The following is a 117,943-nucleotide window of genomic DNA, read 5'->3' on the forward strand; positions in this document are numbered from 1 at the left end:
TGCCTCATTCTCAAACATGAAAACTATCTGTTCATGGTCCTCATAGCATCTGTGTAAAGTTATTTATGTGGGAAGTATTACAGCCATATTTTAGTATTATTCGGCACAGACAAAAACATGAGCGCGCCAAATCTATGTGGACAACCTATTACTAGTTCAACAGGCTTACAGAGTACTTCTGTAATGCACATTTAGGGATTCTGGAAAACGGACCTCATTTTGTTATAGGGAAAATGTCGAACGGTATCACATACTTTTCATTACTGAAATGGTACTATTGACAGGAATTGTCACTACAGGTACATCTGTGCACCCAAGGCAACAGGAAGAAAATGTTTTTGGAGATCTACTTATTCCATAATTAACAATGGAAAGTTCAACCACATTTTCTTACTTTTTGATCAAAATAAGTTTGTTTTTTTCTTAGAAAGGTCAGCTTATATTGAAAATATCTTTGTACAAACAACTATAATACTACAAAGTAGTATCAATACAAAACAGATCAACATTAACTGTTCTTTAAACTGTTAAACTTTATTATAAATTAAAATTTCTTTACAAAAAAATTGCACATAATTGACCACTCTTAGGTTCTGATGCACTGGCATTTGCAATAGTTTCTTTAATCTTCAAGTTTAATTGTCTCTGCCGTGAGTCCAATGCAGAAAAGGGCAGTAAGCAACCCTCTTAGAGCCTTCAAGTGCAAGAAGCATACTTGTGGCCACGGCAGTTACACTTTCCTTAAAGAGCGGCTGCTTTTGTTTTAAATCCTGTAATGAAAAAGTCTCAAAAAAGGTTTAAAAAAAAGGAAAAACCCAAAGTGGACTACTTGCTCTTTTACTGTAAACACAGCCCAGTAAATTAATCCCAAACACAGATCTCTCAGGCATCAGTGAGAGTGTCAAGTGAATCAGGAACAGCAAAACAAAGAAAATAGAAAATAAAAGGAAAACATAAAAAAAGTCTGTCATTTTGATTAACTATACTTACGTACATGATGTTATGAGAATCTGGCAGGGCCCAGAAGCAAGGCCAGACAGGGAGTTCATTTATCCAGAGAGGAGGGTCACGTTAATTGTTTCCAGGTTCAAGGAAAGCAGATTGGAGACTTGATATGCTCAGCAATACTCATCTGCCTTATACAGATCTTAGGCATGGATCAGCCTGAAGAATCATTCAACTGATTTTGGCATTTAATAGGACTTAGGGCTGACCATACTCGGTGTTCAGTGATTCTTGCTTTCTGTTCTGTAAGTGTTTAAACTTAAAAGCTCATCTAGGCTGACTCCAACCTCTTGGCACTTGGAAACTAGTTTTCTCAGGTTATCAGTTTTACCTCCTCCTGATGCTTCAAACAAGAGTTGCTGTAAGAGATGGGGAAGCAGATATAAGATTTAGCCAGAGCTTGAGCATCACCACATCTATGGATATGGGATATGCAGAAAATTTATGAAACCTCAAACCAAAACATAAGGAGAAAACATTACATCTTTCCACAGTGTTGCACATAGAGGTAACTTCTGAAGGGCTCTCTGATATAAATGATGGACCTGTAAAACAAAAACAAGTATTAAGTCAGCAAAACTTTGTGTACTCAAAATGTAAGCAGTGATTTGAAGCAGAAAAATCTGTTGCAATATTTTTTTTTTTTTTATTCACTGTTAAAAACAAAAGGCTGCGAAGTTGTTACTACAAGCAAAGGCTAGTTTGTCTGGCCTTAATTCTGACCCGTGTATGCACATGATTGATTAAATGAGGACATTTATTTTTCTTCACAAGACTCTTGCCTCATTCATTGCACAGGATGGATCATGTTCATGGAATGAAGCAGCTTACTCAATATGTCTCTTTCACCACTCAATATGTAGTCTCAAGATCTTGCTTACTGCATATCATCCCAACCCTGTAATGAAAATAACTGTTTCATAGGCTTTTTCCTACAGTATCCCTCTATCTGTGCTTTAACAATCAGTATTTGTCTGCAACTCCCTAGCAAGACGATCTTCTCTTTAGAAACAATTTTACGGCTGGAAATGTAGGACCAAGAAGTTTAACATAAATATTTACTCAAGTCTCCTTCAACTTCTGATATTTTAAGTAGCAAGTCTAATCAAAGTGATGGGAGTGAGGGGCAAGTAGGTCTTGTTTCACATTCTTATAGCTATTTATACATTCTTTTAGCAATCCTTTAAATGAGCTACTAAAGGGAATCAATGACAGGGTCCCCCAGCAGTAGGAAATTCAAAATTTGAATCACAATTCACTCTTGCATAAATATCCAGTTTCATTATCAAAAATTTCAATTATTTACAACTGTCACTGATTCCACATACAGCTGTAAGAGATCACGGCATTCCAAACTGAGCACATACTCCCCCGATTTAAAAAAAAAAAAAAAAAAAACACACACACACACACACACCACTGCAGTGTCTGTGTGTCTAATTAAGCATAGAAGTCAGGAGGTGGCAGAAGAAATCCACAAGGTTTTTTTCTTGATGTAAGCCAGCTACAGTATTTTACATATGCCTTAATTCTAATTGGCTTACTTTCTACATGGATCTTCTTTTACCTTCATTTTTGAAACAAATTCTTCCAATTTTGAAAGCAAATAAAGCAGGGATTTTATAAGTCAACCTCATTATACTCAGTGCCTTGTATGTTGTCCATCTAACACAATGACTGAAGCAGGGATCTGTGACTAATTACAGATTACACCAAACCATCTATAGAGACAGAATTCACCTACATAGAGACAGAATTAAGGTTGGATAAGCAACTATACCCTTCACTCTGAACTATTTGATTTTCTAAGCTAAGTAACTGGCTAGTTGGGGGTGCTCTTTTTTAAAAAACACACTAGAAAAAAAAAGGAATAAAGATTTCACTTGTCAAACTAAATAACCATAAAACCCATTATGAACCATTAGAGCTTTAGTATTGTTTCAAAAGAAAAGCTGACAGAAGAGAAGGATGCCAAGAATCAGCTACTAAAAGAATGACATGTATCAAGACACTAGATTACATATAATGGCAGAGCAGTAGCTCAACCACCACAAACAAGTAGTGAGTCAAAAATGCAGGACCTCGTGATCCCTCAATACAGAAAATCTTCCCACAGGCAAAAAGAGTATTTTGATGGGGACAGCTACAACACCAGGAAGATCCAAAGGTTGAACTGAAAAGTGGTTCAGAATTGCTGTGCTGAAATTCTTCTATTTGTATATAAGGTGATAAAAGTATTTTCACCTGGAAATACTAATGAGTAGATTTGTTGTGTTTTGAGAGAGAGAAAGAAAGAAAAAAAAAAGAGGGTTTGGAAGGGAAAAACACTGATCAAACACTCCCTAAATACATTTGCTTGGCAGACCCATCCTTTCAACTGCAGTTACTAGCATCTTACAGCACAATACTTCCTTCCCTCTACTGTATTTTAGGTCTAGCCATCTCCTTCAGGTGAAAAATAGAAGTGGGAGAACACCACAGGTTCCAATGTGTGGAAGATACACACACAAACAGTATGCACAAGTACTAACAATATATTCGATTCTAACTCAATTGCCAAAGACATTTTATACTTAAAGCATTTGCTTCAGGGTCTATACACAGAATGTTATCAGCTATCAAAAAATCTAGGGTTTAAGAGATGACCATTGCTCTGGATAAAGCCAAGGTATGAAAAGTTTTACAGAATTTAATAATTACTCATTTTAGCAAGCTGTGTTGACTTACTTCTCTTTGTCCCATTAGAAAGCATTCGGCAGCAATGGCTCTGAGAAAAAGAAATATATAAAAAAATATTTATTCTTGAATGATTTAAAATGCCATTATTGGCAGAATACTGACTGTGGAATGGAATTAAAAATTCCTTGAGAAGAAACTGACTAACTTCCAATGATCTATAATAAAAAGAAAAAGATAGCCATTTTTTAAAAACAACCTTACATGAGCAAGACATTTCAGTGGTTCCCCATTATGAACAAACATTGAAGAAAAAGATCAGTTCAGCATCACTGGATAATGAAGATTACTGCTATTGTGATATATAAAGGGGAGGGTAGAGAGGAGGAGACAGAAGTCAATAATTGAATAAAGGCAACTTGTAAATACATTATTCAGATTTATCTGCATAATATCCATTTATATGCTTCCATAGGAGGGAAAAAAAAAAAATCAAATTCTCATTTAAAGAAGTGACAGTACCTCTTTTTGTTGTAATGAACAGTTACTGTTTAAATAATAAAATAACGAAAGAGACTTCTAGTACAAGCCCATTTTGAAGGACATTTCAGATTTACCTTTGTGATGTAAACCTTATAAACAAAAGCAATATCTATGAAAACAGATGTATGACTGTTGCATTACATTTTCCAGATGGCCAGGCATGTTGGGATATTATATGTAAACATCTTGGCTTGCAGTTTCAGAATTTGAACATTGCTCTCCTCCCAGTATCGCAGAAGCAGTCTGTAAAAAGCATTCATGAGAAAGGAGCATTGCTCTAATCACTAGGAACAGAAAAAGTAACCCAAAAATACAAACATATTACACGGAATATATTATACCTAATTTTAGCCAAGAATTGCAAGTGAAGAAAAAGAGCCAAAATCACAACACATAACAGAAGCTGAGTATGTTCTGGAAACAAAGTTAAGAAACACTTTTGAAGAATAACTGCAGAGAAATCAAAGAAACCATGATCTCTGTACACTGCAAAATTCATTTTTAGCATGTGTAAGGTAACTATATATCTGAAGAAAGGCTAATTAGTTTTGTAAAGTCACGAGGCTAGGACATACTGTGCAGTCAGATCTCTCCACTCATTTTATATAGTGAGAACATTGTTTAAGGAAGCTGCAAGCTCCACTTAGAATCACCACTTGGTTTAAAATGCAACCATTTAACTGTATGCCACAATTCAAACCTCTCCTCCGCCCCTAGTTGTTTCAAGTCTGGCTTTCGAATATTTGAGATAGCTGTTGAGGAATAAGAGCAAGCATCTGGGAACTTATCAAACCTATTCAATAAAACATTGATGAGTTCAGTGAAGCTGTATGTGATAAAATCTGGATTCTTTAATCCTAGAAGAATATGTTCTGAAATACTGTTTAAGTCAGAATCAGCACAATATGTACATTAACTGTTTTCCATTCATAAAATTTCTCAAAATTAAGAACAGTTTCTCTTTGCTAAACAAATGTCAAGTTAAAGCTTAATGCAGCACTATTACATACCAACACCTCCATTTTCCTTTGCTGTATTTTGGAACAGTTTTTAATAGAACATTAATGAATAACAACATTTTAATAAATCTGACATTTCTCTACACGCTTGAAATTGACTATTTACATTCATGCACAGTACTGAAAGTTGTTAATAATCCTTGTATGTAATTATAACCTTTCTGCATATAAATCAGAATCCTGTCAAACACAAAGACTGAAAAGATGTGAGAAGGCACAATAAGCCTCAAGCAATTTGTACTAAAAAAAATAAAACTCTTACTCTGTTGCTATAACACATCACACAAATCTTACATGAAAAATAACACCTATATTAGCCAAATGTTTGTCTGTTTTGCATATATTTTCACATACCTCAATGCAAGTCCAGGATTAGTAGGCATGGTAGAACAAAACCGTTCCAAGGTTTTGGAATGTTGAGACTTTGGAATGCAGCTCAAATAAAAAAGGATTACCTGTAAAATTGGAATTAAACATTAATGCATTTCATAACTAACTGCGATAAAGTGATAGAGTTAGAAGCTATAAATATTGTGACTGAACTGAGTTACCATCACAGAAATCTCAATTACAAACCTTATCCGTCAAGGGTTGCAAAAATCAACTCATGCCAGTAATTAATGTCAAGTCACTAACACCACAGATTACAGTCCTTCCAGCCTTTATTTAATAGGTGAAAAAAATATTGGACGTTAATTAAATGGGACCTAAGACTTATGTAAACAAATCTTCAGAAGCGCTCAACTCTATCTACTCTCCTACTTCATTCTTTTTATTTCTCAATCACTGTAATTTCTAGGATCACAACTGACAACTTAAATTTCATCTCCCAATGTTACAACTCTGCAGACCTCTCTCACTCCACCCTATCTTCCTTCCCTTCCACACAGTTCTTTTTCCCTCTAAGAATGGATAGTTTGTCGTTAACAGCTTTATCCATACAGTACCAAAACATGCTGTAATTTTTCTGACTTTCACATTGCCTTAACCACCCTTTATTCAAAGCATTGCTGCTAGGTATTCCTTTGATACTAAATTGGAACACTGCTCACCTGAGATTTTTTTTCTTTTTCTAAAAATTCCTAGCTGACAGTGTGCATACGCTAGCTGTGCTCTATTTCAACAAGTAAACTACATAAATCTGCCAAAAGGACATCAATCCTTTTGTTTAATTAAAAATGTTCAGAAAACATTCTTACCTTATTATGAAACTCATAATTGGTCCAATAATCAGCAGTACTAAAAGGAATTGGGTATCGTGTGGGGACTGTAACCAAGCATCTGTTCACTAGGTCAGTAAAAAGCTTGAACTCTTGAATTTTATTGTTGGATCCAACAACTTTGCTATTGATAAAAACAAGATAACTGGAAGGCAGAAAACAAAAAAGTAAGATGTTTCTGGTGACCTTCACTTAATTGCAAGATTAAGTTATTTTCCTTCCTTACGAACTTACTCCAGCCAAATGTTCTGAACAGTTTCCTGCTGCATCACTGCTCCCAGAGCCGCTTCAAAAGCATCCAGTGCTTCACCAACAGTTGCATGAAGAGACTGGCACAAGCTGTTTATATTAAATAGAGTTTTAAAAAGTTTTAACATAATGCTTGTTCAAAAATACAAGCAAGAAAAAGAACTTCACATTTCAAGATGTAAGAAAAGACACTGTTTTCAGTTTAGCAGCATTACAGACTTCTCTTGTCAGTCTGCTTATTAAACGGGTAAGTAACACACTGCAGGTAATACAGAATACGGAAACTGCACAGTTTAAGTACAATTTTTAAATAGAAATGAACACCTATCCATTGTCTTTACTCTTGTAAAGTACCTTTTTCCTAATCCTTAAAAAAGGACACTCTGACTGCTACAGAATGGGGACAGGTCTTGAGCTTCATATGGAAAGCTCCAGAACAGTAAATTCCAAAGTTATATTAAAAGAAGCCACACTTGAGAAGTGGTATCAGATAGTGGCAACAAAAATTAAGGCTCTGAAAAAAATACTGCTGAGGAGTAGGGGTAAAAACACCCTGACAGGAAAAAAAAAATGACAAAGGCAGTCAAAACACTTGTTCCACAGCTCAGACCAACATTAAGAGCTTTTCCAAAGACAGAAGCAGATGGACTTTTTGTCCAAGATTCAGTCAGTCAATGATCCTTATTTCAAGGTATAACGAACTAAGGGGAAGGTTTTAATTAAGTTGCAAGTGGAAAAAAAATCATGAGGAAGACTGTAGAATTACAAAGCAGGAAGAGCTGATGCACAGGAAGACCTGTAGAAGCATCCTGCATAGGGTCACACAGAGATAATCAGAATTCCTGATCACAGATCTTTACGAAAGCAAGAGTAGAAATTAAACCACCAGGGTGCTGATCTTGTTAAAAAAAAAATCTATAAATAAAAGATCTTTCCAAGTAAAAAGTAGTTCCTTGATCCTTTCAGGCACTGATAATTTCACTTCGACTATTTATTTGATGTCATTTGCCCTCTGTACCTGAAAAAGGAAGGACAGATACACAGGCCCAACCTTATAGGCACTTTAACTGTGACAAAACTCAAGCGCAGAAGCACTCAACTCTCCACCAGCTTTACAGAGCAATTTAGGAATTCATTTAAGGAGCACTGATTTATCTCTTATGATCAGGTGCCTAAAAACAGATGCATCTGAGCTTAAATAAGGTCTCTAATGACTAAATAGTGACCTCAAGCATCCTTCTAACAATATTTCTGATTTGCAAGTATGAACCTTCTAAAAAAGTGAACTTCCAAAGAAAACTAAATCAATTTCATTTAAACTGGAATTCATGGGCAATACCATAAGAAAGTATTAAGATAATTTAATCTAAACCTTATATGAAGCTTTTACTGAAAATGTATGATATACCTCTTAAGTTATTCATCAGTTAAAAGCTATCGGTAACAGAGCTGAGGGAGTTCTAATGAGTCCTCAAGTCAGCATCTTAAGGATTATTTTCATCTTTGCTCTTTTACTTGTCTGAAAAGCCAAATAGCTACTTCTGAAGATGGCAAACTCAGACCACAGGGAAGTAAACTTCTTCAGCAATAACGTAAGTCAACATTTCAGTAAAAACATCAAAAACTAGTAAGTTTTCTTTAACTGCCATCATGATAGCTAATACTGTCTGTATGACATCTTGGATATTCTTGCCATCAAAAGCAATGCTGGAAAAAAAACTAAAAAGCATAAAAGTGGGAAAAAATGTTTACATGATAATGATGATTCATCTCTTCTTGAAAAAAAGATCACTTTGTCATATTCCTTTGATATGCAGGGCCATCTGTGAGAAGTTCCAATTTTTACGGGCTGTTGTTACTAAATCCACTAACAGCTGAAACAGTGGGTCAAGACTGTGAGATCAGGACTAAACAAAGTTCATAGGGTGGAAGTAGGGAACTACGGAACAATAAAAGGAGGCAACTGAAAGCTGGAAGAAATGAAAGGAAGCCACTAGAAGTGGCTTAAAAACAGAAGTCTAAACAACTGATCATTTTATGGTATGAACACATCTGCCACCGTCCCAAATAGGGAAGAATTCCTAAAAGACTTCCTGAGTGTAGAACTTGTGGTGATGTGCAATTCACAATTCCATAGACTTGCCCCTGTTCTGTAGTAGTCAGGTAACTTCTCTAAGGACTGGCAGACCGGTTATTAGAAGAACCCAAAGCGACATACTTTGGCAAATTATGACTGCTTCACAGTGGAAAACTCAATTTACTCCGCCCCAATAGCTGTCCCTCAAATACTTTTATAAAGTCTCACCAGTAGGTCTGCCACAGATACGGGATTTGCTGATTTACAACGTCATCTGTAAGATGTTCTTTATAGAGGGGTGATGTAAACTCAATTGGCATTGGAAAATTCAAGAGATACCTACAAGAGAAAAGTAGCATGTGAATACTTTGGTACATGGAAGAGACAAATATCTCAAAACCAAAAATACCAAAAAAGTTTATGTGGACATACAATTTAGTTCTGAAATCCAATCTGAGATATATTAAAAAAGACTCACCTAATTTTCTTAGATAACTTAACTCGATGCATATACATATTTTAAAACAACTACTGCTTTCTTCCTTCATTACGTTACAAGTTTAAATCTTTATGTGGAAAAGGAAAATGTCTCAGATTTAAATGCATAAATTCCTAAGATACAATTATCTACCAAAAATCAGCCGAACTGCATTGCCAGTACTAAAATTAATATAAATGAACTTAAATGGAATAAAAATCTTACACCTAACTTGGCATAAGCTTAAGTACAGACAGTTTTTCTCCAAAGGCCTTCACAGGCATCTGCTTTTCTTTGACTAAAAGAAACGTGTATTTTAGAACTTCAAGGAATCTCTCAATTAGGTGCCTAAGACTCAGGTGGAGATTCAGCAGACTGAAGACCAGTCTCGGCATTTTCAGCAACAACAGTACCCTAATTAATAGCACGTATGCATTTTCTGGACTTTTGCAAGTGCCTAGTTATAGAATTTCAGGCATGTAATTGTAGGCTCCCAGCTTTAGGAGAAAAACAACACTATGGCATAGATATTCAATGAATTTCCACTCCCCAAATTCAGACATTAAACTTGCTAGTTATTTCACCTCCAAGATTTTGTGCTTTAAAGTTTTCTGTATGTGAACACGTAACAAATATAAACCTTAAAAAACCAAATCATAATTCACTAAAGCTTTACCAAAACATGCCCAAGTTAAAAACAGTTTCAAGAGTTCTAGAACTGCCTAGTTTTGAAAAGAAAAAACAAACCAAATTCTTCCCCAAAATGGAAAGAAAAAAAAAAAAAAAAAAAAAAAAAAAACAACACGTTCTAAACATACCTTAAGAGATCCATGGGACTCTGTTCTTGACAGGCATTCTCAAAGAAAGCTGCCACAAAATCTTGCAATAGTGAAAGAATACTGTCTGACCTTCCCTGTTTTTTAAAGAAAATTTAAAACAAATATCATGCAAGATATCAACCTAAAGACAACAAAAACAATTTAAGCACTACAAATAACAAGTGATATCCCTATCTCTCCAATGCTCCATTATCTTCATTCTCTCAAGATATATACCTAACAGGGTCAGTTGGCAGATAGCAGAAAAAAGCCAAAAACAGTTTCACTGTCAGGATCATCTATTATTCTTCCATAAGGATACTGTTAGCACTGATTAGAACCAGCAGTCTTGGTTCTAAATCTGTGATATTATATAATACCTTTGATTACCCTGCAAAGATGTCAAAATCTGTCAATTCTATTTTTCACATCTATAAAGAGGAGTGCTAGACATTACAAAAATGTTTAATCTATTTGGTAAGTGTTTTGAAACCACAAGCAAAACACAAACTATGAAAGCCAGAAGACTAATGCAAAAGGGTAAGGTTTTACCTGTGAGATGAGGAATTTACACATCTGATAAAAAATTTCCGCATTCTGAGGATTCTTCTCAAATGCTGCAATCCACACTTTGTAGGCACTATCACTCTGCTCTATTTGCAAATACAAGGTGGCCAAACTCTCCAAAAGCTGACAGTTGTTAGGGCAGAGTTCCAACAACGATCTACAAAGTTCTATAGCAGACTCCCACCTCAAATAAAGGTAAAGGTAAGATTTAAAGACTAGAAAAAGATTATTCTTAAGTGAAAAGTATGTTTAAAAACAAATTACCTTTCAAGAAGCTTCAACAAAGCTAGCATATTTCTGTAGAGAGGAAAGCAAATAGCTATTCTTTTGTCAGTGCCAAGGCTTTCATCAGTGCACGTTTTGATCGCATCTTAAAAAGAAGGCGGGGGGGGGGAGAAAATGTTAAGCTCTTAACCTCAAGCATCTTCACACTTATCTGAAGCTTTAACATTAAAAATCTACAATACATAAGCATTTAAGTTTTTGTGAATGGTGTTCTTGTAAATTATGAAAAAACAAAAGATGACAATCTTTGGAAAAGGTCTTTATCAACACTAATCACCACAGTGTGGACAAAGAAAAGTCTTCTAGAGGCATCATCCCTCATGTGCTTAAAAACCCATCCTATCAACATGGTGTTAAAGCTACATTACATATAGCAGCATAATACATTCCATTTAAAAGTGCAGAATTTCCACCATGAGTGCTGAAAGCAGTTTTATTGAGACAAAAGCTAAAACGGGCTATTTTATTATGTTGAGAAGCAAAGTAGAATTATGCAGTACTGAATACAACACCTCCCCTCAGGTACTTCCACACTGCATCATCATCTGCAGCCAATACTGCTGCTGGCTAACACACAAGTAAGTGCTGATCTTCAGATACCAATATGAAAGACTCCATCAGGCAGCAGTAAATAGTTTTTCACACAATATTTTCATTTTACTACTTTAAAAGAATTACTCCATTTACTAAAAAAACCTCATTTGAAGACAAGCACAAGCTTTGCCCTGCCTCTCCTGAGTAAGCACACTAATCTTCCAGGGAAATAACTTTCAGACAGACATATTTAAAAATGCACAGGGGTAGGAGGCAGGGAAAAAGAAAATGAATGGCAAGAGAAGCTTGGCTTTGTGCTTTCTTAAAGCCCCAGAAAATAAGCAAAGCTATATTGTCACAAGCAACTGATCTTTAGCTTGATAGAGAATCATATTTCAGAGCAAAAGCTATGACTGAGTCACATATGGAAAACTCAGTGCACGTTAAGTCCCCAAAAAACATAAGCTTTCCTCACTTTCAAGTTCAAATCACTATGAAGTATTCACTGGATTGACCATAATGGCCTGAAGTATTCAGCAGCAATACTACACTACCTTGAAATTGCAAAAGGTGGGTAGTATTTCCTGACTTGTAACAAATGAGCAACATGCTGACTAGTTTACTTCCCTAAACTTACCTTCAAACATAGCCAATAGCATATCAGGATCAGTCTTCACATCTTGAATTGTTTGCCATGGTATTAAAAATGGCTCTTTGTTCATTATCCTTGAAGGACTGGCATTAGCTGGATCATAGAACTTGACTGGGAGAATGCCAAATTCAATTAGATGTATGTAAGTCAGCCATGCCAAGCAACGGTCACTTACAGTAAGGCGTTCTGATATTATCTTTTCATTTGTTGATTTTAAAGCATTCTGTAAAAGTTAAAAGGAATGTATTATATTTTAACTTAAATTCTTTAAGATCTAAGAATGAGAAAAGGGAACGGTAAAAAGTTTTAATATTCTAGGTACTTAATATTCAAGGACAGAATTAATAATTCTTGACCTCAACCATGATTAAGTTTCCCTTATGTGAATGTGGAATTGTATTCTAATCATATGTAGCTAAATAACTTACAGTAGTTAAAGTAATTCTCTTCAATATGGTTAAATAACCTTCCTCAAAATATTCTTTCCAACTACAGATTCCATATTTTTTTAATATTAATCTATTTTTGCAATGATGTTTTCAGATGAAAGGGGAGGGGAAGTGCCTCAAGTTCTTCCGCAATGTACTCCGGACCTATATTTCAGTTTGATGCAAACTGATTTTTTTTTCTTCTCCATTTTTTTGTTTGTTCAGTCAAGCACTCAAAGAAAGATTTATCAGTACTGCTGTGTTTAGAATAAGCTTTGATGAAAATCAACACAGCGTATTACACTTTTCTATTTAAACTGAAGCCAAGAAGAAGTATTACAGCCCTAAACCACACAATTTACCAAAATACTCTGAGGTGTAGCAAACAGGCTCCACCTGCTGGTAGCAACTTGCTACTGAAACTACAGCAGCTCCCTTTCACTAGGGGCTGATGTCATTACCCTCTTTCTCATTTTCATCTAGAAACTCTAGAGCAGTAAGAGCAACCTAAAATGCCTTTTACAATCATCATAAAAGCTTGTGATAAACGAGAATTTGGAGCTCATGAGATCACTAAATCCTGTAATGTAACAGTCTCCAATTTTTTAAGCACAGGCAATACTGCTAAGTAGTATCATACCATCTTCCCTCTTCCAGAGCTACTGTTTTGTAATTTCTGTGGCAATAAGAAACATCCGAATATTCAACGCAATACACTACTCACAGGCTGTTTACTGGAAAAAAGTGCTCTACTGTTTACCAGAAATCAAAATGAAGGCAGTTCCCTGGAAGTACTGTGGGAAGCAGTACTCTAATTATTAGCTATACAAGGAAATAAAAATAGGAAACAAAAGGTGGTGCATCTGAAGTTTACACTGACATCTTTTACAACAGAAGTCTCTAAGAAAATTCCTTCAGCAACTAAACAGCTGAGGGGACAATTCTTCCAAAGCTGGAACCACTGGAGTCACACGCATCAGAAAAACACACACATCAAGACAATTCCTGGAGCAGTAACTTGGAGGTTACCTGCAGCAGAGCAAGAGCATTCTGGTGTCTTCCTGTAAACAGGCTTAAGTGAACTCTGTACAGAAGAGTCTCTAGCAGCTCAAAGGACAAAAGATCGGGATTTTCTTCTCCCCTTGTCCCTTCCATCAGGAACTGTAGCATCCTCCCACATACATAGTCTTTTCCATCAAAGGAATTCTCCAAATTCAAAAACTGGAGAGAAACATTTCATATAAAAAAAAGTCAGAATACTAGTGAAGTTTCCAAGTTAAAGTTTAAAATGCATGAAATTTGTATGAAAGTGTCTACCACCCTACATACTATACTTCCCGCCTCATACCAAATTTCTATATTAAACCTCAAACATCAGATTAAATATTCTTAAAGATCAAATATTCATAGAAAATTAAGGAAAAATAAGACTGTTTTTCGAGCTTAAAAAACACACTTTAAGAAATGCAACAGTTTGATTTTGATTACCTGAGGAAAAGTGTTGATTTCTACAAATATCCTTCAAACATCACTTCGAATTGACTCATTTTCTGAGCAGCATCTGCAGTTTTCAAAAGGCTATTGTGTTAACTTACTTAAATCAACCTTTCCCCTTTCACACTTTTCCTGTCTTACATGCAGGAACTCCAGGGTTTTTACAGTACTAAATACACACTCAGATGAACATTTCACATGCCTATTACTTACTGTCCACCAGATTTGGTAAGAAGGAGCATATTCCACCGCTGTTTCACACATCTCCTGCATCTCTTCCTTGGTTCCTCTTTTTGAAAATAGTCTGAGGTAATGACACCAAATCTCAGAATTTTCTTTGTTGTTCTCAAGGGCTCGAGCCAAAACATTTAAAGCAGAATCTAAGCATTCAGATGATGAGCTGCAAAAATAAAAAACAAAAAATCCACTGAATTGCTCCATTATATCAGTGGTTTTATTAATAGGATTCATACAGAATGAAATACAAAATTAGGTGCTTTTAACTAGAACAAAAATGACAGTCAATCAAGTTAACACATGCTGTCCTTTACTATAAAGCTTTAAGCTTCAGTGAATTTCCAGCCTCCAAAAATACGAATTATATTACAGATAAAAAAAAAAAAAAAAAAAAAAAAAAAGTTTAAGAAAAAAGTCTGATTCAAATAAGGTACCAACTCAATTGAAATGGGTAAGATTTATACATAAGCATAAATTTCAGGCTGAATTGGTATAAAGGGCCAATTCACATCATACTGACTCAATAAAATAATAAAAATAATTTAAAATAAGTTAAAGATTGTTACATATTCATGTTCTATATTCACCATATATAAACCTTGATTCCAAGTTTCTAGGTGTTACTTTTTGAGGTAACTATCATGAGATGACACCCATAAAGTCATACAAGATTAGCTCAGATAGCTGACTATACTGCAAACCACATAGCTAAGCCTTAGTTTATAAATATCAAACTTCCATAAAAAACAAAGAAAGCTTCTGAGGCTGTATTTATTTTTAAAATATCTTTAGAAATTATTTTGCATAGACACTTAGGAAAGAAAATTGTATGTTTCAAAATAAAGACAAAAACAATTAATGTGTAAGACTCAAACCCTTCTTCTCTCCTCTCTGACACCGCACATTCAGGAAATACCTAAATCTACTGCAATCAACTAAAACACTCCACCTCTTAAAACTAATACTGAAGCGTTTTTTTGGTTTGTTTGAAGTTTGGGGGTGTTTTGTTGCTTGTTTTTTTTGTTAAAGGATGTGTTGCCTTTCATTACTTTTTCTTCCCTTCTTTCCTCAGTCTTTTTCCAGCTACTTACATTTAGAAAAGAGCTCTCCTCACCCCACCACTTGCTGGAAGTACTCTACTTCGTGCACTAGCCTTCCCAGTTCTATCTTACATGTTTCACCTGGTACTAATTACTATTACATAGTAACCTGAACAACTTTGAACATACCTACCCTCCTATTAGGGTGTTCAGTTATTGATATAGCTAAATTGATGTTTTACAAGATTTCCCATTGTTCACACAATGCTATTTAAAAAAAGGGGGGGGGCTCTGTTTTAGGTTAGTGAATCCAAGTGAGTCACTACAATGAAACCATCAGGACAGATTTCCTACTGAAATTATTTGTTTGTCAATAAAAACAGGGCACTCCACAGAATAAATTAGAGGAACGGAAACTAGAGACAGTTTTAGAAATCTAAAAGAAAAAAAATACTATAAAATCAAAAACTGAGTGCTCAACTGGGCAATTTCTACATGGATAGAGTGATATGGCAGATCTGTTCTTGTAATGAATCTTATGAAAGCAAGCGTTTTAAACATTATTCCAAACATTCACACTGTAGGGGAGACAAACCAGTTCAAGTTTATTGGTCCACTGCTTCATCACTGGAAGTACAACATTCCATTGTAACCTTGGGAATACTTTAGACTGTACACTTTTCAAACAAACAGTTATTTCTCCCATGCTACTTTCCACCAACTTCCATTCTGAATCAGAACCTACCTAAAGATAAACTGCCAGTGTAATTTATTACTCAAGTACAGCACCGCATACAGGAGATCTGATCTATTTTACCTTGCTTTTAAGCAATAAATTAGTTGTGGCTTTGTCAAAGAAAGTTTTTACATTAGAAAGGAAATTTGATTATAGTAGCACGAGAAAAGAACAAAAATCAAATCTAAAAATGCCGAAGACTTACCCTTCATTTTGATTCAAGTATTTGTATGCAAGTTTAATCCAAAGTTGTACATCACAGGGGTTTTCTTGAACACTTGCCTCCAAGTTGGAAATGTCATCAGTCTCGCTTGTAAAATATCGGACATCATCCGGAGTCACCACAGTATCAAGAGCTGGAACCTTTGCTTTATGTTCTGTGGGGTGAGCTGCAAATAAAAGTTCCTTTTCAAAACGCAAATGACTGGTCATGAACTGATAGATACATTGATTTTCACAGATTTCAAGTATGGCCATCAGCCACAGTGAAGTATCATTATCTCTGCATCCTCTAAAACTGCATACTGCACAGAAAAGTAGTTATATTTCAAATACAAGAGCAAGAAAGAAAAGCACTAAAAGGCTACTTCTGTCAAGTCACACTCATTGAGGCGTCATTAAATAGTAGACAGGTCTGACAAAAAGATTATTTGCCTCAATTCCAAGTCTCTCAAAATCCCTCTTACAGGATTTGCAAGCAAAACCTAAAGCTCTCATCTGCATGAGTCACATGTGAAAATTCCTGATGCACAAGCAAGCTTCAAACTTTCAAATGCTGAAACAGATTTTTTTTTTAATCCTGACCTCAACACCAGATATTAACTCTATTCAAATTTAAATTGACCAAACATACGAAACTTCACTACTTACTATGATTCTGAAACATCAGTTAGGTCTACAGACAAAGCTGAAACATTCTAAGGAATGGTTCCCTATGTTCCTTTCAACAATAAGTGAACAAAAATTCCATCTTCCAATTCCAACTTCCAATTACATATGCTCTAATATACAGTAATAGAATATGTTTAGAAGGAATTATGGTCAAACTGCACTCAAAAACAAAGGCTAAAGGAAATTTCCATGCAGGAAATACAAAGAAGCCAAAGAAGAAAAGTCGTTTTTACTGAAGGACAGCTTTAAAAATTATGGGTTGAGGAGAGGCTGATGGCTATTTTTTCTCAATACGCTACATTTTTAGATTACCATATCTGATAGGTCCAAGAAACTGTTCCTCCTCACTGCTGCTGCTATCTAACGGAGGTTTTCTCCAGTACTTTGGTTTCCATTTCCTCTTATCTTTCCATGTTGTAAATGGAGGTGCTGTAAACAACCAGAGTTGTAGAAATTATCTTCTACTTTTTTGTATTCAAGATTAAGACATTTTTTGCTGCTAATAATTTTAGACAAAAATATTCTGTGAGTGCAACACACAGCACAAGTTTCAATACAACTAAAAACTGTTGATTTTAAGTGCGTAAGTAACTTCTCCACATTGAACTCTGAATTACATTGCCTTGTAACACAGTTCTGCTGTCTTGAATCTACCATAAGCATAATTTAGTATACTGAGACAAACTAAGAGACAAAAAAGGAATATTCTTGGGTTACAAAGCCATAAGAGTATCAATATAATTAAAAGATTAAGTACAATACAGCCTTAGGTTATCAAGGAAGTTACTTACTATGACCTTTACTTTCATTGACATTGCTAACCAGAAGAACAGCCATCTGATCCACTGACATTCGATCTCTATTTATACCGAAAAGTTTTTCAACATATTTTTCTGAAATAAGAACATTTGTGTATCAGATAAACATATAAAAACAGGTAACTCAATAGCAATTTAACACCATTCATGTTGACTAGTGAATTTTGACTGCTTTAAGAGGCATGATAAATTAACATCCTAGAAAACAGAAATCAAAAACTGAACAAGTTACATTAGGCAATTTACCCATAACCCAACAACATTATTACACAATTCCAACTTTACTGGAACAGACCAGTCCTGCAGTTAACATGAAGAAGAGTAAGAGCAGAAAAGATCCCATTCCTGTTCCCTCACATCCACACTAATCCCTTATTTTAGGATGCAACATTTAAAAAAAAAAAAAAAAAAAAAAAAAAAAAAAAAAATTCTTGACAAGTCCTGAGGAGACTGTTCCACCTCTGAGGTCTGAAATGGATCTTATGCATTACATTATATCAGTCTTTAAAAGCCTTCATCCCAGACCCTTTATAAAAGCCATCCTTTCAGAAAGCAATCTTTGACCAAAAGTGAGCAATATATTCTTAAAAACCTGTTGCAGTGCTGATTTCATCATCAGTGCTTTTTTCTGAACAACCAATCAGTTCTAAATTGTAAGACAGAATATCTTGAAACAGCTGCTTTCGGCTAAGAGTGCAATCTTTCATGTGCTGCCTGAAATAAAAAATTAAATAAACAAGAAATTAAAATATTTTAAATCACAGTAACAATTTAACACGGCCTGCAAAATAGAAAGTTGCTTAAGATTCTTACTAGCATGTACAAAAAGGAAAATGATACCCAAGGAAAACACAGCCTGTTTTGAAATTTCTGTTAAAGATTTCTAGGCCTTCTCTAAACTCAAGTCTACATCACTAAATTAATACTAGTCCTCATTATTTCAGTGCAGCCCCACTCTTTGGAATAAACCTCCAATGTGGTAGAGATACTGTGCTGCATCAGTGTAAAAACAGATAACTAGGCTTATCTGAACCAGAAAGTTCTAAATAAAAACAGGTATCACTCTGTGCTTAAAGGATTCAAAGTTTGATTTGATACTGCTAGAGCTGATTCAAAAGCTCTCAGACAAAAAGGCAAAGAAGAGCCGAAGTTTGTCCTACTGTATATTTCCAGTAGTTAGCAGTATCCAAATAGAGTTTATTGACCAATTCATATTCATTTGTCCTTGTACAAACTTAGTTTTTTTAATTAATATAATATTATATTATATTATATATTATATATATATAATAATATATATATATTATATTATATATTATAATATAATATATAATATTATATATTAATATAATATATTTTATATATTATATAATATATTTGCTGTTGAGCAAAATATTTTTAAATCTGATTTAACATCAGGCTTCAAAGAAGCAACCTTAGCCAGTATTTCCCTAGAAAGTCTGAATTCCAGTATTACAAGATTTTCTTACATAATCACGTAATACTTACTACATAGTTTATTTTGGTTAGTAGCATATGATACATTTCTATTGTGCTTCATGGTATTGATTACTACCTGAAGCTCCGTTATGGTCTGAAGTTACACTGAAGGAGGAGTCTACTCTGAATTACAAAGCAGTCAAAAACATTCTCTAGCAAGCCCATACTACTTTTAATTTGTTTTAATTTTTATCTAAAGAGCCTCCTCCTTCACAGCTTAGGTGCAAAACTTTTCTCCCACCTAACCAAGTATCTGAAGTAGGGTATTTAAAAATAACTTTCTTTTCTAGAACTTGTCCATTGGACCACAAATCCAGACCTTTCAAAGAAATGAAAAATACGTCTATTCGTCTTGGAGCCAGACATCTAGAAAATTTACATATTTACATCAGATGAATAAGGTTAAAAAGAACTCACCATTGACAGTCATCATCATTACATGTGCCTGTCAAATCAAAACGGCAGAAACACTGTTTTGGCTCAATCATATTGCTATGGGTTACAGAACTGAGGTATAGTTTTTCCTTGGTTCGAAAATATGGACTAAACCTAAAATGAAACAGTGAATTACTATGACAAGCCACACAAACTAAGACATCAGTTTTATTAAACAAAAGATTACAAAAGAAAAAAATGCTGTTTCCAGTAGCAGGTCTCATTAAGTCTCATTATTTCCAAAATCATACTATAATCAAAAACACTGCTGACCTATGAGATAAGGAAATGGAAAATAGTGGGAGAGGGAGGCAACAACAGTATTCTTCAATTTACATAGATTCTGCTCTAGTATCTTGTTCTCCCTTAAATAAAAAGGTATAGAAATCACTGGATAGGAAACTACTGAAAAATTCCAGCGTAATCCTAACATTCGTACTCGTGCTCTAGAGAGCATATGGTCAATGACAAAGAGAGTAATAAAGTGCAATACTAAAAATTAACCTGATAAAACAGCACAAAACACAGACTTTAAAACTAGTAAACAAGTACAAACCAGTCTGAGCTGAGTAGACAGACGCTTGTTTTAAATCTGTAGCCTAAGTTTGACATTGCCAAGTTCAAGACTCCTAGCTCCTTCAGGAAGCAAGCCTTTCATAATCTACAACCTAAGAGGATATGAGAACTACTCCAACTACTCCATCACCATTTCCTGCTCTGTCTTCTGCTATTTAACAGCTGTGAAATAAAGTACTTTTAAGCACGTAAGATGTAACTGCTCCAATTCGTATTTCAGATTTTTCTTCTAGAAGTTAAAGAGGACAAACAGGACTCTTTTGGTCACCAGAAAGAGACAGACATGTCAGAGCAACGGAATGAAGTACAACTGTGGGTACCTACTTTAAGACGAATCACTGGTAATGTCTCTTTCTACTGACCAGGAACTCACACATGGACAAGTGGCTCAGTCTCAATTTGAACAATATAAATTCTACGCAAGTTTAAAGATGGTATAATCAAAATACTGTGAAGCATTCACTGGATTTCAGATTGCCTCAAATTGGATATAAAAATCTTGTTTTCAAACGTTTAACAAGTATTGCTGAATTTAGGTATACCAGGCAGCAATCCAGTTATAGGAAACAGAATGCAACACAATATAAAACCAGCATACTGTACAGAAGTAAAGGATCCAGCAAAACAGGTAAAAAGCAACTAAAAAAAAAAATCATACAATTCTCTGAACTACAGAAAATTTATTTCAGGATAGTCAAGTTTTTCACTAAAATTTGAACAAATCTTGATGCCAAAGACAAAGGAAGAGCAGTGAAGACTTTTTTTTTAAAAAAAAAAATATATATATATATATATATATATACACACACACACAGAAGTCAAAACAGCTGTTAAAATCCTCATACCTGTATGATTTAAATACTAGAAGCGGACTATGATATGGTCCAAATGGAAATGGTTTCACTTCAGTTTGTTTATTTTGCGATGAAATAAAATCCACATCCACCGAAATTTCCTAAGAAACAGATGAAGTGATAAATATCAATTTTAATACCACATAATAAAAAACAACTTTAATGTTTAGCTTTAAAGCACTTACCTGACCACATAACAGGTCCTCCTTAGGTGTTACAAAGGCAGTACTTTTCATTAACAGCTCTTTCAAGCTGTCAGCTTTAGCATGAAGTTTTTTAAGTTCCTCAATATTCAATCCAAGGAAAAGTTCAGGCTCCTCTGCTGCCTTTTTAGAAAGTTTGTTCATAGTTTCTTGTTTTGGGGTGTCCATATGTTTAAGATTTGGTTTAGTAAAAGAATTAGATTCTCTGAAAGATCTCCTTCGTTCTCGGTTTGAATTAGACAAAACTTCATCATCAAAATAATTTTCTTCACTGTCCAAAGACAATTTATCTTGTGTAAGATCATGAAGTGATGGCTGAGGTAATGCAAATTCAGATTCCTCTTCTGCATGAGGGGCAATATTTGATTGCTCCTTGGTTTGAAGTGCACGGGCCTCTTTCAGCTTCTGAATCTTCAGCGCATATTCATATTCTAGTTGCTGCAATCGTTTTTTCTCTAGTGCAATCAATTCTGCTGAATGCTTTTTTGGACTTGATGCAGGGGAATTCTCCAATTTCAACATTTTGCTTGGCTGAAAAGAAAAAAAATTCCCTTAATTTCATTCTCCTACTTACTGATCTTTTGACAGGAGGCAAATTAAATACGGGCAACATATTTAACTCTGAATTTGTAAGAATGTATTTTAAACTCTTCACAGAAAATTTCAATAAACAGCAGGAAAACCACAAGATAGTTTGCCACAACTCCATTGGCATGTTTGCAGATTTTTTCAATACAAATTAGTCTATATTGTATACAAGTCTTCAACAGAAGTTCTGATTACATTTAAAAGGTGATCTACAAAACAAATACACGTGAGAAAAAAAAAATGACAAAAGCATTTAAGCCCTGTTTTTCTACATTTTGATTTTTCAGAAGAATGAAATCAAGAGTCCACTTCAGTACCTTTACTACGTTTAACAATGTGCTTGATGGCTACAGGTCGAAATTTCTCTTATTGTGGATCTATTTACAGCATACGTCTAGCAAGGAAATGAAGGCTTTTAACAGTTTTCTTATTTAAATGCTTAATGGTTTTTCTATTGAATTATTAAAAAAAATGGAACAAAGATCAAGCAGTGCTTTTGGAAAGTCTTCCCATTTGCCTGAAGTACCATTTGAGCTGCAATTCCTAGCCAAAACTGCTACTGTTTTTAAAGTACAGCATGGTTTAAGACCATGCGACAGACTTACTCCAAGATGATCTTGCTCCAGTTTTCGTTTCCCAATTTCTTTGCTTGCTACTGCTTTTGCTCGAGCAAGTTCTTCCCCGTATTTTAATGCCAGAGCTTTTTTTACTGTAACTCGTTGCTGAACTTTATGAATCTGGAAAAAAGAAGTACAATAGTAAGATGCAACTTTCAGATAGCATCACATAATAAAACGCAATTACGCAATTAAAAGATATAGAAATGAATTAAGTTAATCCAAAAAAAAAAAAAAATCAATCATCAAGGTTCCCTTTCCGACATTCCTAGCCACAGAACACAAAGATTCCAAAATTAAAATTACTTGTTCCTGAAGCTTCTTGAGAAACATCTTATTAGCATTCAGGATCTTCTCTGTTGCTTGTAGCTGTTCAGCCAGCTTGTTAATCTTATTTTCAGCAATTCGAACATTCTCTCTCTTCTTCGCCTCTTGCTGCAACAAATGTTTCAAGACAGATTCATCCTTCATCAGGAGAAGTCTAAAAATAGGAAAGCCAAAACAAAAATTTCAGAGTGAAGTTTCACAGCTATCACTGCTCATCTGTAATTCTTAAAAAGCTGTTTTTCACCTATCAAATAAAACTTGTTTCTCAAGTAAGCCTTAGCATCTATGAGACAGTAAGTACTGACCATACATACAATTTCAGTAACCAACTTCACCAACTCTGTATAAATTAGATGAAAACATAACTACGAGGGCAAGTGGAAGATAAGCAAGTGGTGTATCTTTAATGCCATTTTTAGTTTCAAGACATCCAAAAACCTACCTGTTTTACTTAAAAACCTGATCCTTTTCCAGGGTATACACACACCAGCAGACTACAAGCCATACTACAAGGCCACAGCAGTGTTTAAAGATAGAAAACTATGCATCAAAAGGAGCAAGACGCAGACTCAGAGGAAGTGGGTGGATGAAAGCAGGGAAAACTTCTGTTTCAGTTTGTGTCCAACACAAACCAGTTTGTTCAAAACTCCATGTAGTAATAAGCGATTAACAAGAAGAACAGAAAAGGAGTTCGCAAAGCACTTTAAATGCTTTTCCACAGCAACTTGGGAGGAAGGGTGAGAAACATGAAAAAGGCATATTTAAGAAGAAAACTTTCAAATAGCATACCTATTACAAAGAAAATACTAATTCATTTAAATCCATCAGGCATATCTCAAACAGTGAGGCACTCTACCTTCCAAGAAAGCGTACTGAGAAGTGAGAAGTATGCTTATGTTTCCACATTTCAGTTACTGAATAGAGGAAATGAAGTTCTGGTCAATGAATGAAAACACAGCTGAAAGCAGTCAGTGTTAGAAATCATATTGATTGAATAGTTCAAGAAAACAGAAAACTAAGCCCAGCTCTATTAAAGGCTACTCAATGAAAAAAGTTATTTACAGCTTTAATTCTTCTAAGTAAAGGAAGAATCTATGATAGTAAGACTTACTTGTTTTTCTTAAGCTTTGCTTCTGCTTCTGTAACTTGCTTAGTCACTACTGCTATTCTACCAATTCCATCAACTTCACCATCGGAATTTGCAGGTGATGTATTGTTCCTCAGTGGATCAGTTTTAATTAAACGTTGTTTCTCACGACTAAAACAGAGATGGTAAAAGCAAAGATGTTCACTAACTTCATTAACATTCACTTTGTTGTGTATTCCACATGCTTTAACGTCTTTGAATTACTAAGAGTAACATTTCAAGTTAGAGAAAGTTTTCCAGAACTACATTCAACTACCGTCAGTCAGTTCAAACCTAAAGACTTTCATTGGTCTTTCTAAAAAAAGAAGGCGGGGGGGGGGGGGGGGGGGGGGGGGGAAATGAAGGTAACAAAAAGGTTTTTTGGACTTTGATTTTTTTCTTCCAGTTACAAAAATAAATTAGTAATGCACCACAAAATTTTACTTCAGCAACAATAAAACTCAGTTATACCTGGCAATCTCTTCTTTTAAGAGTCTGTATTCTATCTTCTTATCTTCTGGCAAAGCCTCTGGAGTTCTCATTGGATCGTTTTCTTTTTCTGATTTTGGAGCAGCTTTGATTTTTGAGGCCTGTTATAAAGAGGTCCAAATCAAACTTATGTGAGTGATAATGAAATACATCTATTTGACTGCTATTTCTAAGAGGCACTTCAGCAAATATTTAAGGTTGTTCAAGGCAAGTAAGATCTTAAGTCAGTGGTTTCTTTCTTTTCCATTAGTAATTAAAGATAAACTCAGTTTTAATTGAAAAAAAATGAAACCAAAATATATTACAGATTGGATCTACACAATACTCTTCATAACCAAAGAAACATTTCAATCAGCTTGTGGAATACAAACCACAAGGTAATGGTCCAGACAAGTGTAGTGCACTCATTTTTGCCCATTTTTGATGTAATCCAGTATTTATTGACCCAGTTCTAAACTTTATACTCCGAACAACAAGCAAAGAATCACAGAACCAGTAAGGTTGGAAGGGACCTCTGGAGATCATCTAGTCTAGCCCCAACCCTGCTCAAGTAGGGTCACCAAGAGCACGTTAGACAGAGTTGCATCCACGCTGGCTTTGAACATCTACAGAGAAGGAGACTCCACAACCTCTCTGGGCAACCTGGTCCAGTGCTCTGGTACTCGCACAGGGAAGAAATTCCCCCTCATTTTCAGGCGGAACTTCCTGTGGTTCAGTTTTTACCCACTGCCTCTAGTCCTGTTGCATGGCACTACTGCAAAAGAGTTTGTCCCCACCCCCTTAACACCCTCCCTTCAGGTACTTGTACACAAGATCCCCCCTCAGGCTTCTCTTCCCCAGACTAACCAGGCCCAGCTCTTGCAGCCTCATGGGGCAGATGCTCCAGCCCTCTGATCATCCTCGTAGCCCTACGCTGGACTCTCTCCAGTAGCTCCAGGTCTCTCTCATGCTGCAGAGCCCAGAACGGGACACAGTACTTGAGATGAGGCCTCACCAGGGCTGAGGAGAGGGGCAGGATCACCTCCCTCCACCTGCTGGCAACACTCTGCCTAATGCACCCCAGGAGATCATTGGCCTTCTTGGCCACAAGGGCACATTGCTGGCTCATGGTCAACTTGTCATCCACCAGCACTCTCAGGTCCTTCTCTGCAGAGCTGCTCTCCAGAAGGTCAGCCACCAGCCTGCACTGCTTCTGGGAGTTATTCCTCCCTAGGTGCAAGACTCTGCACTTGTCCTTGTTGAACCTCAGGAGGTTCTTCTCCGCCCACTCTCCAGCCTGTCCAGGTCTCTCTGAATGGCAGCACAGCCCTCAGGTGTGTCAGCCACTCCTCCCAGCTTGGTATCATCAGCAAACTTGCTGAGGAGGCACTCTGCCCCCTCATCCAGGTCACTGATGAAGAAGTTGAACAGGATGGGACCCAGGACTGAGCCCTGGGGGACGCCACTAGCCACAGGCCTCCAACTGGACTTTGCACCACTGAGCACAACCCTCTGAACTCTGCCCTTCAACCAGTTCTCAATCCACCTCACTCTCCACTCATATAACCCACACTTCCTGAGCCTGCCTAGGAGAATGTTATGAGAGACAGTGTCGAACGCCTTGCTAAAGTCAAGATATACAAATCATTACAAAGAAGTTATTAAATAACGGTAATGTTTACCTCAACATTTCTCCTTGCTTCCTTTATCATAGATTCCAGTCCTCCAAATACACTATTAGTTGAGTTAGAGGGCTCTCCGTCAGACTCACTATCATCTGAATCATTTAATGTAACTACAACAGACTTGTGCTTTGGAAGCTGTCAGGAAAGAGGGCAAAAAGGGAGGGGAAGAACAGAACGTTTTATAACAAGAACAAAAAAATACGAAAGTAGACACAACTGAGTATGTACTTACTAGAAGATAACCAAATAAGAAGGTTAACTCCTTATTAGTGCATGGCACAGTATGACACATCAGTTCCAGAATGGACCAAAAATAACTAAGTAGTTGTGGAACTCTCTCTAGCATCCAGTCTTTATACTGTAAGATGAATGTAATATTTTCAACCTATTCACTGTTATTTGCAGCATTTTTATGGCTCCACTATCACAACTTCTGACCTTCCCAAACTTACAATTCGAATTATTTCAGTAATAAAGAAAATTACCATCTGCCATTTGCAAGCAAAATCTTTAAGTAATTGAGAAGTAACAATCCGGTTTGCACTAGAAATACTGTGGCACATGTACAAGAACTCCCTCACCTGTGCCACACAGTTCTGATGCCTCTTGTCCAACAGTTATACTTAGCTGACCTGTCAGTAAGCTGTTCAGGCAGTTAAACTGGCAGAATATCAACTGTACATAAAGAACATATGTAACAAGATTAATGACTTTTTGCCAACACTGCAAACTGAACCCGCTCATTAAAGATCAGATGACTGCCTACCCCAGCACAAGAAAGGATGAAGAAACAAAGAATTTAGATTAGCCTAAGATGTTATGTAGCCTTGGTTTGACGAGTCAATTTAGTGACATTTTAAATCCTCTCTTCCTAAGGTAGATCTAGATTTAGACAATAAAATAGTTATACATGTTTAACCTCCAACTCAAAACAGGGTCACTCTAATTTCAAGCATCTTTTAAAGCACAAAATAAAATTATGTTTAAATTGGGAAATATCTGCAGCTGTAATGCAGGATCTCTTCCTGTTGTTCTAGGACACAGTTTCAGTCTGTGGTAAACAAATTCCAGAATGTCCACAACTACATTAAAAAAGGTTTGCAAGAAGTAATTGAATAAGCAAAGCAATGTCAGTAAGCTATTTCACTAGGCAGAGGTCTTCAACTCCACAAGTAAAATGAGAAGGGTCTGTAACTCAAAGGCTGTTCTGAAATATGGTACTGCATACTCAAACACGCAAAAGCCATCAAGCCCCCAAAGCTATGAAATTAGATTTCAGGAATCTGAACAATTTGTATGTTAACAGCCTTATTTTTGAACTCCTGTGTATATCTAGTGATGATCACATAGCAAAAATCATTAATTTCCAATTCAAAAAATAAGTTCTTACAAATTCATTTTTTAGGCTCTATTAAGAAGTATCAAATACTATTAGAGTTAATAAAACCATAAGCAACACAAATTTCAGTAACGCTTAAATAGATCGGAGTCATTGATACTGCTTTCATTTTCTTTTTAAAAAAATACAAAGAAATATCTTCTGACTAGTCTGTTGCAAACATTAGTTTGGCCGTAAGTTCTTTGAAATAGCTTGGGATATAGAAAATTTATATATCATATGTGGATTTTAAACAAAATAGTACCTGTAACTAGTGCAAATTACTCAGCTCTAGTAGTTATCACCTACATCAGCAAGTAAGGTGGTGCAACAAGCACAGACCTGTTGGTGCTGAGGACCTGATGATCACTCTATGCATTTCACAGATTTTACTCCAAACCAACACTAGCCTGGTTCCATGAATTGAATATGTATTTGCAACTGGAATGCATAAGCCCACATTCATCTGACTTAAGATGCTTGTTTTGATGCTGTCCTAAAATGTTAAATTCTTTATTAATCAGGGTCAAATTCTTTCCAGAACATAAGAGCATACAAATTATCAAGTTAATCAGCAGTTCATGTGTTTAATTGATGCTACACTGCTCTGCACTGGATCACTAGAAAAACTTAAGTGTATTTGCTTATTCACTTGAATTCGGGACAGCTTCAATTTTTTTGTCATACTAAGAGAAAGCACCAATATTTGCTTACTGTGATCACTGCTCGGGGAGGCCTTGGTACTCTGACAAACTTTGTATTCTGTACCCGTGGCTGAGACACGGTATTAATACTGACTGCGGACAGATTGCTTCTTGGCACAGATTGAAAATTATCTGGAACAGGAGGTGAAGGTGGACCACTGTTACTTGAAGTTTCCTAATAAAATAAGTAGGAAAGGTAGTCGTAAGAACACGTACTATATACAGCTACTTAAAAAAGTAAGCGTAAGAAAAAAAAAAGATACAAATCCAAGTTCCAAAGCACAAATTAAACACACTGTCTGAACATTAGGCACAGATCTTGCAATTCTCTGATTACACCAAAAAATGCATCCAAGAATATGCAAGTTATTCACAGGTTAACTACGCAGGAGACCTGTGACCTTTTAATGCTGCCAAAAAACACTCTGAATTTTCAAACCCACAAACTTCCCTTCTCCTTTTCCCCCTCCTCTCCTTCCCCCCCCCCCCCCGAAACGTTAACTGTTAGAATTGGCAGGTTTCTTACAATTCCATTTGCTAGAGAATTAACAAAGTTCAAATGTTTTGTTTCTTAACTGACTGTTAAATAATAAACAACTTAGCAGAAAATAAAATCTCTGTTCTCATCAAATGTTCAAATTTCAGTACCTTGAAGTTTCATAATTCCTTCAGGAACAAAAAAAAAAAGCTGCAAGTTACAAACTCTAAGGATATCTTCTGTTGTTTTTAAATTTTGTTTCTTTTGGGAAGAAGAGGGTGATAGAAATTCAGAAAATTTGTTTTTAAGGCAACAAAAAGGCAGCATAGAAGGAGCCTGTATTCCTCACTTAGTAAGTCGTCTTTAGTTTTAGCTAGAGACTGCCATCTAGAGGTTTACATTCAAAAAACCAGTGAAGTACCTCAGATCTGAAAGCTCGTTTGTTGGCTAGGGACTTGAGTAACTCTTCTCTTAAGAGCATCTCCTCTTCCTCCTCCTCATCTGCAAATGGAGGTTTTGGTGGCTGCTCAGGTTCTTCAGGTGGAAGAGGTGGGAGAGGTGGAGGTGGTTCAAGTGAAATACAAGAAATGCCATCCACATAAAGCTGACTCAAAGATGGTACAGGCTGAGATAAAAAGGAAAATAAGTATTTGAAAGTTTTGAAACTTTTTTAAGGATTATTTATCAGAGGTGAAGCTACACAAGTTATTTCATGGTTTAGAACTAATTAAAACTACAGTGGATTTAGCGGTGCTAAATTCTTACTAGTTACCAAGATGCTGGAAACAATAAGGATATCCAAACTAAGTATAAATGAGAATTCAGAACTGGCCATAAAAACGTGGCTGACCTGGTAGGTCAGTGCCAATGAATTAATTTACTCTGCATTAAAAAGTTCTGATACAGTTTTATAAATTCATCTTAAACAAAAAAAGCAACTGTTTCTTTTAGTCAAAAATTTGGGATCTGTCATCTCAGGAGACAGATTTATATGGCTTTCCTAAAGAGTTTCACATACACTCAGTGAAAACAGTGGTGTGATAGAAAAGCCTAATTTCATTGTCACATGAACTCTTGAGTGACAAGACAGACAGCACAGAGCCAAAATGCATAAAGATGGAAAGGAGGATTGTGATAAGCTACAATTTGTTTGGTGAGTGTTTTTGTTTTTTTTCCCCTCTCCCCAAGGAATGAGCTAGAGAGTAAGCATATCTACATACATGTCCTAGAGATAAGATGCAAAAGTTCCTTTACACTTAAAATTCCAATCCATTATTTTTCCAAAATGCTTTAGACAAGTTTTGCTTGCTGTTATGAAATAACACAGTTCTAATAACAACGAAGAGAAATTCTTAGCTCAGAGAGCACCTCCACTGAAGTGGAAACTGGATCAGCCAAAAGTATCTCAAATTAATAGTTTAAAAAGCAACCATAAATCTAGTAAATATTTCAAGGGAATCACAAAGTTCAGAATTGTATCAAGTAACTTTTAAATTTAAGCTTAACTTTAGGATTAGAAATAAGACACTAAATGAGAATCATTAACATTTTCAAAAAGAGTTTCCTTCCAAGATTACTTACTGGAATTGGAGGTGGCAGTGGCAAGGAAATTGGTGGTACTGGAGGTGGAAAATATCCTACTGGACACTCAAAGAAAGGAGGCTGTACTGGAGAAGAAGCTGTAATTAAAAACAAAATTTATCAAATAAGAAATTGGGTAGGTAATTGTTGAACAGCCATTTCCTTTTATAATTAAATTGATTTACTGCAGCAGAAACAGACAAATTTTTAATACACATAACTTTAAAAGTAACACCAGACTAAGCATGGTGTATAGTTTCTTTTACATATATTCAAAGAAAATCAGAATACTGTTACCTGCCCTGTTTCTACCTTGCATATGAAACAAGTACTCCCCAGCTGTGCAGCCTTCATATTTGATTTAACTCACAATGACTTTTTAAATTATAAATCTCAACATAGTGATTCCTACTACTCCTGGCTACTAGAGATACAATACAAATGGGGACAGAGGCAGACCAAATGCAATGCTGAAACTGATAGAGCCGATAGATGCTTCATCAAGAAAAGATTCACACCGCTTACATATTAAAATAGCGGGTACAGTACGTCAGAAAACTAATGAGTAAGGAAAGTTGACAAGAAAGAGGAAAAAATGAAAATAAATGAACAACGAGTAACTATGGCCAATAGAAGTGCACTTAGTGAAGCTTTAGCAAGACTCTATGACTCAAGTTATAAAATAGATTGAAAGAGACCTCTGGAAGTCATCTGGCCCAACTTAGGCACTCAAAGCAGGACTGGCCCTGAAGACAAATCAGGTTGCACAGGGTTTTATCCAGTCAAGCTAATATCTTCAGGGATACAGACTGCACAACACTTTCAGGTAACCTGTTTCAGTGTCTGACCATCCTCCTTGGAAAAAATATTTTCCTTATATGCAACTGGCATTTCTTTTGTTACAATTTTTGTATGTTGCCTGTTTGTGTTCTTTTGCGGCACACTCTTCGGAAGAGTTTGCCTCTGCTTTCCCCTATAGCCTGCCCATTACATAGTTGAAGAAAGCAGTAAGAGCCTTTCTCATCGTTCTCTTCTCAAGACAAACTCAGCTCTCCCAGCCTCTTCTCACATATCATGTGCTCCAGTCTTTAATGAACTTCACTATCCTCCACTAGACTCTTTTCCAGTAAATCAGTATCATTCTCATACTGGGAAACCAAAAACTGATGCAGTCCTCAGATGTGTTTATCAGAGGGGAATAAGCACTTCCCTTAATAGCCTCCCCTCCTCAGCCCAATAAGTCTCAGTACTACAGCACAAGCTGCAGTAAGCCTTTTTCACCCAAATGAATGCTACTGACTCATGTTCAGCTTGTGGTCCACCAGGCCCCTTCCTGCAAAGGTGCTTTCTACTCAGTCAACACCTGGGGGATTCTGCTTTCTATACAACTGCTTTGGAAAGTAAAAGAACATACTTCACATTACTGCAATTACAAAAATGTAAGCCTGAAGATCTTCAAAAGGTCGTGACAGTATAGATGCCTGAAAATAATCTGCATAAAAACAGGGCAGGTATATTGAAGTATTATAGTTCTATAGCCGTATGAGTGCATGTCATCTCAAAAGAATGAGTTTCCTTCTAAAGTTATAGCTCATTTCATACTTTTTGACCATTTTTAATCAACCATCATATAGAAAAACTGGAAAAAAGACTTACCTGGAGAGTTAGTTTCGCTATCTGTATCCATAGCGACTTCATCATAATTATCATACTGATATATCCCTCCTGCGCTATCTGTAGATTGCTTATCTAAAGACCATCTCAGGTCTGTATCTGAAGACTAAACATACAAAAACATGTATTTAGTTTAGCTGTCTTCCATTATTCTTTTAAAGTAAACTAATTAAAACTGAATTTTAGAAGGTAGACAATCAAGTTTTGTATTATAGTTGCTTTACTAATACAATTCCACTTGGTGTATATAAAAAGAGCAAGCTGAAAGTGAACTTTTAATCAAATCCATGGCTGACTGCAACTCAACAAATAAAAGACCAGTTTTAAAACTAGAGTTTTTCAGAGCGGGGGGGGGGGGGGGGGGGGGGGGGAGAGGCCATGACATATAAAAGCAGTGTTTGAACACAGAGCAGGTCATTACATATTTAGCAAATTGCCATGGTCATATAGTCCTGTAATAGCCAAAGAGAATTGAATTATTCTTGTTTCAGTGAATCTGTCATGGTAATTACCAGTAATACCTAAGCTACACTTGTCAGAAATAAGGCAGACGTGCACAAGAATCATCTTTAAGTAAAGACAAAAATTGAAGGTTTAGATGAAACATATTCTAATTGTTCTAAAGCTGTTGTCTCAGGTGAAAAATCCTTTCGTTGTCCCGGAGTGACATGCCAAGGCACCATCAACTAATAAAACACTGTTTAACAGATGCACAATGCTATACAGATGACAATGAAAGTTCAATGAGCATGAAAATATGCATAAGGGGGGGAGTATTATTTCTCAATTTGTATCTCAGAGGTTTACAGTAGACATTTTGATTGCTTTTATGTTTTTAGCACTTACAGTCACACATTTCAAGCCTCAGTCTCCCATTTATTAGAGGACTCTTATATAACACAGCCTTGAATAGGGAGCCGCAGCTCACGCAATTGTCCATTTCTCAATACAGTATCAGCAACTCTAGCCACTTCATGCATCTAACCGCAACAGTTGTACATAAAGAGTATACTGAAAAAAGTGGATGCTAAGGAAATATGTATTTTTGGTAACGTACCAATGTTTTAAGACAGAACACAACCCATTCAAGTGCCTTTTACCAGTCTCAAGATGAAAGAATGAAGATATCTACAGATGCAGCAAGATGATCACTGCTGTAACTCTCTCATACATTATCAATTTAACACCAGCTTCATTATAGGATGAGTTAAGTAATCAGCTATGTTTTGTGTCTGAGCAAGTTTTGTACCTTGACAGATCAGAAAAATACCACAGAAGCAAACCTTAAAAAGATCATATTTTGAATGAAGCGAGCCACTGAAGTTCTAAAGACAGAATAATTTTGAAAATATGGCGACAAAACAGCAATCTAATAGAGATGAAAGCCTAGAATATTTTGTTAATTGATTCATATGAAATTACAAACTGTTCTTTAGTCCTCATGCTTTGTCCCAAATATCCCATGTCCCAAAATACCTTTACAAGGAGAACGCTTATCTGTCACTGATTTGCAAGTGTATAACTCATGCAAAACCATACTGAAACCAAAGGGAATAGCTAGCTAGCAAGGGATAAAATACTATCTACTGAAATACTTTTTTTGAGGGGTGGGTAGGTGAATAGGGAGAGCAAAGAAGTGTAAAAGCAGGAATCATTCATGATTACATAACACTTCAATACCATATTAAAAATTAATTACCCTGCTTCTCGATCTCCTCTTTCCTCCAACTAGCTTCATGAACCGATTGTACTGCTCTTCCTGATTTGAGAGGTCCCTAATTTTTCTGATCTCTTCTTCTCTTTTTCTTCTCTCCTCCTCCTCCTCCTGTTTCCTTTGATCTTCCTCTTTCTGACGTCTGTCTTGTTCCTTTTGCTGCTGCATCTTCTTCGACATCTTCATCTGTTGTTTCCTCAAAGCTTGCTTGGCTTTAAATGAAAAAAAAAAAGTTATCAACCTCACATTATCTAAATGGTTCTCCAAATCCTACATTCTTCAGGAACATGAAGTATTCTGTGAATAACAGAGGTTCTATACAGAAGATCAAAGGCATGGCCCCCACCATTTCACACTATGTATTGCATTTTTGTTTTATTTCAAAAGACATACTATTGATAGTTATTTCAACAACATTAAACATATTACCTGTAGCACTAGTTTTCTTTGAGTGTGTTTTTGTACTGGTTTTGACTTTCTGTGTTACAGTTTTTGTTTTTGTTAATTTCTCCTTGCTTTCCTTCATCACCTGTTGTTCCTTCTGCTGCCATTTTTTACTAGCAGACTGGAGGGCAAGGAGCCTAAGCTGTAATTCAGACATCTCCTCCTCATCATCAAACAACTTTAAAAGAAGACAAAAAAATGAATAAATAAAAAGTCAAGAAACATCATTTAATGAGTACATTAATGAGTACACTTTTCAAGAAGTCTTTTAAAGTCTGTCTCAAAATTTTTTAACTAAGGCAAAGCTTAAAAATCCTACTGTAGGGGTCAGAGCTGTTCCTTAGGAAGAGGCAGCTTATTCACAAAATGTTTGTCGACTGCAATTGGGAAAAAGCCGTCAGAATATCTTAACACAGTAAGTCTCAGCTACAGAGGAACACTTTCTTACCTTTTCAGATGTAACATCTGAAGTGCTAAGCTTTCGCACTAATGTTTGTTCTTTGTCTTCTGTACCTTTCAGAAGAAAAATACCATGGTTTTGAATGAGTTTGTCATAAGACTCAAAACAGAACTACACTAAAAATATGTTGAAAATTGAATCCATATGAAGATACTTTATCAACATCATTGATTCACTGTATACAACAGAATATACTGTATGTATTTCAGTACATTAATAATCATTAACGTGAACTTAATGCATTTTATAAAACCTACATTCTATAAAATCTACATCATCAAAATACCACTCCTCCCAGTTTGGTATCATCAGCAAACTTGCTGAGGAGGCACTCTGCCCCCTCATCCAGGTCACTGATAAAGAAGTTGAAGAGGATGGGACCCAGTACTGAGCCCTGGGAAACTCCACTAGCCACAGGCCTCCAACTGGACTGTGCACCACTGAGCACAACCCTCTGAGCTCTGCCCTTCAACTAGTTCTCAATCCATTTCACTGTCCACTCGTCTAACCCACACTTCCTGAGCTTCTCTAGGAGGATGTTATGGGAGACGGTGTCAAAAGCCATGCTGAAGTCAAGGTACACAACGTCCACTGCTCGAAGTTTTGCTTTTAGAATAGCTCTTTTGCATTACAGAAAGTCTGCTTTATTCTCTTCCTAAAGGCTGTTTAATTCTGCTATCAAGATCTGTTGGTTTTTTTCGTATCTTCCACTACATCAGCAGAGACAATTAAAAAAAATAATGGGAAAGATATGAAGGAAAAATACACAGAATTAGGTGGTTTAACTACTAATGATTGGCCTTCTCTTTCAGTTCCTTTACAGGTTTTGTCTCCTATATTCTCATGCTTAAGATATGAATCATTCTGACTTTCAATGTTCTAGTCTTACCTTACTTCATCTTCTTCCAAATTACTCACCTGTACTCTTTCTTAATCTCTCCATTTACTACTTTGTCTCTTCCCACTCAAATTGAAGGTGTGGGCACACTGACAGATTAGCTAACATAAGATGATATGTGATATGCATTAGCACATCCTCAGCCATGGTAAGCCACCTTTTTTAGAATTAGGTGAAGCCTAAGAACAGGCAGTTTAAGCAAACTGCTTTAGTTCGCTGCAGATTTAAAAGGAATTTCAAAGATTGGGGGCAGGTTTAGCTCAGTTGGTTAGAGCACAGTGCTGCTAATGCCAAGGTTGTGGGTTCAATCCCCACAGGGGGCTATGCTGAGGGTTGGACTAGATGATCTCCAGAGGTCCCTTCCAACCTTACCATTCTATGATTCTATGACTTAAACTACAGGTCAGCTGAACATGGCAACTTGTTTCTCGCTAACTAGTTCACGTGTCTGAAATATCATTCTCTCCCACCTGGAGTCCAGAACTACCTCAGTTTTATTCAACATGCTTAATCTATCCTCCAGATACATATTTCTTCTGTAAACCCTTTCCATTCCTGAACAACAAGATTCCTCAACTATTTGTGAATATCAGTTATGACCAAAATAATTCTGGTGAGAAAGTCCCATAAACACTTATTAACTAAAGAAAACACATAATAAAAAGATCAAATATTTGTCAGTTCAAAATAAGAATTAAATATTTTTGCATTAGCAGAAGAGAATTGACTACGTAAAACGGAAGGAAAATTCTTAAGTGAAAGTCAATGATTTTGCACTATGAACAACAACTACAACCTTCAAGTCTTGTTTCAAGTCCTGTCCTTCCTTTTCTACCAGATTATCCATTAGTATAATAAAAGACACAAATTTAAAAAAATGCACTTGAAAGCAATTTCAAGGAATTAATTAAAATAGGAAGAAAATATATCACTTAAAATCTTGAGTAACATTTTGTCAAAATCAGAATTAAAATTTTAAAGGGTTCTCCTCATGCCACTTCATAGTGAAAAAAAAATTACAAAGCTACCATGGTAAAGCACCATTCATCATAAAGCTACATTTGAGCTTTACAAAAGTAAAACACTGTTACTTGAACTCCAAGTTACTTTAGGAAAAGAAACTGAGTGTTGTACAGATTATTAAAACACTACTGGCTTAATACTCATTTCTCTTTCTTTGGAAGAAGCATGAGTGGGAATTATAACTGGCTAATTAAGAATTGGTTGATTTCTCTTTTGGGGGTTATAGTTCAGCAACATGTCATATCCAGATTTAGAGCTCCTTCTGCCATAATTTTCTGTCACTGAAGACCCAGCCTCTGCTGAGGGAAGAAAAGAGAGGAGTCATGCTACTAAAAGCAGAAACAGAGAATTTATCTTCTTGCATGAAACATCATCTTAATTTGAGCTGTAGTGGGCAACTAAGTTTATAACTATGAGAAAAGAAAAAAAAAATAAATAGATGACATTTTTTCATTCATCTTCAAACTTCCTGGAAACAAGTTCTTTCCATTAATCTTTCTAAAAAAGCACATCAGAATACTAGTGATATAAGCACCCATCACAGAATTCCTGACAAAAGACTTAGAGTTAATTCCTTTAAAAATACAATCCAGTATTTTAAATTAAAAAATAGACTATTCTCAAACAAATAGTAATAAATAAAGAGATGCTTAAATTGCAAGCTAAAAGAACTTTACAAATACTTACCTTGGCTGGATTCTGTGACTTCAGATTTTTGCGATGACTGCTTTGTTCCTTCTTTGACTTTTTTTAATCTGCTTCTCTCAGCTGGTGTAGGCAGTTTTTGTCTGAGAGGTTTTAGTTCAAATGCCTGAAAGGATATAACCTGATTTTTCTCCTCAGGAGATACTTCTTTTATAGCATCCGTTGTAATACTGTCATTTTCTACAGTTACTTGGTCCTCAGTGTCTACAGTTTTATCATCATCTTGTTGCTCAGTTTCTTCCCTGTTGCTCAGGGCCAGTCTTTCATCTTTATTAATGTATTCAAGCTCAAGCTGTATCTGCTTATACTTTAAGAGCAGATCCTCAAAACTTTCTTCCACAGAGTTTTCATTTTTAGAAGAGTAGTTCTGTTTTCTTGATGGGGACCTTCCAAACGTTTTAGCTGAATTATTGGTTAAGAAAAGTAAGATTAAAATATTTATAACCTTAAAATAATATACTACCAATGAAGACAGAATTATGACAAACAGAACTTAAAACCCATTCTCATACATTGTATTTCAATTTTACCTCAAGCCTAGCTTGAAAAACTGTCAGTTTTAAATCAATAAGAGCAGCACGTAGAAAGATACATCTGCTATTAATATATAACAAATCAACAAAGTATTTTAATAAATACAATTTCATAAACTGCTTAGGAGTCTTCTCTCTTGCTCACATCACCCTGTTGGAACAGCAGCTCTAATACTGAGCAGGTTCCATACCACAGCTCACCTGAAAGGTAAGTCAGACTTCCAGAGTTAGTATCTCTGCTGCTGACTTCACGTTTGACATTTTGAAAAAGACAGGCTAAATTCATTCTCTCTCATTTTATCCTTTCATAAAATGCTAATAAGATCTAGCCACAGCACAGTTAAAAGCTGCAGTAATTGTAGCCTAATAAATGGGGTGAGGTATAGAATAATCAAACTGGGGGGGGTGGGGGAGAAACGGGGCTAAACATTTGCCACAAAATATTAAAATAAATGCTAAGTGGAGGGTTGGAATTATCAATTACTCAGAACAGGTTCATTATGCACACTCAACAGATAGTCTACATGCCTGTTTTGACAAGTTACCCAAGGCAGGCAATGGAAACATACAGCCAAAAGCAGCCAGAAGATCCTAGAAGTTCTCCCCATTAGCATTCAATTCCTTTTACTTTCACTTGAAACTTAAAAAGCAAAAACATCCAGTAAAAAAATGATTCTGGGGAAAAAATACTTTAGGCCACTAATGAGTCAGGTTTGATTGATTCAACTTTCAGTGTCAACTCCCTGTGATAACACCTGACTCACTCTCTAAGCAACTTGAAATGCTTTTGCACTGATATCATCTCTTAAAATAATAAACAGAGTAAAACAAAGCTAAAATATTTGAATACAGGGATACTGAACAAAGAGGAAGATACTTCATATTTGTCTTCTGCTTCCAATAGGCATCAAGAACTTGGATTGTTTTACTGTGTTGAAGTTAACACAAATTTAAGAATCCTGGTATGTATCCTACAAAAACAACTTCTGTAATACTAGGAAATTTTTTGCTTACAGAAGCTCTAGCACAAAAACTAGGTATTAGTCAAGATAAACTACAGAAAAAAAAATCTGAAAGGCAATCAAGCACCAGCTATTATAATCTGAATGAATTCTGTACGTAAGTTGAAAATACATCACAGTATCAAGAGCTGTGCACAGCACAACACCAAATTATAACAGGCATATTTGCCAAATTACCTTTCAACTTATTTCTACTTCAGAAAAAACATAATTGCACTAGTGATTTAGTGAGTATTCATAGAGGATTCCAAAATTAGTTAAGTGATTTAACATTAGTTAAGTCTAACAATTATTTGATATAAAACTATTTCAATAAGGTTTCTAGGGTTATCTATAGCTGGGGAACAAGACAGAAAGATCTGAGATGTCTTTTAAGCTTATGATAATGAACTGGTTAGCCTCTGACTATTCACCACAAATTCTTATAAATGTTTCATACATGTAATTTTTTAATACATGATTCTATCCATAAATTCAAGACTACAGAGAGTTATAAGAGGCAGATAAGAATGTGTTAAAAATAGTTATTCTTCAATCAACTCAGAAAAACCTTCATCATACAATGAAAAATAGATAGACCAACTGATGAAACTGGGAAAAAAAAAGCATACTGGAAAAAGTTCAGAATTCAATGGCAAAGTCAAGTGACATTTCGTCCCATGTTTCAAACTCAAGATCCCACAGTTCTCTCTCTAAATAAGAATTTCTGCAGAACACTTATCCGGAGACCTTAATCTTAAGGTTGCTAGAAACTGGAAGAAACAAGGGGGAAAAAAGCCTATTAAAAGCTAATACCCAAAGAATTCTAGAAAATAAGCATCCCATCCTGTCACTGATACACTCTCATTCATATGCTCCCATGTAGCATGTGCAAAGTACTAGTTCCAAGAAGCAAATCAAGAATAAAGAAGAAAAATGGAGGTCTTAATAGATCTAAGTATTTCACTTTCCATGAGAAAATCTAAACACCACTCCAGGTCACAAGCCTCCTCATAACAATTGATGTGAAAGCCTCTTCTGAAGTTGTGCCTACAAATTATGACCCTATTCCACTAGTATCAGCAACATGAAGGTACCTTAACATCTGGGGCTAGTGTAATTCCAACTTTTAGGTGAAAGGGTATGAAATGAAGGAAGAAAGATGCAAGTAATATTTTACACACAAATTCATGATTCTTCCTTCACTATATGGCCCACAAACAATTGAACATCATTTATTAAGGAGCAGTAGCATTAGATCCTTCTCTGTAATGTTTAAACATAAGGCTGTGTAAGTATTAGGCATAAAGAGAGCTGTATTAGTATTAGGCATTAAGAGAGATTGTCTCACTTATTTCTTTTGCTTTGAAAATGAAGCTATCAGTTTCTGAATGTTCTTTTAATTAAGAAGAACAAAGAGGTTTTATATTAGTATTAACAAGCTCTGCAAGGTCTGTTAAGGGTGGGTTTTTTTGTCCCACAAACTACTCGCTGCATGGAAAGCCACCATTTTCTGGTGCTCAGGGCAACACTGCGAGTTAAGAGACTTAAAAATCTATTTTCAGTACTAAAACTGTCTTACTGTGTGACCTTGTGCGAATCACATATTCACTTGCTGCCTCTCAAGATAAGAAAATATTCTTGAATGAAGAGTTTGTATAAAGACTTCAGTAAGGTCCTATCACTACCAGATGAAGTTAAATAAGAACCTGCCTTCACCACTATTTTACACATTCTCTTCATATTCCAGTAAAAAAGTTAACACATGGGTAAGTGATCCTGGGTCTAAAATAATAGAAGGATTCAACAAGTAGCTTTCAAAGCCTCAGGTCCTGGCACAAGTAGGAAAAATCAAGCAATGCTATATATGATTTTATACAGAAACAGGGCTTTCTCATATTATCTACCCACATGTCCCATATAAAACATACTCTATGCATACAGTCTCAGTTCAAGCTCGGTTTAAAAAGTAGCTCTGAGCTTGACTTCAGCTATATGTAACACCCTCTGAAGGGCTGTAAGCAAAAATGAAAAGAACAGTGGATCCTTCATTGCCCAATATGGGAAATTAACGAGCTTAGGGTTTTAGTTTTACAACTGTGACATTTTAATTATATACACATTAAAACTGCCTCACCAAAGACTGACCCCGCTCCGCAATATTTGCGCTTCAGGCTAGAAAAGTAACTACCTGCGATATAATCGACTACGGCTTTGTTTCAAGCTACACTTTTCCCTTTTCCCTAAACGGGACTGCTCGGCCCGGCTGCCAGTCAGTTCACAGAAATAATCCCGCTTCCCACCAGCGTCTCCTGGAGGAACAGCCGGGGGAGGGGAGCGCGCTCGGGTGCTGCCCCGGCCGCTGCCCCTGCGGGAGTCCAAGAGACGGGAAGGTCCCTCCCGCAGGGCTGTCGGCCACGTTTAAGGCCGGGCCCACCCCGGCAGCGCGGCCTACTGCCCGCCTGCGCTCCGTCTCACGTCTCAAGGATACATTTGCGAGGCGAGGGCTCCCTCCAGCCCTGGCTGCCGCTGAACCCGGCGCCGCCTCCCCCTCCGGGCGGCCTGCCCGGCGGGTTGCCGCCCCGGTCGCCGCCGCCGCCTCGGCTCCTTCCCCAGCGGCCGCCGCCCCGGTAGGGCCGGCCGCGGAAGCGGAATCGGTCCAGGGCGTTGTGGCTGCGCTCCCAGAAGGAGAGCCGCGGGCCGGTCTCGGAGTGCGAGCCCGACGGCATCCGCGGCGCCGGCAACGGCGGCGGGTGGGAGCGGAACGAGTCCTTGGGCCGATAGCCGCCGTGGCCGTGCAGGTGGCCCATCTCCGGCGGCGGCTGGTGCCGCGAGCGGGGGAAACGCCGGGCGGAGGAGGAGAGGGAGATGCCCCCGCGGAGGCCGGGAGGCGGCCTGCGCCGCGAGTAGGGCCTGCTGGTGACGAGGCCGCCGCCGCCGCCGGGCTCGGCCCCGCCGCCGCCGCAGGGCCAGGAGCCGTTGTTGTCATCGTCGCTGATTTCGCCGTCTTCCAGCTCCCCTTCTTCCTTCGGGGAGAGCCCGCTAGGATCCAGCGCCGCCTCCGCAGGGGCGGCCGCCGCCTCGGCTGCCGCCATAGGGCCCAGGCCAACGGTCCCGGCGAGGCACAGCGCGGCCCGCCCGAGCCGCACGGGCGGTTTCGATTCCTGCGCAGGGCGGCCCTGCGCCGCGCCTCGCCCCCGGCGCTGCCCTGCCTTCCCCCCGCGCGCCGCCGCCGCCGCCCGCCTGGGCCCTGGCCCGCTGCTCTCGCGAGGCCTCGCCTGGCTCCGCTGCCCGACGGGGAAGAGCGAGCGTTGGGTTACGCAGCTGAAAAAGGGCCTCAGCCCGCGGTTGGGGGGAGAGGGGGGGAGGCTCGGCGAGCGCTGGGTATCCTGGGTAATGTAGTTCCCAGCTCTGAGCGGGAGGGGGGCAGACGGCAGGCCTTGCTCCTCCCGTGAGGGAGGGGGGCGGGGAAAGCCGGTGGCTCAGCCCATAGCGGGGCGGTGGTGGGCGACAGAGCCAATGGGAGTCCGACCCGCCATGTTGGTGAAGGAGGCGAGAAGGCCGCCATCTTGTGGAAGGGAAGCGAGCGCTCCGAGGGACGGAGCGGAGGGGGGTAGGGGGGAGGTAAAGCGGTGCCCGTGGACTGCGTGGCGGTGGTGAGCTGTGCCGCAGCCTGCAACAGGAGCGTCAATGGCAGCTTCCCCTCCTCCCCTGTAACCATCCGGGACAGCAGCAAGCCCGGCACTCCTGGGGCACAGGGCGGGGGCCTCTTCCGGGGCGCTGGGACTCGCTATAGCGCGGGGCGGGGCGGGGAGGGAGGTGTTCACGGCGCTTTCTCCTGTGGTGAGGCCTGTGTTCCGCCTCCCCCCGAGCTGCGCACTGACTTCTAAAGAAGGAAAAGCAGCTGGTATAGTGTCTGTCTCCAGCTGTCAGGCAGGAGGCCTTCAATTGCCAACTCCTTCCCAGTGGCCGAAGTGCTGCTGCTGCAGAGGGAGGTTTCTAGGGAGCGCTCCTGGCCTGTTACTGTACTGAAGCTCAGATCAGCCCTAATAACTTCTATGATGGGAATAAGAAGCAAGTATCTAAGAGGGTAAAGCAATGAGGGAAACTCCCTTAGAATAAGACTATTTATTTTACTTGATTTCTCTAAGTTTGAGTATGCTCATGCCAGCTGTCCGTGCATTTTGGGGGCTCCCACCTCTTGCCACAGTGTTGTCAGGCAAGCAGCGATGGCATTCTTCTGCAGGAGAAGCTTTGTTTCAAATAAGCTGTTAAGCTTTTGTCAAGCACAAGCAAGCTGGTGTCTCGTTGAAAAGTCCCAAATCCTGACTTCTCAAAGTTCTAGCTCTGTTACCAGGAATTTCTTTGCAATGAGCATGTGTGCTAAAAGTCTCTGCAGACTTGCCAAGTTTCCAAAACTTGGAAAAGATCACTGCCCTTTTCTGCTTTTTGTAGGGTAAATGGTGAAGGATTTATTTAGCAGCTAATGTGCTGCTTTCACTTTATTTCACACCAGTTAGAATTCTCAGCTTGAGTTGTTGTTCACTTCCCATGTCCCAGAACCATCATACTTCTTTATGGAAGCACTGCATGATTAAAAATAAAATTCATTATCATATGCTATTATTTCAAGTTTTTATTTTTCTTCTTTTCCTTTATTTCACAGATACCCTTTAGATCAAACAAAAAAAAATGGGTATGCTCTGCAAAGTGCAAAAATTTTATGCCAAACCAGCATTGCTTCTCAGAACACTTTATATCCCCTTCTTTTGACCTAACTGTGCAAACTGGAGGACTTAGAATAGAGACAGTTCCAGTGACTTTTGACTTCATATAGAACTCAGTGCAAGGTAATGGAATGTTTACATTATTTACTAAATTCTTCTGTATTTGTTCTATTTAAAGCAGAAAGTGTCCATTCTATTAAAACTGTACATGGAAGAAAGAAGCAAATGAAATCTATGCTTATATTTTGATAATCACCCATCACGTCGCAGTAGTGTCCTGTCATGTGACAGCTTCTTTGTTTAAGTGGATATTATCTTTAGAAGTCATGCTTAATTGGTGGCTCATGCTGTTCTAGACACCTCATGTTATTTAGGCACATCACGTTATCCACAAAAAGTTGGCAGATATGACACAGCACCTTTTGAAAACTCTGAAGCAGAAGCTGGCAGTCAGGCAAGGTGTCTACAACAGTCTTTGCTTAGGCAGCTATTCCAAGGCCTGTGTCTGAAATCTGATCAGCTGTATTTATAAATAAACCTTAAGATTATTACACGTAAACTGCAAAAATTTTCCTCCCAATAGATGTTTGTTTACTTCATCATTCAGAGCTTTGCATATATGTAATTTCAGTTTCCTTTGTATAGTTATGTTATTTGTTATAACATGTTACATGTTACGTGTTTTTGCACAGTGGTAGGAAATTAATATCAGCGTTTTTCAAAGTGAGAAGGAAAGCTTATAAAACTGTACGGTGTTGGCAGAGAACCAGTAGCATTATGGAAAGTTAATCTGGTCTAGGTATGCCTTTATATTTATTTGACTGTTAAGGCATGGCCAGAGTTCAGCCAACAAGTGCCCTAAAGTTACGTGATGCTATGTCATCTTTATTATAAATTTGTAGCTCAGAAGTACTTAACCATCTAAAAAAAGTACAATTCCTGAGAATCTTTCTCTGAGTAATTTTGGGTGTCATATGCTATCATCTGGACCTTATCTTATTTCAGTCATTTGTTACTGCCTGCTTTTTCTTCTAGTCTGCTATAAGGCAAGCAATTTTATTATGTTTGAATTTCAAGAAGAAGCTGATGTATCAACTGAATGTATTAGTGCTGATAAATAAGGGAATTGGTGGAGTTAAATTCTTTCCTGAGTAAAATGGCATATGCAAACAGAATGCATTGATCTGATGTGTTTGGTATCTACACATTTGTGGAGTCCATAAAAATTTTAAAATTTGGGAAGGTGTTGTTGTTCAATAGAAAAAATAAGAAATTTCTATATTTATCCCATGGGTAATAGATGAGGTTTCACTGAAGTTATTTTAAGTCACTTTGTAATTTTAAAACTCCAAAGTAAAGAAATTTAATCTTGACTGTATTTGCATACTGTTACTCAGTGTGATCATGCAGGTAAATGAAGATTACTGCTTCCTTCCCTGTCTTCCTTGCTGATAATATATTCGTTACTTTTTGTTTGTTAGACTCTAACCTCCTTGCAATTAAAAGGTTTTTGCTTAAAATAATAAAATAGGAGCAGCTGTATTTTCTGACTAATCTCTAATGTAAAGTATAGAAACAAGCTTTAAAGCACAGATTGGAACCCAGGACTCCTGCTTCCAGTCTAACCAACAGAAAGCCCCATTACCAAACTGTAGAGTTCAGGTCTGCACATGGAAAGCCAGACACCTAACTTTTAGGTATTGAGGGATGGAATAACGGCCAGGATTTGATATGTATCTCAAGGTGCTTATCCAAAACCAAAAAATTAATAGTGGAATTAGTGGTCTCCAGTGACATTTTTGATCTATGCCTCATTTCTGGTCAATAAATTTAAAAGAAAGAGTTTCTCAATATTTGAGACAAAAATTAGTAATAAGATTACCACATAAAATTAAGCAATTACAGGCAAAGTAGAATCTTGTTTTTCAGCAACATAATCTCAGTTTTCAGGGCTGGGCCACATTTTGGAATGTGAAAGATGCTATCTTTCGGTAATACAACATTTAACTGAGGCCAGTTATGGACTATTTTTGCTGCTTTGTAAGTCTTAATTACAGTTGTCTGCTACCAACACAAATAAAGCTTAATGTAACCAAATGTAAAATTAATTCATTTTGCATTAAATTGAAACTTTGATTGACTACATAAACTATGCATACAGATTATACATTTATTACTAGTTAATGCTTATTGTTTGTTTTCTCAACCAAACTTTACAATAGATTGAGCTATATTAATTTGTATGTGACGCTACACTAAATAAACACTTTTGGAACTAAGGGACTTGCATGCCTTTTAGTTTTGTTTGTCGTGGTACTCAAATGATTAATTGTAATTCTGAATACTACGGTCCATATGTAAATAATGAAAATTTTGTTTTTCTCTAATTCAATAAAACATGAACTGGCAAAAAATGTGGGGAATGAGTGAGGGTAAAGTATATGACTATTAAATGTTTCTTAATGAGTTTCTTTGGCCAAATTTCATGATGAAAAGAAGGGATTCTATAGTAACTGTTGAACAACACTGTATGAAAAGATTGTATTTGAATTTCTGATTATGATGTTAGGTTAATAAAAGTTGTCACTTTATTCTGTTTCCTCACATACTACTTTTTTTTTGACATGAACTTTTGTCGAAAAGTACTTACTGAACATAGCTAACGCCTTCAAAGCCATGTGAAAGTAGCAAAAAGTATAAAGGAGGGAAGGAGATTTGAGAACAAGAATGAACAATTACATTCAAAAAGAATGTGTAGCTACACAATGATGGATAGAAATGAGTTGTTTCATCAGAAACTTAAATCATGCTTCACCAAGAAACTTATCTGAACAAATTATATCAGATGCCTTAAGAAATCTTCCTTTGGATGAGTCTGAAAATATTTTACAGAAGAAAAAAAAATCTATAAAAGTTTTTCAGATCTGAAAATATAATCTTAATTATGATATTTATCCTGAATTAATGCTGAAAATGAATCTCCCACATAAATATCCTCTTAGGCATTCATGTAGTGATGAGAAAAAAAATTAGATCTTATGATGGCTCACTTATTCAATACCTATCAGTTAAAATCTGGGAGATTTTAAAATGTGATTTTAGGTTTTCACATCAGATAATAATGTCTTGTGGAAGAGCTTGTTCTGTGAGTTCAGTCTTCCACAAAGTACATACAGGAGGCTTTTTCTTTGGATGAGGCTTTAGTTTTTAGGAAGGTACACTCATCACTGCAGACAGCTGAGATAGAACACCCTTCTATTATGCTACTATTAAAGTAGCATTTAGCTTATTTCTGTTATATGTTGCTTACAAAGAGCTGTAGTTTCCATTAGGGAACTTCAGTCTCAGGTGCTTCATCCCCTGAGATTTACAGCTGAGGAACTCCGCGCTGACTCTACCCTGACTCTGAAGGCTTGTGGAGATGAATGACCTGGTGAGGAGAAGTGTGTAAGAAAGGTCTGGACCTGCTGACTCATACACCTCATGCCTACATACAGCCTCTTTAATGCAAAGATGGCTGTAGGCTTTTTCTACTGGGTTTGTATTGTACGTGGAGGTAATACATGCAGCCTGAAGTTAGCAGCAAGGACTGTGGTGAGTGTGCAATGGGTTTTTTTGCTTGTGACAGGATGATTGGTTTCAGTTGTCGTCAAATTTTGTACACATATAATCATAGTTGATCAAAATAAAGAACTAGAAAAATACTGTGGTGTTTTCATTTAATTTCTCAATTTATACATGCATTTTTGTTAATCAAAAATATCTTGGAGTTAATAAAAGATTAATTTTGTCTATGGTACATGGATGCTACAGCAAATGTCTTGTTAGAAATACTTCACAGACCAAATGATTGGGGTCATTTTTTCCACTTTGATAGATATACCAATACACATATAAATGATTAAGTACAATTTCCATCATTTTAAGATTTTTTATCGTCTTCTTAAATACTTTTTAAATACTTCATGTAAGCTATAAAGGCTCCAATTAGCTCGTTCTGAAATAACGTTAATGGTGGTAACGTACTTGCAATAGGCAGAGGTGGAAGACACCACTCTAGAATAGAGTTATTACATGTTCATTACCTTGAAATCCCCAAACCACAAGGGGAACCCCAGGAACCTTGCAGGGAAGCAACTAGGCTGTCCCAGGCACCGCAGAGCATCAGCCCATGCCAAAGCAGGTTTAAGGCAAATTACTAGGTTACAATATGGGGTACTGTGCATGCACTACAGATACGGGAAGCAGTAATCCTGTAGGTATACAGATGACAAGGAAGGAGTAAATCTTCAAGAGTACACAAGTCCAGATTGATGCCTGTGTGGTGCCTGAGGGTCGCAACCTGCCATTCCTTATGGATTCTGCACACCAAGTGTTTTGGTAGCTAGAATAATTGATCAGTGAACATGTTCCTGTCTCCTCACCAATCTTCCACTGTTTACCCACTACTACTAATATAGCCAATTGTGCCTTCTCTCTCTTAAGTATAGGCACTACCTTGGATTGCACACAGAATGTTGGAAGGAAAAAAAAGTGAAAAATACAAAGCTCACATGAACTGCACATGAGACTTCCCTGATAGATGGGTGAAACTGCTATACTTGTTTACTCTCTGGTTTTACCTTTTTCAAACACATTTTACCAAATAAAATTTTGATCTTCTCCCCAAGTAATACATTGGCAAGCTCTGAAGCAGGTGTAATGACCACACATTAAACATTTTGAAACTGGTCACATTGAACTTTTTCTTTAATTACTTAATTTGAATAGAATGTGCATTACCAGTCCATCAACCTTAGTTAAAATTCAAGGTATTACATAAATAGGAATTTCTCAGTGCAAATACTGCAGAATATATGACCCTACCTCTTACATATTTTGACAAAATGTTTTTCAAATAAATTACTCTCACTGGCATGTTTAATTGTTTTCTTACGGAAAAACATTTCATGCTGATTGTATTTATAAAGATTCATTTGCACATATAAGAAGATGCACTTTGCATTTGCAATTGCATTTGCTAGTGAATCTCATTCCAGAATCACATAGGTTGATGAAGGAAAGTTATATCTATATACATTTGGCTACCTTTCAAGTGTTTTATAATTCATGCTATTTCACATATGAACAGTAAAGACCAACTTGCAAAAACAGGTTATAAAAAGAATATTAAAGAAAAAAAGTATGTATGTTACTTTTCAGTTGGTATTTGAAAAAAGTGTCAGGACTGTAGTCCTGGAAAATTAAATCTATATGTAAAGAGGTGTAAAATGACCCTCACTGCCAGGATGATTTTCTTCAGCTTTTTCTTGCAATACTTTATTATTATTTATTCAGTCTAATCTGAACTATAACTATGTAGGAAAAGTAAAGAATTTGAAGTACTTTGTGCAGTTCAGAACACCTTGTCTTTACACTGTCTTCAAGAGAGCTCAGGAACCTTCACTTGGCATGATATATCACTAATAATACAAGAAAAGAAAAGTGAGAGGGAATGATACTTGCAAAGACACTAAATTAAAGCACAGAAGGTTCTAGGATTTTATCTGTGCTGTTACATAAGTGGGCCTGGATCCTATCCCTGACCTCAGGGCCAACTGGTGCTTAAGACTAGCCCACTCTCTGGAGGACCTCCTGGAAACAGCTAGTTGGAGCAGTCCAAATACAGCTGGAAAATAATCTTACAAAGAAGCAGTGTGGACTACAGAGATTTCAGCGCTTAAGCTCGCTCCCAGATCCTACTTATTTATTTAGTGGTATAAATTTATCATCAAGGTCTTCTCTCTTAGTTAATGGAGACAGAACATTTTCTCTACTGGATGTTTCAGTTCATCTAACGTTAACAGACCTCAGAGGGGTGACATATAGCAAAAATCTTCTTTTATTTATTAAAGAGACTTCCATAGATTAACCTTAGCTTTTGTGAATACACCACAAATGTTATGAGACCATGAATCAATGAATATCATAAAGTAAGCCATTTCCACAGAAGATTGATACATTAAACCAGCCAGCCACTACTACTGGCTCATATGTTACAGAACTTTTCATTGCTAGTTATCCTTAGGAGCTTAGATCTGAACATCACCTAGTGGAATTAGTAGATTTAAGATCAGTTTTCAAAAAAAAAAAAAAAAAAAATCAAAAGCCGTTCTGTGTGATAGTGTTGTCTCTGGAAGAATTCTGGGGTTCCTCAAATGCAAGAGAGAAATCTAAAGTCTTTGACAAAAGATTGGGTTTGAATTTCTAGGCAGAAAAGGAGTTTTGCTGCAGATACTTTACTCAGAAAGACTGGAATGATTTTAGTTTGCCTATGCCTTACAGCTAACTCAGTAGCAGATGTAAGGAAAATTAAACACATCAGATTAGTTTCCACTGGTCAATCAGACTCACCAGTGGGAGGCTCAAGCAATTTATATAAAAGCAGTCTCAAGACTGCTGGACTGAAGTCTCAAGACAGAGAAATGCAAAATATATATAAAAAAATCATGATTCACTCTAACAAAATAATCAAGGATGTTAAAAGCATTCACTCCTTATTTATGTCTTAAGAATTCTCCTCAAAGTATTTTGTTTGAATTCTTTTTCCTTTCCGCATTTATATTATCCAATGTTTATGTCATCAAGAAAAAACATCTAATGTGGCAAAACTTGGCAGCAACAAGGTAACCTCCTAGAATCCTGTTGTTATAGTGATGTCCTAGACATCTCAAAGCTGAAGTAGGTCAGATCTATGTGGAAAAGCAGAACACCAAGTTTCATTTATTTTTGTTATGGTGATGCTAGTGAATAAATACATCCTCCTTTCACAGATTAAGAATGCATCTAATTTTTTGCAGAGCTAGTCAAAAATGCAGTCTTTGCTGAGTTAAAACCTATGGTACCTTAGAGTGTTTTGTAGAGGGCAGTCTGCAACTTCAGTACCAATTTATGACACTGGGTGGATCTCTGAAGTCAGAAGAACAAGAGAAGAAATGTTTTAAATGACACTGTCTTGGCAGGAGAACAGTGGACTGGACCGCACCCTGTTTGTCAGCTTCTTTCTTGATTTCTTCACTCTTGATTTGCCTCATGGCTGGATGACTTGAAGTGGCATTTTACTGTTTGTGAGTGAAAGAATGCAAATAAATTAATTTATCCAGGCAAAGAAGCAGAATATACAAGTATTTCTTCTGATCAGATACTTCAGTTGTTGAAAACATTGTGAATCTGCAATTCTTTGTCATTGGACTTACACATATTCTGCTTTTGAATTACTTTCTCTGCACCAGGTCTACTGAATCTGAACTGAACAGAAGTCTTGAAAGAAGGTAAGGAGTGTTTCTGTTTAACTTTTGAGTGCACATGATTATAGCCACCTCTTCTAGGTAAATGTGCCTTCCTTACCCTGTAGTTTTGATTTTTCAGGAAATCTTCACATTTTTCACATAATCATCCAGTTTCTAAAGTGTCTTCAGCTCCTTGCCAGTGTTTAAAGTTAGATGTGCAGCTGTTTGCCCCAGAAAAAAGGCCTAAAATGCTGTATTAACAAAACCAGAAGTGTTGTATTTGAATGAGCAAAGTATTGAGTGATACAAAAATTGTGCGTTATTGAAAGCATATCTCCAGAAATCCAGCTTGTTGGCCAGTTTGCTCTTTCATGTGTATGCAAAATGTTGTTAAATCTCTAGTGCATTTAACAAGTGAGTTATATACTCTAATACTTCTCTCCAAATAAATAATATTTATGTGGTTTAACAGTGAACAGTGAACTTTAAACAACTCTAAACAACAATGCAACATACATTTTTTCACATACAGTCTTACAAATGCATATTTACAATCTACTGCAAATCTAAGAATTATGTGACTTTTAACTTGCATTATAAATTTTCCATCTTTATAATAATGCTGCAATATATAAAAGAAAAATATTCTTTAAAAAGATGTCAAATGCCATTCCTGTCTGTACTAGTTTTTTAATAGGCTACTATTAATGCTTAGGGTCTTCTGTGTCCTGAGACTAAGTTAATCCAAAACTTCTAGCATTTATGAAATGCAAATCTGAGTTCAGGTACACTCTTCAGCAGCTAGATAATTCCCTCAAGAACTTTACCTTACAGTTTCTTTCATAGTTATAGAGATAAGCATTGAAACATGATTTTATCATTTATTCTATTACAGAATCCAGATACTCTGGTTAGGGCTCACTCCATGTTTGACAAGCATTTAATAAAGTTTGTGTGTGAAAGAACTGACAGATCATCTCATTTTATGTTTTCTTTATTCAGTCTCCCATGTGGCCCTGAAGAAGACATGCCAGCTTTTGGTAACCTAAAATGTGGAATAAAGTTGCTTGGAAGTTGATTTAAGAGTAATTTTACATGCTTTACTAGATTTTAAATGACGGATTACGAATTTAAACTAAAAATACATGACTTCAAGTTTTGGAAGCTCTTTTTCTGTACTTCACTTGTTAGCCCTGAACTTAGTACGTAGGCAGTAACTTCTATTTTGCCTCTAATCTTAGCTCAATCAACAGTAACAAATACAAATGAGGACCCCATTAAATAATAAATGAAGTGAAGTAATGACTACTTTCTTTCTTCTATCAGAACTACCAGGAACACAGTATTCATGGTATGATTCAGCTGAAATGAATGTACTTATCATTGGAAATACAAATTGTATCCCTTTCATCTGAAATCAGTCCAAACTTTAATGACATATGCAACCAAAGCAATATATACTAGCAGGGACAGTGCCTTAGTCAGCTGTCTCTGACATCTGTCTTCCTTGTTAACCAGTGTGATAGAGGCTGACTTTGTAGCCCATAGCTGTTCCGACTAGTGAGTATTTGAGCAAGATTCTTCCTAGGTTTAAAGGAGATATCTCTACAGGGTAGAGATAACCCATACTTTTTGACCCTCCAGGGTGAAACATCAATATAACAAATAGTTGGACTTGACAGCCTATGTTTCTTTACTAGGAAAAAAAATGTTCAGGAATTTTAGATTCCCCCTCCCCCAGTGGAAAGCTTTGATTTGCTAAAGTCAGAACATAATGGTTTTGATTTTTTTGGGGGGGGAAGCTTCTAAAATCAGGGTGGAATATGGACCAAACTCATAGAACATCCCTTAGATATTCCATAGATCATCCCTTAGGACAGTCAGTAGTCTGATGGCTGGGGCAGTCAGCTAAAAATAGCAAACCCAATTTCAATCCTTGTTCTGCCCACTCCTGTAAAAACTAGTGAAGACCAGTAAACCTTGGTCTTACACATTGCAAAAGATTTCCAAGCCATTAAATCATTTGAAAATGAATGCAAATGACTTTTTTTTTTCTGAAACTGACACACCTCCAGCCAACAAAGTATTTTCAGTTTTACCAAGATATAGCTAGAAGCGCTTTCCAACCTCAGTTCATTTGATATGGCTAACAAAAAGACCAAAAAGAGAGGTTTCTTTGTGCATATTTTTACCTTTTTTCTTCCTATCTGAAGCCACCGTTGTTTTTTATACGTAAAGACTCAGCACAACAATGTCATAGCACCCATCTGCCCTTCCCTTCCTCTGGACTGCATTTCCCAGTATTCTCCCCTTGAAGGATTGCAGTTTACATCCACTCAGATATTCAGGCACCTACTTGCAACTGAAGTCTATGGGAGCTTGGCAAACCTGCAAGAATTGAGACCTAACTCCAATAATCTGGATAACAATATTTTCCCTTAACAGCATATTCTGTATCTAGACTTAGATTGAGTCATTCCTCCTCCCCCAATATCTAACAAGCAATTTTAAACACAGTAAAAATTTATGCATCTTAAATCTTGAGCACTATTTACCAGAAGGTTCTCCTCCCCCATTCTGCTAAGTGCCATGGAGACAAATATGGCATAATTCTTTTGCTAAAATCTTAAGTCTAACAGCCTGATCTACACAGAAAAATCTAAGTGTATGTGCAGAGTTCTATCAGTTCTACATAGTCAGCCTAAACAGCTGAAACTGCTGACTTGAATCATTTGGTAAAACAAGTTACTCCCACGTGCGTTAAGATAGAAATGGAAGGACGTATGTTTTCACAGGCTAAAAATATATGTATCTTAATGATTCTGAATCATTTAAAAGTTATCTAGATCTAAAAGCCAGACATTCCTGTTCCCTTGCTTAGCTATTATTATGTCAACACAGGCTTTGCTCTACATAGCAAGATGATTCAGAACAACAGTGCAGTTTTGCAGTCAGTGCTGTGGTTGTTCTTATTTACCACTGGTCTTCTCTTCCCAAAGCAATTTTGGTTTGCAGGAGCTAATTCCTCTTAGAAGAACCTGACCTGCCAGTTCCCCTCCAAATGTCCTCCAAGCCCTGAGGGTTGTGACACCACACACGGACCACACTGTCCACAGAGATCCGGGAGGCTCTCAAGCAACGGAGATCTCTCAAACACCTGAAGTCATGTTATACTCTACAAAGAGCCAAAAAGAGGCATAGTAAAAAAGGCTTTCATATGAAAGATTTTTACACATGTAATGGCAATATGGGCATCCCTCTTCCAGAGGGTCCTAGAGAAGAGTATGTAGACTATGTTCCTTTCAGAAAGTTTCAAACTACGAGTGTAATAAGAGATTTGCAGTACCAGGTCGGGTTATATCCCATACAAAATAAACTCCCCAGATCAAATATACTGGGGACATGGGAAGCCTGAACACCAACTGCTTTTGAAATATTGATCCTTTCTTATTTCACTGAGTTACTTGCTAAAGTAGACAGAGACATAGTGAAAAGTAGGTACGTGTAATAAATTTCTAGCATTAGAAAAAGACAATTTCCTGGATCATGTGAATATAGAAAGTTAGCCTGGAATATAAAACTGTGTTTAGGCATATCATGCCATAATAAAGTCTACCCAACTGAGGAAATGGGAGAGAGGATCTACCTCCAGAAGTATCTAAGGATCTTTGTCAAGGATCAGATAGTTTCCTCTAATTAGAGGAACTGAAATAAATAGATCGCAGCCATCAACTGTAAGCTTGCAAACAATAAAAAATCCTCACAATATCATTGTTGGTCCAGAAACATTCATTATATTTGTTAGGTAGATGTGTAAAATGAAAGCATAAAAAATCTTCTTTTATTTACAGTTCACAGATCATCAGTGATCAAGTTAGGGAATAGGACTGAACCAGCAAGGCATTTTATCATAAACCAATAGGACTAAGAGGTTGAGAGTCAAATATTTGCAGAAGTTTGCTAAACTGGGATAATAAATTGATAGATTCATGAGGCCTTTCCCTACATCACACCTTCTAATAGTTGTTCCCATTAGTACTCAAATGTGTTCACAGGCTTTACAAAAACCTCAATCCTTGCTCTGAAGTTGGAGATTAAGTTGAGGAGAAGGTGATTCGATCTGGTGAAATTTCAGTATTGGTACAGCATATCCAATATACAAAATGCTTAACTTGAAGTAAAATTCATACTTTTTCAAATGTGGCATGGCCAGTGAAATATAAAATCAAATTTGAAAGACAAAACAGTATTTTGGATGCTCTGAAAAGGTCAAAACTTCTTAGGATCATGAATAAATCTAATTGGGGTAATTATCCTTAGATGAACTGAATCAACACAAAGCTAAAGTCTATCAACAAATATTTAATAATCACTGTTTTTTAAAGCAACAATCTGTGTTCTATTTTGAGCAGTGAGAGAATTTGATATTTATTTTAATCCTCACCATTTGTTGTTTTATAGCTCACAACTCAAATCCTGCTGTGAATCATTTTTGTATAGTGTTATCACTGACATTTTGACTGTCTCAAAAATGTTATGAATTCATCTATATAACAACTTTCGTAGAATAGAAATGATTGCTTTCAATTTGGTCCCAATTTGCACAGGTGACTAATTTTGACTGTTCTACTTGAGACAAATATTCAATGGCAATATTATGCTTTTTCTTCTATTTTCTGCAAAATATCTACTAGCAGCATAAAATTTTACTGTCTTACTATTTTGTATTTTCTACAATAGTGAATACTATTTAAGGGCCTTGCAAGGAGTGATACTTAGAGCAATGTTTCCAGCTTGTTAATCTTATGAATTTAATAGTATGTTGTCTGCAATCAGTTTTTGGTTATTGAAAAAAACAAGAATAACAAAGAAGAATAAAGATGATTAAATTATTATTTTTATAAGTTTCAGGTTATATTATTCAGAATGTACTCTATCAAACACAAAATTCATAAGGCCAACTGATAAAAAGTAGTAATATTCCCTTCAGTAACAAAAAATATATATATTGAAATTCTTGTGGCATGTTACAAGGAAAATAGAAGTTCATGTTCAAGTATGATGTTTTTTGCTATAATAGCTAAGTAAAATGAAGTAGTATAAATTAATGCTCTTAAACCATCAAGATCATCCATGCATTGTTGCCTTTATTGTCGTATTAATTCCAAGACAAACACTACTTCTCTCCAATCCCAACTTGAATAAAATCATCTGTTTAGCTTTTCAAAAAACAGTTGCAGCAGTAGCTGCCTTTATCTTTCCTTTTCTCTACTATAAACAATATTTCTTATCCTGTAAAAAAAAAATTACAGAAGCAGGTAAAATGTATTACTTCATGGTTAGATCAACATTCCTATTAACTTTATAGCACTAAGAAAAAAAAAATAGCATGATGGAAACAGAGCCTTCAGGAATATGAATAGTGTTTTAAGTAGTAAAGAGAAATGCAGAATGCTATGACATACAAAAAAGAGGCAGAAGAGCAAAGCAGAACAGAAAGTCTACTTCTAAGATCTTCTTGAAAACGTGAAAGAATTATATTACTAATCTACTGAATTCTGCTGTCTTTCTAAGAAGAAAATGAATGTGAAGGAATTATTTTTAATTAGTATACTATGTACAGCAACATGCTATTATCCTCAGTTTGTCATGCTGCCTTTACTCATCTCACATTCCTTTCTCCTATTAAATCATCGTATTTATTTCTACTTCCTAGACTCTGTGCTGGTCTTGTTTTGCATCGTACAGATCTAGGTACAAGGTAAGAAAGAACTCTTGATCTAAATACCTGGGCTACTTATATTTTCTTTAACATTTTTTTTTTAGATTTAAACTTGTCAGATTTTTCTTATTTCAAAGATGTAGTTGTATATGAAAATGTAGGGAAAATGCTTTCAGATCCGTTTGTCTCAAGGAATACTTACTTGCAATTCTTTTAAATTATCAAGCTTATCATCAGTGTGAATAAGAATGTGTTTTCTAAAATGTAAGTAAAATTGTTTATTAAATGTTTGCTATAATGTATTAAATATGCATAATACTCTCCTTACTGTTTCAAGATGATATTTTAAGTATGTGAATTCTAAATTCACAATATTCTAAATATTTAGATGGACATTTAAAAACATTTTGTTTTATTTTTGCCCATTAAAAGTGCTGCATTTTTTTTTATTATTTATTTCAGGGCTTAGTAAAAACAAAGGCAACACTTAGAAAAAATAAATTTAAACATAGTACTTGGGCCAATGTTACAAACTGTGGTAGGCTCATTCCTTTTGAAAATGTCGCTACTTCTTTCAGTTTCTGAATGTAGAAAGAAGTCTTCCTTTCATTTACTGATCTAGTTGTAACGTATAATGTGTATTAAGCAAGTTATCGCTTGATCCAGTGTGCAGGAAAATATGTTGGGTTTATATAACTGAAAACACTGGATCAGGGAGAAGCCACGTTTAACAAAAGTCTTGGAGTTGAAGGAGTTAAAGAAAGTTAGAGACAGTTAAAGCCCACATTTATGCAGTAACTGTTACAGTATCTATGATTAGAATCACCTTTGTAACATACAGCACTGAGAGCAATATTCTGTTTTACTTTTCCTGCTAACACGGACTGCAAACAGCAGCAGCGTCTGTGGCTTTATGCCAAGATGCAAAGTCTGTGGATAAGCCAACTTAATAGAATCATATTAAGCAGGTTGCTGTAAATCGAGGGAAAAGTTATTTAGCACATGTATGAGATCTGCAAGGGAAGGCGAAGGGTCCTTGAGAGCTCCCTAAACCTGCCCCCTCTTAGCACCAGTTTGTGTGTTTTTATTAATCACAATCACACGGTTGTACAGTCCCACCATTATCAACCAGGGCTGTATGATTTCTGCAAGAATTTTTGTTCCTCCACCAGAAATTCTAGTATCTTACTATGTCTTAGTTTAGAAAATATAAAAGTAAGCGATAAGTAAAATACAATAAAATAAAATGAAGCAGTTAAGAGCCTGTTCCAAATAATCAATTTATGGGATTTGGTTACAGCTAAAAAAACAGTTGAGCAACCACTCTAAGTAACAGTTGATCTTGTCTGGTTTAAAAGTTTGGTTACCTAGACTTTGGCAAGAGCATCTAAGCTATGTTGTATCAATGTTACCCTTCAAAGGGTGTCCTGTTCTTACAAGGCAACACAACTACTCAGCCTCTGATTTTTAGATTTCAAATCTAGATCTCAGATTGAGGTTTAATGAAAATTATGGAGGTAAGAAGGAGGATGAGATATACCACAGTCAGTTCATGTGTATTAGTATTAATGTTTTTGTGATCTCTACTTCAGAGAAAATTCTAGTATTCCCAGTTTTTATAATCAATAGATGTAGTAGAAGATAAAGCTTGTACAACCTTGTCTGAGGCACATGGCCCAAGAATTTGGGGAGGGAGGGCGGGCTTAGAGCCCATACACTACAAACACGCAAGGGCTTAACTTAACCCTAGGAATGGGCCTACTGTCTTCACCTAAAAAAAGTATGTGTAAATCTCTGCAGAATATTGTCACTACCTTAGACAAAAACTAAAAAAAGAAGCACTAAAAGATAACTGAATTTTTCTTTTAAAACAATACAAAATACATCTAACTTTGTGTTGCAAAAGAATCCAGAATACCACTGGATTGTGGTATACATCGTGTTAGAAACTGCAGATGCTTAATGAAACATAATAGAACATGCCTCAAAGATGAATCAGATGCCAAAACGAGCCAGAAACAGTCTTAAATTCCACAAGGAGATTATCATTTCATACACAAAGATTATACGTTGGAATTTTGAAGTATTTTTTAAGTACTCTCATTCCTCAAAGATTACTAGAGCTTCTATCAAAATATGCCACTTATGATACAGAAAACATCTTTTACTTCACTTTTACCTACTAGTCTCTCACCAAATAAATAAATAAAAGATCTGTTGCTCATCTATGGAAGCAAGCACACCTAAGGCTATTGATGCTCATAAAGCTACTCCTCTGCACAAGTGCAGGTAGATTACAAGTTTTATTTATTATATACTCCATAGAACAAATGTTGAATGCATATACATTAGTTCAAAATTATGTTGTGTGATGCTTAAAATCTTGTTTTATAGATATAGTATTTAGGGCATTTAGCTCCCCTAAAATAAAGAGAGGGTTTTTGAGAAGCGGAGCTTCACCCTTCTCTGCTTTGCTCACAAAGCCTCTTGTATATGGCAGCAGATGCTGCGGAGTCCTTCCAGTAACTTGTATTAGCTTCTTTATTGGTAGTCCAGCGTTTTGCAAGTGTTTTCTGGCATGCCCTCAGGAAAGCTACTAGGGCAGGCTTGGTCTGCTTTCATCGCAGTTTTAGGGAATGTTTCAAGTCTCTCCCTTTCACTGTTAATGAAGAGTTTCAGACCTCACCCAAATACTGGTCTGCATCCCTCGCTACCAAGCGTTATCGCTATTATAATCTTAGAGTGGCGCCATTCTTTGTTTTTATTCCCCGCGGAGGGAAGCACACGGGGCCACGGCCTCACGCGGCGCCCCGCGGTAATGGCGGAGGGGGAGGGCGGCGGCCGGCTGGGGCAGAGCCCGCGCGGGTAGAACCCACGCGCCCGGCCGTTGGCGAGAGCCGCAGCAGGGCGGGCGGTCGCCGTGGAGAGGGAAACTGCGCAGGCGCTGCGAGGCACGGAGGCGTCCCGGGCGGCGGGCGGCGGGCGGGCGGCGCATGCGCGGAGCTGGGGAGCGGGCGGCGGGATGGGCGGCGGTCGCCGCCGCGGAGCGCTGGCGGCGCAGGTTGGTGGTGGGTTCGGGCCGCGCCGCGCCGCGCCGCGGGGCGGGCGGTGTGAGGGCGGCGGTCTCCAGCGGCCCGCACCGCCCCGCAGTCCGCGCGGGGGAAGAAAGGCGGGAAGCGGCGGCCGCTGCCGGCCCGGCTGCGCCGCGCCGCCTCTTGGCGGCCCCCGGCGGCCGTTGTACAGCGGCGTGGCTGACGCTGTGCGCCTTGTGCTTCCTCCCTGCTCCTCCCCGCAGGTGGTCTCCGCCTGACTGACTTCCCATGTCCTATCACCAAGAGGACTTCTTCAAAGAGTACCTCAAAATGATGGCGAATATTGTCATCCTGAGCTTGCTCATATGTATTTCCTTGGCTTTCTGGATCGTGTCCATGACCGCAAGTACGTACTACGGTGAGTTCACGGGCCGGTGAGCGAGCAGGGGCAGGCCGAGAGCCGCCTGCTGCCCGCAGCCCTGCCCGCTCTGGCCCCGGCACTCTGATGGAGATCCACAGCCTGTAAGGGGTGTACACGCAGCCCCTTCCATCACGTTAATACAGCTGAAAACTTGAGTCCTGCTGACAGCAGTTAATAATACCTTCCAAACTTACTTCACCGTTCTCTGCATCTCTGCATGCTCAGAGATCCTGGTGGATTAAAAATGTTGACATCCTGTGTGATTTTTTTTTCTCCCTAAAAGAGAATAGGAGAAAAGCAAAAGTAATAGTGAAAACAAGGAGCAAGCTGATAGAGCTCTTCTGTGGGGAGAGGAGTGACAGCATGTAAAGAGTCCATCAGGTTGTAAAAGTATAATGCAGATGTAAAGTGTTTTTTTAAAAAAAAAAAAGCATATGTAGCCCTTGAACAAGGGTGTGGGGGAAGAATTCCACTGAAGGAAGAAAGAGATGGGGGAAGCCATACAAGGAAAAAGGGATATATACATGAAGTCTCTGATAGGTGTATACAGTCAGCTCTATGTTCAATGCAAGGCAACTCAGGCAGGCTGTGGATTAGTTGTGTGTAGTGGCAGGGACACCTGTGCTGTTTCTTTGGTTGCTTCGATTCAAGGACCATTTTTACAGCAATGCATGAATGCAGCAGTACTGCCTTCAGCATCAGTTTGAGCCTAGAAGCATTTGACTTTCTCCCCAGAACAGGTAGATTGATCCTTAAGGCTTCACCTAATTTCATGGAGAAAGAGCTTCAGTGTTGTTGCAGTTTTTGCTGCTGCTAAGAGTGCATAGGATTGCAGTATGAACATCTCCAAGTGCCTTTACCTGCTGTTAGCTTAGATTCGGAAGAAGCCAGAATGAATATCCCATCAGTATGAGCTAACTCTTGCAGTATCATTTGACTGCCTCTACCACGTGTTCCTCAGTGCTTCAGGTCCTAGGATAGGGTATTAGTTCTGGTAGAGCATTAAATACTTGTTGTCTGAACACTTCTACTTTGCCTTACAATGAGATGCTGCACATTCAGCAAGGATGCAGAAGCAGACGACTATCAGGTGTAGCTAACTTTATTTAGAGCTAGCTGAGCCAAATTTAAACATACTCTTTAGTTTCATTTGTGTGTGTCTGCTCTGTGCTTTCTGTAGGTATAGCTCTTTTCCACTATTTAGTATATTCTAGTCCTTTTTATTCAAAATAATTGAGAATTAACAACCTAGAGTGACAGGGAATGCTGGTATCAGAAGAGTCAGGATAGGGACTGATACAAAGAAAGAGGAGACTGCACACAAATCCTTCTTTTTGTAGAGGAGGGTTAGGGAATAAGAAGGATGTACAACTTGCTGTTCTCCATTTGCCTGAGACTATCTATGTAAAGACTTGAGAAAGGGAAGGAAGCAAAGAGTAGAAACTGATTTAAGGAAGTAGGAGAGAGAGCTGGAATAAATTTAGCTTGCAAAAACAATGAAACTTTCAGTCCTTAACTGTGAATATACTGTCTATATATTTTCATTAATTTACAGTTTATAGCTCATAATAGTGCTTAAGCACCAAACGATGACCAGAATATTGATACAATGGGAACATTAAAGAATTCATAAGAAATCAATTAATGTCTTATATCTCAGTTTTAAGCAATTGAGATTTAGTAGAAATTTAGTGTTGATTCTTAGGTTTTTCTCAAAAGAAGTACAGAAAGGTCAATTTAAAACTAGCCTTAAGAAGATGAAAATTTTGTTTGTTAACCCAAACAACAAAAAAAAAAAAAAAAAAAAAAAAGAAAGAATCTCTTTGTTCTTTGGTACAGCTCACACTTAGCTCACATTTAAGTTTCTATCAAAAACTTGGTTGTTTTGTGTTTAGCAAAACTAGGCTACAGTATTACAGATTTCTTGCTATGCATTCCCAAGTGGTACTTTCTTTTGAATTTTTGAGTAAATCCTTGGCAGTAAGACTTCCTTGCACACCTCCTACAGCACTATGTTTTTTCAGCACACAAATTTACTTTTGCTGAGTGAATCGTTAGTTTGCAATGACAAGTGTTACTGTGAAACAGGTTTGCCCTACTTTGAAATAAGGCGCCTGTATATCGACAGAGTAACAAGCACTGTTGACAAGAATTTTTGTCAAAGATCGTTATGTTCAGCAGCTTTTCATCAAGTCAAGCTGCTGTGCCTGCATAGTCTTTCTTTTACGATATTGAGACTCTAATGCTAGACGTGGGATGTCTTATATTTGTATAACTGACACTTGATAAATAACTTCTCATCAAAAACTGTTGCTTGAAGTCTTGCTGAGATAGTCATCATCATAAAATTTGTATTTGAAAGGCTCACATCAGGTTTAAAAGGGTTGAGAGGCCCAATGTTTTAGAAGGCAACCAGACCACTTTCACCTAATAAACTGGGTTCACTGTCATTTTTCTAGAAGTGAAATTTCATCATAAAACGGTAAGTTGTGTAGTTTAGGATATAATAAATAGCTTGATTCTCTGACTGCTGAGATGAGACTTCTTTAACTGTTGTAGTATTCTAGCAACAGTTCCTTCTTGTACTTTGGATTTCTGCCTTCTATAAGTCGTATAAACTTTGCATGTCTGTGCATGTCAGTGTCTTTTTGCAATGGAATTTGTGTCTTCCAAATTAAAGTCAGAACAAGGTGATAGAATAGAAAGGTTGTATGCGTATTGCTGTAAAAAACAGTGAATTTACTGGATCAATTATATGAAAAATATGTATTTTAACTGGACAGTAATAATGCTTTTATTGAGTTAATAAACTGTTTTATTTCAGTGAGTGTTTTTGAATTCCAAAAGGAAAAAAAAAAACATGCTTAGGACACTGATAATAAATTGTCTCCATGGAAGATAAGTTGCTATGGACACTACTGTTTAGAATGTTGTGGAATATTTTGAATAATGAACTTCAGAGTTTTAGAGTGATGATTTTTAATATTATTTTATTAGTAGTGATATAGTGACAGCTGATTGGGATATTTTCTTGTTCTGCAAGTTGTTTTGTGAACTCAAGTCATAATGACTTGAATGAGTAAGCAGAGAGAGCAAACTGGAAATTCATGAAAGAAGAGGATTTTTACAAGGCAATATAGATATTTTGAGTAGAAAATAACTTGATTTTTTTTAATTCAAATTAGTTTTGATTGAAAAAGTGAACCATTTGTAATTTTGAAAACCAGCATTTTTGTTTTGAAGTTGTCCACATAGTCTCTTCTGGCAGTTTAAGCAATCAAATAAAAATTGCCAATGATGAAGAAGGGTTTTAATTCTGAGTGTTTTCCAAGTCATAAAGTTTTTGGATGCAGCTTGATTTAACAACCTCCTGTAGGGCTCCAGGCCAAGATGTACAAGATGTACACAAGAGGTGTGTGTGCATGCGCAGTTACTAGTAACTGCTCAGAGCAAAGAACAAGAAGTCTAAATTATCTGTGATTATCCGCTAAGCCAAATTTTCTCTAGTTTAGAGAAAAATAGGGGCACAAAACAAGCAGAGCTGCTTGTAGATAACTACAAGGTCACCTGAGGAGATGTCTTTAGATGGCAACTGGACTCTTTAACAGCTTGTATGTCCATGGCTAGCATTTACTTAAGAAATTTAAAATGCATAGTGCAGATTGTTCTTTAGCAAAAATCATGATTTAGTAGGGGTACCATATAGCTTGCTGAAATAAGCTTAATTTTCGGTTCGTTTTCTTTGAGTGTTTGTAATACTAGCCTCTTTATTGATGAAGATTTAAGATTACTAAAGTTACAAAAACATCCATTGTAAAAATAATAGCTGTGGATCAGAAGTTTCCGAGGCATGTAAATTCTCACTGTTGAGGAGGTGTGCAAGAGCTTGGCTGCCATGGATAATAGTGATCAATTGGTGATGAAAGAAGAGATAGTGAGGAGAATAATAGAAATTATTGAGACAAATATATGTTTTATGCCACAGCTGTCTATAATACATTGCATGACTGAAGAGATCAACAGCCTGTTTCAGTACAGGCAGGTGGTCAGGTGGCAGGGAATTATCCATCCAGGTTACTTAATATAATCCCCCCCTTTTTTTTTTTTTTTGAATCAGATATCGTTTATTGGCTGTCAAAAATCAATAGATTTTTCAGCACAGAAGAAAATCTCAGTATTTTATTTATAATTTGGAAATTGCTGGTGTCTCCCCACTATAGGTACTGCATGTACTTGTGCTCATCCTATCTCAACATGTACATAGCAGAATTAGAAAGACATGGTGCAGGCAGTAAGGATAATCACAGCAGGTAACAGCATCCATTTGAAGATGACTTAAATACCTTTAGATAAGATATTTCATCATGGAAAGAGGACATCTGTAAAGGTCATAAATGGCAGGGAGAAGATGAATAGGAAATGATCGTTCAGTTGCTCATAAAATTTAGTAGATGTCCGATGAAACTTGCTGCAGGATCTTTGGATTTTAGTTTTTTTCCTGAAGGGTCTTTTTCAGTGCATCTAAAATCAGAATTCAATTCTGAAAGTAGTTGTGGAGAATAGCACTATATATAGTTTTTAAAAGGGATTAGGCATTTTATGGCAGCTCTGGAAATGAGAAAATAAAACCGGCAATATCAGTCTCTGTATCTGTTTCTTTTATTCTTTCCTTTAGCATGTGGAGCTGGCCACTGCTGGATGGGATTCCAAGCAAGGCAGATTTTGACTTGACCTGGTTTGATAGTTCTTGTTTTCAACCAGGTATATAACGTGTAAACAAAACATTTTGAATGCCAGTAAAGTTTCTTTTTTTAAAACTGCAAAAGAACATCTAAACATTCTTTCTAGTGCAAACACTCATTAGTAAAATACATTGGTTTAGAGAAAGCAAGAATTTGGAAGACTACAAAATACGTACTTTGTAAGATTTAGCTTAGGAGTATAGTTAAATGCTTTTCCTCCTTCAGTTTTCAATTTTCAATATGAACAGTGGTAGGAAAAGTGGAGCTTGGTGAATTAGTGAGGCTAGTCAGTAATTGACTTGATGAGGCTAAGATTCTGTGGTAGTCTGATCATTCTTCGTAGTTCTGCAGAAGGACAGTCAGTGTATTAAATCAGCATCAGCACAGAATTACATATGAACTGCAGGACTAACTGATAGTTTTATTACATGACATCAAGTATCACTGCAGCTGAATGAAGCGCTTAAATATTTTAGATATCATGTAACATTTCCAAAGTAGAATAAAAAAGGATATAGTCTTAATATCAAAACTGTAGAAACATAAGCCATTAGCCAGCTCGTATACATGAGGATGTTTTCTCTCTGTGTAGAAATGAAAGTGCTTCTGAAGTCTATTGTCAACCAAGTAGAAGCAGTCATATTAACGTAGTGTTAAAATTCTAATTGATTGCATAGATAACTAAGTGACAACATTAGGCACATTCTAGGAGTAAATCAGAATATGTACGCTCTGCAAAAAGGGATGAAATATCTTGCCTGCTTTTAGTAGCCAAGAGCTATCAAGCTAAAGCTTTTGATAAATAAGAATGACCTTTCCTATAAACCTACTGTTTAGAGTGGCCTGAAAAACAATGTGAAGCTTCCAATATATTGTTCTGATTTTTATTACATTAGAGAAAAGTGCCCAAAAGCACTAGTGACTGAGGATAATGATCATTCTCTTTATTGTTCATGCCTTTAGTGAAACTTCATCGAAAATCAATTATTATAACAATACACTGTTCTAATCTGTTCATAGAGTTATCAGAGAATTAGTCATAACATTGTCTATGATGGAAGTTATTGCTTTTATTTAAATTTTACTTGCTGTCTCTTCATATGCTAGGAATGCTAATGTTTTGTTAACTGGTATTTTGGTTTGAATTTTATTCGTATTTTGAACTGAATTATTTCTATATAACTTAGAATGTTTATATGTTTACTGTAATTTGTGTTCTATCTGAATCAGGTTTCAGCTGATCTTTATAAATGTTAATTTTCAGAGCTCATAAATCCATTTCAGAATGAAAAAAAATCAGTCCTCATTTCTTGATGCATTTGCTATTTTTTAATAAATTAATTTTAGTATATTTTTTGTTGTACAGAAGCTCAGCAATAGAAAAATTGAGTAGATATTTCTATATTCTGTTCATATACATAATTCTCTTTGAAGGGTAAAAAGATTTAACTTGTATTAAGATCAGATTTTAAATGCATATGAGAAGATAATTACTTTTCAGACGAAAAGGCATATAAGGATGATCTATAACCATGTAATTTAATTTACCAGGCACTTTGCGACCCATTTCTCCGTGGCGCTGGCTTTTTTCGGTCTTGGTTCCGCTGGTGATTGTTATACAGGGTTTTAAGAAGAAGAGTCTTGATCACAGTGGTGCTTTGGGAGGTATGTTTTTTCCTGAAACTATTAAATTAAATACTAAATGAACTAAATTAAGGTCCTTTTAAATGTATATAATATTCCTTTAAGACTTTCCTAGATAGACCTATGATAACAAAAATGTAAGTGTAAATATTCATATCTTGAATTCATACTTATTTTTCTTACACCTATTTAAATAGTCAAGTTAGTTTGTGCCACTATTCGTGATTCATTTGATTAATATTGTCATTAGATGTATATAATTCTGGAAGATTGTTTTAAACTTCAGTACAATATTAATTTAAAGCTGCATGTTTTAGTTGGTAAAATGATTTACAGATATGATAAACAGACACGAGGTAATATATAATTTGGACACCACAGTATCATGTATCTTTTGGGGGAAACTGCCTGTAACTGTTTTGTTTTGTTTTCACGTATCTAGAGATAATGGAGTGAAAAAGGCAGTGGTAAAGAAATACCATAAAATTGAGGCATGTCAGCAACCTACCTGCCTGGTAGGAAACTAGTAAAGATAATATGGTTCTCCTCTTTGTAAATACAAACAGTTTTCAGATGTTTTGTGCTAACCCCAAATAAGAAGGAAATTAAATTTGTACTCCACTCTAGGCAGATGACTGTTTCAAGAAAGTTTTTCTTGACCAGATGACCCCCTCCCCCTCAAGGTAGTGTACAGTAGTGTTCATTAAATTCTGATGAAAAACTTCCGCATGAGGTTTGTTTCATACAGTGGTATGAATTGATAGTCAGTGGAAAGAAACAGAACCTCAAATCTTTTCCTCTCATCTTGCAAATCTTTTCTTTTGTCTGTGAGTTAAGAGGCAGTAGGTTACTGATTAGAAACCATCTTTGCTTTCCTGCTCCACTTTTACCTGTTGTTATTAGTTCTGTTAGCTCATATTGGCATTTAGTTGAAGTGCTGCCAATTTTCTTTCAGTCCTTAAGAATTGTAATATCATTGTGGGCGGTGAGAATTGGACCTCCCTGCCAAAAGTGTGCAGTGAGAGTTGGACCTCCCTGCCAGAAATGTGGAGGAGGGAGTAAGGAAGAAGCTCATGTAGAAGCTCAAATACTTAAGAAAACTACACAAAGAAAAAGATGGCAAAAGGAATGAGAAACACAAAAGTGAAGAACTGAAGGGAGAAGCAGCAGCCATTAAGATTCAGAGGAGGTTTAAGCCAACTGTCTTAAGGAGACCCTGAGTGGGGGAATTGATCCCCAAACTGAAGTTAAATTTGCTGATAGAGCTACAGCCACAGCTGTATGCTCGCTTCACATACAAACAATAAAATTCTTCAGGCAGGCAGCTTTTTCTTATCGCTCTGCCTTTTGTTTTTGTACAGCATTTCTGATTCTTGGCAGTACTAGAGAAAGTTTGCAGAAAAAAAAAAAAGCTTTAGCACTAGATAAAATTTAAGAGAAAATGTTAAAGGTAACTTTTTTCAGTCAGAATGTCTCTGAAATTCTCATAAGGGTTTTGGGGCACTTCATCAATCCCTTTATGCATGATTATCTTCTATATTTATCATGTAGATACTATTGTTCATATTTAAGAGTTTAAAAACACTTCCATTGCTCTGCAAAGTAATAGGTACATGAAGTCGCATTATATACTTTTTCTTTTTTTGTAGGATTGGTGGTTGGATTTATCCTTACAGTTGCAAATTACAGTTTCTTCACTGCTTTGTGTGTATTTTTTATTACTTCTTCAAAACTTACTAAATGGAAAAAAGATATGAAGAAGCAAATTGATTCAGAATACAAAGAAGGTAAGCCCTAACAATAATTCCTTCAGATCCTCTGTGAAGAAAAAACGCTTCCTATTCCCCTTCGTTTCGAAGGGTCAGACAAGGTGTCACATCCAGAATAAGGAACACTGTTATTTCCCGAACTTCCATATCATGAATTGTTAATAAGCTACTTGGCTTTTTTATCTGGTTTGTTTGATAAACAAACTGTTAACTAGGTGGTTTTTTGAATGTATGTCTCTTTCTTAATTAATTTCAGGGACTTTCTTTTGCTTTTGCCTTATGCTGTTCTATGTCAAAGTGTTTTGCTTGAAAATACTAAATTTGGGTTTTGTTACTTCAGGTGGACAAAGGAATTGGGTGCAAGTGTTCTGTAATGGCGGTGTTCCTACTGAGCTGGCCATCTTATATATGATAGAGAACGGACCAGGTGAAATTCCGATAGACTTCTCCAGGCAATACACAGCCTCGTGGATGTGCTTATCCCTTTTAGGAGCATTGGCATGCTCTGCTGGCGATACATGGGCTTCAGAGATAGGTACTGTAATGAGTAAAAGCAAGCCGAGGTTGATAACAACCTGGGAAAAGGTTCCAGCAGGTGAGGTATTTTCCATCTTACATATTCCTGTCTTAATATTTTGCTGATTTGTTTTGAGCTATGCATCCAACTTAAAGTTCCAAAAAAGCCCCCCAAAAATAAATACCAAATTTCTGGGATTAGAAAATTTTGATAGGAATTTATTCCCTGAAATTGCATTTACTCAGCTGTGGTTTTGCTGCTATCTCGTTTGTGATATACACAAATACATAGCATGCTGTGAGCTACAATCCTTCTTGGTGAATTCTGAGAATCCTTGTTTCTGTTACTGCTGAAGTGTTTATATTGCTGCTGATGCATAGAATACAAGCTGCCATCTGAATTTTTTAGTCATTAAAATTTTAATCAGTAGAAGAATATTATAAAGTACATGTAGACACTACAGAAAATTCACTTCTTAACCAAATAGCTGATTTGTTTTAGTATCTTAACAAGGGTGGGTAGACTAACCTTCCCTCTGTGGAACCTTGTCTCCACGGCGGGTGACATTGCTGACTGGTGTGTGTGTTTTGAGTTTTTTCCAGTATGTTGATCGGAGTTTTAGATCTTGTGGGGCAAGATTTAAAAGGGGAGCCTTTTTTTCCTTTATAAGTAGTAGTCAAATTTCTTTTCAGTAAGTTGTCAGATATCTTCCTTTCTTTGGATTTTGGTCTTTCTTTTAAATGTGTTTTTGATGAAATATATCTTGGTAGACCTCTTCTGAAAGAGGTATTGTTTTAATAGTATACACACCTGGAACTCTCTATATATTGGAACAAATGTATTTTTTTATTTCCTCCAAATGTAGAGTAGTTAGATACAAGGTGACACTGAAAGACTAGCTATCACATGTTGTTTAATTTATTTCTGGTGTATATTTCTAGATAACTAGCCTTAGAGACAACGGAAGTAATAGTAATACATAGGCTGTAATGGTGCAGGTTAAGCTTCTTGGCAGTGTAATGTGAATTGTAAATTAAAGCTATGATAAAAGTTTTGCAGGTAAATGGGGGGAAGATGACTGTCAACACAGTTCTGTTTTCATATAAAACAATTGAACAAATGTAAGTCTTTTTAATGGAAAAGACGTTTGTAAATTAACTTGATTGTGTTTGACTTAGGTACTAATGGAGGAATTACTTTAGTGGGCTTGTTCTCAAGTTTACTTGGTGGCATGGTGGTAGGTGCAGCCTACTTCATAACACAGCTCCTTTTTGTGAGTGATCTGGATATGTCTGCTCCACAATGGCCAATTATTGTGTTTGGTGCAGCAGCTGGCTTACTAGGATCAATTGTTGATTCATATTTGGGAGCAACAATGCAATACAGTGGTAAGATTCTTCTTTGTTTTTTTCCTTCCCCCCCCCCCCCCCCCCCCCTTTGCTAATGTAACCAAAAATTTGACTTAAAGGGCTGAGGAGATGATTTTTAAATAGAAAAAATAAAGAAATAGACAGAGGCCAAAGTAATGGATATGATGATGAAAACAAGAGCAAGGGCAGTTGGTGCTTTATTTGTATCTTCCATCCTCTTCTTTTAGCACACTTTGATTTCAGTACATTTTTTTATCTTACATTATTGTCTTATGTATGATTAAAAGAGGCTAGAGATCTCCAACACATTCAAAGAATCATAGACAGTTGAGGTTGGAAGGGGCCTCTGGAGATCATCTAGTCGAACCCTCCTGCTCAAGCAGGGTCACCTACAGCCTGTAGCCCAGGCCCCTCTCCAGGCAACTTTTGAGTAGGATGGAGACTCCACAGCCTTTCTGGGTAGCGTATTCCAGTGCTCAGTTGCCTTGACAATAAAAAAGTTTTTCCTTATATTCAGCTGGAACTTCCTCTATTTCAGTTTGTGCATGTGGCCTTTCATTCTGTTATTGGGCTCCATCCTTTTTACACTCTCCCTTCAGATATTTATATGCACAAATAAGATCCCCTCTCAGTTATCTTGGAAGAAAGCATTGCTGCCTTCTTCTTTACTATATACCTAATTATGATAACCTAAGAGGAAATGTCAACTTAATGTTATTCATTCCCTCCAACAGGCTTGCTACTGCAGAATTTCTAACTGTGAAGAGTTAGTGATAGTCTCAGCTTTAGGAATTAAAATAGAAGAGCCTCAAGTAAATGTGCACAGTATTTTACATTCTGTTACTGCACTGCTTGCTAGAGTAGTTTCCTTAAGTTAAACTTACCACAAACTAGCTCTGTCATTGTTGTCCACTTTCTTCGAAAGATTACTGACTGGCTTGATTTCAGTATTTATTTGGCATTGTAGAATTCTTAAATATATTATTTCTGTACTAAAGAGGAAGCAATTAAGTACTCAGACACTATTTCATTGCCTTAATCAGACAGACACGTTAAGAGTGCATTAATGCAGGTCTGCATTTAATCTGTAACTGTTTCTTCACTTCGGATACTTTTCCATGTTCAGTAACTATTTTACTTGCTGTAGCAGGGACAGCATGCAAATTCCACAATTTACTTCCCAGCGGTACTCACAAGCTTCACAAGAAAGTTTCCAATCTCTGTTGCAGCATCTTGAAGAGCAATAAATAAAGAGACAATAGATAATAAATGTGGAATTATTTTTATTACATCCTTTTTGAAAACATTATGCTACCATTGCCTGTCCCCTCTATCAGCATTTTTTGCTGGTGGTAATCCAAATAGATTTAGATTATGTGATAGGCTGTGATACCCACTACTTCTAAGAGAAATTCCTTCCCTGCTGACATATATATTAAGTAAAACTTTGTTTGAGTAGTTTTGCAGAATTAGAGCTCAGTTCTCCTATGTTATCCATTGGAAATTATGTTCATTCTGTGAAAAATAAAGCTAATGGAAAGACTTCCTGTTACCCTTCATGTCTCTGCTCTGAATCTATGTTTTATCTTCATTTGAGTTATATATTTATAAAACGTTATTCCCTGTTTTTCTCTCAAGAAAGCTTCCTAAAACCTAGTAAGTGTTAAGAGTTAAACTATCAGGATTTGACAATTGACTTTTTTGTAGCCCTTTTCCATTAGTCAAAGCTAGATTTAAATATATGATTTAAAGGTAACAGTAACAGCAGCTATTACTTGCAAAGCAGATTTTTCTTTCCTAAGTTTTCTCTGACATACCTTTTTTGCTTGTTTTGTAATAAAGCAGCAGCTCATAATGAATTATTAATTTTGTGGGTATTAGCAGATACTCCAATCTATAGAGAAATACAGGGCTAATATAAAAAGTGATGATCTGTTTCAGAAGGTTTTCTCATGCCAGCATTAAACGTGTATATTCACACACCCAGGTAATACTTCATGTATAGTGACTTGCCATTACAATTTTATACTTTCATCAGCAAATGGAATGGTCAATTTGGACAAAAAAACAGTATAGCTGTGTGTATACAATAACAGCTAATGAAACACAATGCTGGAATATTGCTAGCACAGAGCAGGAAATACCTAAGTGATAGGAAAAAATCCATGTGGCTGATAGTATAAATTAATTAGAGATGTTAAATTCAGCTTCTATAAGGAGCTTTTTTACTGTCAGATCAAGTAATTTGTTTCTGTTATTTAACTTCAAAAATACATTCATCTTTTTGACAGGAGTGTTGCCAATCAGTTGTCTCTGTTCTGTTCAAAACAGTATCGTTTGTTTTAGAGTGGCTCTTCGAATAGCTTTTTCTTCTTCTAATTTAGCTCATGTTTCATACCTTTCCTCATTATGGAACTATGCAAAGAGAGAGGCAGGCCTGATAGAACTGTAACTTTTCAAAAGAAGTAACTTCTAATGTAAAGTATACCATTTATATTCCATTCTTTGAAGATACTGAATTAAAACATAATCTAGCTAATTGAGTCAGTAGCTTTTCTTACAGATATTTAACATCATAATTTTAAACTAAAGAATTTAGAAAGTTGCATACACCTGTTTCACCTGTGTATTAAATTTCCTTTCCACTTGGTTAGCTTTGTAAATGGAAGTATTATCTTCTTCTAGGTTTTGACAAGAATATTGGCATGGTTGTCAACCACCAAACAAAAGACTCCAAGCACATATCTGGAAAACCTATATTAGACAACAATGCAGTGAATCTTTTTTCTTCTGTGATCATTGCTTTGGTGCTTCCGGGTGTGGCATGGGGTTTCTGGCCAAGAAGTTGAAGAGGTTGAAGGTTTTTGTGTATGTGATTCAGTGATGCTCAGCCTTAATCAAAGACTCCTTAGAGTGCTCTTTGGATGCTCTTGAGGAGAGGAGTCTGCAACCTTCAGAGCCAAAGGACTTTCCATCACAACTTCTTTAGGCTGTAAGCTTCGTATGGCAGTTGCCATCTGTCAGGGCCAAGAAGGGATTTTGTCAATATGCTCTTGCAGCTCTTCAAGTGGATGTCGATCACTGCCGAGTGAGGTGGAGCACTTCATTTATCCTCGTGGTGCTGAAGTCAGCTTACATACTTCCTACAGTCCACAGAATCTGGAAGAGCAAGAAACTGGAATTAGAGGCTTAATCTGTATCTACCAGTATGATGGACTATTGTGGCTACTGTCCAAGTCTGGCACAAAGTACTCTACAACTTTAGATTGACATTGGTAACATAGGTGAAATCAATGAGTTCTGGTTTAGTATTTCCCATGATCTCTAGGATGTAAGATTTCACGGAATTATTTTGAAAACTTAATTATATATATGTATTTGAAGCATAAGATTCAATTTAAAATAAAAACAAAAGTTTTGCCAGTAAGAATAGATGTATCCTTGTTTTATACAAATCTTTAAAATTCTTCAAATCTTTAGAATTTCCAAATAAAAAATATTTATAAGGGTTGTTAGCATTGTTGTAATGTGGTACTTATTAAATTATCTAAAATATAAGAGTTTACTTATTTTTTCCTCAGAAATATGAATGTCGTTTCTGTAATATTTAGCTTATTGACCAAACTATTCTCTGTGGGTTCTTTCTCAGTGGTGTTTCCATTTTATTTGGGGTTGCTTTTCAGTGATGATAGTCTCAATCAAAGAAGCTACAAAGGTTATCTTTATAGTGAATGGGGAAAGTCTCATCTACAAAGCATTTCAAAATGGGAATTGAAGTTTTTAGTGCTTAAACTGCTATATTAGATGAGTCCATTTTTTACCATTAATTATAGAAAATATGGAAGTGACTTAGCACAGATTGTACTGAAAACTTAGGAATACTCTCTTAATAACCTCTCACTGGAGACATTCAGAAGGTAGGGCCTGTACAGTTAACTTAGAAAAAACTTTTTTTTTTCTTTTCTCTCTTTGTAGGTAGATTAATATTTTGCATTAAACATCAGATTTTTACAAATGTACTGCGTATGTTGCCTGTCCTAATTCACTGGGTTATATATATGCCACCTTTTATGAGAACATTTAAAATTATGCAAACACCTTCCATTTTGAGTTTACTTGTTTGAAATCTGTTCTACATAAATCTGGAGTTTAGCACTGGAACTTGTAAACTGTATTATCCAGGTATGTATACAAGATTCCAAACTAGTGAAAGATTTCAGAGAGGAATAATTTGGTGGCTATTGTATTTCAGTGTTTCTGAGGTAGATGCAAAATTATAAAAGGAATGTATGCACTCTTAACTATAACTGTAAACCACATTAAGTTTTTATGCATTAATTGGATTTATGCTGCTTCTAAATAAACACTGTTGATCTTTTTGAACATTTTATTAATACTGTTATGATTCAGGAATTAATACACTGAATTTCTGTAAGATAATTTTTCTTCCAATTAAATGGCTTATATTTTTAAATACTTTTTATTCCTGAAAGACAATACATTTTCAAACACTGAAGTAGACTTTTAGTCAACTTTTCACTACTTGGGTCATACTTTTAAAATAGCTTACTGCAGTGAGAAGACATCTATAAGTTTAAATTCATAGCAGTGTGAAATGCTTTCATCTGTTATATGAACTAATGTGATCTGAATGAGCTGCTGCGAGTAGGACCTTCAAAGGCCATTATTCAGAATTTTATCTTTGTCATGCTTCCTTAGTGATGGTACTGAGATGTTTTTGAAATCCCCACTCACAAATCTTCAGTATTTAGGAAGATCGGAGCACTCTGAAGAGGACAATGTTAACTCCGGGCATATTATATTGAGTGGGGATATATATTCTTACATTTAACTTGTTTCATTTAGTAACCGTAGAATTGATTGCCTTTTTTTTGGAGAAGGAGGAGACACAGGGAGAAAGTTACAGTATGTGACTTAGTGCCTTTAGACTGGTGTGTGTCTCTAAGGATCAGAAGGGAGCAGATGGGAATACTGCCCATCTAGGTGATACTTGGAGAGAGAGGAAATGCAGAAAGTGAAAGGGCAAGTGAAAAAGATAAGCAGCTGTGATAAAAATAAAAGGAAATTTATAGAAAAGATTTGAAGGTGCAAAATAGGTCAATGCAGTAAGCAAATTTATTTTAATCCTTTAAGAACATTTGAATATTTATTTTCTTTCAAAGTACATTGGTACATTTAGTTTACGAGAAATTGGTCACAAATTTGCCTTTCATTCTGAAGTGGCACCAATATTTCTATATCATTAAGGGGCTATATTAGTGCTTTTTTTTTTTTTTTTTTTTTTTTTTTTTTTTTAACTGAAGAGTTACAGTTACGCTACATTGAACCTCATTCTTGGAGTGATTTTTAGACATTATATAAATTCAATTAAAAGTGAGTTTAGCTATAGTTACGACATAAGTTATGCTTAATAAATAGCATACATACTGAAGTCTACTTGTGCATGAGAAATCTAGCCAGATTTGGCTTAGGCTTGCTGTATTGTTCCTGAGTGTTTAAGGTATCAAAATCACTGATATTAAGAATTATTTTTTTAATTCCGTTTTGCTGTTATATCTAGTTGACATTCAGAATAATGACTTTTTTGACAATAAGGGGTTGAAATGTCTTAAAATACTGGTGGCAATTTGCAGGAGTTGATTTGGGAAAGGAGGCAGTAGGTTGATGTTCACGTTAAAATCTGTTAGTGCTGGATGTCAGGGCTGATTTGTAGGTAGGACTTGTTTTCTCTGTTCTGACAGTGCTTTGGACTCCACCCAGCCTTTTTAAAACTTAATTATCTGACATCTTAAATTGCAATGTCACCCTTCTTTGAGCAGAAGTTAATTACTTTGTGGAAAGTTTATTCAGTTAACGCTTTGTAGGTAAACTCTAATCTTTGCTTCTGGCAGCTCTGCCAGTGTTGTCAGATGTTTTGTTGCTTCAAACCAGAACCAACTTGTGCAGGTTCCTCTGTGCCTTCCTGTTCTCCAGAATCCTAACTGGATAACATCTCTCTATTTAAATACTGATTTTTTTTTTTCGGGGGGAGGGGGGGATGAATGTAGCTCTCAGAATGGTGTGCCCTTTGTAATGGGTAAGTAAGGACAGGCACATGAATTCACTGATGCTTTGTGGATCTCTGCACTGCTTCCAGGCCTGGAGTCGCATTTAGTAAATTTTAGTGTGCATCTAAAATGAAGATGAAATACTGCAATGCAGAAATAAAGCTGTGAGGCAAATGGCTGTTCATACTTAAGTATTCCCAAGTGTGACAAGCTCTGAGTTAAAGCAAACTCCAGCAGAGAACAACTTCCACCTGCCATGAGGAACTAGATGAATATTATCACCTTGCCACTGCAGCCAGAACTAAATGCGTGCTTTGAGGAAAATTTTGACTATGAGGCAGATGCATAGGAAAGCAGAGGATCAAGGTTATGTGAGATCATGTCTCCCTTTCTGTGAGACTGATACTATGAAGTATCAATGTCATGTAATTGTCACTTTGAAAATGTCTTTAAAATAAATGTACCTTTGTTGCAGTAGAACTTCTAGTAGGGTTGTTTGCTCTGTGCTGCTCTTAGAACAGGGGAAAGGTCCCTTCCTAATTCAAGAGGTTGACTGAGAAAGAAAATATTGAAATGCAGAAAAACCTGTCTGACCTGTGCTGAGGGAAGGGGTTTCCAGAAAGGGTAATACCAGCAATCAGCAGACAGCCCTCAATCTGCAGCGAGCTACTTGGCTGGACTCGCAGATCCACCTCTGAAATCTTGTGTAACTTGTTTGCCTCTCTTTCCTGCTGCTTTCTTTTTTTGCAGCTTTGTTCAAGCAAGCATAAAACAAAATGAAACACTGAAATGCAGTTGCCATCCAAACTGGGCTTGAAGATTCAAACTGACACCTTTAGCAAGGATGGTAACAGTTTAAAATAAATGCAAATGCATTCTGCATTTAGAGAACATAATCGGGAAGTAAATAAAGCAGTAATGAAAGTGGTTTGGGTCTTACTTCTCAATGTTCTCTAACAACTTTTTAGCAATTGCATTTTGTAAGAACTTTGCAACAAAGCTAAGAAGGTAGAATAACAGAAGAATGGTGCCATAAAAGCTCATATTGGCGCTAGGAAGAAACGTTACGCATACAATGCAAAAGCATACGTCAGTGCACAAACCTCGTGTTATAAATGCTGAGCTCTGCACTGCAACCTTGCATGGTTCTGCAGCCTGTGGAGAACACGCTGCTTTTTAACCTGCCTTTCAATTAACCTAACTGGGCTTCATGCTAACTCTTCAGTTCCCAAGTGTTCATTTCTATAAATGTGTCAGTCAGCCTCCAGCCTTGCAACCCAGCACAGCAGCACATTCTTAAAAGCATGAAAATCTCTATAAAACAGCCCAGATCACTGCTTCTCATCAGCACCTGCCTTCTAGCAGTCACAGGGGCAAGAGCGCTGGCTGTGCTCTGCTGTTTTTTCTCGATGGCCTCTCAGTGCAATGATTTGTGCAGAGCTCAGCCCAGCACAAGGAAAGTAGTGACCTTTGTCATCCTGAATTTTTTGTTAGACTACTCGTTATCCTGATTCTGCATGATTCCATTTGTTGACTTCGTAAGTCCTGAAATCGTTCCGCTGATGAAAGTCGCTGTTGTTGAATGCTCTCCCAAAGCAGTGGTACTTTTTCTGCTCCTCTACCTATGTTTAGCTCAGTTGGTTAGAGCGTGGTGCTAATAATGCCAAGGTCACCGGTTCAAGGCCACTCACTTGAGGGTTGGACTGGATGATCTCCAGAGGTCCCTTCCAACCTTACCAACTCTGTGATTCTACCTGCACTATATTGCTGTGGTATCCTGATCTGCCTTAAAATACTGAATGCCTCTGCCTTTGCTACTCCCAGTATCATCTTGCCTTATTAAGTGTTTCCTCCTAATATGATTTAAAAACCGAAAGGGAAAGGACATGATTTGTGATGAATTAAGATGAGAGGCATGATTCACCTTTGGAGTTCTGGAATTGCTCTGGCCTTTGGTAGGTGCAGTAAGAAAAACAAGAAATGTGTGTCAGTGAAGACTGCAGTGAGAAGTGTCTGCCCTAGAGGCTCTGTAGTTAAACCATGCAAGCTGTGCCCCCACCCCTGCAAAAAGACTAAAAACATGCCCACAGCTATTATCACGAGACAAAAATGGAAGTGTATTTTAATTTACTGTACTTTAGAGTTTGAAGTTAAACACAAAAAAAAAATCCTCATATTGAGTTGCCTATAGATTTCTGAAAAAATACAACAATTGGATGGATTTAGTTTGCACTGGATTAACATGTATTGGATTTGCGCTAGAATAACATGTATTTCACTTGGATTCAGAACTCAGAAATAACAGTCTAATCAAGAGTTCAAGCTAAGTTTCTTTTTATCTTCTCTCTAGCAAATCCCAGCATTTACCATATGTTAGAATTTTTTTTCTACAACAGAGAACTAGTGGCCATCTATCTTCACTTATGTACCTTTTTATGCAAGGAACAGGCTTTGCTCTTAAGGGATTAAAAAAAATAAAGTCATGAGAAGAGATCAAGGGATAAGCCTATGAAGAGCTTTGAAAATGCAGTGGGACCGGCTTTGTCCAGTTCTTCTGCAGACATTTTTTGCATTGGAGAGCACAAGACTGACCAGCTTGATTACAATGGGCTCCATGTTTATTGACTTGTACTCTTAAATCCTACTAACACAAACTTCTCTGACTCAGTCTAGTGACTTTTACCACAAGAAATTTCCTCTTTTTGTTCACAAAAATTCAGCATTTTCATAGCTAACAGGTTATATTTCACTCTTTCACATAAAGTGAGAGACGTGCTGTACCTTAGATTTTTTTTCCTCCTGTAGCAAGACAGTGTTGTTACCCTTCTGTTTTTCTTCAGATTTTAAAAAATACTCTATTGAAAAAAGTAAAACTTCCTTATGCTCTCTCAATACTTATACTAAAAATTAAATAAAATAGTTATCTGCCATTTTAGAAAATTCAGTGCTAAAGACCTTTTTTTAATGGCCAGACTGAAAAGAAGAAATGGATTAATGCAACAGCTTGTGTTATGTTAAAGAATTCCAATACATAACAGTAAAATATTTCCAGATTTAACAGGCACACAGAGAAGTGCTTTTTGACACCTTCTCTAATTTTCAGAAATTAAAACTGTGAAGACTGTAGTCCTCTCTGAGGATTTGTCATGTGCTGAAGTTAAAATTCTGCCATTTTTATCATTTGTTTTACTTGAAAGGGATGGTCTTTTCTTCATACCATTGCCAGGATAACATTTTGTTCATAGGCTACTCATACTCTTTGCCTGAGAAATAAACATTAAAAATGTTAGCCAAAAGAATCTTTTAAAGTTCAAATGAAGTTGAAATTGTTGAAACTTACTTTTAAATCTATGATATCACTTAAATTCCCTTAAATGATCTCTGTAAGCACTCCTCCTTTTCCTCCACACGCTTAGAGATGACATCCAGAACGAGCTGTTCCATCACCTTTCCAGGGATGGACATGAGGCTGACTGGCCTGTAGTTTCTTGAGTCCTTCTTCTTGCCCTTTTTGGAGATGTTTCCATTATTGCTGCAAATCTGTGTGCTCACAGAATAGATAAGGGAAACTCTATTTCCTTAGAGACTTGCTGTTTAATTCTACTTACTGAAAAGACTATTTGAATGTATTCCAGCAACTTCTGAGGTTGGACTGTGACAGCAGGTTTTGGTCAACTTCTGCCACTGGCAACATCGGGGGAAAGTTTCTCGAAGTCCAGTCTACAGACTTCTGCTTCTATAGTACCTTTAAAGGAGAGGAGAGAGAGGGAACTTCTGCCTTCTTGATACTCAAGAATTTTAGTTTGCTTCCCTGAATTATTCAGACTATTTTGATTATTGCAAATAGCTTTTGTTCTTGTCTGAATTGGGAGTTTTGAATGTTGTGGGCCAGGTTGCTTAGGCAGTGCCCTGGAAGGACAGGGAGGCAGGAAGGTATTTACATCGCCTGTCATCTAGTTGTAGTTGCCCAGCTTAGGAGGTCAGCCTCCATGGGATCCCTGGCTCACTGTCCTGCAGGCCTGCAGCGCCCGAACAGGGATGTGGCAGTGACAGTGCCCTTCACCAGTCTCAGATAAGGTGAGGTGAGGACCTCAGGACTTCTAGGGATATCCATCGAGTTCACTCAGGAACAGCAGGAGATGGGGCCAGAGACAGGACTGGAGACCAGGCTACAAATCAGTCTAAGGCCCATCAGACAAGACTAGAGGCAAGGCTACCTACCCCATAAGTCCAGAACCCATCCAGCAAAACCAGTCCGTAAGCCAGGACAGCAGGGAAAAGAGCTAAGCACAAGCACACCTACAACACAGCTCAGGCAAGGTCTGGGTGCCTCAGCCAGAGTTTACTCAGAGCTCCCAGGCCACAGGAAGGAGGTCGGAGTGAGGGGTCCTAGGTGAGGCTGGATAGTACCATCAAGCCCTTCCTGTTCATGCATGCAGAAACCTGAAAATCACCCTAAACCAGAGGCTAATTCAGATCAGGAAGTTAACTTAGGTGTTGTGAATCTTGTCCCCTTCCATGATTAACAACCTGTGAAGGTTACAGAGGGACAGTTCAGCTCCTGACTAAGGCACTTGAAGGCAGAAGCCCAAAGTTGGGTGTTTGAATACCTTCATCAGTGACATGTGTAGGGTGTAAATAGCCAGCAAAGAAATCTTGTACAGGTAAGCACTGTGTTCTCATATACAAAGGGCCTCCTGCACCAAAAGTCCTCTTTTATAAATTACAAACTGGGGATAGGCAGACACTGAAAGAGTGGTATAACCTGGGACAATTTGGCTATACTGATGTGAGGACCCAGGTAGGCATCATACCTGAGATCATGATAGTTCCTTGATATTCTTATTCCTCGATGCTGAAATTACTTGGCGATTTATAATGAAGTGTCTGGTATTTATGACACATGGATTGTTGCAATGAAAAATCCCATGGAATTTAGTGAAAAGAGTAAATGTTACTACTGTTTTGTAGATGAATTACATTCTGGCTACATACTGTCTTGTTAAAAAGTGTTCTGATAGGTTACAAATTTACAGTGCTGTTCATTTCTTTCTCCTCAACTTTTCTGCACTTTAGGTTATACTGTAGCTTCTTTTCACTGTGATTCTGTGACGTCTGATCATCTTACCCACCCATGAAATGCCTCTGTTTTGTACAGAAGCATAGATCAAAGCTGGCAGCCAGCCAGGGAATCTTTAATGAAAAGGCTAACCTAAGAATCAGTCACTCTCTTTTCAGTATTAACCTTTGGACACTAGTTAATGTCACCTCTACAAAATAAAGGCTATCTCCTGAAAAGCTCCATGAAACAATTTTTCTTTTGTTGCTATGCAAAAATCACAAGCCTTCCAGTTTTACATAACTCTTTTTTACAGCTCTTGTTCCTGATCTGCTCAGACCTATGACCTCCCCTTGCAGTAATTACCCTGCATTGCTGCTCCTCCAGGCTCTCACATTGTAGATATAAATGTTGCTGCCTTGAAGCTGAGAAGATCAGTTCTACCTTTGGATAGAGAAAATCATTGTGCACAGAGGAGAGCGAGTGATATTATAGCATTCTTGTAACATCAGAGAGACCATGTCATTTTGTTGATGTATATAAGCAGTTACTTTATTTTTCCCCATAGAAACAGTCAGTTCAGACAAGCAGTTAATATCAGCCTTCACCTTTTAAACACGCTGTTTATACTGATATATGATTTTCCTCATGTTTTTCTTTATGAAACTAATGGACTGGGGGAAAAACAGAGCCCAAGAAACTGCTTACATTGTCCTGGGGAATTCAGAATTACAGCTCAATGGAAAAAGAAATGGAAAACTAGTTATTGATAACCTCAGACCCTCAATTTTTCTGGATTGCCTCTACTGAAATGGGATCCTTCTCTAACTCCTCTCAGTCTTCTTCTAACACCAGCAAGAGCTGGCCTGTGGGTAAATGAAGTATGGACCCACCGAAATGGGGCCTGAAGCTTAAAGGTACTGGTTTGCTGTCTGTAATTTTCGTGACTGAGCCATGTAAAAGTACTCTCTTTCCCTTCTTTGCTTTCATGGATCTTCTATTATCCCTTTGTCAAACGCACGGAGAGACACCAACTTTTCTAGCAACATAACTGTACCATCAAATCAGAGCAGAAGTCTCAGTATCTCTCCTGGAAACTGGCCATTAATAGATGCTTTGTAGGAAGGGTCAACAAAAAGTAAGAGAACTGGGCAGGACAGTTAGGAGATGACCTGCACATAGTGGAAATTTCTCAACCCATATTAGCAGCAGAATTCTCTAAAACTTTACAACTCTCATTACAGCTGAAGAGTCAAGGAGTAGGGGAGCTACTCCTTGATAGAGTTAGGAGCTTTACAGTGCCTGTTACGTAGCATTTTAAAATTTCTTCCTTGCTTTCATCACCAGAAAGACAAAGATAACTGAACCTAGCCTGTATCCTTTGGAGATTCACAGCATTCCCCTTGCAGTTTTCTTCGTCTTGATAAAGATGAAGATGAGAAAGATGAGAAAGTTCCACCATTTATACCATCTGCTGCTGCTACATGAGACAAAAAGGGTAGAAGAGAATATACAAAACCAAGCTATGCTGCAGTGTATGTACTCAAGGACTGAAACTGAGAAATGTGGTTTGTCAGCCTTTCCCTTAGCAGTCACCTCATGAATTCTGCTAGGTCAGTTGTACAAAATACAGATGAATCAAATGGGATAGAGCTCCACCAAAATGACAGTAATCCCTGGACTGAACTACCGCTATGCCAAACCTATTTTAACAATTAAGATCAGGATATCAATTCTTTTGCCTTGCTTGCTCTGGAAGCACTAGTGCTTTGTCTGAGTCACTGTATCTGATGATGAAAAGTTGGGTGCTGTGATTTCTTCCCCTGATATCTCTTTTCTGTCTCTGTACCACTTCAGCCCTCTCTCTGTCACAGTTACCCCCCACCCAAAAAAAAAAAAAAAAAAAAAAAAAAAAAAAAAAAAAAAGCAAAACTATTGGGAACAGAATTAGTGCTTAAGAAAATTGGACTAAGCCTGAGGAGTCAAAGTCACATATTTGCAGATCCACAGTCTCCCAATTGTCAGACACATTGGGTATCACAGATCTTCTTTAATCACATTTTGCCTCAGCTCTTTTCTAAGTGTCACACAAATTTATTTTCATATATCTACTATGTCTTTATGTTATTTCACTTAGACATGCCTCCTACCATCTTGCAAAATAAAGTATTTGTCTTTTATGTGTGGGTGAGCTTTTGACTGTTGCTGCTGCTAATTTAGAGCATGTGTTTTCTTCTCATTGAGTGAGGTTAGAGGAGATCATCATTAAAGAACAGACAGGAAGACAAAGGTTAAAGAAAGGGAAATGAAAACTGGCAGTATGTAAACAAGTCACTTCTGTGAACACTGAGAAGTACATTAGAAGTGTTTGGAAACCTATCTGAACTACATGGGGAGAGGTAGTGACCTAATAGGAATTAAAATACTTTGTTTATAATACAATTCTCTGTTCCAGAATACAGAACCTTCTTTTTTTTTTTTTTTTTTTTTTTTTTTTTCAGTGTAGTTATCACCGTTTGGCATACCTAAATCAGGAAAGGTCTCTTAATCCAGTTGCACTGTTCTCATGGCAGTTACACTATAGACCAATAGTAGCTTAATTATAATTGTACAATTATGCTAATATATTTCCTAGCATGAAAGCTGGGACAGATATAGGTGTATCTAATAGGTCCAGCATAAGGACCTTCTGGATGAAATCAGTGAATAAGATAGATTGAATTTCTGCCTTGGACACTCCCAGGAATTTTCCGTTTTTCTGCAAGTCTAGTCCATTGGTAAGTGTATATCACACGTCTTCCATAAATATAGATTTGATGCAGTTCTCTCTTTAAGCCACTCACTAATTTAAGCTGAAAAACCTCCAGTGTTTGGTTATGGTGTTCTAGATCTCTGCCACTTACCAAAAAAGCTAGTAGTCCGCACTATGAGTGAAAATCTAAATTTTCCAAAAAATACTTTCTTTACGTTCTTTTTTTTTTTTTTTTTTACTTTCTAGGATAAAGTTATTTGACGAGAAGATGAAGATATATTTTTCACATAAAGTATTTATGATGATTTCCAATAAAATGTTTAATCCTAAAATATTTCCACTAGAAAAGAATTAGACTTCCGTTCAAAAGTGCTGTCAGGTCGTCTCACAGAGAAGGTGCTGAACTTGAAGTTGTGTGGTCGGCACACTTGGGTTAGCTGAAGTTCCCCACGCTACCTTGTGGTTTTCCTCAGAACAGAGGAAAGAGCACATGTGGTATCTCATACATGTTACAGAAATCAAAAAGCCCACAAGAGGAACTCAGGTATCAAAGAGAGGTGGGATATCAAATAACTAAATTTGTGCTGCAGCCTTGGAAGCAACCCCTTTTCAAAACAATATTCTGCAGGTTCTTTGAAGAAACAGGAGAAAGAACTGCAATAACCGTTGTGGAGAGGCAATTTGAAGCCTTAAAATAGAACTTGTTATTTGCACTGGTAAGTGTGCTCATTAGTTATAAAACACTCTCTTAAGCCTTTGTTTGAACAGGCATGCATATTTCAAACAAGTGACAGAACCAGTTGAAACTATCTTGACTACAAAACATCAGTAGAAAGTTTTATTTGTATTAATCGCACTAGCCATGGCTTCCGCGCATTGCCAGGCGAAGCTATGAAATAGTTCTGTTCAGATAGCAAAGTTTATTCTATGAAACAGTTCAAGATTTTAATGTGATCCTGGTGGGAATTTTTGCCCTGTAAAAACAGTGCAAAGTTCAAAATGGATAACATATGTTACACTTTTCCCTAGCTTGCAACAAAAAGCTATTGCTTTCCTGCCTGCAACACTCACTGAATTTGAGCAAATCGGACTCCAACCAAGACCGATAGGCTGTGGAAAAAAAAGCTGGCTCAATCGTCCTGCATACTCCTAAGTGCAGAGAGGCCTCTTTCGTCCCTGGAAGTAAATAAAAAATGCTTTTGGTTAATTCACAATAGATCTACAATGCCCTCATTGGTAAAAAAAAAAAAAAAAAAAAAAAAAAAAAAAAAAAAAAAAAAATTGCAGGAGTTATTTTATCCCATCTTAGGGAAAAAAATGATAATATGCCCATAAATGAATTAGAACTTTGGTATAACTTTGAAAATGCTGTTTTACTAAGACACTGATTGAAACAGACCATTAAAACAATGCACAGGACTCAGGATTTTAGGTTCTAAACACAAGACATTTCAAGAAAATGATCAGGATGGGGCAAAGAAAGGTTAGCCAGTGCAGAAACAGGTAACTCTAGGGAGTTAACAGAATAACCCATTAGAAATCAGGGGTGCTAACAAGTTGAGGATGGAGACAAACTCTGTGCTTTATAGCCTTTGGCACTGCCTGAAGCCTCAGCAATGTTTCTTCCTTGTAAAGTCTTGAAAAAGAAGCTTAATGTCAAATTTCAACTGCTAGGCTACAAATTTTCATATTTTTATTTGTAGCAAGCACTTCTTATTAAACTTTATCATGCTCCCAACCCTGTACTCATGACATTTAACAGAATTAATAAGGAACACATGTATTAACCAAGGATGAAATGATATTTTGAATAGAAATGCTTGTAAAAATGATTTAGAAAAATGAATTTTCCACAGACATTTTTTATTGCTGCATTTTGGCAGTTCTAGTGGGCAAATTCTGTTTTTTGATAGAAACCTGTTAATAAACCTGTTTTTTTTTCCTGTATTCACTAAAAATATATATATGTCTTGTCTCCACAGGGGGAAAAACAACAAAAATAGCACAAAGAATCCTAATCATGGATTCACTGGTTTAAATAAATGTAGTTCACAGGAGAACTGCGGTTTACAGTCCTACCAGTTGCTTTTTCTGGCATACATATAACTAATGTTTTACATGAGCTGTTTTACTCCTCCATATAGATTCAGGTAGAGCTTCAGATGACAGAAACTTCAGGGTCAGGCTTCTCAGATAAAAAGTCAACTCCTGTTTCCCTTCATCTACTGTAAAATCACAATCCATCCAGCCAAGCAAGCTTTGACAGTGTTTTTGGGGCTTACTGAAATGGTCGCTAGGTTTTGAGGGCTGTAATTATTCCTTCATAACTTCATAATTTACTCCAACTAATCCATTTGTAAGTGTCCTCCGATTCCGACTTCACAGGGAGCCTGTGCCCAGCCCTTTTCCCGTCGGCACACGGAGCTGGTTGCTGCTGCACTGCCTCAGCTGCCAGTCCTGCCCGCAGCCCTGCAGCGGCCCTGACCCGGCATATTTTCTGGTAGGAAATGCCAAATTAAGCTGGTGCCTCTCATTTCAACCCAAGATTCTTAGTACCACAGCTCCCCATCACATACTTCCTTGTATGCTCTCTAAGTCTGGCTGTGTGTTTCTCTTCCATCTAACTTCTTGAGCTTGTGTCGGTTACAGACCTCAAGAATTATGCTTGTGCAGGAGTATAGGTTCAGGAAAAGATTCAGAAAAGACTTTGTGGGGGGAAAGAGAACTATATGATTAGACACTGCAGCAAGGAAGCTTTCAACTGTTTAATGTTGCTAAGAATAATAAGTATATTTGTTGGCATCTGTGTTGTGGCATCTCCTTCCTTATGTGGCAAGAGTCAAGCATGAAACAGCAACTGCGCTATGAGCGGTGCAGATCTGAGCAGTAAGGACATGACCACCTGACTGAGTACGGGTGATTGGTATCTTCCTACATGTGCTCTGAAACAGGGAGAAGCAGCCCAACTGTGTAAGCATGCCCGAAAATACGGCTCCTGCTTCCAACAAAGTTGCAGTTTACCTGGAGTTTTGTTGAGGAAATAAAAAAATCTGTCTTTGACACAATCTGCCCTCTTCCCTATCTGCTTCTTCAAGAAAACTGTTATTTATTGTTGTGATTCAGAAGGTTATTATTTTAACGGAATAAGAAGTGCTATATGTTGCTACTTAGATGACTGTAATAATTAATCTTATCCCTAATCTCATCTTCTATACACAAAACACACACACACACACATATAATAATCTAAATGTACATGCATGCACTGTATATACACACAATAAACTATGCTTATTATCCAGAGGATATTTAACTCACTGCTGACATGCAGCCTCCTCGGGGGTACAGCGTAACAGCAGATCTGTGTAGTGCTTACATTCACAGACACGTGGAGGATTTGGGCCAGAAATACAGCACTGCTGTTGGCGCCTGTTACAATGTGGACGTAAAATATGTAATTCTGATCCAATTAGCCAACCTGGAGTCCAGTGAGAACAGTCATGGCAAGCAGCTAGCTTAACACGAGAGGCTTTCTGACTCCTAGAGAACTGAAATGACACATGCCACAGCACTCTAGCTTCTCATATTACCCTGGAGCATCAGCTTCTTCAGACTTGGGGACAAGTTGTACTTACTCATTTTTCTAGGCAGAAAATTAGACTCCTATTTCTGCCTCTGCATTTCTCCAAACCAGAGATTTTACCTGTTAAAAGAAAATATTACATCGGTCAAAGCTGGTAATTGCTTTTAATGGATGGATTCTTCTGACAGCAATATGTAATTGTCCTTGATGAACTATATTATTTTTTTTTCAGTTGTGTCCACGCAACTCTGCTGAAACTGGGTTACTTAGTGTGACAAAAAGAAGCACTAGAAATATTAAAAATTACTTAAGATATTTTTAAAGGAAAAATAAACGATGACGAGAAGGAAAAATCTGACCTATTCCATTTTATTTGCTCAGTCAGTAGAAACCAAACACTTTAAGAATTTTTATGATAATCCTGAAGTCCAGTCACCTGCCTTTAATACAATATTTTAAAATGCAGGACTGAACAGGAGTAATGCTTTAGCATGTATTTGTAGATGCTTATTTGCTCACAAGTTCATTGACAGTATCTCTATTGCAATGCACTTTAAGGAACACTGCAAAAGAAAAGATCTCTACAATTAAATGCATTTCAGTCAGAGTACCACAACAGTTTTTATACCAGCGGTAGTGATTGAACATTATTATTAAAGAAGGGCAGTTTTCTATCTGTTTTTTCCTTGTTTTGAAGTCTGCTTTAGGATAAAATGCTTCAATTTAAACCAGATAAGATGGTCTTAGAATACCTCCACTTACTTCCGTAAATTATGCGTTTAGGAGGTGATCTTTTCTCAAAGCTTTAGAAATCTTAGATGAATGCATGATATTTTAGTAAGATGTGATTCTCATTTGTGTCATTAATAATTTTGACTATATTTATTTCAGCAATAAACATGCTGAGTACAGTACTGAAAAAATAATAGGTTCCACAGTTGGCAGAGATGGTCAGTCTTCTGTAACTTAGGCCTGGTGACTGTCTGTCTGAAATATAATCTCTATCTTGCAAAGTAAGTCATCCCAGGAAGCTCCCCATCAACCCTCATGCAAAGCTGTCAGCGATGAAAAATCCCGATTCACTTGTTAGTTTGTCCTGGTTTACAAATATGTGCCTCATTTTGAATTTGAACTTGTCCGGCTTTGGATTCCCGCTATCCGTTCTTTCCTTGTGCCTATCCTTGCTGGAGTGATAATGAGCTCTTCCTTGCCCTTTGCCTAATTTTTAAGCTACACGCAGAATTGCAATATCAATTTTACTAATGCTAGATAGAGAGATAAAATAATCTCTTCATTACTCCCTTATTTCATATTCAAGAATCACTACAGCACTTCTGCTACAGATACTTGTTAGGCTTTGACCCTCATATTCTTTATGTGGTGTGAGAGTTACTACTTTCATATCATTTACAATATTCCTAACTTCTCAGGAGACAGCTTTTCCATCTCCGCTGGCCACCTTATTTTTATCGTTGTATACCATACCAGTGCCACATTACTTCAGATTTGATTAGCAGATATTTTATATTTGCTTTCCAGGCCATTTAGGAAACCCAGGGGACCTCAAAGAAAACACGCCTTTCCAAAGACTGTTGTCCCACTGACAGCTATACTTTGGACGGCTCACCCCATTCTTGATGCAGTGAATCTGTGCTTTACACCTTACAAGACCAGTACAGCTAAGCAATTACCTTCTAACAGCCAAGTCTGAAATTGTGTCACAGGTTTGTTGATAAGACCTGTTTTTTCCACTAGACTGTATTGACTGACATACATAATATTCTGAGGCTTCATTTAATTGCCAGTTGTTCTTTCGCTTCGTTACTTTTCTTGTTGTCATCTATTCCTCCCCATAGCTGAAGGTAAGAACGCTGCGGCGAGGATGGGTCAATCAAAGTCTGTGCATGGGCACAAGCCAAGCCAGGTATAAGCACAAGCCTACACGCAGCAGGAGATTATCACTGCCAAACAATGAGTTTAGTTTCACTAATCAGTAGAAAGCCTTCCTTTTGTTATTACCGCTTTGACTCACCTGCAGTGAGCACACTGCAAAGTCTCACCACTGATCAGCTTGCCTCGTCAATCTCTCCCAGAGCAGGGAGGAAGCTATGGTGTGACCGACTGACCCATCTTTTTCTGCACAATATAGCTACAAGTTACTCTGGCAAAGAGTTTCTTCTTTTATGTACCCCACGAAGTAAATACAGACCTACCAGCAGCTGCATTGGTCTTCTGTGTTTGAGAACATTGGCATTAATGTTTTAAAAAAGATTTGCCAGAGACTGATATTAGTCTAGGTAACTTATAATTATATTGGTCCTATTTTCACTTTTAGTGTTGGCATAATTTTACCAATTTTGTCTTCCTCTGGAATTTCCCTGGTACACGAGCACGTGTTTAAATTCAGCACTTCTGCTTTTTTCCTTTTTCATTCTTAACACTGTTATGGTATATACCTAGTAAATGGACTTCTGGGGGAAGGACATGTTTGCTTTTGTTCCTAGCATATTTAAAACCTATTAACTCTACAAGCAGTTGGTTTACCGTCTTCTGTTTAGCTGCCCGCATCATATTCTGCTTGTCATAACCTTAAATGTCTACTAATTGCTTGGTGGTACCATTCTTTTTTTTGCCCATATTTATGTCACTGATGCCTAATAAATCATCTTCAATGCCATGTTTCTCTTGAGGCATTAAGTCCAAAATAGGATTACCACATACTGCATGCCCTATTGTTTGTATTAAGAAATGAAATATGAGGCATTCCTGAAATTTAACTACTGGTTCATAGCTGGTCTCTCAGGTCTTTCAATACAGATTTTCTAAATAGATGCCTATCACATCACTTCCTCTCCTTCTCCTCACACGTACAGGCAGAATATGGACAAGTTGCTATGAAGAAAATCGAACTATTTTTTGGTTTGATTAGTATTCTTTTACTGATCCCCAGCAATGTTCCTTTCCTGGGTTTTTGCCAGTTAAGACGATGCATTCAAGGTTCTCTGTATTCAAATTGTTAATAACTCTGGTACAAGTTACAGTTTCTTCAGAACAAGTTATAGTGTCCCACACTACCCCACAGGCACTTTCGCACTATTTCTATGCTTGCAAAATACTTTATATTTTTTATATTCCAGTCCTTCAAACTGACGAAGAAAACTTCAGACATGCCATTCATAGCATTTCTTTTCCTTTTTCATCGGGGAAATTTTTAGTTTGTTTCCTAGGCTGCTTGTATAAATACAGTATCACGAATATGGGCTTGCAGTGTATCTATTTTCTCAGTATACTTTGCCAGTTTCATCAGCATAGAATCCCTCTGGCTGCTCACCCTCGTCGCTATCCAAGAGGATTAATCCTCACCAATGAAACTTTACAACCACTGCTGCTGCAATGTGGACACATGTACCACAAAGCCAAGAAATCGTATTTGTAGCAGCTAAGTACTCAGCAATTCATATCGAGTATTTTCTGCTTATCTAGCTTCTCAGGGCATTGCAGGGGCTGGCAGCTCCTTGGGGCCAGCATTGGTGGATGCTGCTGGTGCCCCAGCCCCGGGGGGCATCGGGCACTGCTGCGGGGCCAGGCCAGGCTGAGGCTAGGCCAAGCGAGTGCCTGTGGGCTGGAGCTGGGGCTGAGATCAGCAGGTCCATGGCCGGGCAGGGGCAGGGCTGAGACACTGCTGGAGCTGGAGCTCAGGCAGAGACCAAGCATGAGACCTGGCAGCCAGACCTCACCTCCAGGAGGCAGGATGCTGTCAGGGCCCCGATACAGGGCTGAAGAGTGAGATTGTGGAATAACATGGGGAGGGATTTTTACTCACACTTCCACAGGATGATAATCTATTTGTTCCAAAGCATCACAAATAGAAATTTCCACACCTCACAAACTTGGAGAATCTTGTTGTATGTTGCATTTTTGCCCTGGATATATTCTACCTCCGTGTTCTTTGCTGCAAGTTCTTAATAATTAAAATTCACAGTAATGGCCTCTGGGAAATGAAATGGTTTGTGAGAATAGTTACACTTCACTCAGTCCTGAGAATATCTGCACTAGTTACACCATTCTAACAAAAGGCATTTGCATGGAGGACAACACTTGTCTAACGAACATATTTTACATCTTAAATGTTTTATTTCATACAATAAATACGGCACATCTGCATGTTGTTTTGAGTAATGTTGTCATATAGCACAAGAATTATTATCATAGCTTAATTATTAATAATACAACAGGAACTGGAGAGACTTGGATGAGTAGCTTTAAAAAGATACACTTATCAACCAGATGTATTCAGAATAATGTCCACATTTTCCAAAACTGAGGTACTTGGAGCAATTTTGAGGTGTGAATATGATGGGAAGAACTTTTTTTTTTTTAGAAAGAAACCTTAGGAGAAAATGTTTTATTCCTCCTTGTTCTTAGCCCAGACCTTTATTCACTCTCCTTTTCTACTTTTCCTTGGGAAAAGCATTAAAAAGCATATAAAAGAATTATAATATATAACAATTATACCTGACAGCTTTCCTTTGAGGAGTGTTTTTTTTTTTTTTTTTTTTTTTTTTTTTTTTTTTTTGCATCTTCAGCCCCTTTCTTTTTTGGAGCTAGCCCTAAGCTTGCTGATGCATCTACGTATCACTCCATTTTGCCCCCAGTTTTGCTGATCCTTTCACACAGCAGTTGCTTTACTAATTCAAGAAGTAAAGGATTTGAGGGATGTTCATTCCAGGGACAGTGGTAGAAAAAGAAACACTGAAAAAAATACTTAGAGCCTGAAAAGAGCCTTCATCCCTGCAAGTGGAAATGCTGAGAGGAGGGGCTGAGTAAATGGCGGAGCAGCATGCTGCTTGCTGTTCTCAGCACAAGCTCAGGATGCTACTTGTCAACGAGAGCAGCTATTAGAAACACATGGGGATGCTATTCAGCATTGCCATATGTGTCTCACTGTATGTATGAAAAAGATAATATAAAGTGTCAAAGGATTCATAACTGCTTATCCTAGAGGGAATGACATTTTACAGACAGTTTCTCTTTAACATGGAGAACAGATTTTTTAAAAAATAATAAATGTCTTTTTCTTTATAAGAAAAAAATAACAGTTGTCCTCTGCTAGTATTCTTACCTAAAAATCAGATTCTATGATTTACTTGTTTCTACAAATTAGAAACAAATTCCGTGCTGCACAAAGTCTCCAAACACACTACTGAACCTGTCGAGTACATTCCCATGGGTACCCTGAGGCGCTAAGCATTGACTGAGTTGGTAAAATATGTTCAGGTTCATTCGCCTTACTCTTCACCTTCAGCACCTGAACACTTGTCTTTCTTTTTGGAACAGACTGTATCTTTTTAATACACTGACACTTCTTAACATTATATATGTGTTTGCCATCATTTAAGTAACCTTATGCATTAATCTCACCCTAGATAAAAATACTTACTATGGTTTTTGATGGATAGGTTGATGTTACTTGTGATTGCCAGTCGGCAATAGACACAGTGTGTCCTATCTCTCCTTCTAGAGTGGGTGTTCCTGTCAGTCATGTTAGAAACACAAAGTCATACATTTCATTCACTGTAGATTCTTTATGAAATAGCAAATATATCTTAAGAGGTATTTTCATGTAGCAACATAGTTAACTTTTCCATTTTTATTTCTGTCAGAAATCATTGCTGACTTGGTGAAACTCAGTTGTTCCATTGGAGCTGTGGGGAAAAGCACATGTTGCCAAGTCAGTCATGTGTTCCTCTTAAAACAGATTTATCTGGAACTTATCTGACTAAATGTGAGTGTCCACAGGTTAGGTGAAATGAATCCAACCTTAACTGGCTAGTGATTATGCACAGTTATTTCTATATACTGTGCAGGATATTTATGTTCCTGGAACTCATGCTACAAAAGTGCTGTCTGAGCCTTTTGTCTGATTCTGCTTCATTACAAAATTGCTACCATAGTGTTGCTGCCTCAAAGGCAGTCAGCTACAAGCAGTTCAGTTTTTAAACAGTTGTTCACTGTCAGGCCTCTGCAGCAAAAGACACAGTGAATCTTTATGTTGCCATAAAGTAAGATATGGGGCCATCTTTACAAATTAGATTGCCTTGTAAAGTCTATTTCTTTAAGAACTGTGAAAAATGTAATATAAAAAATTTAAAACAGAACTCTGTAAAAGTATTTTTAGGAAGCTATGTAAAAAGTCAAAGCACATCAAATTAGACGGAAAAGAGGCATTCTGTCTTCTGAATATGCTGAAATAAACACTTCCCAAATTAAATTAACACTATTAAATTAAAATAGCTTGACAGCTGTCACAGACAACTAAACCTACAGATTCCAATAAGCCATGCATATCAGGTTATGGTAAAATGTAACATTTTCTGTAGTTCAGACTGAATTTTCTGTCCTCAGCCAGATGATCCTTTTTATTCAGTTTAATACTGATGTCTGCAGTTTGGGATAATATAGTACTTTAGACTTCCCATGCAAGAAAAGACAGTTCCAAGTTCCAAGTAGAAGAGAGAGGAAAACAGAAACGATGAAACACAGTAGTCACTTGCATCAGTTTACTGTCAGTGGGAAGATGCACCTTTTGATTGGGTACCATGCTAGAGGATTCTTCAAGAAATGTAATCTGCTAAAATTGAGATGCAGTTGGTTTCTTACGCTTTGTTGTGTGCTTTCTGTTAGGAAAACCATGCTCACAGTTATGCTGTCAGCAGCTGTACTGCTGAGCCCATTTAGCATACTGAATTCGTATGGGGTGTCTCCCCTGTAGCCCTTCTAAAAGCTTCAGCTTCCATGCAAGCAATGAGAGCAATTCAAGCATTTCAAACACCAGTTAATTCTTTCTCACTGGGAGTTAGCCTATATTTCCATCATAGTGTTCAATATAATAACACTTGATGGAAGACTGATGAAAAATCACCCATGCAGAAAGCACCAAAACTCAACAGTTATCCTTTTGACCAATAAGGTTTAACTGACGTATGGATCATTTTTATTTTAAGTAAAACTGAAAAGTATAAATCAGACATATTCTTTAGTATAATCTTGTTTCTTTATAAAGAATATATAATCTCATTTTCCTGAAAACAGTACAAAGATAAAAGAACAGGAAGGTTTTCTCGCCCACAATTTTCAATACAGCCTTCCACACAGTCCTGTGTCACTTGGAGTGCTGCCTCTACTTCCACATAGACTAAAGTTGTTTTCTGCTGCCCATCTTTTGCCTTTGCTGTTTATGTAGTGCATTTGTCTCTAATACAGGCAACAGCAGCTTCTTAGCAGATGCATTTGCAGTCAGTGACCAGGGAAAGCCCTAACTGCCTTGGCCTCCCAAGCAGCCTGTGCTTTTGAGCATTGACTTCCATCACTTCTGGCAAACTTAATCCAAAACTGATCTACACTTGCTTCTTTGATTCAGTCTGGAAGAGGAATAGCTAATTTCTCAGTCAGTTTTACTGGCTATTCATGGAAAACATGATTAACAGAAGCCAGTATCACTTCCCAGCAAAACATAGTTTTTACAATAGCTTGTTGAAACCACATCTACAAAACTGCAAATTCATTTAAAGATACTTTTGAAGACTTTGTCTGCATTGATTTTTAACCTTTTTCTATTTACTTTATTTACACTTGGAGAAAATAAAAAGGAAAAAAAAGAAATCCATTTTGTATGGGATTGTGATACTGTTCTGTAATGAGATTTCTGCTCCAGGATATTTGATCTTTGTTCTCCTGGCAGCATTCTCTATTTTTTTCCTCTATTCCTTCGCACACAACATATTATCTGACAGAGAAAAAAAGGAAATTGCACTGTGATGCCTTTTCATAAGCACTATTTTTCTTACCACTAAACGATCACTAGAGAGAAGTTATGTTGCAGTAGTTTGGACTGGTTTGTGTGGGTAGCTTTTAATTAAGGTATGACTTTCAATTTGACAAGGCAGTAATCTAGTTCTTGAGCGTATGAAACACTATCAGAGGAAGACCCCTATGGTCAAGAACATTACAAAACATTTTTCTCATGCCTTTTCCATTGCCTGCTCTCACATCTGTTTAAAGCATTTTATCATGGACTTTTTTTTACAAACATTTAAATGCTAATACAACTTTATTCACATGAATAGAGCCACTGAAGTTTGATGGAATGAAAGCTGTGTTTAATTATATTCATTTTAGGCATTAGCCCTTTGCTTGGGATAAGTTCCATAGGTACATCTGATGCATTTTAGTGCCTTATGATGATACACCAGAGTTATTTGTTATGCTTAGGCCACAAGTATCATTCCAGTTCAGCAGTCTGTCAGGCAAATGCCATTTATTCTATGTTTGAGGGACAGCTTGGTATTCTGAGAGACCTGATGGCGACAGGACCTCTAGATGAGACCCCGCCTCACCCAACCGGCGACCGCAGTAAGCAGCTACCTTTGCCTGTGCTAACCACTCGGGCCTGCTTTTACAGGCAACAGGGAAAAAGCCCCGGTCTCTCCCAGGATGTGATTCGGCGGAGCTATTCCTGCCGCGCTGCGGCCGCGGGCGCGGCCCTAAGCAAGGCCCCCTCCCCCCACGCTCCTCGGCCGCGGCGACATTTTGTCAGCCGTGCCTCCGCACGCGCACGCGCACGCGCCCCCGCCGCCGCTGGCGCACGCGCACGGACGCGCGCACGCAGCCCCGGAGGCGGGCGGGGCGGCGGCGGCGGCGGGCAGGCCCGGGCTCGCCCCGCCGCCCCTCGCCCGCGAGGCTCCGCCCCGCCCCGTTCACCGACCCCACCCTCCTCTCCGCGAGTTTTGGGCGGGGCCTCTCGCCTCCGCCGCGTCTGCCCTTCCCATTGGCGGTGGGAAGCGGGGGGGAGGCCGCGTGACCGAGCGGCGCGTGACGTAGGAGGAAGAAGACGCCATTGAGGGGGGGGGAGGAAGTAGGGCGGCGAGCCGTGGGGGCGCCTGGGCTCTCACCTCCCCTCGCCGCGCCTGCCCCGCGGCCTCGGCGGCGCCCTCCGCCCCCCTCGCTCCTTTCCGCGCCGCGAGCCCCGTCCCGCCAGCGCCGGGGGGCGGCGGTGAGGACGGTGGCGGCGGCGCCCCGCGGCCGCGGCGCGGGCGGTTGATGTGAGGCGGCAGCGGCGGGCCCGGCTCGGCGGGGCGCGGATGGCGGCGGGGGCCGGTGCGGCGGCCGGGGGCCGCAGTTTCTCCTTCAAGGTGGTGCTGCTCGGGGAGGGCTGCGTGGGGAAAACCTCCCTGGTGCTGCGCTACTGCGAGAACAAGTTCAACGACAAGCACATCACCACGCTGCAGGTGCGGGCCCGGCCGGGCGCGGTGGGGGCTCCCGCCGCCCTTCTCCCCTCCCTCCTCTCCCTTCCTCCCCCGGGCACCTTCCCGGCTTGCTGGGCGGTGTCAGCCCACCTCCCCGTGGCCCTCTGGCGCCTTACCGGGCTGCCGCTTTCCTCCCCGGTGCTCGTTATGTCCACTATTGCTCTGCGTTGGAGTGGCCCCTCTGTGGTGTCTGCCGTCTTGTTCGCTGCTCTTCAGCGGCTGGAGTGACCACTGCCACTCTTCAAATGGTGGTTGTCCCTAGCTGGCTATGCTGAAAGCTAGTCTTGTGGTATTTTTTTTCTTTTTTTTTACCCTTCGGTTTTAAGCTTTCCGTGCTTAAATAACTTGTTTCTATTCTGAATCCTAATGGCTTTTTTTTTTTTTTTTTTTTTTCAGTTCTGTATATGAATGCATTCATTTGACTCTTGGGAGATAGAAGCATGATTTAAAAGTGATGTTACTGTAATCATCAGCAGTGGACTGATGACTAAGTATTTCATACGTGCTCCATTTCTGATAATTATAGTTTTCCTAGTGTTTCAGATTATAACACTTGAACTGCCTAAGCAGTAATCTTACTGCTGTAAGAGAACAGCTTTCACAAAGTGGTTTATAAAATCATGGTATATTTCTTTTCTTTTCATAACAGAAAAAAAATACTTAAGACTTATTTACTTGTCACTTTGCCTGCCTGGATTTTGGACTGGTTCTCAGTAGTGCTGTCAGCTAACTTATAAACAACTGAGAAGTGCTGTTCCACTTAAAAATAGGTGACAGGATGTCTGCTTGAAAATAATGTTTGTTTCTTGTGCTGCCTGCCAGTCTATTATGATATTTGCTGTGTTATAAAACAAAATCTCAAAAACCAGTACTCATATGATTGTACATGGTCTCAGAGAATGTTCTGAACTTTGCATCAGGGATTGTACATTAAGTTTGTATTATGAGCTGTCTCTGCTCACTTAACTGTTTATCTGCAGTTATGCAGCATGTTGTCTTAGCAGTTGTGAATAGTTGTGAAAGTGTAGTTTTAACACTGTAATACATGTTGTTTTTAATAAATATTCTTTAAGTAAAGAAACAAATCCTGCCACCATGTGGGGCACTGGTGGGTTCTGAACTCCTTTTTAAATTCTCTAGTGTAGAGCACAGAATAAATAGTAGGTGGTGGCAAAAAAAAAAAAAAAAAAAGCCTTAAGGTTGTTGTACACTGTTTGTGCACATTTTGGGAAAGATCTTTGTGGGACTGGGCAGCTCAGAAGTATTTAATGGTTGAAGCTTTCCCTTAAAGGGAGTACTAGAAATGTGCTGGAAACAATATGGTGAATGTTTCATTAACAAATACAGTTGCTCCATTTTTTGCTATTAAATAGCAAGGAAGAACATATTTTAAACTTCATTAGCATATGTTCATGTTCTGGTGTTGGAAGGATCTGTTGATAGGTTTACTAGGCATGAGGCATATGGTATGGTATTTCTGGCAGGCTAATTGTAGTTCTGATTGCCATAGAGGTAAACAATACTTCACATTACTAAAGCAATAACCAGTAACTTACAGGTGTCAGAGGATACAGTTGTAATCTTCACCTGAACTGTAGCATCAAGCAAACTGGACTACTTAAGTGTCTGTTGAAATTGTCTGTGTATTCTGATTCCCCAGCTAGCAGGAGTAGGATTGAACACTGCTTGTCCATTGAACACTACCTCTGTTCTAATCATGTTGGTTAAATCTTTAGTGGAAAACTTAAAATCAGAAATAAAAATTGAGTTGGAATACGAACCTATGTCTCATGTCATAATGGCAAGCAAAAAATGCTGAGAGTAAAAAGCCTCTCTAGATCCTGTGGCTTGGGGGCTTCTTTGTTTTGGACTGTCTTGGTTGGCGAGAATTGCTCGTAAAGGAATGGAAACATGTGCTGATGCTTGAAATAGAAATTTCTATGCCTCTATTGCAGTTAGGCTTTTGGTTGCTACTGAAAATGTTGATAGTCAAGGGATAATGCTATTTTTAAATGATTGCCTATATTTCTCAATTCATTTTTGCTTTTCTGACTGCAAAATACAGTGTCAGCTGCTGTTGAATCTTAGTGTACTAAATGATAATACTTAAAGTACATATTATTGTTTTTGTTTTACTGTATCTTACAGTACTAGAAGAAATATCTAGTAAGTCGTAAGAGCTTCCACTGGCTAGTTAAAACATCCTTTAAAAATAAGCTAGGGAGAAAGTAGAATATCTGACTAAACAATGAAGTGATGTTTTTTGCAAGGCATCTTTTTTTAGATTAAGGGCTTAATCTGGCAAAGTGGTTTTGTTTCATGACATCAATTTGAAGTATTTCAGCAAATGATTTCTGTTTCAATAAAGCCAAAATCAGACAAATATTTAGTTCCTCATTCAGCAGAGGAGCCATAGTAATGAGTTGTATGAAGGTATCATCAGAAAGTGGGACAAGTGGCTCATTCACAGTACTTTGTGATTTAGAAAAAATAAACCTTTACATTGTGTTTTATCCCAATATCATTGCAACGAAAAGCAGAATGGTGGGACTATAGATTTCTAAAAAATGTTAATTTAGTGATGCTGCCTGGTTCCAGCAGTGTGAGCCCTCTGTCTTGAGGGGAATGTGATTATGGGTTTGTGTGCCTCTTTGGAGAGAGAGGGCACAGAAAACCCTTTAATTGGTCATTGTGAATCTTCTTGCTAATGTGTTATCTCTACTTTTGCGTCTGAATTCCAGCACTTTTAACTGTGAAGTTAATCTGTGTACAGACAAATAAGATTCTCCCCACTGTGCTAGTAGCACGAGAGTGTTAGTGGAAGGGAGCTGCTCCCTCCCCCTGCCACCCCCCAGCTAGAAGGAAGCGATGATTTGGAATTTTCTTATTTCCTCTTAAAAGAGAGACTCTTAAGAAGAGGTTAGGAGGCTGCTGGGATGTGTTGCTTATTATGTGGAAGAGCTGATGCAGGAAAGCTAGATCTCTCACCCACCCCTCACAGCCAAGAGTATAACCTGTATTATCAGACCTGGTGGGCCAGTTAGAACTGGTTCCCGTAGATCCGTGTATTGACGTCAGTGTTCTCATCCTAATGTTTCTCAGCTTTAAATTGACATCAAATGGTGCGTGCTGCAATTACTCCAATGATAAATTGAGAATCAGGTTTTTTTATACTTAGGTAGATGCTTTCTGTTGTTAAATTACTGGTGATGAGTACAGTTTTAATGCTCTGATCTGTGAAATATACAGAGGATTACAAAACTTCCAGCACAGGAGAGGCGCTAATATTTGGCACCAATCGTATGATGCTGATCCTGATTGCTTTGGGGTACCTGCAAAACCTGGGGAAGCTGTCATGGATTTTTAAGATAGCCTCCTTGTTCTGTGCTTTCCCCCCCTCCCCCCCTTTCCCTCCAGTGTAGTGCCTTGCGCAGTGTTCTTATGCCTGGCTTGCCCAAAACCATCTAGAGGCAGATGGTGGCGAACTACTTCTCCCACCTCTGCTGCAACTTGAAAGAAAATTCATTCTGACTGGATCTTCCTCTTATTCTGCTCAGGTTCTTTTTTTTTTTTTTTTTTTTTCCACTCTAACAGGACCTGATGCATATATGGAACTGAATTCTTGAAAGTTAAGAAAAGGTTTTCTATGGACTTGATAAGAGAAATGGTATTTAGCTCCTGTAACTGCATTATCCTTTTCCTCCAAGTGCATGTGTTCTTCAGGCTGGTCATAAATCAAAATACTAATGCTATTGTACTTCAAAGAGCTGTATGAGATTGCTTATCTTGGAATTAACTCTGGTCTCATGGGTCTCATTTTTAAACTTAGGTGTAGTAGAACGAACTAGGATGTGAGGACTGATCAGACAGGTCTCCTTAAGGTCAGCTAGCTAAAAGCCATAAACTAGTTTCTATAGAATTTTTGATCTGCCTGTAAGACATTAAAGCTTTTCTCATGTTTAAGACCTGCTACTATTGTTATGTTTTTTGTTTCAGGTTGGATAGTTTGTTAATTATTTTTAACGGGCTATCTGGAACTATTCCTAAATTTGACTTTTATGCCACCTTGCTGTAGATTGAATGGGTAGTATTAGTACTGTAAGTTAATTGAGTGCAATGGCCACAATGACCTACCTGCTCTTAGGAGTTTGAGTGTTTTCTTTTCTGTTACAGATCTATGGTCTGCCCTCTCTCTGTATCAAATGCATTATTTTTCAGACCTTACGGAATGCTTTGAGGGAAAGGATACAACTTATCTCAAAGAAGAGAAGAAAAGAGTTCTTTAAATCAGTTCCTTAACTTGTTGCATACTAATGCCAGAGTTCATGTTAGGAAGGCAGCAGAAGAGCAGGATCTGTTCTAGCAGCTGAGTGTTGGATTGGCTTAGCTGTAGTACAGTCATCATTCCTGAGAGGTGATTTCACAGCGGTTTAGGCCGATATAAATTGAATTGCCATGGTCTTCTATGTGAGTATTTGTTGCTCATGCAATTAAATGGCAAGCTGATTTGGCCCACATACGTATTTTTTTTCCACATGCATAATGGTTTTCAGTTGTTCCAGTGTCTGATCAGTGCTCAAGCAGAGAGCTCTTGTTGAGCTGGTACAGTCCGGCCTAAAATGATCTGGGATCAATGTATTGTAAGATATAACTGAGACCTTGTTGCTGTCTAAATGAAAACTGAGGTGAAGCTGAAAGGCAAACTGAGTATAATTTGAGGGAAAAAATCCAAAAGTTAATCCTTGCCAACTTAATATTATTAACCAGTTACTGCTGGACTTCAGGAAGGGAGAACAGCTTCTTAATGCGTCAACTTTATTAGAGCCTGCTTCAGCCTATTAAAGTTGTATTAGATTTCTACCAATTTCCACTGAGTTGTACATCTAGTAACAGAAGTAGTAGTTAAAAATGTAAATCTCGTGGGCTCTGGGAGGAACAGCCATCCTTTTGAGTTGCTGAAATTTGACTAAGTTTGCAAAATAGCCTGGTCCTATAAAATAGAAGACAATTAGCTACTTTAAGAATTCATTTCTGTATGCTACTTTTGAGGCCTTTCTTAGAACTGCAGGTCAGTTCTGCCACTTTCCTATTGTGTGTACAGCTTTTTCCCCTCAGGTACAGTTAACTGAGGAGTGTATTAAGGTTGCAGGAACAGTACTAGAATGAAAAAAAGTGACAGGGAGAATTGTGAGCTCAATTCAGGAAAAAAAAAAAAAAAAAAAAGGAAAAAGACAAGGAACTTCTTGCCAAATAGTAGTGTTTTGAGAGTTCTACCTCTAAATTAAAACTACTTTGTTCTAGTAGTTTACTAATAATGAACTACTACAATAGTACAGTTCCTGCAAATTAAAAAGATCCAAGCAGTTGAGGTAGATCCCATCAACTTCATATATTCTAGTGGAAAGTGTAAGCTGAACTTGAAGCATATCAGTGTTTTGAATTCAGTGTCTTTCTGCACAGCCTTCCTCCTGTCCTTCCCGAATAATTCAGAACAACAACAGCAAAAATGTAGGCAATGGTTGGCTTAAGCCAAGCTTATTTAGAAAATACTTCTGGCAAAATGTAGTGAAATGACTAACTGGCTTAGTATTGACCCAGCCTTCTGGCTTAACAGGTTTTTGGATCAAAATTCTCCTTTATTGATTCAGATGAGTTATTAATTATTCTGTAGTCACATGAGGTGTGTATAAAACTGAACTCTAATTAATCTGTTTTGCTTTCCAGGCATCTTTTCTTACAAAGAAGCTAAATATTGGTGGGAAAAGAGTAAATCTTGCAATATGGGTATGTTTGCTTTTCTACAACTTCCCTTTCCCTCAGCAAACTAATTTCCTGAAAAATTACTTATGAATAGTAGAACTCAAATGTTACACATGTTTTAAAGTACAATTTAGGACTAATTGCAGTCTTGTGAATAGTTTGTTTTGTCTTAAATGGTAATAAGTGTGTTTTAATAAATGCAGGATACAGCTGGTCAAGAAAGATTTCATGCACTGGGGCCGATCTACTACAGAGATTCTAATGGAGCTATTCTTGTATATGATATAACAGATGAAGACTCTTTCCAGAAGGTACTGTGGCAGATTTTTGTCCCCCCCTCCCCCCCCCTTTTTTTTTTTCAAGATATATAGAGATTGAGAGCCAACCTGTGGTACGAGTATGTTACTAGGAATCTTTTGTTCTGGCAATAGCATTTCTGCTTAATTTGTTCAAGTTATGGGATTGATATCTGATCACATATGAATCTTAATATTAGATCTGCAAATTTAGACTGTATAGTGGAAGCATATGCCTTCATATTTTTGAAGGCATGCTTTTTCAGTCTGTTCTGGATAAAGCTCTAGCAAGATTATTCAAAGAACACCAGAGAACTAGATATGAGTTACCTGCAACAATCTGAACATAGACCAGTTCTGTTGTGATAGTATGCAATGCTGACCTTCACTGCATAAACTAAACTCTTAAAAGTTAAGTGATGTGGCTTTTGGTAGATCTGTCTGAAATTGCAATATATGATAATTGGAAGCTTTAAGTTCTCAATGGTAGTTGGTTTTTTATCTACTTTGTGGGCCTCATACCTTAATTCAAACCTGAAACTTAATAGTTAAATTACAGCAGCATTAGCTGGACAGGTGAGTTCTTGTGCAATTCTTTGTCAGTTTAGTCTTATCTCAAACTGCTGCTATCACTCTATACTACTTCTAGCTGAAGACTTGAGGCTCTCTGCTAGGAGAGTTTGAACTAAGCTACCTTGTAGCAGAAGCAGTAGGGCTTCTGTGTAGAGGAGTAGGAAGCCATGATTGTATGGAGTGGGCGTAGGATAGCAAAGATGCAAGTAGTGTAAAGATGTGGTTTTAGCAGTAGCTTAAGTAAATTTAAGTACGATGTGGGATAATTAAAGCACTTGCACTAGCTGTTAACCCCTTACACCCATCAGCAGAATTGCCATGACTTGTGAGTACAAGTTTAGCTTGTGCCTTTTCATGCTCAGCTGTACATAAGTTTTGTGATATCAAGACATCTTTTTCTTGGAAAAAGAGGAAAGATAGATTTGCAGAAGTTATTGAATAACTATCTCTGTATGTTATCCTAAGTATTTTCTAGGTTCTTCAGGTGATCTCACTACTTAAATTCCCTTGAAATAAACCCAAAGTCAATGCTATGAGCATACAACTTAAAAGTATGAAAACAAAGCTAACGGCTACCTTCTGACTCCAGCTAACTCAATATTCTTATCCCATCTGTTCTCCCAGGAAATGCACGTACTGAAAAAAACTCAGTGCATGTAAAGGTGGAGTATAAAGGTAGAGAGGTAGGATCTAAAGTGCCTTTAAAGGTAGAGATCTTTAAAGTACCACTTGTGATCTGTCAGTAAGTTCCTGTTGATAATCTCATGACTGACCTAAATAATGCACAGAGCCACTGTAGTGAACTTGTTCTTTGGAGTGGGGCTAAGAATGTGTGCTGAGTTACATAAAATAGTTATTCTAGAAATTAAGTCACTTGTTGCTAATTTCAGCAGGTTTTAGCTTGCAGTTGAATACTGAAACTAGAGCTGTGCATAGCTATCTAAAGAATATTTGGTAAATCAGTGTTGCTCTGAACATACTTCAGTTCATGAAGGAATAGGTCAGTTCTGCAATGCCTAAGCTGGTAATGTATAAAAGTGAAAATAAATTTACCTCTGTTCTCTATGCAGGTAAAAAACTGGGTTAAGGAATTAAGGAAAATGTTGGGAAATGAAATCTGTTTATGTATAGTAGGTAAGTCCTTCTTAATATGTGGTTCTAATGACTGAGTTAGAAACATTTCTTTTATTAGTGACATCTTTAGAACACTGCTTTGATACCTTCTGTGTGTCAAGGGGTAAAACTTTTGTGAATCTAATGCTCCAAATGATTTCTAAAATGGAAGTTTCAGTAGATCACAACTGAGAAAAAGCAAGAGCTTTAGTTAAGAAGAAAACTGTTCAATGGTGCACCATGGCAGAGGCATGGTACAGGCCGTTGCAGGTTGCGCTGTTTAACAAAGAAAAGCCTAAATCTTCATTATATGTTATAGCCTTTATTGCAAATACCCAGACTCCATGTGGATGCTTACATTTCTTCAGAATGAAATGCTGGGGGAAGAAATGACTTAAACCCTTACTACTATTTTATTTTTTAACAAATACTGATCAGATCTAATGATCAAAACACTTGCAGTGTTACTTTGTAAAAATTGTATTGTTCTGCGGCACAGAATTTGACTACCAAATTAGAGGAAAGTAAAAGGCTGACCAAGTGCCTCGTATTGAGACGTTCAGCTATCCCTGGTCTGCTTAACAGAAGTAGAACTTCATTTATAGGCACTGGTGAAGATATTTGAGTGGAAGGTGGACTCTTAAATTGTTTGGGAATGCTTGAAATAGTAAAGATTTGTGTAAGATCCAGTCCTTTGGGGGAACAGCTTGTATTTAGAAGAAAAGGTGGGGGGTATGACTGTAAGACCTCTTCGGGGTAATTTTGGAATACAAAGACTTGAAAGATCAACTTGTCTCCAACAGGTAACAAAATAGATTTGGAAAAAGAGAGGCATGTTTCAGTGCAAGAAGCAGAAACGTAAGTTACCATCTATTAATAGAAACAGTCATTGCAGAATTATGCTGGACTAAAACTTGTGATGCTGTTAACAACTGGCAGGCATAAACCAGCAGTGTCTGGCTTCTGTTCATTGTTCTTTTAGTATCAGAGTCCCAGAACACCCTTAATGATTGAAATGTAATTTGAGAGTTGTACTTTATTGAAGTCAATGTGATAGTTTAAATATATTTTCAGATGTGAAATTTTCTTTATTTCACCTAGTGTTTTTCTGAATCATATTGTTTTTATCAGATTAATCCACTAAATGCTAAATCAGCATGTGCAGATTAACCCTCAGTGAGGGAGAACCTCTTGTAATCATCTTTTTGCTTCACTTAAAGTATAGTGGCTTAGATTAATGAGTCCTTCAGTGCAGTGAAGCTCTTCTGCATCTGCATTCATACAGGTATGCTGAATCTGTTGGAGCAAAACATTATCATACTTCTGCTAAACAGAATAAAGGAATTGAAGAACTGTTTCTTGACCTTTGTAAAAGTAGGTATTATATCTAGTTTGTTCATAAAGCACTCAGTGACAAAAAGCTGACAGCTTGGGGCATGCTTCAAACTTTATATAAAAGCTTTGATTTAAAACATTAATAAAAACTGACTTCAGGTCTTGTTTTATTTCAAGCCATCTGTGTACCCTAACAACTATGGGAGTTTGATGTATGAATGTTTACAGTATTGCAATTTCATGATGTAGGTTAAGGAAAAAAGCATTTTTCAGCTATTAGAACACCGAATAAATAATTTCAGATTAATCTTATTCTGACTGGTCTCATTGTTTCCTATGTTAAGCCTCTATTTCAAAACCAAACTCTTCTGGAACTATCAATTACAGTTCATAAATTTGAAAGTGCAACAATGCAAATTTTATACAGAAGTTTCACTAAATGGAAAAGAACATGGGATGCAGGACACGTGTCTGTTTTAGGTAGTAGACTGAGGGAAGTTGTCTTATTCATGGCATTTTTATGATACAGGAAATTAAGCTAAACTTTGCCTGCATGTTCATTAAGAGTGTGTGTGTATTTTTGTTGTTTTTGTTCTCTTACAAAGTGTTCTTAATATCGGTAGATATAGTTGATACCAAACCTAGTGTTCTGAGTCACTAACTCCAGTACTTTCGAGCATGCAATATCCTCCTTTAGTCAGCAAGAGCTGTTGGATCTTTGGCATGTTATGAATAGGATTTAAGTATTTTCTTAAACTGTGTCATGTGATACCTGAATGTTTGCTATTGGACTACAAATGGAGAACTAGTCTCGCTGAACTTTAATATCTGTGCATGCAACTGAAATGGATTCAGACCTTAGTTGTCTTAAAGAAAAAAAAATGGAGTGGAATGTCATCTAATAAATGTCTTCGTTTACAGGAATGATAGAAACTGCTCAAGTGGATGAAAGAGCAAGAGGGAATGGTTCCAGTCAGTCAGGAACAGCAAGGCGAGGTGTACAGATTATTGATGATGAGCCACAAGTACAGAGCAGTGGAGGGTGCTGTTCTTCTGGATAACTATGAAACTGTGCATCATTGCCCTCAATATGAAGACTGCCATATTCCAAGTCACGCATTCTTTACCAATGGAGTAATAGAATTAACAGTATTTAAAAATAATCACTTATAACACTGCAGAGACCTTAAGTGCTAAACTAGTGGCGTCTGTGACCAGAGAATTGGCATTTTCTACAGTGGTTAACAAAGCAATTACCAATGGCCTTTTTACATATTTTTCTTTAATGAGGAATAATATGCATGTAGAAAAGACCTACTTAAAGGCTTCATTTATATTCTTTTAAATCAGATCATTATTTAATAACTTATACATTGTTGTTGGAATGATATACGTTTTTGCAGCTCTTTGTATTTTGTGGTAGATTGAATTGTATCACTTCTAAAATGCAATTTTTTTTTTTTTAATTAGCAGATATCTGAAGTAATATTTTTGCAGGGCCTCCACAAGCCTGTAACTGTCAACTACTTTGAAATACTCTGTTCATCCTGTATGCCAAGCTGGTAAAATACATTGTAAATTACATAATTAAATATTTTATCTGCTTTTACAAGTGCAGGTGCAGAAATATGTACATCAGTCTTGTCAGTGATTGTGAAGTGAATAAGTCAGTGAAAAGATGCAAGCTTTTCATGTGTACTGTTGAATTGCTCACTCTATTCCTCCTCCTTGAAAACAGCTTTTTTTCAGTATATTCATACCTACAGCAATTTTTAAAGCTTTTTCCTGGCAAGCAGTAATGTATAGAGTACCTCCTTATTGGGGAGGGAATGCTTCCTTAGACTGTTGAAGATGGAGGTGTTTGATTCTCCCCAACTAAAATAGCTGAAGCATGCTTCTATCTTGCCTCTGCAGTTACTTTAGCCTCAGAATATCCCCAGAAGTCAAAGGAAATTTAGCCCTTGTCGATCTGGTAGCCAGTAAACCAGAGGCATGGGAAACTTGAAGTGTATTAGTAAATTTGTGTCCCAAGGTGGCATTATAAACTATTAGTATAGCATAAGGGGGTTTTTGTATTGCAAGGCTTGAGTGAGCAAGTGAACTATTGTTAACTAGAACTACTTCTGATTTTGAGTGATTATGTGGGAAATATAAGACTTGCCAGATGCAATTGTAACTTTGGGGATTCTATACAGAGCTAAACTTACTCCTAATTTATTCTTTCTCTTGTAAAACTTTTTGAAGCCCAGTTAAGATTTGGGAGGAGGGTTTTCAGAAACACAGTGTATAAATTACTATCACAAAGAACACAACTGGTGGCAGTTGAAACTTCAAAATGTTTTGTGCTCTGACTTTTTTTTATCAAAGTTGTCATGCTTGGAAAAAAAGTAAAGGTGATGTCTATGACAAAATAGAGTATTCCTTGGCCTTCCTTTTTCTGAAGGGCAGAATTAGTATTGCATATGAATACACTGAATGGTGTGGGAATGTTCTGATGCACAACAGTAGTAGTAACTAATCAATTTGGCATGTAAAAAGAAAAGTGTGCTGTCTTCAATCTGATTTTTCTCTGAAATAATAGATGGCTTTGCTATAAACTGTTCCTGATGCATTTTTTCCTTTCTACATGAACTGTGGTGTGGATACTTTAAGCTAATACTGGGGTGGTCTTCTGACATGGTTGCTTGTATGATAGACAAAGGTGATTTGTTCTTGCTAGTGAAGGCGAAACTGTTTCTTGACTGTACAGAGCTTTAGTGTGAATGTGAATTTCATGATCATGAAACTGTGGGCACATGACTTAAAGATAGTGTTGCTATACGTATTTAGCGTAGTTTTAACATCTTGATATTGTACCTAATTTACAGTGACCTTGCAAAAGTTAAGCAGGTGAGTTGATCTCTAAACAACAGTTTCAAATCTGTATGTTATGCAGAAATCAGTCTTCTAATGATAGAGTATTGATGTGAACAGTGAAAGCAGTGAGCCTCTCTGTTCAAGGTTGGAGTGTCCTCATGAGAAGAGTTCCAGATTTCTCGGATTCCAATCCCGCTCCCCCCCCCCTTTTTTTTTCTTTTTGCAAAGAGGCAAAAAATCCCCTCAACTACACTTGATAAGCTGTCATGTCTTACCTGTTTCCTTATCTGCCCTACAGTGGGAATATGCCCAACTGTTCCCTTCATAGTAAGACTTTCTTCACTTTATTGAAGTGGACAAGTGTGATTCTGATCTAGAAATCAATGCTAACTTTTTACCCAAGAGCGCTGTGTCTGACCACTTTGAAGCAAAGGCATACATGCTTCTGTATTTCTGCAGCTATGTAGCTTTGTTGCATTCTGTGGGCTTCATGTGACTCCTGTCCACTAACTAGAATTAACAAGCCATGGTGACACTCTCTTGCAAAACAGACTATTACTACTGACAACTTGAAGTGGGAGGAGGAAGCTGGTGTTTTGTATCACTGAAGTATTCTGATAGTTAAATGATGCTGATTCTCAGACTTGCTGTTCTTAATTTCAGTGAACCTGCAGCATGACAAATTCTGAATGGTGACTTCTGTCTTAACTTCAATTTGGCTGTGCTATGTTACTTGTTAAACCTAAAACCTGTGCTTAACAGAATATCATTATCTTACAGAATTCTCTTAATATAGTTCTTAATGACAATCCTACCTCTCTGAAGAATAGGTATTTGAATACATGTCACAACCTAGTGTCTTGGGCAACTGTCATAAAGTGACTGCAGTAAGGATTCATATGACAGTTATTCATAAACACTCATGGAACACAATTGATCCTTGTGTAAAAGGAAGGAAACAAGCCAGTGAATTCTTCCTTTGCTAGGGGTTTATTTGAAATCCTAGGTAACAGTTCACTTAATTGCATGAATCAAAAATTAGCTGGAAGCCTGTTTGCTTAATATTGCCTACTCATTTGAGGCATTGCCTAGGATTCCTGCAGTCTCTGAAAGCTGGAAAAAACTGCATTGGCCTGTCTTTCTAGAAAGATTTGGGATGGAAGGAATTGAAAAAGTAAATGTCTCAAGGTGAACAGGAAGTAAATGAAGCTAGTTTCTAACAAACGAAAACACTAGATTCTTTAGACAGATTAACTTCAACTATCTTATTCTTAGCAGGCAAAGTACAACTGTCTTAAGGAATCCTTGGATTATTTGTATTAAATTTATAGGAAAGTACAGAAAGATTGCTTTCTGTTTGAACAGGATCTGATTTAAGTTACCAGGTATTACTGTTGTATTGATTTCATTGTTGGCTTGATTTTCAACAGTCTTGGCTTTGCTGGAATCTATCATGGTTGTCTGGTTTGTATGTCTTGAAATATTTTCTGAAGCAGATACTTATTGTTCTATCCCTAATTTCTGTTGCTGAAATCAAGACTGTTTCTCCTTCAATTCAGCATGTATCTCAAAGCAGTTTTGAGGTTTTTAATGAGCTTATAAAGAAAAAAGTGAATGTAAGATCTAAGAGTGAGCAACTTTTTGCCTTTCAAAATATTAGCTATGAAACTTTTGCTCAAGTGAGCAATATATTTTTGTTCACATGAAGGTGTACAGAAGGAGGACTTGAGAAAGCACCTCTGAGGAACAGGTAATAGCAGCCAGACATCCACTACAGCATGTAAGTAAACTTTAAAAGGGCTTGCAACATTGAATGCTCTTTTTCAGGGTAGATCTTGATAGAGTTATTTTAGAAAGGTATTTGTACCTCTTCTGCAATAAAAAGGCTTAACTTGCTAATCTTTTAGATCACTTGCTCAGTGTTGATGGTGCTGCTGTGGAGATTTGTAGTCAGTTACCTGCAGAGTCTTATCACTTGCTGAAATAGTTCAACAAACTAAAGTCCAAAAAACTTGAATATGGCACTATACATAACTCATTGAGTTACTTATGGACACTGTTTCATTGCTTCATTCATTCACTTAAGTTACAGTTCAGGAGTTCTAAAGGATTAGACAGATTCAGGCAAGAAATCTCTGAAGTTGCTTTAATTTGTAGTACTTGGCGATGAGTGTAACTAGCTCTGAATATTGGGAGTGATTTGAAATCTACTTTGCAATAGATTCAATAGCAGTTCCAAGACTGGGACACTAAGTTCAGATAGGACTTAAATGAACTGCATTGCTTGGTGATTAATTTCTGAAGGTGTATTCAAATCTGTTAAGATAGTTGAATGTCATGAGTGCAAGTTTTCTCAATGTTGACGCATTATGGACAGACATTGCATACTAAAAAGCATCCTTTAGTCCTTTTATCCTGCAACTTTTATTGTTTGGACTGTTTAAATTGTAGTTTATTTCTGTCCACAGCTCTTGAACAAATCTAATTCTGTTCCTGTTCTAGATTCCAAGCCAGGTGAAAAGTTTTGCAAAAAGTTGAAGTCATAGAAGGTAGTCAGATGAAATTCTCAGAAAACATTAAATGGTGTTGTAGAAAACAATCTAAGGGGAACAGGAGGATTGCTTGAGGTCATAAATTCTCATGAACTGAAAGTGGGATAGTGTAGGGATATATGAGAGTTGGAGTTAAGTAGTCCTTTTTTCCCCTTTCTTTGTAGAAGAGAAGGGAGATGTAGAGGGGAAAATGAGAAGTAGTAAAAAACGAAGGTGCTGATAATGGACTGCTGGAGCTGAGCTGATCAGTTCTTGCTTGAGTTACCAGTGTACCTTTTCAGCAATTGTAACTGGCCAACTTGATATTTTTTTAAAAAATAACTTCTTGGGTTGCTTTTTTTCTGTGCAATCTTTTGCTTTAGTAAAAAAAGATTGAAAGTAATTTTGAACAGACTTTCAGAAACAATGCAAGCCTACCTAAAACTTCATACTATGGTGTTCATTTGAGATATTTACAGTTAACTGACTGTTAAATTAAGTTTGCATCAAAACTGACTTTGTTAATCTAGTTTACATCACAGCTCAATTTTTTTTTTCTTTTCCTGACTTGTCAGAATGGATCCGCCTATGAAGATAACTTTTACTACTACTGTGCCAGCAAGTCCCAAATGAAGACCGAGATCCTTGGTGCTAACTGTAGGAACTCAAACTCTACTGAACTTCTTGCTCCCATTACTCTGGAAGATTCTACTCAACATTGTGATTTTTCCCCTGTGTTGGACCAAACTGTGCATGTCAGTGTTGTAGCTGCCTACTAAATTTAGGCTTTTCCATCAAATAACAATGTATATTTTCATTCTCAGAGCTGTCATTGGTCACTGCATTGAGCAGAATGAGATGAGGAAGCAGTCTGAGAACTGTGGGAAAACCTAGAATGTCTTTCCAAGTCAATTCTAGACAAGACAAAACTTTCATCAAACTTTGTTTGAGATAAGTGAATATTTTTACTTAGGAAAAGTTTAAAAATATGAATTGCTAAAACAACTTCCAAAATAAGTTTACTTCAAGCTGATACCTTTTAATTTTTAATTTTGCTAGTAGGATTACCAAATCCTAGACCAAAATTAGACCATCAGGCCAAAAATTCTACTTCTGGTATGTTTTTTGAAAAGCTTTCTCAATGACTGTAGTGAAGAACTGTGTAATCATCCACGTCTCTAAAGTTTGGAGATTTGATTGTATTTATTAACAAGGATGTTGAAGGATAGACTATAACATTACTTGTTTCCATCTATCACCACTGCTTTGTGCATTCAGGCAAACAAAATGTCCTGATGCAGCTGCTGAGTGAATAAGGAGATCATGGCCCTCTTTACCTGCTTGTTGGCTGCATTGATCCTCGTTGTTGACAAATTACTACTACAGGAAACTTTCTTATTAGAGATCTCCTTGTACAAGAAAGGAAACATGTTTTCTGCTTGTTCTGCTAGCTCTTCTAAATAATGGTAAGTACTATAACCAATATTAACAGGTCTCACCTTGATCTGAGAACACTTCTTTTTCCTCTAGAGGAGCCCTTCTCGTTTATTGACAAGACACTTGATCTATATATATTTTTTTTTCCTCCAACTTATTCAGTCTCATTGATCTTTTGCTGGGGTTTTTAATACTTCATTGTAAGCCACTCGGAAGCAATGCAATCGCAAAGAACAGCAACAAAGGCCAGTGAGTAGTATGATTGCAAGGTCTTCCCTCATTAGCCATAGCAATTAATCGTATCCTGCCTCAAACAGTAAAGAGGAAGTACTAGAAGGTTGAGAGGGAGTCCCTGCCACCTCTGTTGGCACTTGCATCCTGATTCTAGGATATTGAAGGTGGCTTAGAAGAAATAAAGTCCTAACAGAGGTACAGGGACTCCTTTCAATCTTTAAGTAGGTAGAGAGCAAAGACTATCCTCTCTTGTCAAGTAGCTGATAGCCTATAGCAGATCCAAACTACTTTAAGAGGTCCTTTCTGAGCTGTTGAAATTGTTAAAACTGTGGACACTTCTTAAAGTTGATCATCTTGCCATTCTGAAAGGTCAACAGACTTATCAGTCTTATCAGTCAACAGACTGCTAACCTATAGCATAAGAAAACAAGCAGTTTTTTCTTTTCAAAACAGCAAGTTTTAAGAGCCTAATGAGGCTGTTCCTGAGTGGGGGAAAAATAATGCTTAATATGAAAAGATTTGGATGCTGTCATTGCTGTTTCGTCATACAGGCATCTTATTGATGGTCTCAGTGGATTTTCTTGTCCGAACAATGTGGCTTATCAAGCTCTATCAAATACAGTAGTTTTCTCTGAACCCCCAGAATATGTTAGCAGGGATGAAACCAGCACTGAAAAGGACACAGCATTTTTAATGATACTGGGTAATCTGACACTGTCAAAATTTGTAGGAAGATTCTGTTGACATTTGAGCATTTTTTTTAGAAAAGATGCTCAGTACATGTGACCCTTCACAAACACTTAATTTTCCTAATGCATTGCTGCAGCTTGGAATTATAAAAATCTCTTATGCATCAACGTGTAACTGGAGATACTTCTGTGATAAATTAAGCAGTTTCAATAATCAAATACAAGGAAAAGAGCTAAAGCATGACTGTTACTCTATCAATGCCCTAATATGGAAGATGAAAACATATGTAGAAGTGATGCTATTAAAAGTGGTAATGGAGCCACAAAGGGAGAACTCTTGTACTGAAGATCAATACAAGAAAACAGCTGAGTGGGGAAACTTGAACTTGTTACTGTCATATGTGAAAATTATCTCCTATGTATAGGAAGTTATGGAACTTGGAAACAAAGATGGTCCTGAAAATTACTGGGGCAGGGGGATTGGATTCAAAAAAAACTTTTAAAAGTGAGACTTTCATTTTACAAATACAAGAACAAACTTTTGAGCCCATTTGAGCATCATGTGTCAGGAGATGGTATTAAGAGGCCAAACCAGGGTCAGAAAGACTGTTCTAAATTATGCTGGCTTATACCCTAGAGACTGGAATGTGAACAGGGTCCAATTGAAATGCAGCTTTGACTGTCAAGCTGGTCTTTGGTAGCCTGGAACAACTCCCTGTGGGGTAATGCAGTTGCTGTTGAATTGCATCTGCTGGTTTAATGGCAGTTCTTTATATTAGCAAATCCTCTGAATACTAATGGAGCAGCAAAAAAGTCAAACGTACAAGCAGGGATCTACACTGGGAATTTAACACTGATGTGTGCATGCCCTTATGCCCTAATTGTATAATGGATGCTTACAAACACTCCCCTAGTGAATATTCTTACTCAGATGATGCTCTAGGATTTGAATTGGATGGATAATGTGAGTGTAAGCAGCAGGCAATAGGAAAGGCAGAGCAAGATAAGGGGAATTTGTACAGTTCCTGCCTTGGCTATCCTTATCCTTCATTTTTCACTTTCTGAAAGGCTTTAGCTAAATCCCATTATCTCCATGTTAAAATGTATTTTCTGTTTAATGAGAAGTTTGTTCACAAGATACTAAAATCCTAGGAACTTCTGGGAGCAAATATAGTTTCTATGCACGTTTTCCCCCCTCATATACTGTGAACATCTCATGAAAGAGCCTGTATTAAATAGCAAAGAGTGAGTATGCTGTTCCTGCTATTATGTGGCAATCAGAGGCCTGTGGCGAATGTTTCAAACAGCAAGTAGTTTATCCAATTTACCTCTGATTGCCAGCCTAGTCTTATGGAGTCTCATGTGCCACTAGTTGTGACACTAGAGTAACTGCAAAACAATCCTGCACCATGAGATGTGTCTATACTGGTTAGAGTTGGTTTGAGGCTTAATGACACTAAATCATACTCTGAAGACTTTGGGGGTTCTGGACCATCTTTTGAGTATGTGAATGCAGTGCTTAGCATCATGGGAACACTGATGCTTTTACAGGGACTTAAGGATTTCAGCTTGTATAGGAAGCAGATATCTGAAATAGCTTATGATGGGAAGTTATAGAAGGAAGAAAGTACTGGGTTAACACAGGCACATCACTGGCATGGCCTTTTTGAGCAGCTAACATGGAATATAACATTGACTACCCCCTCCTTGAAACAACTGTTCCGTTAGTTTCTTGTTCTTTCCAGGAAATATTGCCAGATGGTGGTGGTGTAATGTGTATGTTCAAGGAATGAAGTTGCTGTCATTTGTCTTTGCTTTCCGAATTGTAGCTTTGGCAATGCTAGTCTGTGCCAATCAGCAAACAACAGATCAGTTTCTGTTTAGTCATCACTGTCGGATAGTTTCCAGCTAGCTTCTCTGGAGGATGATGCAATTCATGTGTCTCTCCCTGCATGGCAAATACAGAACACTTCATGTTGGTATCTGCTTGTCTGATAATTAAAAAAAAAATTACTTTTCCCACTGAGAGAACAAAGAGTCATTGTAAACCTGTAATCACCTGTATCAACAATAATATCTTATGACAGATGTATGTTTTGGGTTGCTTTTTTCTGGGGTTCTATTTGTAGTTGATATGCATAGATTAAAAAACAATCAAGACCACAAACTCAGTCCCACAAACTACTTTTAGCTGTGATTTTATATATATGATAAGACATACTAAATGCTTGAAGAAAGCTTCTCATCCAGTGTCTCATGCATATCTGTCTTCACACTCCAGGTCCAAAAAATGCCAGCAGGGAAAGGGCTTTCCTTCTTTCTAATCTAAATCTGTTTATTCAATTCCCTTGTCTTTATCCTTGTCTAACTTCATGGCAGGAGGAAGCCAAATATAGAATATTCTACCTGTCTACTCTGCTTGTGAGGGTTAGGCTTGTATGTTTTCTTAGAACAAGAGGTTGCAAAGACTATCATCCCCATCTTGTTGACAGAAGGACAAAGTGAGAGCAGAATATCCGAATTGGTCCTAGAGGCTACCCTTATACTAGCAAATAAATTAGGCCAGGGCATAAGGAGCTCTTGCCTTGAGAGCAAATGGCACGATACAACTTTCATCTATATGGCTAACCAGTCTATTCCCCTTTAAAGAGGGTTTACATGCTGTGTACTTGAAATGGCTGTGCTATTTCCCAAACTGTGCCTAGATACTGTCCTGTGAGAAACCTCGTTGTTATGGACCAATAATTATATGAGAGAGCATACTAATGATTCCACAGTAAGGATGACTGTGGGTCAGTGCCCAAGCCTGTGCCCCAGGTTTACATAGTTTACTTGAATAGATGTAGTCAAAGCCTGACCTTTCCTGGTCTCTATTCTTGATTGCTAAATAGTTTGGGAGGATTGGGTTTTTTCATCTTTTCCTCTTGTATGTGGAAAAAATAAGAGCCTACTGACAGCTAAATCCTGAAATCTCTCTGCTACTGTCTTTCATATAATTCAGCTGAGGACTGGAACCACGCAGGAATATGAGGAACTCCAGAGAAGCCTAGACTGCAGCTTTGTCTGAGGTGTGCCTGCTGCAGCCTGAGTCTGGGACAGTAGACCTGTTTACTGCCTGCTTGTGACCTGTAACAAACTAGAATAACCTGGAAAAACTGTGGACTGCATGCCTGTTAAAGCAGGGCTTGAAATATATCCTTTTCCTGTGAGCAGAAAAAGAGGTGAAAGGGAAAGACTTTTTCAACACTGTTTATCTTTCTCTTGTTGTTGCAAGGTTTTTGTTTGTACAAATTAAGCTGGTGATGGAAGCACTTGAAAGAATCTGTACTTGTCTTGTCTGGGCCAGGCTTTCATATGGTTGAGTATGTGGGCAGCTGATACATCTGAATACACAAATGGATCCTGGAGCTCTGCTGCAATAGTTGTGTGAGTAACAGTACGACAATAACAGCAGCTGCTGTAGCTCTTCGCTGCAATTGTAGCTATCATTGCTATGCTGTGACAGCAACAGAAGCCACAGGAAAGACAGAAACAGTTTCTGGCTGCATGCTCAGGATCTAACTGGTTGAGGTGCTGTGACTACATCTGTGTGGCAGAAGATTCCATGCTGGAATGGATGGCTACTTAAAACTCCAAGAAGTGTGGTCCACCAAGATGATACTTTCTTTGTTGTTCCCATCTGTGTAGCATGCACAAAGCTATAGACTGTCCCATTATTTTCTTTATGGGCTTAGGAGATCCCTTTCCCCCCTCCATATGGGCTGTGCTATTGTGTATCATTTAGAGTAGTGAATTCAGATATCCTCATGCACCAGTACAGGCTGGGAACCAACTGCCTAGAAAGCAGCTTTGCAAAGGACTTGGGGGTTATGGTGGACAATAAGTTGAATATATGAGCCAGTGAAGTGCCCTTGCAGCAGAGAAGGCCAATGGCAACCTGGGGTGCATTAGGAAGAGCACTGCCAGCAGGCTGAGGGAGGTGATCCTTCCACTCTAATCAGTCCTGGTGAGACTGCATCTCGAGTGCTATCTGAGCTCCATGACATGAGGAGGACATGGACCTACTGGAACAAGCCCTGCAAAGGGCTGCAAAGATGATCAAGGCATTGGACATGCAAGGTCTGAGAGCGCTGGAATTTTAGCCTGAAGAACAGAAAGCTTGGGGAGGATTTGATGAATATTTATACCCTCTCATCAGATATTTATGAAGCAGATGGAACTGACTCTTCTCACTGGTGCCCAGTAAAAGGGCAAAAGGCAGTGAGCATGAAGTGAAATGTGACAGAAAAGTATCTGAGCGTAAGAAAATCTTTCACTGTGAAAGTGATCAAACACTGGAACATGTTGCCCAGAGAAGTGGTAGAGTCCCCCTCCCTGGAGACATTCAAAACCTGTCTGGAC

The 117,943-nt window shown here is 37.6% G+C and overlaps 3 protein-coding genes across 7 annotated transcripts; 2 read left to right on the forward strand and 1 right to left on the reverse strand.

The window, feature by feature from the left end:
• Positions 1–515: 515 nt before the first annotated feature.
• Positions 516–41,916, reverse strand: ZFC3H1 (zinc finger C3H1-type containing). Of its 3 annotated transcripts, XM_062584580.1 has the most exons (35): positions 41,231–41,915; positions 37,188–37,607; positions 34,568–34,632; positions 34,105–34,297; positions 33,661–33,887; positions 31,944–32,067; positions 30,288–30,385; positions 29,128–29,331; positions 28,239–28,403; positions 26,144–26,281; positions 24,465–24,583; positions 23,979–24,125; positions 22,847–23,021; positions 22,529–22,660; positions 21,318–21,866; positions 21,124–21,233; positions 19,685–19,816; positions 18,360–18,481; positions 17,741–17,842; positions 17,262–17,378; positions 16,264–16,447; positions 14,259–14,445; positions 13,581–13,772; positions 12,109–12,346; positions 10,917–11,022; positions 10,638–10,836; positions 10,086–10,180; positions 9,018–9,128; positions 6,698–6,802; positions 6,443–6,608; positions 5,598–5,698; positions 4,366–4,467; positions 3,733–3,772; positions 1,488–1,550; positions 516–1,364 (listed from the first exon to the last, which is right to left on the reverse strand). In XM_062584580.1, the coding sequence occupies exons 1-35, from the start codon at positions 41,832–41,834 to the stop codon at positions 1,227–1,229; spliced, it is 5,970 nt and encodes a 1,989-aa protein (XP_062440564.1). In that variant the 5' UTR covers positions 41,835–41,915; the 3' UTR covers positions 516–1,226. The 3 variants fall into 3 exon arrangements, with proteins under 3 accessions (XP_062440564.1, XP_062440572.1, XP_062440579.1); XM_062584588.1 differs by lacking the exon at positions 3,733–3,772 and having other exon boundaries at positions 1,220–1,364; positions 41,231–41,916; XM_062584595.1 differs by lacking the exons at positions 516–1,364; positions 1,488–1,550; positions 3,733–3,772 and adding an exon at positions 3,779–4,033 and having other exon boundaries at positions 41,231–41,916.
• Positions 41,917–50,622: 8,706 nt separating this feature from the next.
• Positions 50,623–73,479, forward strand: TMEM19 (transmembrane protein 19). 3 transcript variants are annotated; one of them, XM_062567797.1, is made up of 8 exons: positions 50,623–50,776; positions 56,451–56,495; positions 59,752–59,906; positions 66,203–66,316; positions 67,945–68,082; positions 68,405–68,659; positions 69,760–69,969; positions 72,637–73,479. In XM_062567797.1, exons 3-8 carry the CDS (start codon positions 59,777–59,779, stop codon positions 72,798–72,800), a joined length of 1,011 nt encoding a protein of 336 aa, XP_062423781.1. In that variant the 5' UTR covers positions 50,623–50,776; positions 56,451–56,495; positions 59,752–59,776; the 3' UTR covers positions 72,801–73,479. The 3 variants fall into 3 exon arrangements, with proteins under 3 accessions (XP_062423781.1, XP_062423777.1, XP_062423789.1); XM_062567793.1 differs by lacking the exons at positions 50,623–50,776; positions 56,451–56,495 and adding an exon at positions 59,447–59,517; XM_062567805.1 differs by lacking the exons at positions 50,623–50,776; positions 56,451–56,495 and adding an exon at positions 59,447–59,517 and having other exon boundaries at positions 59,752–59,894.
• A 22,823-nt stretch (positions 73,480–96,302) lies between these two features.
• On the forward strand, positions 96,303–108,392 carry RAB21 (RAB21, member RAS oncogene family). The gene is made up of 7 exons (XM_062567812.1): positions 96,303–96,700; positions 102,443–102,502; positions 102,682–102,789; positions 104,418–104,481; positions 105,264–105,318; positions 105,746–105,834; positions 106,717–108,392. Exons 1-7 carry the CDS (start codon positions 96,554–96,556, stop codon positions 106,854–106,856), a joined length of 663 nt encoding a protein of 220 aa, XP_062423796.1. The 5' UTR covers positions 96,303–96,553; the 3' UTR covers positions 106,857–108,392.
• The last annotated feature ends 9,551 nt before the right edge of the window (positions 108,393–117,943 follow it).

This window comes from Rhea pennata, chromosome 1 (assembly GCF_028389875.1).
Source record: "Rhea pennata isolate bPtePen1 chromosome 1, bPtePen1.pri, whole genome shotgun sequence".
In the NCBI taxonomy this organism is placed as follows: domain Eukaryota; kingdom Metazoa; phylum Chordata; class Aves; order Rheiformes; family Rheidae; genus Rhea; species Rhea pennata.

What these genes read in the sequence shown, in the direction of transcription:
- TMEM19 (XM_062567797.1), top strand. Translation starts at nt 59,777, where the DNA reads ATGTCCTATCACCAAGAGGACTTCTTCAAAGAGTACCTCAAAATGATG. An exon ending in GACCGCAAGTACGTACTACG is followed by an intron (nt 59,907 to 66,202) that starts GTGAGTTCACGG and finishes TTAATTTACCAG; the next exon opens with GCACTTTGCGACCCATTTCT. An exon ending in TGATTCAGAATACAAAGAAG is followed by an intron (nt 68,083 to 68,404) that starts GTAAGCCCTAAC and finishes TTGTTACTTCAG; the next exon opens with GTGGACAAAGGAATTGGGTG.
- ZFC3H1 (XM_062584580.1), bottom strand. Translation starts at nt 41,834, where the DNA reads ATGGCGGCAGCCGAGGCGGCGGCCGCCCCTGCGGAGGCGGCGCTGGAT. An exon ending in AACGAGCTTTCAGATCTGAG is followed by an intron (nt 28,404 to 29,127) that starts GTACTTCACTGG and finishes TTATTTTATTAG; the next exon opens with GAAACTTCAAGTAACAGTGG. An exon ending in TTGTTGAAGCTTCTTGAAAG is followed by an intron (nt 10,837 to 10,916) that starts GTAATTTGTTTT and finishes CCTTTATTTGAG; the next exon opens with GTGGGAGTCTGCTATAGAAC.
- RAB21 (XM_062567812.1), top strand. Translation starts at nt 96,554, where the DNA reads ATGGCGGCGGGGGCCGGTGCGGCGGCCGGGGGCCGCAGTTTCTCCTTC. An exon ending in AGCACATCACCACGCTGCAG is followed by an intron (nt 96,701 to 102,442) that starts GTGCGGGCCCGG and finishes TTTGCTTTCCAG; the next exon opens with GCATCTTTTCTTACAAAGAA. An exon ending in GTTTCTTGACCTTTGTAAAA is followed by an intron (nt 105,835 to 106,716) that starts GTAGGTATTATA and finishes CTTCGTTTACAG; the next exon opens with GAATGATAGAAACTGCTCAA.